The sequence below is a fragment of the Podarcis vaucheri genome (genome assembly GCF_965113315.1).
Source record: "Podarcis vaucheri genome assembly, chromosome: 14".
In the NCBI taxonomy this organism is placed as follows: Eukaryota; Metazoa; Chordata; class Lepidosauria; order Squamata; family Lacertidae; genus Podarcis; species Podarcis vaucheri.
In genome coordinates this window covers 52,419,772-52,541,667 of record NC_138752.1, presented here as the reverse complement: position 1 = coordinate 52,541,667, position 121,896 = coordinate 52,419,772, and the positions used below count along the sequence as shown (strand labels likewise).

The 121,896-nt window shown below is 47.2% G+C and overlaps 1 protein-coding gene across 2 annotated transcripts; it reads left to right on the top strand.

Annotated features, from left to right (window-relative positions):
- Positions 1-623: 623 nt before the first annotated feature.
- Positions 624-108,782, top strand: CARD11 (caspase recruitment domain family member 11). Of its 2 annotated transcripts, XM_082199628.1 has the most exons (24): positions 624-797; positions 51,224-51,440; positions 52,892-53,029; positions 54,120-54,445; positions 55,497-55,676; positions 59,997-60,149; positions 61,271-61,396; positions 62,871-63,065; positions 64,627-64,794; positions 68,645-68,696; positions 70,447-70,565; positions 74,558-74,658; positions 76,768-76,820; positions 78,628-78,751; positions 81,789-81,990; positions 84,313-84,439; positions 87,893-88,133; positions 92,425-92,521; positions 93,924-94,019; positions 95,136-95,268; positions 96,841-97,020; positions 99,110-99,234; positions 105,540-105,655; positions 106,297-108,782. In XM_082199628.1, exons 2-24 carry the CDS (start codon positions 51,239-51,241, stop codon positions 106,499-106,501), a joined length of 3,459 nt encoding a protein of 1,152 aa, XP_082055754.1. In that variant the 5' UTR covers positions 624-797; positions 51,224-51,238; the 3' UTR covers positions 106,502-108,782. The 2 variants fall into 2 exon arrangements, with proteins under 2 accessions (XP_082055754.1, XP_082055755.1); XM_082199629.1 differs by lacking the exon at positions 624-797 and having other exon boundaries at positions 51,220-51,440; positions 54,123-54,445.
- Positions 108,783-121,896: the final 13,114 nt, after the last annotated feature.

Genomic DNA, 121,896 nt, shown 5'->3' with positions numbered 1-121,896 from the left:
GAGTTAGCAAATGTTTTAGAGCGCAGCAAAATGACCCCCGGAGCCTTTTGAGATCAAGAAGGCACCTTCTTCCCTGTACTCTTTTCAGCTCCTTCGAAACACATTCCTATCAAGACAAAATGCTTAGAAAGTCTAGGTGATTTTAAACTGTTTTAGTATTTTAACTTCCGCATGTTTTAAAGTAGTGTTGATTTTTTAAAAAAAAATTGATTTCGCCGTTTTATCTTTTGTAAACCGCTTTTAGGTTTTCTCTTTTTTGCAGTCAAGCGGTGTCTAAATTTTATAAAATAAATGAGGTTCACAGAAGCAGCCAGCCTCTCCCTGTCAGCTACAGAGGAGGCTGAGAAAGATTGGGGGGTGGTATCCCAGGGTGGCCCCTTGGAAAATCCGACACCCCCCCAAGCGCTTTTGCTCTGCTTTGCGCGCCCTGGTTACAACGCTTCCCGCGTACCAAGCGCGCTGTCGCGGACTGTAGCGCTCTTCTCAATGTGTCAAGGTGATTGCGCGCGCCTGTGCGCGCACTTCTCTTTTAAAGTTTTTCTGCAACTCGGCTTCCTGCCTCTCCCCCCCACACACACACACCCTCCTTCCCTCTTACCCCGCCTCCCGGCCTCTCTCCGCGATGCCTCATCCGCGCCCCTCCGTCGGGCGTCCCCAGCGCGGCTGACTCCGTTCCTCTGCCAGCAACTGCCTGGCGTCGGATCCGAGCAGCAACAAGCGCCAAGGATGCGCTCCGGGATCGCCCTCTGGGCAGGCAGCCCGGCTCGCGAAGAAAACTGACAAAGACACCAGAGCCGGTAAGATCCGCTTTGCTTCCGATTCTGCTTCAAATTTTGTTTCTCTTTCAATACCGAAGTAAAAACTGGCTGGGAAGCTCGGTTCCAATGCAATCTTTATGGGACCGATCATCGACTCTCTTCCTGGCGCACGTGGTTAAGGATAGGCAAAATACTCTTTGGCCACTCTCGCTTGCTCAGTCCTGGGCACCGTGGCTTGCCTACTCCGGAGTAAGCCCAGCAGTGCCGTTCAGGAAGGAGGCAGTGGCGGAGAGTTATTGGTCTATTTCATTTATCTCATAAAATTTATACATCGCTTGGTTATTTAAAAAGGAAAAAACCTCAAAGTGGTTTACAAAAAGAAGAAAGCAATAAAATTATGGGCAGAAGCAGTTAAAAACAACTATTAAAAATTCTAAGTCACTGATAAAAAGCACATGTCAGTATGCTACCTGGCTGGACAGGCTCGTCTAAACAAAAAGCAGGTGTTTTTAGCAGGTGCCAAAAATGATACAGTCAATAGGCAAGGAGTTCCAAAGGGCCGTTGCTACATTAAAGATTGATTTATTACCAATGTGGAAGGAATATTATGTGGTGCCAGTAAGAGGGCCGGTTCTGCAGATCAAAGTGGTGGAGAAACGCCCACAGTCCTAGTTATTACTCCCAATTTGAACTTTGACTACAACCGACAGCATATTTCCTCTTCCCCTCCCCAAACCCAGAAATCACCTGGAAGTCACTGAAATTGCCTCCATCAGCTGGAGAACTTGGCCTTCACATTTCAAGTGGGCAGAGTGGGAAAGATCTTCTCACTTACTACAGAAGAGGAGGTGCTGGTATCCCCTGGCTTTAGGCAGGAATCCTAACTCCATTTTCCTGGGAATAAGCCCCACTGAATTTAATAGGATTTCCTTCTGAATAGGCGTGATTAGCCTTGCACCGCAAGTCCCCATTCTCTGATGTAACTAAGCATATCTATATCTAACTGAAAGTAGGGTTCCCTCCATTATGAAAGCTGGCGCAAGAGCTTATTGTTTATCTATTTTTCAAAATGATCACTTAGTGTAACAAAATCTCTGGATGGTTTACATCCTCCTCCCATTTTCCTTCCTTTCCTCCCTTCTCTCCCCTGATTGTAAGGTCTTTGGGGCAGGGATCTGCCCTGTTATCCTTCATAAAAGAGGCAGATCGATGACAATTCATCTGTCTACCATCACCATCATCGGTGCGACAGCAAGTCTCTCCTAAACTGAAATAGTCTTCATGAGTCAGACTCAACGGGACTTGTACATGCATGACTCAATTCATCTGTAAGAGGTTTTTAAAAATTCATTCATTCATTCATTCATTCATTTATACATAACATTTCTGTTCCACTCTTCTTGTGCCCCTGCACCACATGGAGTGGCTTACAACAATTTAAAATTGCAACACAAATAAAAATATTAACAATCTTAAAAATTAATTTGTTAAGTGGGCTAGTGTGGAAATACCAGAGCATCATTTGGAACCCTAATTTTTGATGTGCACCAGTCCTATAAGGAGCGGTTGAAAGAGCTGACTGTGCTCAAGCCCAGAGAAGAGAAGAATCAGGTGAGGCATGACCACGGAAACTGTAGTTTACCACTCACAGCACCCTCACAAAGAGCCGTTCTCAGGATTATTTGTGGGAAGCCATGTGCTTCAAATGTGTGGTGTGTCTATCACGACAGTGATCTTTAAATATCTGTGTGATAGGGTTGTCACGCAGGACAGGCCAAGCGTGTTATCTGTTGCTTCAGAGGGCCAAAGAATGGAAATTGAAGATTTTGGCTAAAGGTTAGGAGAGGCTTCCTGCTGCTAAGAGATCCTGGGCGGTGGGAGCAGCCAGCCTCCAGGGGCATCCTGCTCTCCTTGGCTGGAAGCATTTCAGCAGAGGCTAGACCGGGTCATCTGCCAGGGCTGCTGTTACTGCAAGATCCTGCATTGAGCAAAAGGGCTAGGCTGCCAGGGTCCCTTCCAGCTCTGACAATCTATGACTCTGCATTTGTTCCTTTGCAAGGGGAAATACCCTCTGTGTCTGCTCAGGGGCCCTTGGTGCATTCTGGAGTTGAGTGTTGGCACTGAGCACAGGCACAGGGGACCTGAGACATGGCACAAATTAACCTCTTTCCTTTGGCACTTCGGCAACCTGGCAGAAAACAAGCAAGGCTATCTTGCTACTCCAGATGCTTCCAAAGGAACAGCAACTGCGAGGAAGAGGAAGAGAAGGAGCAAAAGGAGGTGGGAGAGAGGCAATTCTGACAAGTGGCCTCTGTAGATTGTATGCACATGAGCATGGAGAGTTTGAATTGCTTCCTATCACATGGCTGTCCTTTTCAGGCTTTCTTGGCCAGACACCTTTTTCTTTCAAGAGATTCCTGAATGTTGCAGTTCATTCTTGAGCATGTTCCAAGGCATAAGCTGGCAGAAAGCAGATTTGGCGTCAATCGGGTAGATCACTGGGCGATCTGCAGTAGATCGGCAAGCCTTTCTGATTCTAAACATGTTAACAAAATTGAACAATATTGGACATAGACAAATAATTGCCTGTTTTTCAGCCCCCTGTAAAATAGGAGCATTACCTGGTTGTCTTTGGCAAGATCTTTGCTCAACTCCGCTGGCTGCTTTGAGCTTAGCAACCCTGATAATTTAAGAATTCAGATGTTGATCTGTTCTTGTAGATACAGACTAGCCAGTGCCGGATTTACATATAAGTTAAACAAGCTATAGCTTAGGGCCCCACAAAATTTAAAGGGAAAAAACAACTGGATGTACATTTCTAAAATGTAAGCTAAAATACATATTTTGTTATGTGCAAATGGCTTTGGATACCTATTAGGTCCATAAAATACCATATAGCATATATTCAACACAAAAAAGCGACAATTTGTTGTTGACAAAGGACAGCTGGACATATAAAGGGCCCCATTACCTTCAGTAGCTAAATCCGTCCCTGAGACCAGCCCATTGTGTGGCTCATACTGGTACCTGACACTGAGCCAGCATTTTGTATCTGACTCTTGTCTGGTAGACCATGAGAGTTCTTGTAAAAAGGAAGGAAGACGATCCCACCGCAAGCTTGAGGTCTGTCCACCACAGCTGCAGGGCGCCTCTTGGTCCTCACCACCCCCACCACAAAAGCAGCACACTTCCTACAACGCAGCCATTGCTTCACGTTGCACAGAGAAAATCAGAAGTGGTGGGCAAGCTGCCTTTCAGGGAAGCTCTGCCACCATTCCTGAGTTTCTCACTGATCCTGTTCCCTGGTGCAGTCTTTGAAAACCTTTCTTTGGTGACCGGCCGAGAAGGGATAAAGACACTCTTAGGTTGTTCCCCCGAGATCTACTCCCCAGAGACAAAGGAAGGAAATTAAGAACAAGACCAGCAGAAGACAAAGTAAAGCGCAGGTACAATTATGAAGAAGATCTGCAGAAGGGACATGGAAAAGAGTTAAGAGCCTCGGACATAAGATCACCAGGTTGATGGACTAGATGGAACAGATAGAAAGGACTGACAGAACCCGAGACCAGGAAGAAGAGACGGTGGATGAAGATTGGCAGAAAGTTTAAAAATTCATTTAGAGAAATATTGCAAAATTAACGACTGTTAGGAAAATCTTGGAATGAAACTATTAGGCTTTAGTAGACATGTTATAAGGAGTTATGTATAAATAAGTTTTTAAGTTTTAGGGTTTTTATGGTAAGATAAGGCTAAAATAAATTAAGACAAGTAAAGGACAGAATACAGTGAAAGATGGAAAGGACTTGCTGAGATAATTAATAATTAGAATACAAAAAAGGGAGGTGTGAGGAGGTCGAGGAAATAAGTTAATGAAGATAAGGGTATGGGAATATTGGATTTATTTTTTGTTCTTGTTTTTGATTTTGCTGTATGGTATGTTTGGTACTTTTTATTTTCTTTTTATTGATTTGTATTGTTTAATCTCTTTTTTCTTTGCTTTTCTTTCTTTTCTCTTTTCTGTAACTTTAAATTCCCAATAAATATCATTTGAAAAAAAAACAAAAAACCTTTCTTTGGTGATCCCTAGCAGCCGAGTAAGATTGTCTTCCATAAACATGGTCTTAACAGTGAGTTCACAAGTGACTGTCGAGGCCAATTTTGGATCCACACATCATTCCACAGTGGGGACATTAGTTTCTGGGTGGGAGCTGATCACGGTGTGGATTTGCCAAGCGTGCCTTCCTCTTATCATGTTTCTCCCTTGCGTCCTGAGTTCGAGTGTCTTCAAAGCCCATGACACCTTTGGTAAAGACTGTTCCTTGAAAACCATTGGCATGCCGCACCCTGGGTCTGGTCTACATGGGCAACAGAGAGCCCAAGGTTAGAATTAATGGAGGGGGCAGAATGGACTGTACCACCTCAGACTGCAAGTGGGAAATCAGGCTGTTGAAAATTATTTGCTATAGTACAAAAACAGCAGGGAGCCTGCAAGTAGAAAAATAGCAGCAGGAAAAGGCAGAAGTAGAAGCTGATGTTTTCTCTTTACAGTGAGTTTTTTTGTTTTTGTTTTATGTAGCATTCAGAAATGACATTCCCCACCCACAGTCTGCAGCGATGCAATTCATTCCACCGTCTTTGCTTTCGCACCTGTGCATGCAGACCAGGCCTAAATGGTCGCTATCAGAATGGGGTGCGCAGGCTTCAGGCTTGCGGGATCTATATTTTGCTAGAATCCTAAATCCATCAACCATCACCAGGGCTGGGTGGGTGCAGGGCAGCTGGTGATGGCAGATACGGTGGCTCAAGTGAAGGAGGTACCGGTAATTCCCAACATATCCCTATCTGAGTTCCTAGCACCGATTTCAGAATCAGGACTGAGATTACAGAACTGAGATCCACTCTCCACCCCCACCCCCAAGCATTCTTGGGGCACTTCCACATGGCCTGTATATGTACCACTCTGTCTTCAGGAAGAGTAGGCAGCTCCAGCTATTTAATGAGCACAGTTATCTCGCACTTACCAGGGCATCTCCCTGTCAATTTCCTTACTGCAAAAAAGTCTGATCTTTTAGGGAAGCAGGTTTGTTTCGCAAGACCTCCCAATCAATTATAATTGTGCAACCTGACTTTGTCTGTGTGTGATGGACTCCCACCCGAAAGCAACATCAGTCTGGGAAAACCCTTCGTTTGAGGAGCCTGATTTGGGACTTGGGGAGGAAAGAGTTTTGTTGCCACTGTTGCCATTGGCAAACACTTATGAGTCATATACAGTGGTTCCTCGGGTTAAGAACTTAATTCGTTCTGGAGGTCCGTTCTTAACCTGAAACTGTTCTTAACCTGAAGCACCACTTTAGCTAATAGGGCCTCCTGCTGCCACCATGCTACTGCTGCACGATTTCTATTCTCATCATGAAGCAAAGTTCTTAACCTGAGGTACTATTTCTGGGTTAGCGGAGTCTGTTACCTGAAGCATATGTAACCTGAAGCGTATGTAATCTGAAGCGTCTGTAACCCGAGGTTGTTGTTGTTTAGTCGTTTAGTCGTGTCCGACTCTTCGTGACCCCATGGACCAGAGCACGCCAGGCACTTCTGTCCTCCACTGCCTCCCGCAGTTTGATCAAACTCATGCTAGTAGCTTCAAGAACACCATCCAACCATCTCATTCTCTGTCGTCCCCTTCTCCTTGTGCCCTCCATCTTTCCCAACATCAGGGTCTTTTCCAGGGAGTCTTCTCTTCTCATGAGGTGGCCAAAGTATTGGAGCCTCAGCTTCACGATCTGTCCTTCCAGTGAGCACTCAGGGCTGATTTCCTTCAGAATGGAGAGGTTTGATCTTCTTGCAGTCCATGGGACTCTCAAGAGTCTCCTCCAGCACCATAATTCAAAAGCATCAATTCTTCGGCGATCAGCCTTCTTTATGGTCCAGCTCTCACTTCCATACATCACTACTGGGAAAACCATGGCTTTTACTATACGGACCTTTGTTGGCAAGGTGATGTCTCTGCTTTTTAAGATGTTGTCTAGGTTTGCCATCGCCTTTCTCCCAAGGAGCAGGCGTCTTTTAATTTCGTGACTGCTGTCACCATCTGCACTGATCATGGAGCCCAAGAAAGTAAAATCTCTCACTGCCTCCATTTCTTCCCCATCTATTTGCCAGGAGGTGATGGGCCCAGTGGCCATGATCTTCGTTTTTTTGATGTTGAGCTTCAGACCATATTTTGCGCTCTCCTCTTTCACCCTCATTAAAAGGTTCTTTAATTCCTCTTCACTTTCTGCCATCAAGGTTGTGTCATCTGCATATCTGAGGTTGTTGATATTTCTTCCGGCAATCTTAATTCCGGCTTGGGATTCATCCAGCCCAGCCTTTCGCATGATGAATTCTGCATATAAGTTAAATAAGAAGGGAGACAATATACAGCCTTGCCGTACTCCTTTCCCAATTTGGAACCAATCAGTTGTTCCATATCCAGTTCTAACTGTAGCTTCTTGTCCCACATAGAGATTTCGTAGGAGACAGATGAGGTGATCAGGCACTCCCATTTCTTTAAGAACTTGCCATAGTTTGCTGTGGTCAACACAGTCAAAGGCTTTTGCATAGTCAATGAAGCAGAAGTAGATGTCTTTCTGGAACTCTCTAGCTTTCTCCATAATCCAGCGCATGTTTGCAATTTGGTCTCTGGTTCCTCTGCCTCTTCTAAATCCAGCTTGCACTTCTGGGAGTTCTCGGTCCACATACTGCTTGAGCCTTCCTTGTAGAATTTTAAGCATAACCTTGCTAGCATGTGAAATGAGTGAAATTGTGCGGTAGTTGGAGCATTCTTTGGCACTGCCTTTCTTTGGGATTGGGATGTAGACTGATCTTCTCCAGTCCTCTGGCCACTGCTGAGTTTTCCAAATTTGCTGGCATATTGAGTGTAGCACCTTAACAGCATCATCTTTTAAAATTTTAAACAGTTCAGCTGGAATACCATCACTTCCACTGGCCTTGTTATTTGCAGTGCTTTCTAAGGCCCATTTGACTTCACTCTCCAGGATGTCTGGCTCAAGGTCAGCAACCACACTATCTGGGGTGTACGAGACATCCATATCTTTCTGGTATAATTCCTTTCATATTTCCGATTTTCTTGAAGTAACCCGAGGTACCACTGTACTATTGTAGATCTACCTTCTGGCTGACTCTGCCTTCCAGCATCCTGCAAGTAGGATCACAGATCATAAAATTATAGAAGTGTAGAGTTGGAATGGACCTTGAGGATCATCTAGCCCAACCCCCAGAAATGAAGGAATATATAAAGCTGTCCCATGCAGGGATTGGACCTGCAACCTTGGCATTATGAGCACCACACTCTAACCAACTGAGCTATGTAGGATCATCCCCATGCTGTAAGCTGTTCTCAGATGTCTTCTAAATGTTAGGTAGTTGTTTATCTCTTTGACATCTGATGGAAGGGCATTCCACAGGGTGGGTGCCACTACCAAGAAGGCCCTCTGCCTGGTTCCCTGTAGATTTGCTTCTCGCAGTGAGGGAACTGCCAGAAGGCCCTCGGCACTGGACCTCAGTGTCCGGGCTGAACGATGGGGGTGGAGATGATCCTTCAGGAATACTGGACCGAGGCCATTTAGGCCAGCACCAACACTTTAAATTGTGCTCAGAAACATACTGGGAGCCAATGTAGGTCTTTCAAGACCGTGTTATGTGGTCTCGGCAGCCGCCCACAGTCAACAGTCTAGCTGCCTCATTCTGGATTAGTTGTAGTTTCCGGGTCACCTTCAAAGGTAGCCCCACGTAGAGCGCATTGCAGTAGTCCAAGTGGGGATAACTAGAGCATGCACCACTCTGGCAAGACAGTCCACGGGCAAGGAGGGTCTCATCCTGCACACCAGATGAAGCTGGTAGACAGCTGCCCTGGACACAGAATTGACCTGCGCCTCCATGGACAGCTGTGAGTCCAAAATGACTCCTAGGCTGCGAACCTGGTCCATCAGGGGCACAGTTACCCCATTCAGGACCAGGGAGTCCTCCACACCTGCCCACCTCCTGTCCCCCAAGAACAGTACTTCTGTCTTGTCAGGATTCAACCTCAATCCATTAGCCACCATCCAGAATATGCTCTAACCCCCTGAGCTACGGTTTTCTTGAAAAGCTGCATACACTTTTATTAAATTAATAGAAATAAATGAGATCACGGCTGGGGCAAGGTGAACTGGGGAAAGGATGTTTTGATCCTCAGACACACAGCTGGGGGGGGGGGACATTTTCCCTCCCTCGCTGTGCTTCCCTTTCGGGAAAGGATGTGTGACACAGACTTTGCCCTATAAATAGTCCCTTTGCATGTTACTCATTCACAATCTCGTCTTCTTCCTCTTCTCTGTTTCTTTCTTCTGGCCTCCCACACACTCTTCTCTCCTTCCCACAGTTTGCCGCGCTCTTAGCTGCAGGCCCCGCCGTGATTATTTTGCTAGCAGAACTCTCACTGCTGCTTCCTCCCCAGCGACGATATTTCGCCCACGTGCTTCCTCTCCCTTTCGCTTCCCTTGATCGCAGGCAAAAGAGGAAAAGGACGATGCCGGCCGGCCTGCGGGAAAGACATAGCCTTACTAGTTAGTCTGTGAAGCCTCGGGGTGCATTTGTGTACAGAGAGTCCCTGCACATGCTCAGAGGCACTCTCCTCTCTGCAGTTGCTTCATGCGTTTCGAGGCTGCACCCTTGGCTTGGAAACAGGTTCTGGGGCTGAGCCTTCACAGGCAAGACAGTTAGTAAGACAGAGTTTGCACTTAACGGTTAGAGTGCCGGGCTTGGACCTGGGAGAGTCCAAAGTTCGAATCCCACACTTGGGCCTGAAGCTCACAGGGTGACGTGGGAAGTCAGTCAACTGCCTCTCTCTCAGCCTAACCTACATTGCAGAAAACAAATGAAATATCGTGAAAATCCCTGAAACGAGAAGTAATCAACTAGAAGTTTTATCTTACAGAAATAAACTAAATAATAAAAATCAAAAAGTTTAAGGAAAAAATTAGAAAAACCTAAAATTGAACAAAGCCTTAACAGGATGCCAGCTACAAACCTCATTTCACTGAACTATTCAGTTTCCTCAGAAGGAAATAGAGGAATCATAAACCTTAAATGACCAAATTTTTTTTAAAAAGGATAAAACTCTCAAAAATTCTGAAGTATTATAATCCTAGCTCGACCTAGGTGAAGCAAAGCGCAGTAATAAAGGATTGAGGACTCAAAGGCACAGTTTCTAATACTGACTTTACAAAAAAAAGGTTTGAAAACCTCAAGGGCAAGTTTTAGACACAGCCCAACTTAAAGAAAGCCAAGCACAGTAATAAAGAGTTGAGAACTCAGGTGTGAAAATTCTAGTAATGCCTTAACAAAAAGGTTTAAAAAACCTAAATGGTACAAATTCAAAGAAATTAATACAAGATAAGCTGTTTTAGATTTTAAACAAACTCAAGAACAGGGCTGAAACGCTCCCATGGTCTAGATGTTACTGCTGATGTTACTGCTAACCTACGGTACATTGCAGGGCTGCTGTGGGGATTAAATTAGGAGGGGGAATAACTATGTACACCAATTTAGGCTCCTCGGAGAAAGGGGGGCAATAAATGAAATTAAATAAATAAATAAATAAGTCACTATAAATAAGTCTCTAAAACCACCCACCAAATCTGTCAGTTTGAGGAATCTGTTGATTTTGGCTTCTCTCAGTTTCACATTCTCCCTTTCTCCACATTCAAATATCAGTTTGTGATTTCCTTTCTTACTTTTCTTTAAAGTCCTCATAAAAATTCATCAGCATCATAGTGCCAATTTCTCTTAATATGTGCATTTTTTGCAAGGAATTCCCCCGAATAGAATGCATTTTGGTATGGTATGTTTTACATCTTTATGCATGCCTGACCCGAACATGCAGATTTTTGCACACATTGATTGGCTGGAGACAGTGACGTCTTTAGCATATGCACCACCGGGGTGCAAAGATCTGCCCAGTGCCCCCAATTTTACTTTAGCCGCCCCCAAAGGTGTCAAAGGTGCCACTGACCCCTCTGCCATATAGCAGCTCAATACAATACGTAACATAATATTTTGATGTAAGAGTTAATTTCGTGTGCCATTGTGAATGACAAGTGCCGCCCTGGCGTGGCGCATCTTTGGTAAATGAGCGCACAAAGTCGAAAGTCCTTTAGTGAAACAGTAGGTATACATTTCGGTAATACCTAGGTATATATGTATTTTGTTTTTCTAGCTTGATCAAAATTATTTATTATTTCATAACAGGTAGATAGTTAAGAACTTAGTGCTCCCCAGAATTTGGCACCCAGGTGCCCTGCACCTCTTGCATCCCCGGGTAAAGACAGCCCTGGATGGAGAAGGACGTTGCAAAAAATAAAAATGGAGAAGTGGAAATTTCGATGGAGATTCGCTTGTTGTGCGATTCAGTAGATCTGAATGGGATTTCTGCCTGTTCTTAACTTAGCCAAGGGGAACCATGTGAGTGTATAGCAGGGGTGATGGTGCCGATTGGGGCTAATGGGAGCTGTGCTCCCGAAATATCTGCAGGGCACCACGTTGGGGAAGGCTGCTTTCACCTGCTGGGCAGCCTCTCCAGAGGCAGTTCCAGTCTCTGTTACCAAATTCCTCAGCATGCCATGCTTGAATTCTGCTGGATTATTACGATGTTTTAACAAACCAATAGTGCAGTAGCAGGGTGTTACATCATATTACCCCCTCCTTTTGTAATCTTCATACAACTCTAGCCCAATGGTTGCCATTAATTTGACTCCAGTGGCGTAGCGTGGAGGGTGCAGGGGGGGGGCAGCCGCAGGGGCGCAACATCGGGGGGGGCGCTCGCACTCGCAGCTCTCTGCCCCTACCTGGCTCTCTCTCTCTCTCTCTCTCACTGCAGTGCTGGCTGTGCGAATCCGATCCGAGCCGCTGGGTCGCCACCCACTGTGGAGGGGGGGGTGCCAGGCGTGCGGTGCAGAGAGAGAGTGAGGGACTATCTGGGGGAGGGACAGTGCAGCGGCCGCCCAGCGCAGCGCTGAGCGCGGGAGAGAACCACACCAGACCAGACCAGGCAGCAGCAAGAAGAAGCTGGCAGCGACGGCAAGTTAGGGGTTAGGGGGCGCAAATTACTTGCCTTGCCCCGGGTGCTGACAACCCACGCTACGCCACTGTTTGACTCTGAATTGATTTTAGAATGAATTGATATTAGAATGTACAGTGGTACCTCAGGTTACATACACTTCAGGTTACAGACGCTTCAGGTTACAGATGCTTCAGGTTACAGATTCTGCTAACCCAGAAATAGTACCTCGGGTTAAGAACTTTACTTCAGGATGAGAACAGAAATCGTGCGGTGGCAGCGGGAGGCCCCATTAGCTAAAGTGGTGCTTCAGGTTAAGAACAGGTTCAGGTTCAGAACGGACCTCCAGAACGAATTAAGTACTTAACCTGAGGACCACTGAATTTCAATTAAATGATTATGATTTTATGTAAACTGTGTTATTTTTACTGTTGTTAGCTGCTCTGAGCCCGGCTTCAGCTGGGGAGGGCGGGATATAAATAAAAAAATAATTATTAATATTAGCATTATTATTAGTATTCTTATATACAAAGCAAGCGAACAATAAATAGTAAGAGAAAGAAACTGATCAGCATTCGTCTGTCTCGGGAGACAATGAAGGAGGAAGGTTGCAGAGCCTGCTGTGCTGTAGAAGCAGATATGGGAGAGACATGTTTTGTTGCAGCTGGGGCAGGTGAAGGCGTCCGGTTGTGCTGCAGCAGATGCATCATGGCATTTCTTCTCTCTGCGCTCCTCCCAGTGGTCATTCTGCATAGATGTTGCTGAGACAGGAGTGAATAAATTGGGACACACCATTGTAAATCAAGACACCCATATTTCCCGAGCTGGTGTGGATGGTGAATGTTGAGCATCTAAGTCCGAAGCATAATAATGTCCCACCAGATAACATAAATGCATTCTGGACCCTCCTTCCCTCTGGAGACACACAGTTTATGTGTGATTCCCCACACACACAATAGCCAAAGTACATAAGTTCTTATACCACACAGAGAAATGCCAATATTTCACCATTTTCCCATTCTGGGCTATTGAAATCCTAGCTGCAGCCAACACCCATGTCAAAAGCAAATTCTTAGGTGTTGAATTTATTGTTGCATTTTTACTGCCGGAGAACAGGAGAGGTTGACTGTGGGATTTCATGCCTCAGGTCCCCAAAGGGGTGGCCTTGAGTCCTATACACCCTGACTCCTGGGGTAGCGGGTGCACCAATTGCTGTTCCCCTTTAGGCAATTTCATGATTTCCCATTGCTGGGCTACCAAAATCCAGGCTGCAGCTAACATCCACGTCAAAAGAGTGGGGAGCTCCCATGTTGCGTCCGTGTCTTCAGCTGTGGAAAAGCCTCAACAGGTGATTGACTTAGTTTAGATATTTCTTGATATCCTTGAGACCAGAATAATGAATCCCGCTGGTTTTGATGGTCAGGCTCCTTCGCAAAGCCTCCCCTTCGCTTCGCTTTCTGCTGCCTCAAAGCCCATAACAGGACGCTCCATCAGGATAACAGATGGACAGCAACTCTGCGTCCCCAGACCATGTAAACAAGTTGTATAGCTCCCAGCCTTTTGCTGTTTTATTAGTCGTGGGGAACTTTGGCATTGACCTCTGTTGGGAAGACTTGGGTTTATTAAACTGCCTTCTCTCCACTGCTCCTTTCATTATTATTTTTTAAGCTCGGTAGTTTATTTTCAGTTCTGCTGATGGAATGCTCACAGGCATAGATACATGTTTGTGTGTGGAAACACCTAAGAGTTACTTGCCTGTGCAAATGTTCCCACTGCTTAGAGACTGCTCCCCACCCCCTCCAGCTCAGGTCAATAGTTTTAATGGAGGTGAGCATTTTTTTGAGACTAGCCTTTCTGTTTTCCAATATCTTTGCGGGCTTTTTGAGTTACAATGGGTTGCTCTCAGAGGTGCGTAATTGGAACCTGTAGCACGAAGCCAATGAGTTGTAAAGGGGGGGGGCATGTCTCTCCACTTCTTTCTCTCCTCTTTGATTCCCTGCAAAAGTTGCTCGGGGTTTTGCCCCTTTTCACTAGAGCAGGGTCGGCAACCTGTGGCCCTAGGGCTACAGACAGCCCCGGGGAGAAATTTCAACCGCCCTCATGAAATAATCCATACAAAGCGCTGGAAGGAGCACTGCGTCTCTGCAGCAGAGGAAGAGGGGGGAAACAGAGAGTGAATGGGAGTAGCTCCACCCACTCGGGGGCTCTGGCCCCACCCACTTCTGGCTTTGGCCCCGCCCACAGTTAGCATGCAGCTCCTGACAGATGTCCAGCAACATCTGGTACAAAGACAAGAGTCACCTTCATTCCTCAGCCAACTGTTGACTCTAGCATTTCTTCTTCTTCTTCTTCTTCTTCTTCTTCTTCTTCTTCTTCTTCTTCTGTGGCTGTCAGGGCGGTTCACAACATAAAGTTACAATATAAAAAGGTAAAGGGACCCCTGACCATTAGGTCCAGTTGTGGCCGACTCTGGGGTTGCGGTGCTCATCTCGCTTTATTGGCCGAGGGAGCTGGCGTACAGCTTCCGGGTCATGTGGCCAGCATGACTAAGCCGCTTCTGGAGAACCAGAGCAGCGCACGAAAACGCCGTTTGCCTTCCCGCCGCAGCGGTACCTATGTATCTACTTGCACTTTGACATGCTTTTGAACTGCTAGGTTGGCAGGAGCAGGGACCGAGCAACGGGAGCTCACCCCATCACGGGGATTCGAACCGCCGACCTTCTGATCAGCAAGTCCTAGGCTCATAAAAACACAAAATACGTGGTGAAAATCAGAACAAAAACAAACCAATAATAATCCCCCTCCCACAGACACATTTCAAAGGCCATAGAATGCTAATCAGCTGGATACCTGGTTGAAGAGAAACTTTTTCACCTGGCTCCTAAGATACGTAATGAAGGCGCCAAGCGAGCATTCCTGGGAGAGCATTCCACAAATGGTTCCTAGGTTGCCACTCTCCAGACCGCTCATGGGGGAGGCACTCACAGAAGGGCTGCAGGTGATGATTGCAGGGTCTGGGTCGGTTCCTATAGGGAGAGGTGGTCCTTGAGGTAATGCTCTCCTGAGCTGTTTAAGGCTTTGTAGGTCAAAACCTACAAAAGGGATGCGGGTGGCACTGTGGGTTAAACCACAGAGCCTAGGATTTGCTGATCAGAAGGTCGGCAGTTCGAATCCCCACGACGGAGTGAGCTCCCATTGCTCGGTCCCTGCTCCTGCCAACCTAGCAGTTCAAATGCATGTCAAAGTGCAAGTAGATAAATAGGTACCACTCCGGCGGGAAGGTAAACGGCGTTTTTGTGCGCTGCTCTGGTCCGCCAGAAGCGGCTTAGTCATGCTGGCCACATGACCCGGAAGCTGTACGCCGGCTCCCTCATCCAATAAAGCGAGATGAGCATTGCAACCCCAGAGTCGGTCACGACTGGACCTAATAGGGGCCCCTTTACCTTTACTAGGTCAAAACCAGCACTTTGAATTGGGCTCAGGAACTAACCAGCAACCAATGCAGTTGGGCCAGAATTGGCGTTATATGCTCAAACCGCCTTGGCCCGGTGAGCAATCTGGCTGCTGAATTCTGCACCAGCTGAAGTTTCCGAACCGTCCTCAGAGGCAGCCCTATGTATAAAGCATTGCAGGAATCTATAGGTGGCCCCTGGAAGTTTCCCGCACCCCAGCACTGAGGGCTCAAGGTAGGACAGTTGGCAACCTTACATTCAAGTTTCATGCTGCTGTAAAAGGATGCAGGCGAGGTGCGATAGACTCAGCAGGAAGAAAAGATGCACAACCCATTCTAATCAGGTCCCTTTGCTGCCTGCCGCGCAGCGGAAGAGGAGCGTATCAACTATCACCAGAAGATTATGGAAAATGTCAGTCCAAGGCTATAATCCTCCAGCCAATTCCTCTGAAAGCAGCCTGCCGACTTCGCTGGAACTACTCCAGAGTAAAGCGTCTGGAGACACACACCCGCCCGGGCCCTAAATGTTTGACATGCTTTTGTTGCAAAGGTTAAATATACACACAGCATTGTCTAAAGATTAGGAAGAAGCGGCTTTTGTAAACTGTTGTTCTCGCAAAGGGCTGGCCTCGGGAAGCAGACGCAGCCATTGTGCCGGCAGAGGCTTTGCCTCCTCGTCCCTGAAGCCCTTTCAAGGATGCTCTCCAGCTACACAAAGCAGCCTCTGTAGTTTGGCAAGGAAAAGATGTTGCATTTCAAAGCAAACAGGTGAAGATGATTAAGGGCCCAGCCAGCCAGGTCCCTTGGTGAGCATTGGGGTGTTTTCTGGGGGATGTGCACCCTCAAAACTTTAAGGTTGCGCACGCAGCATCTCTTGCAATCCATGTCTGCTTCGCAGCTTCCCCTCCCCGCAAATGCAAATATTCAGAACGCATAGGTTTCAATTTTTTTCTTTACTTAGTTCATAAAAGTTATACAGTGGTAGCTCTGATTATGAACTTAATTCATTCCAGAGGTCCGTTCTTAAGCTGAAACTGTTCTTATCCTGAGGCGCGCTTTCACTAATGGGGTTTCCCGCTGCATGTGTGCCTCTGACGCACAATTTCTGTTCACATCTTGGGGCAAAGTTTGCAACCAGGAGCAGCTACTTCTGGGTTAGCGGAGCTTGTAACCTGAAGCATTCGTAACCAGAGGTACCACTGTATTACGCTTGATTGTAAAAAAAAAAGGGGAAACCTCAAAGAGGTTTATGAAAAGAATAAAACAATAAAATCAAGCAATTTAGGCAGTCAAAAATATCAAAACACACAACAAACTGTAAACACACCAGCATTCCAGACACTTGGGTAGGCTTGTCTAAACAAAAAAAATGTTTTTAGCAGGGGTCAGGAAAAGCAAAGTGAAGGCACCTATTTGATGTCAATAGGCATTTTTGTGGTGCAGTTTGGTTGTGTTACAGAAAAATCTAGGTGCAAGGCTGCTCAGTCACCCAGCTCATCGGGCAGAGCCCGCGGGTCCCTGCGGAATAAAGGAAGGAGTCCAGCCACCAACCGAAGCAAATAGCTGTAGACCAGAGTTTATTGTGCAACAGATTCAAAGAGGAATTTTTAACCCTGAGGATGGGGTGACAAGGACTTTTAAAAGTTTCTATCTTACCCCAGCATACAGCTCATTAAGCATCATCGCTACATCCTAGCTACATCAGAAAAGGGGAGCGTTATACATGATTAACATAGGAGGAATGTGTTGGGGCAACAGACAGATACAGGATATGTATTGGGAAGTGCATTCTAAGCATCAACTACAAAGGGACAATAGAAGTTTGGTTTGCATAGTCTGCCACCTGGGCAAGTCCGGAGGAGTGCCTTTGCCCAGCGAATGACACCTATGAGTACCTTCCTGTGAATACATAACCTCCCGCTTGAGGAATTATGGCAGGGACCGAGTGGTTTCCAAGTCCTTGGCCAATGAAGCAAATTGGCAGTGGGATGAAGGAAACTGGCAAAGGAGTTGATGTTATATGATTTTTAAAGCTAGGTAACTTCCCTGAGCTGTCAAGTTGAAAGGATACCTTTATGCATAATATTTGTAACATTTAACAACTGTAAAGATGTGCCCCGCCCCCCGTAATTTCTGCAACAGTTTGCAAGTTGCTTTGGGTTGCTTTGGGCAAGGTAAAGCGACCAGCAAATTTAATAAATAGATAGATGATTCCGTCCTAGGGCAGCCTGATCTTGTGGCGACTTCGGCTCACTTCTTGGTGGTGCAGCTACTCCCACGTACTTCCTGTTAGTGCTGTTTCGGTGGAAACGAGTGAAGGTTTAGCACGGAGATTACATCTTTTATGCTTTAAAAACAACAACAGGTGATGGGGCAGAAGGTGGCCTGGGGCCCCGTGGGACTCTGGCACTAGGAGAGCTGGCTTCCTTCCTGTTGCTGATGGATTGGTTGGCATTTACGGAGCTGGTTAGAGGTTGCGTGGCCATCTGCCGGGATTTCTTTAGTTGGACTAGAAATCCTTTGGGGTTCCCTTCCGAATCTACAATCCTATGATTCTACGGAAAGCAGGAGGGGTGGGTGCCTTTTGCAATACTCCATTGACACAATAAGAGTGCGTTCACGGTGGATTCATACTGGACCACCCTCACATCTTTCTGCTCCACGTCATTGTCACCTGGAGGGGAGTGCTTGCTCTATAAGCTCAACAAAAGCAACAACACCAGGACATTGACTGATTGGAAACCAAGCAGTAGGGCCACCCCAAAGCTTTTGCAGGTGCAAATAATATTGAAAGGGGGTTCGTTTATTACTGCCCTGAGCAAAAAAATAAAAAATGAACAGATGAACAATGAAAAGGACATCTGAAGAGGCCCTTTCTCAGGTTAAGCCCCACTGAATTTGCTGAGGCTCACTTAGAGGGGAAGTGCAGACGATTGCAGAGGACTTTTCCCTTTGCCTTTACAGATGATGATCTTAATCTGCCCCATTTTGCAGCCTGGATATCTCTCCTGCTCTCTCTCTCGCTCACTCACTCTCTCTCTCGCTAAAAAAAAGTGTTCACGTCAATGGCCTGCCTGTCACCCATTCTCATTTTCGGACGCCGCTGTGAATGTGTCGGTTTACAAAGTGTTTCTCTGACTCAAGGCTTGCCACTTCCCAAATAGGGGAAGTGTGAAGAGCTTACGTGGAAACTTTGAAGCATCCTCTGGTTCTTGTGCTGTAAATGAGCGGGTTTTGTTTCCTTCTGCTTCATATCTTGTAACGTTTTCTCCGCGAGGCATTAGCATATGAAAAAAGATGGTTAAATATTTGTTCGTAAGGCAGAATGAACCCCTAGGCCCCCGTGATCTTCCTGGTCTCAAATTAAACTGAAGGTTGGGGAAACAATGCTTCAGTCACAAAATACTGTTACATGTTTTGGAGGGGTCAGTTTGGATGATACCTGAGGGTCCCTTCCAGGCCTGCTTAGAATCTAGTAGAAGGGGCTGATGAGCCAGCTGTCAGGGAACTGACATCAGAGGGAAAGGAGGTGGTAGGGCTCCCAGAGACTGGGAGAGACTCAACAGCCAAAGCAGGGACCAGCAGGGGGAGCACGGGGTCTCTGGAGGGGAATCTCAGTAATACTGAGAGAGACGCAGCAACGCAGGCAGGAAGCAGGGGAGAGAAAGGGGTGAGAGACACTTCTAGCGAAAATAGTGGGGAGGTGTCAGAAGCAACTGCAGGGAGACCCATGCTTCGTCGGAAGCTGTCACGTCGTGAGTCCAGGAGACGTGTTTCCGTTAAGGAACTTCTTTGTTGGAGGCGTTTCCGCAAACAGCCACTGTCGGACTCCACCAGTGACTAGAGCAGACATGTCTGATGAGCTCTGTCACGCACAGAGACTTGTGGGGCCGCACAAACTCTGAAGGGGCACACTTTTAAGCACAAGCAGCTAATCAACCCCCTGACAGCAGTCCGACAGTCTTTGTACGCTGCCTGTGCAGGAGAAAGCATCATGAGCGACCCAGCAGGAGCCGGAGCAGGAGGAGCTGATCCAAGCTTGGAGGAAAGATACCGAGCATTGGAAGTCCAACTTGCGCTGCAGACGGCGAGGCTGGAGGAGAGGAGGGCGCAGGATGCTGACAAGAAGGGGAGAACCACTCAGTTCCCCAGAAAGGTACCAGGATTGGTGCAGAAGTTTGGGGGGGACCCCAAGGACTATCATGCCTTTAGGACAGAGATGCAATATGCCCTGAATGTGCAGTTTGATGAGTTCCCTGATGAGGAATCGCGAGTTGCTTTCGTAATTGGGCATCTTGAGAAGGGCGCGCGTGATTGGGTTCGGCCCCTGATGGCAACGCACAACGATATCCTAAAGGACACTATGAAATTCTTTCGTGCAATGGATATCATGTTTTCCAGTGATATTGAGGAAGGGTTGGTGCGCAGACAGCTGATGGCTTGCAAGCAGGGAAGCAGATCTGTCCGTGAGTACTGGACTGAATTTACCATGCTGATTCACAGATTGGGGTGGGATTTATCGGCAGCACCCATTCAGATGCTGTTTGAAGAAGGTCTTTCTTCAGCTGTGAAAGACGAGCTGTCCAGGAGCCCCAGGGCTGTGTCGATGGATCAGCTGACCAAGTCTGCGCTGACCATTGGAGCGCGCCAGGAGGCAAGAGCCTTGGAGAGGCGGGAAGGGAGAGGGGAACGTTGGAAGGAGTTACGCATTCCAGACATTCCTGAGCCAGCTTTCCCGCCGGCAGAGCCGATGGAAATCGGAACAGCCCGCGCGCGCGCAGTTTCAAAGCCCAGTGAGGGGGCGAAGAAGGAGGGAAAGGGAGCCCGGAAATGCTATCTCTGCCAACAGCCAGGCCACTTTGCCAGAGTCTGCCCCCAGAGGAAGGAATGGCAAGGGATGGTGGGGGCAGTGGAGGGAGGAGAGCAGGGAGAAACGGAGCAAGTAAAAGCCAACGCCTGGTTGCCGTCAGGGCACTGCAACCAGGCTCAAGAGCAGTGAAAGTGCCCGTACCAGAAGCTCCTCGACCTGCCCTAGTGATTGAAGTGTCGCTAGAGCTGCAAAATGGACACCCCCTACAAATAAAGGCGCTGTTGGATTCCGGCAGCTCTTGCAATTTTATGAGCAAGGAGTTTGCTGCTGAACATCAGATACAGACTATCCCTTTAAGCAACCCCCTGCAGGTGACCACAATCGATGGCAGGGAGCTGTTGGGAGGAGGAGTCAGCTTGCAGACCGTCCCAATGATAATGAGGGTGGCAAGGCACACAGAACTGATAGCGTTTAATGTGGCCACCTTGGGAGGCGCTCCCATTATTTTGGGAATGAGCTGGCTAGCCCTACATGATCCGCTGGTGGGCTGGCATCAAAGAGTGGTTTCCTTCGGTTCAGCACATTGCTTAGAACACTGCAGGGGGGAAAGGGGTTCAGCAGGGGCCCAAGCCACCCTGGCAGGGACTGAAGTGATGGAGAAAGGGACGGTGCCACCACAGTATGCTGATTTCAACGATGTGTTCAGCGAGAAGGAAGCTGATCAACTACCCCCGCATAGGCCCTTTGATTGCCAGATTAATCTACTCCCTGGAGCCCAGCTTCCTGTAGGCAAGCTGTATGCCATGTCAGACAGGGAGATGCAGGAGTTGAGAGCGTTCATTGACAAGAACCTGAAGAGAGGCTTCATCAGGGAGTCTAAGGCAGCGGGGGGTAGCCCAGTGTTTTTTGTGGATAAAAAAAACACGGACAAGCCGAGGCTGGTATGTGACTTTCGACAGTTAAATGCAGTGACTGAGCCTGCGGCTTTTCCCATGCCCAGGATTGATGATATTTTGACCAGGGTGCGAAAAGGAAAGATTTTTACAAAGCTGGACCTGAGGGGGGCGTACAACCTGATACGTATAAGGAAAGGGGATGAATGGAAGACCACCATGTTCACCCCTTTGGGGGCATTTGAATATCTCGTGATGCCTTTTGGATTACAAACAGGCTCCGCGTGTTTTCAAGCCTTTATGAACCACGTACTGGGGCCTTTGCTCTACAAGAATTGCGTGGCCTTCCTAGATGACGTGTTGGTGTATTCGGAGAACGAGGAGCAACATGTGAGAGACGTCAGGGAAGTGTTGAGCAGGCTGCAAGCCAACAGACTGTGGGTGAAACTGGAGAAGTGTCAGTTTCATACCAAGGAGGTGGAATTCCTGGGGTACCGCTTGTCCGATAAGGGGTTGGCTATGGACCCCAGCAAGGTTCAAGCGGTGCTGGAATGGAAAACACCCAAGACCAAGAAGGATGTGCAGAGGTTCCTAGGGTTTGGAAACTTTTATCGTAAGTTCATCCGGAACTTCGCCCACCTGACGGCGCCCATCACGGACTGTCTTAGCGGCAAAAAGAAGTTTGTTTGGACGGGGGAGGCGGAGAGAGCGTTTGATGAACTGAAAAAGGCCTTCGCCTCTGACGAACAACTTCTACATGTGGATTTACAAAAAAAGCTGAGGGTCGAAACAGACGCGTCGGACAGAGCCATAGGGGCGGTGCTTCTTCTGCAGCCGGGGAAGGAGGGGTCAGAGTGGCGACCGTGTGCCTTCTTTTCGCGAAAACTGAACAAATCTGAGAGGAACTACACGGTGTACGACCGGGAACTTCTTGCCATTTATGAGGCCTTCCGGAGATGGAGGCATCTACTAATTGGTGCACAACAGAAGGTGCAAGTGTGCACGGACCATAAGAATCTAGAGTATTGGAGAACTGCGCGAGTGCTCAACCAACGGCAGTTGAGATGGGCTCAGGAGTTCTCCAAATTTAACTTTGAGATTTGTTACGTACCAGGCCCGGAGAACGTTAGGGCTGACGCTCTCTCACGCAAACCTGAATATTTGGAGGGAGAGGGTGCACCCGAGGAGACCCATGTCATTCCCGAGGACCGCTGGGTGTGTGGGGCGGCATTGGTGGGGCAAAGGGAGCTGGTAGAGGGAACGGTGCAGGATGAATACGCCCAGGACAAACTCAGGAGTCTCAGGAGGGAGGGAGACAAACCCGGGGGTTTTGAGGAGAGAAATGGGGCATTGTACTACAAGGGAGCGTTATACATACCTGAAGGGGAATTGAGGGAAAAGGTACTCAAGCAACTGCACGATAACCCCACAGCCGGGCATTTTGGGCAACACAAAACCATGTGGCTGGTCACCAGGGAATTCTGGTGGCCCAAGGTCAGGGAAGATGTGCGGGAATATGTGAGAGGGTGTGACAGATGCCAACGAGCCAAAGGGGAGAGGCGGGCACCGGCAGGTTTATTAGAACCACTACCCACGCCGGAGAGGCCATGGGAGGCAGTGGCAATAGATTTCATAACTGATCTGCCCAGGTCCAAAGGGAAAACAGCCATCATGGTGGTGGTAGACCTGTTAACCAAGATGGCCCACTTTATAGCCTGCTCACATGCGGTCACAGCAGAAGAAACCGCCAAATTGTTTGTGGAAAATGTGTTTAGGTTGCATGGCGCCCCCTTGAGGGTGGTTTCGGACCGAGGGAAACAATTTACTTCCAGGTTCTGGAGGAGGCTCATGGGCTTATTGCATGTAGAGGTCAATTTCTCTACTGCCCGTCATCCCGAAACCAATGGGCAGGCGGAAAGAGCCAATGGTGTCCTCCAGCAATATTTGAGGTGTTATGTTAATGACAGAGAGAATGATTGGGTGGAGAAGCTGGCGTTGGCAGAATTTGCCTACAACAATGCAGAGAACGTGTCCACGGGGATGAGCCCCTTTTTGGCCAATCACGGGTGTCATCCCCGAGCCTTCCCAGGGGGGGAGGGGGAGAACTGGAGCGTTCCAGCCGCAGAACAGTTCGTTGAAGAAATGGAAGCTATCCACCGCCAACTTCAACTTAATTTAAACCGGGCGAAGGAGGAATATAAGAGGCAGGCAGACAAAACCAGAAGGGAAGGGGAAAGCATTAGGGTGGGGGACCAGGTGTGGCTGTCCACCCAAGGGTTACCGTTTAAAGGAGGTTGTAAGAAGTTAAGACCCAGAAGACTGGGTCCATTTGAAGTCACGCAACAGGTCAACCCAGTGGCTTTCAGACTCCGGTTACCGAACCACATGAAGTTGCACCCAGTGTTCCACAGATCGTTGCTGTCACCGTATATAGGGGACAGAGAGGGGAGGGTCAATAGGGGACCAGCGATGGAGGAAAAAGAACAAAGCTACCATGTAGCGGAGATTCTCGATTCCAGGTGGAAGGGAGAGCAAGTAGAGTACTTGGTAAGGTGGGAAGGGGAACCGGAGTCGGAAAACACCTGGGTCAGGGCAGAGGATGTAGATGACGAGGTTCTGATTGAAGCCTTTCATCAGAGATTCCCTCGTAAACCCCAGCCAGTGGCGAGGTTCCGGAGGGAATACTTCGCCACCACCGACGAAGAAGAAGAGTTGGAGGGGTTCGCTGATTCCGAGGTGGAGGAGGATTCAGCGAGTCGGAACGAAGACCGATGGAGGGAGATGTTCGAGACGTCTGAAGATGAAGAGGATTCGTTTCGGGGTTTCAGCTCCTCACCGCCCAGAGGAGAGGGAGGGGGCGGGGGGGAAGGGGGCCCTGGAGGGGAGGTGGATGTCAGGGAACTGACATCAGAGGGAAAGGAGGTGGTAGGGCTCCCAGAGACTGGGAGAGACTCAACAGCCAAAGCAGGGACCAGCAGGGGGAGCACGGGGTCTCTGGAGGGGAATCTCAGTAATACTGAGAGAGACGCAGCAACGCAGGCAGGAAGCAGGGGAGAGAAAGGGGTGAGAGACACTTCTAGCGAAAATAGTGGGGAGGTGTCAGAAGCAACTGCAGGGAGACCCATGCTTCGTCGGAAGCTGTCACGTCGTGAGTCCAGGAGACGTGTTTCCGTTAAGGAACTTCTTTGTTGGAGGCGTTTCCGCAAACAGCCACTGTCGGACTCCACCAGTGACTAGAGCAGACATGTCTGATGAGCTCTGTCACGCACAGAGACTTGTGGGGCCGCACAAACTCTGAAGGGGCACACTTTTAAGCACAAGCAGCTAATCAACCCCCTGACACCAGCCAAACCAGTTCCTTTGTTTAGGGACTGGGGTTGCACTAGATGACAACTCTACAATTCTATGATTCTATGAATGGCTTTGGCTGGCCAGTTGGGTTCTGCTAGTTACCGTATCCAAAGAGGCTTCTCTGTTGCCATGGAGACAGATGCACGGGGCCTTTTCCCACCACATTTGCAGGACGCCACATCCTCTGAGGATGGGGAGCATGGGCCAAGTGAGAGTTGTATCTGTGGGTTTGGATGATGCTGGCAGCTGCAGAGACAGAGACATGCCTTGCTCTGTGTCAGACCCATTTGTGAGTCAAGGACCCGCCACCTGCTTGAGGATAAGAAAGACACGTGGACACAGTATATTAGGATAATGGGCTAAAAAGGCCACAACTTTAATGATCACAACATGTGAGTGGTATTGGCTTAGGCATTGGATAAAACAGAGCGTGACTCCACCCCCTCACGGAGGGGTGAGTCTACCAAGGGTTAACCACCAGTGGGAGGAGCCTGTTGATGCAAATACAACTGAAAGCTCCCCCTGATATCACCGGGGGTCATGCCATGGCCCTAGCCACCAGCAAGGGCATCGGACAGGATCCACGACTGCCAAATTCCCTTACCGGAATGCCCATAAAGTAGGCGATGGCCACACCCTGCCCTCCAATACACAAACATATTCCAATGCCTAACCGCCAATACCCAAAAGGTTGTGACGATTTGCTATGAGGTAGGCGAAAAACCAAGTGGCCGGTGCCAGTTTGCCAGCTGGATAAAAATTCCTACCAGGTCCCTTGAACAACCAAGGTGACCAACCACAGGTCCATAGCAATGTCAAGAACCAAGCAATGAACTAAAGGTGGGTGATCCGACCAAAACCAGCAGCACAATGAAAGAGAAGTGCAGCCACATTTGAGCGACTAAGCCCTGCCCCCAAGCCTCCATCTGACTGGTTGGCTACCTGGGGGTGTGGCGCGGCAGCCGGGCCAGCTGGGCAGGGACCGGAATGCCCCCTGCCAATGCGGGAAATGGCTCCCGCTCACAACTCCTCCCCTCTGTAAGGAAGAGAGGCTTTGCCGTGCCGAAGTGACCTCCCTCGGGCGGAAGCCTGGACAGTGTGGATGGAGGTCCTGGGCTGCCCAGATGACTCGATGCTCCTCTCGGCCTCACTGGGGCCCAAAGGAAAGCAGAGCATGATGTTTGGCACCAGCTGGGCTGCAGGAGTAGCCAGAATTACTCCTTAGCCTTTTCTTCTCCCAAAGATGTTCCAGGAGGCAGCAAAGGTTTAGGATCAGAGTTTTCCTTCTCCTAGATGGGCTCCCTTCCCAGGTGGACGAGAACACCTGCCCCTCACTTCCCTTTACAGCAGTGGGTAATACAGCAGTTGCTAATCCCCTCTATAGAGTGGGTGAGGGGTGCAGGTGGCACTGTGGTCTAAACCTCTTGGGAGCAGAAGGCTGCCAGTTCGAATCCCCATGACGGAGTGAGCTCCCGTTGCTCTGTCCCAGCTCCTGCCAACCTAGCAGTTCAAAAGCACACCAGTGTGAGTAGATAAATAGGTACCACTGCAGCGGGAAGGTAAGCAGCATTTCCGTGAGCTCTGGTTTCCGTCATGGTCTTCCATTGTGCCAGAAACAGTTTGGTCATGCTGGCCACATGACCCAGAAAGCTGTCTGTGGACAAACGCTGGTTCCCTCGACCTGAAAGCGAGATGAGCGCCACAGCCCCATAGTCGCCTTTGACTGGACTTAACCGTCCAGGGGTCCTTTACCTTTTTTACCGAGTGGGTAATAGTAATAACAGTAGTAGTAATAGTAGCAATAGTAGTTGTTGTTTTAATGGTTTTCTGGTCTGGCCCTCCTCCAGTAGACTTCAAGTATCACTTTCCTGTGAGTTTTCAGCCATCCTTGTCCCATATCAGGCAGTCATCTGTTCTGTCTTTCCGTCCACATACTGTACTGAGTTATCCATTATTTCTGCCAGCCTTGCTGCGGTAGGAGAGGAATCTGAATTAAGCCATCTCAGTTAGAGAAACCCAGTGGCGGTTGCATAAAACAAGGGAATCAAAATCCAAATGTCCGGAAGAAAGCAAAATAACTAGGTATTAAAGCAACTAGGCTATTCGCTGCGGGCAAACAGCGGGGAGATATTGGCAGGGATAGAGCTGCATGCTAAAGAAGGCCAGGGAGGCTGAGAGGGACCCTTCTGCCTCTTGCCCAGTCACCCAGGTGGGTGGGCAGAGGCCACAGAGGTTGGGGTGCAACTCAGCCTGAGCAGGGATACAAAATAAACAGTAGGGGATACATCAGGGCTTTTAAAACAACCTGATATTATGCTACAATTTATTTGCAGTAAGAGCTAACAGAAGGGACGTGGGTGGTGCTGTGGTCTAAACCACAGAGCCTAGGGCTTGCTGATCCGAAGGTCGGCGGTTTGAATCCCCGCGATGGGGTGAGCTCCCGTTGTTCAGTCCCAGCTCCTGCCCACCTAGCAGTTCAAAAGCATGTCAAAGTACAAGTAGATAAATAGGTACTGCTATGGCGGGAAGGTAAATGGTGTTTCCTTGCGCTGCTCTGGTTCACCATAAGTGGCTCAGTCATGCTGGCCACATGACCCGGAAGCTGTCTGTGGACAAACGCCGGCTCCCTCGGCTTATAGAGCGAGATGAGCGTGCAACCCCTGAGTCGTCTGCGACTGGACCTAATGGTCAGGGGTACCTTTACCTTTAAGGGCTAACAGATTCCCTCCCCCCCCCCAGCTAGAAAAGCAGGGTCGTCCGTCCCCCCCCCCTGATTAGAAAATTAAAATCCAGATATCAGCCTGTGCAGTGGTTTAGTATGAGCAGCTGGCCAGAGACACTTCATTGAGTCATATGCAATAACATCCAATGTGATCAGCTCCTTTACTCCCTGATTTTTGCATTGTTATTGTTATTAAACCCAGTCCTGCTGATAACTTCATCCAATCCCATTATGGCTGGACTTCAATTACACACAGCCAACCGGATCCCAGCAGTGGGATTGGAGAGAGGAGCCCTGGTGCAGCTGCAAAGCTTGAAGCACACGTGATAAGATATGGAGGAGCACCTCGCCACATTCACTGTGCTTCCTCCAGTTTCCTGTGGGGAGTGACGGGTGGGGAGTGCTCGTACTTCCTCAGAGCCCCAGGAGAGCAGCTGGGACTATTGCAACAGAAATTCACCAGAACTAGGCGTCCCCTTAGAGCAGTGGTGGCTGGACTTATCCCTCCGGCTGTTTTGGGACTGCAGTTCCCATCATCCCTGACCACTGGTCCTGTTGGCTAGGGATGATGGGAGTTGTGGTCCAAAGGCAGCTGGGGGGGCCAAGTTTGGCCGCCACTGCCTTAGAGGCATGCTTTGCAATGGAGACACATCTGGGCCCAGATGTGGAAGGGGCGGCAGCTGGAATTGCTGCTATGCCATCCAACAGGTGAAGGCAGGGAGTTGTGGCTCTTTGCTTCCCTTCCGCCTCCTCTGGGGCCTGCAGAAGGAGGCGGCCGCAGAGTGGACTGGACCATTTCAGACGGCGTAAAAAGGATGCCATTTCTGAGGAGTTTCCCCAGGCTAAGGAGAAGCCCCTTGTCAGCTTCAGGCACAAAGACCTGCATGTTTCCGCAGGAATTTTCGTTGTTCGTATCTTTGCATGCTTTTATTTTTTGCTTCAAATTTTATGCACCCTCATTTTAAAAAGCTCACAGTTCAGTATATAAAGACCGTCAATAAAACAATAAATCAATTGGCTGGTAAAAGAAAGAAAGAAAGAAAGAAAGAAAGAAAGAAAGAAAGAAAGAAAGAAAGAAAGAAAAGGGAAAAGGAAAAGGAAAAGGAAAAGGAAAAGGAAAAGGAAAAGGAATTCACCAGAATTGCTTTTCAGCCACCCCAGGTCCTCAATACATACTGCTCAGGATTGCGCCCCGTGAGGTCACTCAGGTAATTTGGGCCCTTTAAAATCCATCTGAAATACTGGTCATCTTCACTTTTCATGGCTTTTTCCATTTTGGCTGCTTTAACAAGGCTGCCTTTTTATCCGGGATGGAGACTTCTGTGTTTCCTGAAAGCAGATCCATTTATTTCTGCTTGCCATTTTTATCGTACCTTTCCTCCCAGGAGTCCACAATGCCTTACAAGGTTTTCCTCCACCTCCGATTTCACCTTCACAAGAACCCTGCTCCAAGTTCACCTAGTGAGCTTCACAGCCAAGTGGGAATTTGAACCCAGATCTCCCTGGTATCAAACTGGCACTGCGACACCACAGATAGGCTTGGGTTGGCCAGCATGGCGTAGTTGTTAGAGTGTCAGACCAGGGTTCAAATCCCCCGCTTGGCCACGAAGCTCTCACTGGGTGACCTTGGGGTTCCGCCACTGCCTTTCAGCCTAACCTAACTCACAGGGCTGTTGTGTGTATTCAGTGAGGAGGAGGAGAACCGTGCGTGCCACGTTGCACTCCTTGAATAAAAAGATGGGATAGAAATGCTTCATGCTTGAGTGCGGACTTGATTTATTATATTATTATTATTATTATTATCCCACACTCCACAGCCAAAGCCGGGCTCAGAGCAGATAACAATAAAAGTAACACAGCATTCTAAAATCAATTCATTCTATAATCAATTCAAATCAAATTAATGGCAACCATTGGGCTAGAGTTCTATGAGGATTACAGAAGGAGAGAGGGGGTCAGGCTGTGCCTTGGCCAAAGGCCTGGTGGAACAGCTCTGTCTTGCAGGCCTTGCGGAAAGATGTCAAGTCCTGCAGGGCCCTTGTCTCTTGTGATGGAGCGTTCCACCAGATCGGGGCCACGGCCGAAAATGCCCTGGCTCTGGTTGAGGCCAGCCTAACCTCCCTGTGGCCCGGGACCCCCAAGATGTTTTTATTTGAAGACCGTAAGGTCCTCCGTGGGACATACTAGGAGAGGCGGTCCCGTAGGTATGTGGGTCCTAGGCTGCATAGGGCTTTAAAGGTCAAAACCAGCACATTTCTATGTGCTTTGCATTCAAATGAATTGCAAAGCAGCTTACAAAAATAAATAACAATAACATCATAGAATTGTAGAATTGGAAGCGGCCCCAGTGGTCATCTAGTCCAACCCCCTGCAGTGCAGGAATATGCAGCTGTCCCAGGCAGAGATCGAACCTGCAACCTTGGCGTTATCAGCACCATGCCCCTAGTAATTCACAACTATGGCATAAAACATATGGACTAATTAACAAATCGTCAGTAAAACAATTGCAGTCTAAAAACGCCATTAACAAAACAACTAAAAGAAAGAAAGAAAGCCAAACAGCACAATTACAACAAAAGCCACATTAGCACATTAACAAAGCACTACGGCATTCATAATCTATAAAACAATATTAACAGCATCAACAAAACAGCAGCCAAAAAATAAACTAAGCACTGTTGAATTCATGCACACTCCCCACATTCCCATGACTCATAATCTTTCACTCTGTTCAGCTCATTAAAATGCACATACACATAATGTCCGTGGCAGCAGCTCTCTTCTGAAGGTGGGGCTGGAGGTGGGGCAGTGAAGGTGAAAGCAACCCCCCCCCCCCCGCCACACACACACCCAGTGGAAAACAGTCTCTCTCCCCTCACAGTTCTTCCTCTGGAAACAGTTGCCTTATGAAGGCTCCTCGGATTGGAGGGTCAGCCAAGGCAGGTGGGGAAAGCCATTGCCTGATGGCCAGCATAAAGTCTTGCTCCCCTCACCCAGATCTCCCAGATTGCCCTCGGATACCCTAACCACTGTACCACTCTGTCCCACACTGGCATGTCTCTTACTGACAATTCTCACCTTGTTACTGATCACAGGCAGTGCTGGATTTACGTATAAGCCAAACAAGCTAGAGCTTAGGGCCCCACTCTCTTGGGGGGGGCAAAAAAATTAAAGGGAAAAAACACCTAGATGTACATTTTCAAAATATAAGATTAAAAGAAAAGAAAAGAACCTGCAGTGTGTATTTCACTATTAATATACTTCTTGTGGAAGACAGGAGTGCCTGGTGTGCTCTGGTCCATGGGGTCACGAAGAGTCGGACACGACTAAACAACTAAACGACAAATACTTCTTCTCAATTATATTTCAGTTCAACAATTACTTTGGTAAAATACATATTTTGTAACGTGCAAATGGCTTTAGATACCTATTAGGTCCATAAATTACCATATAGCATGTATTCAACACAAAAAGTGACAATTTGTTGTTGACAAAGGACAGCTGGACATAGAAAGGGACCCATTACCTTCAGTAGCTGAGGGCCTCATCCAACCTAAATCTGGCCCTGGTCACAGGCAGAGGAATTGGAGTGCATGTGATGAAAGATGTTAGTGAAAGAAGCCTTTACTGAAAAGCAGAAGGACCCCAAAGTGTTAACCCAGTTACTGCAGAAGTGTGTCCACATGACACTTCTTGTTTGTGTTTTATGCTTGAAGTTTCAGTGCCTCTGCCCATCTTCTCTTCCACAATGACTTCATTAGCAGCAAGCTGCTAATTAAATTCCATATTTATGATTGGAAAATAAAACCATTGGACCCTTTGAAAATAGATTTTTACGACTCTGAGCTGTGGCAGCTGACTCAGCAATTAAGGATGTGCAAAGCTGGAAACTTAAAGGCTTTCATGAGGAAGATAAACAGAATGAGAAATGACAGACGGAAAGGCTTGTCGGAAATCCCACCTCATTTCTGGGCTGTGTTAATTTTTCAGCCAAAAACAAAAACACAAAAGCGTCGTGTTGTGTGCGAGCTTTACTCAACACCCTGTGTGGCTCAAGAGATCAATCAGCCGCTTCTACGGAGGGCTTTTAGGGGTAGCCATATATTGCTATTCTAAGCCAGCACAAAAAACCCCTACAGAACGTGATACTGGACAGGACATTCAGTCTGTTGAGAATCTTGCACTGTTTGCAGGGAAAGGGCAGGTTTCTAGACCTCATGATTGCAACAATATGCAAACAAGTGTGTGGGTGATATCTGCTGTAATCTCAGAAGATGGATAAGATTTCTGGAGGTTGTAGGCAGCACCTCGGTATCCTTCATTGTGTGCTCTTCCTCCTGATTAGCAAAGCCAAAATAATTATGCAAAACCATTGTCAGTATTTGGAGTCAGCAATAAAAAAATCCCACTGGTATCAGTGAAGTTACTTCTTCATTTAAAGAAACCAAAATACTGCAGGCCTAGTGATCCTACCAACTCCTCTCAGTAGCTCTTGCCTCAAGGAGGGAGCTGCGAGGACTGAAGGTCTTCCCACAGTCCCCTCCTCTCCAGGGTTTCTTTCCAAGCAATCTGAGACTTTTTTCTGTGAGCAACCAATCTCTCTTCTGCTCTTTTCATGTGTCTGTTGGTTCTGGGAGATCAGGGGAGGAGAGCTGGTCACAGCAGGAAGGGAAGATTCCCCGGCTTCTCCAGCAGTCTGTCTCCACTCTGCTTCTTGGTTCCTGTCCTCACCAGCCTTCACTTCTGCCTCTGAATCTGGACTGCTCTCTGCCCCAGCCTCTTCTGGCTCACTCAACCCTGTTGCCTCTTCAGATAATGATGATGATGATGATGATAATGGTGATGATGATGATGATGATTCCCCGGCCATCTGGCTGGGCCTCCTAAAACATCAAACATTAAAAACTTCCCTAAACAGGGCTGCCTCCAGATGTCTTCTAAAAGTCAGAAAGTTGTTTATTTCAATGGCATCTGATGGGAGGGTGGGTGCCACTACCGAGAAGGCTCTCTGCCGGGTAACCTGTAACCTCACTTCTCACAGTAAGGGAACCACCACAAGGCCCTCAGAGCTGGACCCCAGTGTCTTGGCTGAATGACGGGGGTGGAGATGCTCCTTCAGGTCTACTGGGTTGAGGCCGTTTAGGACTTTAAAGGTCAGCACCAACACTTTGAATTGTGCTCGGAAACGTACTGGGAGCCAGTGTAGGTCTTTCAGGGCTGGTGTCATATGGTCTCAGCAGCCACTCCCAGTCACCAGTCTAGCTGCTGCATTCTGAATTAGTTGCAGTTTCCAGGTTACCTTCAAAGGTAGCCCCACGTAGAGCGCATTGTAGTAGTCCAAGTGGGAGATAACTAGAGCATTCACCACTCTGGCGAGACAGTCCATGGGCAGGTAGGGTCTCAGCCTGCGTACCAAATGGAGCTGCTAGACAGCTGCCCTGGACACAGCTTCCAACACCGCCTCCTCCCAGCCTTCTCTCTCTGATCACTCATCGTCATCCCACCACCAATCCCCTGACTCTGAGCCTTTTTACCCTGGGGTTCCTTTGGGGGTTCCCCAGATGGTTCCCCCCTCCACTCTCTGCATCCAGCCAGTCCATGGCAGCCGTATACAAAGGCAGAATCAATTATGCAAAATAAGAGGGAAATGTGGACGTCGGCTTAATTTGTAGGAACTGAGCTTTCCATAGCACCAGCAGCATAGTGGTAAATTCAGAAGCACAGAGTCCCTTTGCAGCCACCGTGAAGCCACACCTCCCCCTAAGATTATACAATAATCATAATAAGGGGTGCATTGCAGTGATCGGTGCAGATCTCATTGTGTTCCCTTGCTACTGTTTTCTATGCATTTCCATGAGCAAATGATTTTGGTGTGCTCCAATATCTTATCTCAGAGTGACTTACCGTATTTTTCGCCCTATAGGACGCACTTTTCCCCCTCCAAAAATGAAGGGGAAATGTGAGTGCGTCCTATGGGGCGAATGCAGGCTTTCACTGAAGCCTGGAGAGCTAGGGGGGTTGGTGCGCACCGACCCCTCTCACTCTCCAGGCTTCAGGAGAGCCCCAGCTCCAGCCCCACAAGGTCAGGGGACAGAGGGAGGCGGAACGCCGCCATCCCGCTGTCTCCCGAAGTGGTTTGGAGGCTGACGGCGGGGAGAAGAGCGCTTCTCCCCGCTGCCTGCCCCACACTCCGGGGACAGCAGGGAGACGCAGCGCGTCTCCAGGCTGCCCCCGGACCTGATCTCAAGGCGGGCAGCGGGGAGAAGAGCGCTTCTCCCCGCCGCCTGCCCCACAAGCGCCTGGGGGGGGAATAAATTTTTTTTCTTTATTTCCCCCCAAAAAAACTTGATGCGTCCTATGGGCCGGTGCGTCCTATGGGGCGAAAAATACGGTAGGTTGTCTTTTCCTTGACGTTCCACTGCATGTAAGAGAACCTGCACACCTTTCTCTAGAAACTGAAGCACTTTGCGTTCCTAAATGCTTAGCTTCGGAACATATTGTGGATTCCCCTTGCTCAGCTTCAGCTGAGATTCCTGCATTGCAAGGGGTTGGACTTCACCATTCTATGATTCTATATGGTACAACCCCTTGACGTTCTTCCTTTGTGACTTCTCCAAAGTGATCCTAGGAGCCCATCCTCAGTGGCTGGCTCCAGTCACACCTTCTCAGTGGCTAAAAGGCTCTCCTTACAGTCTGATTGGCCAGTTCAGGGATCCCGGAGACAGAGACCCTGCTGCAGAAATAGAATTGGGTCTTCAATCCCTCCACCCCCCACAATCCTGAACTACAACACCTCTACTTAGCACAGAATTTGGATTATTTTGTTTCGGGGCTAGTTTGTTTCATTATAACATTGAATCCATGCTTGCAATTTCTCATTATGGAGGATAGGGTGGTTCTTCTTTGTTCCTAACTACAATTCTACGATTCTATGATTCTGTGAATATGGCTAAAGTAGAGGCAAAGCTTATGAGTTTCATGAAGGGCACTCCAAATGATCAAGCACCAATTCCTGAACATTTAGACAGCGGTACTTTGCTTTCTTGCTGTCTCAGTGGGGATGGATGAATTTGTCAGTTTCCATTCTCTCAGATTCTCATTTTTTCCAAACCTAAAATTATCCACATTTCTGCAGCAATTTACCATGGGGAAAAAAAATCCTGGCAAACATTCACGAGTGTTTTCGTGTAACTTTCTCCTAATAAACACAGTTTTGTGTGCTGTTTTGACTAAGATACACATTTTTGCAATGCAGCTTTCCCTAAACTGATGCAATTTTTTATGCTGTTTTCATTGAGATGTGTACGATTTCCCCTAATCTCTGTATTTTTGTAGACAGCTCCTGGAAAACTGCATTGCAGCATTCAGAGAAATGTGGATTTCAAATGATGACCGTGCTTCAGTTTGTGTGTTGCTTTAGCAGTTTTGAAACAGATAGTTTTGCCTTAAATTCAAACTGAATTAAATTCCTCCCCCACCGCACTCCTCAGACAAATATCGGGGGAGGGGGTGTGCAGTTGATGGTCTGGGGGTCAATCTTCCAGGTGCTGCTCCCCCCCCCATTAAACCCCCCTCTCTAGGTGGCAAGGACGCTTTCTGGCTCCCAGATAAAACTTCCTTTCTGGTTTTCCCCTTGTAAGAGGAACCATGCTGCACTGCTGCAAGCTTCTCTCTGCCTCTGAACAGAGAAGAAGGGGGAAGCAAGGCTGGCCCCTGCCCCCCCACCCCATGCTAAATATAGGCACCAGGTTTGCAAAGGCCAGCAATGGGTGGGTGGCTGGTTCCGGAAGCACATTGCACCGTTCCACAGCAGCGACGCTTTCAGGGGTGCAAGCAGAGCAAGAGGAAGGAGGCCAAGATGGTGGGACAGAACAAGAGCGGTTCTGCCGCTGAGCGGCGGAACAAGGTGCTGGTTTGAAAACCTCCGAAAGCGAAGCCTTTCTCTTGGACTGCTCTCCGGCAACGAGAAGTGTCTTCCTGCAAGGTTTTAAGGTAGGCTCTTAAATTGACTCAGCTCCTACGTGGGTTTCTGCAGAATCTCTGGAACTTCAGAGAAGGATTCTGGCCGCCTCTTCTCCCTGCCCTTCCAGACGCTGTCGGACTCCAGTTCCCAGCAGCCTCAGCACCCCAGCATGGCCAATGGTCAAGGGTGATGAGAGAACACCCAGCCTCCCATCCTGGTCTCTGCAGGACCTGCAGGTGTTCAGCATCTACAGGAATGTCTCGGGACGCACTCGCTGACTTATTTTGTGACACTGCCCAAAATCGATGGGCACCCTTTGAGGGCCCTCCTCTGTTATCTGAAGTTAGGTGGGTGGTGAACATGGAGGGAGAACCTCTTCCCTGATGGTGCCCCATCCATGCAATGTCCTCCACAGAGGAGGGGGGATGTGGGAGGAAATTTGAGCCAGTTCTCAGTTCAAGCCGAATTTAGCAAATTCGCTTCTCAAAGCAATATGGAAACTGAAGCCCCACTGTCCCTCAAAATTCGCACTCATCCGAAATTTTCTGTTCAGTTCTCCAACCCAAGGATGTTTACAAAAATACATGTGTTAGGGGGAGGTGTGCATATATATATATATATATTTCAGCAAGAATGCATTATATTAGGAGAAATTGCTTTAAAAAAATGTGTGGACTAGTAATCCAAAAAAAATGTTCATTTGGAGAAATTTGCACTAAAACGCTGAAGAATTTTCATGATGATAATTTTTCCCCATTTTTTAAAACAAAGTAAACCACTTGGGGAGGTTGGGAATAAATAACCCAAAAAAAGGACCCTCTGGGTGTATGAAGTTTATACTCTGTGTGCACAATTGTGCTTTTTCAAGGTTCTTTCCACAATGTTGTTGAATGTACATAGGACATGGAACCAGCGGGCATTATCCTGCTCTCTAACCACCCCCCTCCAAGAAAAATCCATGCATACACACACACATTTAGTCCAACCCAATATAGTACTGGGGTACCTTGGGTTACAAGCACTTCAGGTTACAGACTCCACTAACCCGGAAGTAGTACCTCGGTTAAGAACTTTGCCCCAGGATGAGAACAGAAATCGCACGGCAGCAGCAGGAGGCCCCATTAGCTAAAGTGGTACCTCAGGTTAAGAACAGTTTCAGGTTAAGAACGGACCTCCAGAACGAATTAAGTTCGTAACCAGAGGTACCACTGTCCCTGCACCTTATAGTGTCACTTGAGGATTTAATTTGGTCTGCAAAGTGACCCCCCCCCTGATTTGCACTTCCTGGACTAACAGGTGGATTAGAACACACATGCAAGCTGCGTATGCAACATGCATTTAGCGTACATTTAAAGCAGAGGGTCTCCTCCAAAGAATCGTGGGAACTGTAGTTTACTCCCACAGAACTACAATTCCCAACACAACAAACTACAGTTCTCAGTATTCTTTGGGTGGGGAGCAACACATCTTAAACATGCTTTAAACGTATGGTGCCACAGTCACCCTACAGTGTGCACACCTCTTAGTTTTGAAATACAATCCTTAGCTCAAAAGTTGCAATCATTTTTTGCAAATTTCAGGACGCAATTGTATGCCAGAAATGTAAAATTCTGTGTGATTTTTTTAAATTGAAATTCTCTGATCCAGAAATGGGGATGGGGTGGACTTAGGAAGAAACTCTTGAAAATTACACAGACCCCAGATAGGCGGATTAATCCCGCTTTCTGTGCTGCCCTCCCACAAAACCAAGGTCAGGTGCCAATCAGCCCCAAAGATGAACCTGACCGTCCTGACATTTGGCCCAAAGTCAGGACAGGGAAAGAAACCAAGCGCTGCAGCTGCTTGCTTTCGTTTGACCATCTTTTCAGCAAAAGGGCTGGGGAAATGGCAACAGATGATGTCCTGGAGGCCAATGCAGTGTTCAAAACAGCCAAAAAAGTCCAGCTCCTTGGAAGCATTTGCCTTCTGTTGCCTCCATAACCATTGTCCTCCCCCCCCCCCTCATCATTATGCGTAACAACACGGAGGGTGTGTAGATTAAAGCCTTTATTAAATGCCAAGCTTTCATCTCCTTTCTCGCGACTTCTGAAATCCCTTTAAATAGATGCACTAAATTCCTGTGGTAAATTATTAAAATTATTGTGCCATTACTTTGATTTGCATGCTCTGAGCTAACACTAATCCTGAGGACGCCAAGATCCATCTCAGGACCCTCGTTCTCTTTTTATTTCCACCCTTGGTTTTTTTGTGTTTGTGTTTTCTCTTGATTCCTCCTCCCTTGGCCCACCCCACCCTCAGAGTCTGATTCCCGATTATTTCTGTTTCCCCCATCCTTTTACATTTGGATGCTCAAAGCTCCTTGTTTCAAGCAGGATGAATCTCAGGGAGGCAGGAATGTGCCTCAAAGCAGCATCAAAGTCTACCCTCTCTGACATGTGCACATATATCCATCCCTTGGGAATCTCCCCCTGACCCCACCTCTCCATACGACACTGAAAGGCTTTTGCCCGGCTGGCATTTGCCCTTGGACTTTGTTAGCACATCTTCCTTGAACAGATGGAGAATGGAGAGATGCATGTGCAAAAACCTCTGGCTTCTATGTGGCTGGAATACAGCTCACTGCACAGAGGAAACTGTGCACAGGTGAGCATCACATCCAAGACTCTGCCCACTTTTGCTCACGGTTGGCATCCATTGGGAATTGTGCATCTTTGCGGGTGAAGTCAAACCACTGGAAGGTTGCAGCACCTGCTGTGGCTGTAGAGACCGACATGGGAGAGACATGTTTAGTTGCAGCTGGGGCAGATGCACCACAGTGTTACTTCTCTCTGTGCTCCTCCCAGCGATCATTCCTCCCAGTACGTTTCCAAGCACAATTCAAAGTGTTGGTTTGACCTTTAAAGCCCTAAACAGCCTTGGCCCAGTATAGTTGAAGGAGCGTCTCCCCCCCCCCAATCGTTCAGCCCAGACACTGAGGTCCAGTGCCGAGGGCCTTCTGGTGGTTCCCTCACTGCGAGAAGCCGAGTTACAGGGAACCAGTCAGAGGGCCTTCTCGGTGGTGGCACCCACCCTGTGGAACGCCCTCCCACCAGATGTCAAGGAAATAAACAACTATATGACTTTTAGAAGACATCTGAAGGCAGAAAGAATTGGGAATCAGAATTTAGGGGAGTCTTTAATGTTTGATGTTTTATTGTGCTTTTAATTCTATTGGGAGCCACCCAGAGTGCCTAGGGCAGGCATAGGCAAACTCGGCCCTCCAGATGTTTTGAGACTACAATTCCCTTCATCCCTGACCATTAGTCCTGTTAGCTAGGGATGATGGGAGCTGTAGTCCCTAAACAGCTGGAGGGCCGAATTTGCCTATGCCTGGGCTAGGGAAATCCAGCCAGATGGGTGGCTTATAAATAATGATAATGATAATTGTTGTTGTTGTTATTCCTCTGGTCACTGCTATGCACAGCCTGATTGTCTATCTCTAAGCACGTAGTCGTCTGCATAAAATTCCTGCATGGAAGGGCTGGTGCTCCCAGCCTTCATTCACATCATGTCTGCAGACATCTTTATAAGACAGAGTTGGTGTGCCAACTGGCCTGGTGCCAGAAGCCAGCTCCCCATAGAGCACATCCTTGGGGATCCTGCCATCTTCCATTCTGTGGACATGACCAAGCCAGCGTAGACGTCACTGAGACAGGAGTGCGAACATGCTGGGAGAGTGTGGGCTTGGGAGAGCACATCTTTGTTTGAGACTCTCTCCTTCCATGTGATGCCCAAAATCTTCCTGACGCAGCGCACGTGGAAGTCATTAAGGCATCACTCCTGATAGCTGTAAGTTGCCCATGACTCCCTACCATAAAGCAGTGCACTCAACACGCAAGCCTGGTAGACCTTCATCTTGGTATCACATACACAGCCCAACAAGACAATGACAATAATCCACCAACAGCATACAAATCAATATGGCTAACCTGATCCAAAACACCCACCCACCCCACTCACACACGAAAACAAAGATCACCACAGCCAATCACAAACAAACAACCACACCCTAGGCCAACCCCAACCTCTCTCACCACCAAAGGAACACAAGTGAACAACACAAGCAACGCTGACACCAAACCCTACATACATTAAGCATAATAGAAACATCCCCACCCCACCCCACCCATCTTCCCTCCCTCCACCCCTTTTTTTTCTCTCCCCCTAAGGTCTCAACAAATGAAACGAATTTGTAAAAATGTTACATGGAAAAAATATGAGAGACATTACACTTACTTCTGTAAAAAAAAACAACTGGCAACCAACACAGCTGTTTTAAAGCAGGAGTCATAAACAGATCTAAGGGCTTCTGTGCTCTGGAGCAGTGGAACTTTCCGTGTCATCTTCCAGGACAGCCTTGCGCATTGCCATAATCCAGGCTGGAGGTCACCAGAGCGTGGAGGACAGTGGCCAGGTCATCGGTGCACAAAAGGGGCCACAGCTGTCCAGCCAGCATCAGACCAATTGCAGACACCTCCATGTCCAGATCCTCCCTTGAAGAACCCTGTGTGCATGTGAGCAGACACTGCTTAGTGATGCTCTTAAGATTTGCATGTGTGAACTGGTGTAGAGCCCATGAGCACCCACCTGCATTGACCATACAGTGCAAATTACTGGATGTCACTCTGTTGAACTCAGGTTCACCCCTAAAGCCAAGGCCACTCCACATATCATGTGTTTGCTGCAGTATGTTTCTGAAACTGCTGGAAGCCACAGGAGGGAGAATTGCTCTTGTGTTCAGATCATAGCTGTCAACTTACAGATTTGAAAATAAGGGACCAGCAGCCAAAATAAGGGACCTGCAGCCTCACCTGTTTCAGGCACTCCAGTCTTCCTGTCCTCCTGCAGTCTGGTCAAACTCATGCTGGTAGCTTCGAGAACACTGTCCAACCAACTTTGTAACCAGAGGTTCAACTGACTAGAATCTGAATCACATGCACCACAAGGCCTATGCAGCCTCAACTTAAGATGGCTCCCTGGCCTGGCTTTGCACTGCAAAGTTTGCAGGAGCACGTGCAACAAAATGGCGTCCAGCTTTCAAAAAAACCCTCAGCTTGCATTAACTAGCCACACACAAGGCATGCAAGCTCCACCCCCCCAGTCGTTCTTAGACTTCTTATTGGGTGAGCAACACAGCCAAGCAACACAGTTGGAGCCTCCTTCCTCCCTGGCAGGGAGGGAGGGAGAGGAGCTGCTTCCTTTGAAATTTAAAGGACATCATTTAAGGGACATTTAAGGGACATCCATCAATAAGGGACAGCAGCAGGACATGGGACTGTCCCTTCAAATAAGGGACACTTGACAGCTATGGTTCAGATCATAGAATCATAGAACCATAGAATCACAGAATCATAGAATCATAGAGTTGGAAGAGACCACAAGGGCCATCGAGTCCAACCCCCTGCCAAGCAGGAAACACCATCAGAGCACTCCTGAGATATGGTTGTCAAGCCTCTGCTTAAAGACCTCCAAAGAAGGAGATCCTCCTTGCTGGTTTACCCCTGGGGCATCTGCTTGGCTGCTGTGAGAACAGGATGGTGGACTAAATGGGCCTGATCTTGCAGGCTCTTTTGATGTTCTTATCATAGCTGTCAACGTTTCCCCTTTTTTAAGGGAAATTCCCTTATTTTGAATAGGATTCCTTGCAAGAAAAGGGAAAAGTTGACAGCTATGGTTCTTGTAATGAATTAGGAGGGAATTATATAGTTTTGTGGACGACAGTGGTATCTTGGTTCTCAAACGTACTCCGTTCTGGGAGTCAGTTCCACTCCCGAAACTGTTCGAAAACCAAGGTGTGGCTTCCAATTGGCTGCAGAAGCTTCCTGTACTCAGTCGGAAGCCGTGTCGGATGTTTGGCTTCCCAAAAACATTTGCAAACTGGAACACTTGTGGTGTTTGGGAGCCGATTTGTTCAGCAACTAAGCCGTTGCAGAACCAAGGTATCGTACGACTGTATTTCTTAATGAGATGCTTTCCTTGTTGATTATTTAGATTTTGTTATATTTTGTAACTTGTGAATTATGTAACATTCTTCCCCCATTTTGTGAGCCACCTAGCTCCAGTGGCGTAGGGAGGGGGGCAGAGGGGGCGGTCTGCCCCAGTTGCCACTCTGGGAGGGGTGACAAGATGGCCTCTGCTTCCCTCCAGCTGTAGAACGGCTGGTGGCACCCGCAGTCTGTATGGGCGCCACTTGCGCAGCGTCTGTACAGGCTGCTGCTCTCGTGCGCCGTCCATGAGCGGTATCTCGTATGGCCGCCATGCGCGAGTGGCACCCCGTATGGGAAGCCGTGCATGTGCAGTCCGTACAGGCTGCGCCGCCCTGGGTGCCGCTACTTCCTAGAGCACAGTTTGTTGTGGAAAGGCATCATGCAAATAAATGATGAGGATGACTCCCATCTGGGAGTGGTAAGATTTCCAGCAATAAAGTTGGGGCCTGGTCCATACCTTCCAACGTTCCTCATGAAGATAGGGACATTTTATTCTAAAGCAAGTGACGGTGTGACCACATTTGGAATACTGGGTGCTTTCCGGGTTGCCTCGCCTCGAAATGGATATTGCAGAGTCGGCAAAGATTCAGATCAAGGGGATGGAGGAACGGCTGAAGCATTTGGGACTTTATAGCTTAGAGAAAAGGGAACTCAGAGGCAACATGATAGAAGTTTGCAAAAGTATGCAAAGCATGTGGAAATCAGATAGAGAAAAGTTTCTCTCCCTCGCTCATAACACTAGAACTTGCAGACAATGAAGGTGAATGTCGGAAGAGTCAGGATAGATAAAAAGAAAGACTTCTTGATGTTGCACATAGCTACGCTATGGAATCAGTGCATACGGGAGCTGGTCCTTTGTCTCTTTCTGTTGCACCGTCAATCATCCCCCTCTGCTTTTCTCGTCTTGTTCCATTGCTCTTAAAAGTGCTACCGTTTTTGAATGTTTTGTTTTTAAAAACGTCTCTCTGCAAGAACCACAAGCGATGCAAGGCCGGCAAATTTTGCTAGGTGCGTTCACACTTGTGTCACATGTTAAATGTGGAAGCAGATGTCCACATTGGCAAAGGCCGTGTTTGCCACCACCTCCATTTTTCAGATACTTATCAAGTTGTCACCAAGGATCAGCGCTGCCACTGTTCCATATGCTGCCGGAGCTATCTGCAAACTCAACTAATGCACCAATTCCTTAACTTTATTATGTTTTCACCCACTATTCTGATTCACCAATATTCGGGAGCCCTCCGTTTTTCTCCTGAATTTTAAATGTGGCTCCTTCTGCACTCCAGTGCAGCTGTACTGAAGGTACAACTTGGCTGCTAAGATAGCTAGCTGGAGAGTTTGTGCCATGCCACACATCTGGTGAGGCAGTTCTGGAGACATAGAGCAAGCTCAAACCTAGTACAGTCGTACCTTGGAAGTCGAACAGAATCCATTCCAGAAGTCCATTTGACTTCCAAAATGTTCGAAAACCAAAGCATGGCTTCTGATTGCCTGAAACATGCTCCTGCAACCAATCGGAAGCCGCAGAAGCCCCATCGGATGTTCGGCTTCCAAAAATATTTCGCAAACTGGAACAGTCTTTCTGGGTTTGCGGCATTCGGGAGCCAAAACATTCGGGAACTAAGCTGTTCCAAAACCAAGCTACAACTGTAGTCTGCTATTTAGCAACATTTCCCCTTCTCCCTTGCTATTCAGTGCAGCAGCACTGGAGTGCAGAAGGAACTGTGTTTGATGTAGTAGCACCAGAGCGCGGAAGAAGCTACACCCAAACTCCAATCAAAGCCTGACGCTGTTTAAAAATAGATTAGAAACTGAAAGTGTACTTACATTATTGTTTAGCTCGAAAAGCGTAACTAACATCCTGATCGAAAATGCATTTACTTTGAAGTAAGTCAATCTTTGCTAAATCCAGAGGCTACAAATCTATCTAGTCTCATTAGGGACATGAGTGAGTGAACCACGAATATAAGACAACATTCTTATTCTTTCCTTTCCTTTTAAAAAAGGTGATGTACATGTCTTTCTTATTTTTTAAAAAAAACATGAATCATTGATTTTGGAGAGACTCGGGACATGCGGTACCAGTTGTTTCTGGGCACACCTGATGGAAATACTCACAAGTTGTGCAATAACATTACAGGAAGTCATGTGCAGGGCCGGATTGAGGTCTGATGCGGCCCTCAGCTACTGAAGGTAATGGGGCCCTTTATATGTCCAGCTGTCCTTTGCCATCAACAAATTGTCACTGTTTTTGTGTGTTGAATACATGCTATATGGTAATTTGTGGACCTAATAGGTATCTAAAGCCATTTGCATATAACAAAATATGTATTTTATCAAAGTAATTGTTGAACTGAAATACAACCAGTCCCTGCAGAATGTAGGCACCCTATATATAGAAAGGAGAAACCAGTGATATTTTAGGGAGCAGGCTAGCAGGCCTATTATTACATCATAGGAGCCTACACAACACAAAACACTGCTGATGTATGTAGGTTTTATTTTACCGTATTTTTTGCACCTTAACACTCACTTTTTTCCTCCTAAAAAGTAAGGGGAAATGTCTGTGCGTGTTATGGAGGAAATGCCTACAGGTGGCATGCCTACGGATTTTCCTCCTCTAAAAACTACGTGCATGTTATGGTCGGGTGCGTGTTATAGAACGAAAAATACGGTACTGTATTTGTTTTTTATCTTATATGTTGGAAATGTACATCCAGGTTTTTTCCTTTAATTTTTTTGGGGCCCCCCCAAGAGAGTGGGGCCCTAAGCTATAGCTTGTTTAGCTTATATGTAAATCCAGCACTGCTCATGTGCAGCTCTGGTACAATTCCATGTGTTTTACACAGGAGTTCTTCCCTGGGGGATTTCTGCCCTGCAGCTGCAATGCAAAACATCCTTAAGCAGAAGGAGGGCTTATAGAAGGAGCCACATCTGATTGGCAAAGTGCATGCTCTGCACTGTGCCGTAGCCTCTGGGTTTGGAAAGGCTCCTGCATGAGGGAAACCTTGCAAGAGATCTGCCCTAAGACTAGGAAATAGAAGGAGCCAGGATAAGTTTGGTAGCTGCGTTGATTTACCAAACACACGGTTTAGCACCGAATTGGAACAAACAGCAATTGGGTTTTCCATGGATTGCTGTTTGTTCCGATTCAGCACTAAAGATCAGGTTTTCCCGGAGAAAGCAGAAGGGCAAAGGCAAAACTGCTCAGACCCATGAACGGCACAAGCAGAAAGCCATTTGGACCCCTGCTTTCTAGGCACAAGACAAGCCCTAAGTGGCACCTCCAGAGGCAGAGGCAGCCTATCTGTAAATACCTGGCACTGGAAGCGAGCAAGTGAAGACCGTTGCCTTCATACCTCTCCTGTGAAACAAAATGTTGGATTAGATGGAGCTTTGATCTGATCTGCCAGAGCTGCTCCTACTGCAGCTGCGGAGCTACTCCCTGTTTAACAAAGCTCAAAACTGAGGAAAGCTAAGTTGTTAGACGTGGATAATTATTCCAGGATGGGTGCAAGCAAGCTCTTAGTGGGTTGATTAAGTTGACGGGTGCTGCAGCAAAACTGTTTGCTGGTGACATTGCATAGTATTGAAGGTTTCGGATCACTGCCCAAACCCTCTTTTTTTAAAAAAACAAAAAAACAAAACACAAAACAACAACTAAAAAAGTATTAAATTAGCTTGTGGTATCATTTCCTGCCCTTTTCCTGTCTACATCAGTCTGCTTCATTAGCATTTTGCCACATTGGGGTGGTTTCCTGTGGAGGCGGAACTTTGCTCTATAACTCCAAATAATTTACAGGGAGATATGAAATACTTTTGCTGTTCTCTTTAATAAGGCCGAGAGCAAATTCTCACCGGCATCTCTTAGGTATATGTGTTTGGGCAATTCTCCCAGTTAATGATATAAAGCATTCATATTTATTAGGTGTGGAGTCAATAGAATTAAATTCCATGCCAAGATCTATACAGGAACATCTCCAATTTAGCTTTCTGGTTGTTAAATCACAGCCGTGAACCCGCCATGTAGTACTCTGTGTGGCCTTTATGTTGTGTTTTCGCTGTGACCCTACAGCCCTCTCCTTTTTAATTTTGCTGGCCTGTGAGCTGCCTGTGGGAGAGGCGATGGTGCAATTGCACTGGAGCTTTTCCACCCCATTTTCTGTTTTTTAAATACAGCAGGCCCAAAAGAGACGCGGGGTTTATGCACAGGGATCTGCACAGGGCCGGATTGAGGTTTGATGAGGCCCTCAGCTACTGAAGGTAATGGGCCCCTTTCTATGCCCAGCTGTCCTTTGTCAACAACAAATTGCCACTGTTTTTTGTGTTGAATATATGCTATATGGTAATTGATGGACCTAATAGGTATCTCAAGCCATTTGCACATCTTGCCTTGCAACAAGTCCATGCAGAATGTAGGCATCCTATATATAGAAATGAGCAAACCAGTGATATTTGAGGGAGGAGGCTAGCCCATGAGTTACATCATAGGAGCCTACACAACACAAAACACTGTTGCTGTATGTAAGTTTTATTTTTATTTTATCTTATATTTTGGAAATATATATTTTTTCCTTTAATTTTTTGGGGGCCCCCAAGAGAGTGGGGCCCTAAGCTATAGCTTGTTTCGCTTATATGTAAATCTGGCCCTGGGTCTGCTCTTGTGCAAAGCCAGGAAGACCTCTGCAACCACCCTCACATACGTTTGACCATCTCTGCCTTACTGGACTCTGGGGAGGTCATGTAAGGTCACTGGCAGGCTATGGGTGGCTCCCACAAGAAGCAAGGTGGGGGGCTCAAAAACTCTTACCCCCTAGGTTTTGCTGCCACAGAAAGAGTTTTAAGCCTCTCCCTTGCCTGTTGGGCTCTTTAAAGGTTGTGTAAGATCTTGGATGACACGTTGCAACTGTCATTCCCACCCCCAATTCTCCATTTATTTATTTCCCCACCACCCACGCAAAGCTGCAATTGCATAAGTAAATGTGGTCTAAACCACTGAGCCTCTTGGGCTTGCCGATCGGAAGGTCGGCAGTTGGAATCCCCGCAGTGAGCTCCCATTGCTCTGTCCCAGCTCCTGCCAACCTAGCAGTTCGAAAGCACACCAGTGCAAGTAGATACATAGGTACCGCTGTGGCAGGAAGGTAAACAGTGTTTCCGTGAGCTCTGGTTTCCATCACGGTGTCTCGTTGCACCAGAAGCGGTTTAGTCCTGCTGGCCACATGACCCGGAAAGCTGTTTGTGGACAAACACCGGTTCCCTCGGCCTGAAAGCGAGATGAGCACCGCAACCCCATAGCTGCCTTTGACTGGACTTAACCGTCCAGGGGTCCTTTACCTTTACCTATTGTATCATTGCCCATGTGGGATGTGAAACACAAGAGCAGTCAAGTACCACATTCCTAGAGAGAACATGTTTGCACATGGGGAGGAATGTTTATCTAGCCAGCAGGTAAACTTCCTGTTTCCTTCTGGGCTGGGACAAATTTCCTCTGCATGTGACTGGAGGTGGGTGTGGCCTCACTTGTGCAGGTAACGACAAAAGCACAGGGCAGGGCAGCCATCTCTCTCTCTTTTTGACTACATGCAACGAAGAAGCAACATCTGCTTAGCCAAAGATGCTCGACAGAGGGACTGTCTCCTTATGAGGTAGTTTCCAGGTATATATTACTTTTCTAAGCTAAGTCTGCCTTCTGGGATCCAATTGTGAACAGAATGTGAGTAAACTCTTTTTATACAGTGGTACCTCGGGTTACATACGCCTCAGGTTACAGACTCCACTAACCCAGAAATATTACCTCGGGTTAAGAACATTGCTTCAGGATGAGAACAGAAATCGTGCAACGGTGGCGCACCAGCAGCAGGAGGCCCCGTTAGCTAAAGTGGTGCTTCAGGTTAAGCACAGTTTCAGGTTAAGAACAGACCTCCAGAATGAATTAAGTTCTTAACCCGAGGTACCACTGTACTTTTATAGAAGGCTGTGTCGTGTCTTATCTTTTATGAGGGAATAAGGGGGAAATACCAGAACAGTTATTATAGAGGCTTTAGCGAGCCTGAGAAAATGCATCCGCTGTGAGTTTAAAAGGGGGTATGTTACTCTGCTAAATTGTGAACTTGTTAACACAAGTTGGAAAGGCTATAATCTAACAATATACCCTCTCCTGCATCCCTGAACATTCCCACAGCCCACTCCCCAATCTCCGAGCACCAAGAGATTCCAGGGGTTGCTGTGCTTTCCCGGAGCTCTGCTCCTTGGAATAAAAGTCAGCGGAGACACTGGTTTCGTTTGGATACGTGGTTTCATTTACACACCTACACTTACATTCATTTCATTTACACAACCTCAGCTTAGGATGGAGGTGCTCAAAGCATTCACACCCCAAGAGAAAGAAGGTTCTTTTTTGTCATATATGGTGGACTTGTAGTAAGGTTAAAGCTTATTTGGAAACGATATACAATGAAATGAAAAGGATGTTTAAAATAGCATTTGTAAAAACAAATAAACCCAGAAGCCTTTCTCTTGGGAATTATAGGGATAGAACTACCTAAATTGTATATACATTTATTCATGTATGCGACTATAGCGGCAAGAATGTTACTTGCCCAAAAATGGAAAAAATAAGAAGACCCAGTAAAGGAGGAAGGCATACAAAAACCTATGGAATATGCAGAAATTCTGAAACTTACTGGAAGAATAAGAAGTCAAGATAACAAACTTTTTATAAAAGAATGGAAAGGGTTTACGGAATATTTACAAACAAACTGTAAGCAGATAAGAACATTGGCAGGATTATTGTAATAACCTGCAGTTTTATAAGAGTATATATTTAAAGTAGGTGAATAAATGAGCAGATTAAGTTACTTTGGATTTGCAGAAGATATTAAAAATAAATTTAAGGAACCCCAGAGAGAGGGGGAAGGAAGTCAAGTTTTAAAACGTCAAAATGACTGTAAAATTAGTGAAATGTATATATCTGAAAAGTATATTTTTTAAAAAAAGAGAGATCTTACTTCTCCATTTGGTTTCCAGAGAAGCCCCCAACTCACAGACTTGGGTCCAGCACAGAGCAAGACATATCTCTGTGTCTCCATCTTCCAGTGCCATCCAAAACTCAGACACACGTTTCCCTCACGCACAGCCCTGCTTGGCCTATTGTTCTCCACCCTAGTATAACGCAACATCCCGACGTATATTGTATACTGATGTATATTGCGCTGTAGGGGGCTTCGTTTGATTGGAATCAAGTATACCCTTCTAGAGTTAACGCAAAGTAACATTGCTTCTGGCAAATGAGCCACCATAGCTGCGAGAGGGCCGTGAAAATTTGTGTTCCCAGCTTTCCAGACTCATCTGCTATACAAATCCAAAGAGGAGAGGCACATTGGTTGCCAGAGGTGAAATATATTGGCATTATTTTGACCTCTCCTACCCCACTATGTGCAACCTCCAACAAGGAACCCTTCGTTTTTAAGCAGTGGAACAGCTGGACTGCAGCCCTTCCACAGATTCCTTCACTCACAATGACTGCCCTTAGAAGCTGTGGTTCTCTTTTTTTTTTTTTTTTAGTATATGTGATGCCGAAGTGAGCACTGTGGTTCTCCTCTGTCTTTAAACTGAGAGACCCCAAGTTTAAAAGCAACAACTATTCTTTGGGTCTCTTGATGCATGCCATTAATATTATTATTATTATTATTATTATTATTATTATTATTATTATTATTACCCCACCCATCTGGCTAGGTTTCCCCAGCCACTCTGGGCAGCTTCCAACAAAAGATTAAAAATACATTAAAGCATCAGTCATTGAAAACTTCCCTAAACAGAGCTGCCTTCAAAGGTCTTCTAAACGTCAGATGGTTGTTTATTTCTTTGACATCTGATGGGAGGGCATCTTCATATTTCTCGAAGTGAAGTATTAGGCCTGACCTGAACTGTGTGGCTGCCTGGAGTGTAGAGTGCTCTCCCTCTCCTTCAACACACAGACACACACTCCATGGAGCGCAGTTGCTCTTTGCTCCTGGAAAAAAGAAACCAGAGTTCTAGCTGCAAGCTGATTTGTTCAAGCAGAAGCACATGTGCATTTGGCGTAATCTGCAAGGAAGTTAGTCCCTATGAGAGATGCAGTGGAGGCAAAATTGCGCCCCTCTGTCTCATCCCTGCAGTGGAGAACTTTGAAATCATAGGCATGCAATAGCTCAGGCGTGGCCAACTCCCAAGAGACTGCAATCTATTCACAGAGTTAAAAACTGGCAGTGATCTACCCCCTGTTGGGGGGTTCGGGTCATAGTTGTTGAGCTCTAAGATGTTGAGCTGAAGGAGCCTAATTATGGTGCTGGAGGAGACTCTTGAGAGACTGCAAGAAGATCAAACGTATCCATTCTTAAGGAAATCAGCCCTGAGTGCTCACCAGAAGGACAGATTGTGAAGCTGAGGCTCCAATACTTTGGCCACCTCATGAGAAGAGAAGACTCCCTGGAAAAGACCCTGATGTTGGGAAAGGTGGAGGGCACAAGGAGAAGGGGACGACAGAGGACGAGATGGTTGGACAGTGCTCTCGAAGCTACGAGCATGAGTTTGACCAAACTGCAGGAGGCAGTGGAAGACAGGAGGGCCTGGCGTGCTCTGGTCCATGGGGTCACGAAGAGGCGGACACGACTAAACGACTAAACAACAAAGATGTTGAGCATTTTTGGGGGGGGGAGCCAGTGATCTACCAGTGATCTACCACAGATGTCCAGTGATCTACCAGTAGATCACCAGTAGATCACCAGTAAATCACAATCTACCTGTTGGACATGCCTGCAATAGCTGAATTAGACAAGGCTGAGCCACAAACAAAGGCTCCTGTTATATGCTAAGTATGGTGTGTGTGTGTGTGTGTGTGTGTGTGTGTGTGTGTGTGTGTGTGTGTGAAATGCCCTTAAGCAAGCAAACCCTTTGCTGTTCTGGTTATCTTCTTTTAAGACATGCATATGACATACCCCCCCCTCATTTTTAGGCAGGCCACGTTGATGACTTCACACCTGCGGTTTGCGACCGACGCTGAGACGTTTCCATGACACTCGAGTAGTTTTCGCAAGGTGTCACATGTACCTTAAGTGGCACTCAAATCAGAGGCTATAGAATATAGAATATTGTCAGAGAGCAAATGTGCTGAAATTGAAATGTGTTAGGAGTCTTTTGAATATCTTCTTGCAGCCTTGCTTGAAGTGAAGACAGCTTCCTTTCACCCAAGGAAGGAAGGAAGGAGGGAAACTTGCAGTACAAGGGATCCAACTTGATTAAGAATAGCTGTAGAAATAATAACACACAACAATCAATTAAGTCACATGAATGTTACAGCATAACCATAAATGCTACAGCAGCAGAGGGCCCAGCAATTCTGGATCCTTATCAATAAAGGAAAATTAAAATTAAAGACATGTTTCCTCAAACCAATCTTTCTTCGCTTCACCTCTCACCACTTGTCTGTGTTGGGTAAGGTGTTCAGGCAAGGCTATCAATTATCTATGCCTTTGGGGGGTTTTTTGTTATTGGTCATTATTGTTTGACAAATGACAAGTGTGTTTTTATTCAAAACATCCAACAGACAGAACATCTATCTAAAAAAAAATCCCAGCCCACCTGCCCCTGGAAATATAGACCCTTACTCCTGGTACAGTAGAAATTTTTTTAAAAAACAATTTTAAAATATCATAATCCATCAAAATTTCCAGGCTTGTCAAAAACTTACTAGAATCATCAACAGTATTAAAATCCTACTCCAGCCTCCTCTCTCCCAATTAACCTCCATCTCCAAGGCTAAGTGATGGGAGGGAGTGCAGAAGAGAAATCACCAGGGGCTTCCCCGAGGTGTCAGGTTTGGTCCCTGAAATCTCAGGTCCTGGGATGCTCCTGACCTGGCAACCCTAGCAATGGTGGATATTTTTGGAGGGCTTTGGGGGTGAGAATGTGGCTGCACACCTGCCGAGATGCGCCCTTGTGCTTGCTGGCGAGGTTGAGATAAATCACCAGCCCTAGTTCGTATGGAAGCAGAGTAATCTTTCCTGATAAAATTTATGTGCGCCTTCTGTTGATGCATTTTTACCAACATTCCCTAATTCCCTAATTATTCTGTTTGCTGGCCTGTCCATCCTCTTCCTCTCACCGTTGTTTTCTAGGGAATAGAATCAGAAATGGATGATCTCAGTATGGAGACCCTGAAGGACGAAGTGGATGCCCTCTGGGAGAATGTGGAGTGCAATCGCCACATGTTGACCCGCTACATCAACCCAGCCAAGCTGACCCCTTACTTGCGCCAGTGTAAAGTCATTGATGAACAAGATGAGGACGAAGTGCTCAACTCGCCAATGCTGCTCTCCAAAATCAACCGAGCAGGTACAGCCAGGTGCCCACAGCTACGCTGATTTGGACGTGACAATGGCACCAGTCTTCTGTCAGAACATTTGTACCAAATTCAGGGTTCCAGGTAGGGTTACAGCAAGTGAAAAGCTGTCTCTGGGTATATTGGGAGAGACATTTAGTGTTTTGGGAGCTGTAAATTGCGTGTCGGGGAAAGGTAGGTTTGCCATATTTCTAAACCAGGACACCCCAAAACTTGTTGAGCTTTTTTTAGACAAATCCCAGAGCTGTTGAGCTATTTTTTTACAAAGACAACAAAAAAACCCCACAGTTTTTCAATTGACTTGCCTAAGGTCCAGGACAGGCACTGCCTTTCAAACGCCAATTTCTTCTTTGAAATCCACAAGTATATCAGCCCTAGGAGAGGTGCTTTAGATATAGAAGAAGATACAGGGAGACCTAGGAGACCTCTAAGAGACCTAGGAAAGGTGCTTTAGATATAGAAGGAGATACAGGGAGACCTAGGAGACCTCTAAGAGACCTAGGAAAGGTGCTTTAGATATAGAAGGAGATACAGGGAGACTTAGTAAACCTCTAAGAGACCTAGGAAAGGGGCTTGAGATATAGAAGGAGATACAGTGAGACCTAGGAGACCTCTAAGAGACCTAGGAAAGGTGCTTTAGATATAGAAGGAGATACAGGGAGACTTAGGAAACCTCTAAGAGACCTAGGAAAGGGGCTTGAGATATAGAAGGAGATACAGTGAGACCTAGGAGACCTCTAAGAGACCTAGGAAAGGTGCTTGAGATATAGAAGGAGATACAGGGAGACCTAGGAGACCTCTAAGAGACCTAGGAAAGGTACTTTAGATATAGAAGGAGGTACAGGGAGACCTCTAAGAGACCTAGGAAAGGTGCTTTAGATATAGAAGGAGATACAGGGAGACTTAGGAAACCTCTAAGAGACCTAGGAAAGGTGCTTGAGATATAGAAGGAGATACAGGGAGACCTAGGAGACCTCTAAGAGACCTAGGAAAGGTGCTTTAGATATAGAAGGAGATACAGTGAGACCTAGGAGACCTCTAAGAGACCTAGGAAAGGTGCTTGAGATATAGAAGGAGATACAGGGAGACCTCTAAGAGACCTAGGAAAGGTGCTTTAGATATAGAAGGAGATACAGGGAGACCTGGGAGACCTCTAAGAGACCTAGGAAAGGTGCTTGAGATATAGAAGGAGATACAGGGAGACTTAGTAAACCTCTAAGAGACCTAGGAAAGGGGCTTGAGATATAGAAGGAGATACAGTGAGACCTAGGAGACCTCTAAGAGACCTAGGAAAGGTGCTTGGATATAGAAGGAGATACAGATAGCCATTTCAAACTTTCTGTGCCACTTTTGTACACCCTCTTCAAATTATAGTGGAAAGTTAATGAAACAAGAGTTCTCCTCCCTCATCTCATCCAGATGTCCTGTCTTGGTCACCCTCTAGGTCGGCTGCTGGACATCCTCCACACAAAAGGAGAGAGGGGCTATGTGGTTTTCCTAGAGAGCCTAGAATTTTACTACCCAGAACTGTACAAACTGGTGACGGGGAAGGAGCCGACACGGCGATTTTCCACCATCGTTGGTAAGTTAGATCCAGCCTTACCAGGGCTCAGTGGGGGAGGCAGAATCATTGCAAGGGAAATCATGAATAAAAAGTTCTGCATGAGCTTTCCCGGTTCTTACACAGAGCACCAATGGGGCCAAGTGGGGAGGAGCATCAGAGCAGCAGGACAATCAGGTGGGGAAGCTGTGTGGTTGGTGGTCCCTCCAGATGTTTCTCAACTACAACTCCCATTATCCTTGACCGTTGGCCAGGCTGGCTGGGGCTGATGGGAGTTGGAGTCCAGTGACATCTAGCCCTGCCCTGCTGAATCAATCCAAGGGTCCTTGTCTCACCAAGCATCCTACACCCCCCCCCCCAGTCTGGGGTCATTGAAGAAGAAGAAGAAGAAGAAGAAGAAGAAGAAGAAGAAGAAGAGTTTGGATTTGATATCCCGCCTTTCACTCCCCTTCAGGAGTCTCAAAGCGGCTAACAATCTCCTTTCCCTTCCTCCCCCACAACAAACACTCTGTGAGGTGAGTGGGGCTGAGAGACTTCACAGAAGTGTAACTGGCCCAAGGTCACCCAGCAGCTGCATGTGGAGGAGCGGAGACACAAACCCGGTTCCCCAGATTACGTGACTACCGCTCCTAACCACTACACCACACTGGCTCTCATTGGGCTTTGATTCTCCAAACAAACCCAAGGTTATCTGAGTGTTGGGAGATTAAGGTGATGGCCACCAACTTGGATGGCTTTAGAAGAGGACTAGACAAATTCATGCAGGAGAGGGCTGCCAATAGCTACTAGCCATGGTGACCATTCTCTGCCTCCATGGTCACAGGCAGTAATGCTTCTGAATACCAGTTGCTGGAAACCTCTTGTGCTCAGATCCTGTTTGTGGGTTTCCCCCAGGCATCTGGATGGCCACTGTGAGTACAGGATGCTAGACTAGATGGGCCACTGGCCTGATCCAGCAGGCTGCTCTTAGATTCTTCTGTATTGTTTGGACCAGGGGACCCTGGTTCTCTCCTTGTCACCTCGATCCATGCTCTGCTGCTCACTTGCGGCAATGTAACCCTGTCAAGCCACATAGCCCTGGTACCCTGTGTCCGTCTCCTTTCCATTTCAGTAGAAGAAGGTCATGAAGGCCTCACCCATTTCCTGATGAACGAGATCATTAAGCTGCAGCAGCAGGTCAAGACCAAGGATGCTCAGCGCTGCGAGCTCCTGGCCAAATCCCGCCAGCTGGAGGATGAGCGGAAGCAGCTGAAACTCAACCTGAAGGAGCTGCTGACCTTCCAGGAGAGGTACAACAAGATGAAAGAGGAAAGGAACAACTACAACGACGAGCTCGTCAAGGTGAAGGACGAAAACTACAACCTGGCCATGAGGTATGCCCAGCTGAGCGAAGAGAAGAACATGGCAGTGATGAGAAGCCGGGACCTCCAGCTCGAGGTGAGAGAGGCACTCAGGGAAGAGAAGAGGGGCTGTTTAGACTCCACATCTGACTGCAAATATCTTCTTTGCCCATTTGTCAAGGACAGAAATGGAGAACCTGCAGCCCTCCAGATGTTGTTGGACTCCAACTCCCATCAGCCCCATCCAGCATAGCCAGTGATGATGGGAACTGGAGTCCAACCAAATCTGCCCTTATACTGGTTTATGAATCATTCTGTCAGGCTTCGGGGGACCAGATCCCTCCCACGGTTGGAGCCCAGAATCAGAGAAACGATAAATGTTCTTACCAAGCAATTTATTCAATAATTCACAGAGAACGACGAAGGAATGCAGCCTTCCCTAATAATGGCATTGCTCCAAGTAAAGTCCCCCCCCCCATCTCTCTTATCCTACATCATCCCTGGGCTTTCTGTCTCTGAGATTTCTGATTGGCTACTCTCACGGCACATCTAGTCCTGGGGGAAGCCCCCCCCCCGAAATGCTCTCCAAAGACACTGGGTCTATCAGCTGTCTATCCCCCAGTGTTTCTGCTTCCTCTTCCAATATTTCCCAGCTTTTCCCCTCTGCATTCTCTGAACCATGTCCTTCTGCAAACCACGGTTCTAAATCTATACTGTCTTCCTGTTCTCAGGGAAGGTTCAGGAGAAGGGGCACAGCCCCCACCATTCCTCCTCAGTCCTGACACATTCTCTCCCAAAGGACCCACGGGAACTATAGTTGTGTTAGAGAACATAGTGATCTCCAACTGAGAAGGACCAGCACTCTCACAAAACTATAGTTCCCAGGATTCTTTTGGGGGAAACGACAACAGTTAAAATGGTATAAAACGAAGACACATTCAGGGTTTTAATAAACCCGAAGTCCAAAAGTGAAATGAATCTGATGTCTTTAGGCAGGGCTTGTCATCACTCACAATGCCCCGCCTTTTGAAACATAGGCTGTGCACACCATTCACCAGGACAGAGTCTAGTTTTAGGGGACAAGCGTTTATTTGATGTTTCTTTGCTTATTTCCCTCTCTCACACACACATTCGCTCTACACTGGTAGATTGACCAGCTGAAGCACTGGCTGAACAAAGTGGAAGAGGAATGTAAGCTCGAGAGAAACCAGTCCCTGAAGCTCAAGAATGACATTGAAAACCGGCCAAAGAGGGAACAAGTCCTGGAACTGGAGCGAGAAAATGAGATGTTGAAGACCAAGATCCAGGAGCTACAGTCCATAATTCAGGTGAGCAAGGATTGATTTCTGGCTCATGGCTGGTTGTTGTTGTTGTTTAGTCGTTCAGTCGTGTCTGACTCTTCGTGACCCCATGGACTAGAGCAAGCCAGGCACTCCTGTCTTCCGCTGCCTCCCGTAGTTTGGTCAAACTCATGCTGGTAGCTTCGAGAACACTGTCCAACCATCTTGTCCTCTGTCGTCCCCTTCTCCTTGTGCCCTCCATCTTTCCGAACATCAGGGTCTTTTCCAGGGAGTCTTCTCTTCTCATGAGGTGGCCGAAGTCTTGGAGCCTCAGCTTCAGGATCTGTCCTTCCAGTGAGCACTCAGGGCTGATTTCCTTCAGAATGGATAGGTTTGATCTTCTTGCAGTCTATGGGACTCTCAAGAGTCTCCTCCAGCACCATAATTCAAAAGCATCCATTCTTCGGCGATCAGCCTTCTTTATGGTCCAGCTCTCACTTCCATACATCACTACTGGGAAAACCATAGCTTTGACTATACAGACCTTTGTTGGTAAGGTGATGTCTCTGCTTTTTAAAATGCTGTCTAGGTATACCACCCTTCATCTGAAGATCACAGGGTGGTTTACATCATAAAAATACATAATGAAAACACAAAAGACCTGTCATAACAACAGCAACAAGCAACAGCCCCCTTCCACAAACACATTTAAAAAGCAATAGATTGTTTAACTAGCCCAAGGCGTGGTTCAGCCCAGACACTGAGATCCACCTCTGAGGGCCTTCTGGTGGTTCCCTCACTGTGAAAGGTGAAGCCACAGGGAACCAGGCAGAGGGCCTTCTTGGCGGTGGCACCCATCCTGTGGAACACCCCTCCACCCCCATCAGATGCCAAGGAGACAAAGGATTACACTTTTAGAAGACACCTGAAGGCAGCCCTGTACCGGGAAGTTTTTTATGTTTGACCTTTTATTGTGGTTTTTATAGGTATTGGAAGCCACCCAGAGTGGCTGGGACAACCCAGCTGTAATAGTAATAGGGGTTGCTCGTGCGTAAGTTGCCGCCACTCCTGGCTATGTTGCCTGGTTAAACCTTTCTGTCTGGACAGCCCTTCACTTCGTGGCTGTTTCAGTCGCTAGCAGAATCCGTCAGTGGGCGTTTCTTAAACCTTTTCCAGCATAAAAGCTGTTTGACGCCAAGTCTCCTCCTACTCTCCTTGCGCGGAAGTCTTCTGCGCAGGGAGGGTGTGGGTAGAGGAGGACCCGTGCTCTCCCCGCTGGTGTCCGGCGAGGAGTCGTGGAGCCCTCTCGCCGATTCCCCCATCTGCCCCTCTATATCCCTGGTGTTGCGCTGATTACCTTCCCCATCTGCGGAGCTGCCTCTCTCCCTGCTGGGCCCTTCTCCAGCATCACTTGGGAGCCTTCCCTCCGCCTCTGGCTCCGATGTCAGTTCCCTGACACCAGCCAAATGGGCGGGGTACAAAGAAAAAAATTGTTCTCATTATTATTTATTAAACCGTAAAATAAAATTTAAAAAATTAAAAAATTAAGCAAAACGTAGATTTACTGCAACACATTGCCGGATTCAATTTGTTCACATTATTTCAATCTACATTAGTATGATTCCCCTGGTTTTGGGTGGGGATAAGCGAGTAATAAGCAGAGAAGAGCAAAATGGGGAAAGAATTTTCGTTGGAGTATAAGAAACTCTTTAACAAGGTTCTGATTTTTCCCGTGATGACATCAATGCTTTTTTTTTGGAGAAATATCAAATGTCAGTTTCTTTTTTTCCTTTTTAAATGTTCTTCTTCGGTGAAGCTGCTTTGCTCATGCCCTAAGCATGTGCATAGCCTGCCTCTCGGGTAACCCAGCAACCCTCTGGCTCATTCATTTTCGGCGCATTCCACCTTCCATCTGAGACGACCCTCCCCATATTCCCTTCTGCCATCTTCCCGGGAGATGCCTTGCAACTAATAATTTGGAAGAGTGAGAGCGTTAATCAGTTAATCAGCATGACTAACTTGAGCTTAATCACAAGCTGGAAACAAAGCAGTGAAGAAATAAAGTTGTAATTAATTGGAGCCAGACAGATTGGCTCACCCAGGAGTGCAGTAGAGAAACAACTACACAGAGATATGCACGTCCCCCTTGAACTCAGCGGGACTTAATTTTGGGGAAAAAGAAGTGCGTAGGATGAAGAGTTCTGTGGGGTTTGGATCTGAGATCTCATAGCAGAGCAGTGTATGGCTGTGTCAGGGACTTTAAAAAAGCGAACGCTTTTTATTCTTTGCTTGTCATGTATCTGTACCTTTCAACTCCTAGTTTATGAGATTATTTTTGGACACCTGAAGGGAGAGGGGGGAAGAGTTGCGAAGTGAACATTTGTTCTAGTCGGCAGCAGGGATGATGACTTCAGGGACTGTTCACAGTGTAATTTTCCGGAAACGTGGAGGAGAGGGCTATTGATGGCTACTAGCCATGATGTCTATGCTCTGCCCCCAGTCAGATGCTTATGAATCCCAGTTGCTGGGAACTGAAGGAGTGGAGAGTTGCTCTTGTCCTCAAATCCTGCTTGCAGGTTTCCCATAGTGGGCCTCTGGTTGAGCCACAGTGAGAACAGGGTGCTGGACTAGATAGGTCATTGGCCTGATCCAGCAACCTCTTCTCAAATGGCTCTGCACAATTTAAGAACCTCTCTGCTGGTGCTTTCAAACCCTGCTCTGTGGGACAAAGGATACCTTTTTTTGTTTTTGACATTTTATTAATTTTCCAAAAAACAAAAATAAAAGCAAGAACAATACAAAACCAAAAAACACGTTCTTTTTTGGTCGACGTCCCTCCCCTCCCCCTCTTGGTTCCATTATATTGAACTTATTCATGCACATCTATAAAACCTTATACAGTCATACCTCGGGTTACAGCCGCTTCAGGTTGCAGTTTTTTGGGGGTTATGCACCCGCCGAAACCCAGAAGTACCGGAACGGGTTACTTCTGGGTTTCGGCAGTCGCACATGCGCAGAAGTGCCAAATTGCAACTTGCGCGTGCGCAGACACTCTGCTGCGGGTTGTGAACGTGCATCCTGCACGGATCACATTCGCAACCCGAGAGTCTACTGTATGTAAGAAAAGATAAGTATATGTTTTTGTTTTTGTTTTTCTCTTTTTTATGTATATGATTGAAGTTTTAATTTATTTTATGAGATGGTCTATATATATATGTAATGTATTGCAAGATTATTAATAAAGACGGGGGGGGAGAGAGAAAGAAGGAAAAGTCAGAGCTTTCTGCCCATCTCTGTTTATCACACTAAGGGTGACCACCGGATGTGGCCTAACGCTTTAGAGCCATAGTCCAGTGGAACAGTATCTGCTGTAACCCCGAAAGGTCCCAGCTGCAACCCCCCAGGTAGGGCTGGGAGAGACCTGCTGCCTGAAACCCTGGAGAGTTTCTGCCAGTCAGTGTGGACCATACTGAGCTAGATGGAGCAAGGATCTGAACTCAGGAGAATGCACCTGCCTGTGTCTCTTCAATTATAGACTCCTGCAGGCTTTTCTCCACCTCCTCTGTGATTATATGTACCCTGCAATCACCTGTCCTAGCGTCTGAAGATGGATGTGTTGGTAAACAGCCTGTAAAATTTTCTTCTTAAAAGAGCAAAAATCTCATAATGCTTAATAGCAGGTTTAATCTCGCAGCAGCAGCAGCTGCTCCTCTGCCTGCCACGCTGAGATTTTACTTCTAGCCTGAAGAGCGTGTTGAAATCTGAAGAAAAGGAGCGCATGGGTGCATGCTCCCAGCAAGCTTTTTAAAAACCCATTCCTCCCAGAGGCAAAGATGTGACAGTGGCTTTAGCTGGCAGGGACAGGTACCTGGGCTGAGTGGAGCTTATGCTTTCTGAACATAGAGCATGATGTGCATCTCTCGCTGGGATTGCATGTGCACAGAGACCCCCTGGGAAAGGGGGTGGAGGGTTGGAGAATGCAGGAATGCTTAGGATGGCGCATTTGCGCCACTTGTGTCATGCACATTCATTAAAGGGGGCTGGGAGAGCTTTGGCAGAACCCACTGGGATCCGTGCTAAAAGGACTGTGATCATGGCAGTGCGTGTTTCTAGATGCCCTCCAGATAGGATGCAGGCTAAAATATATCAAAGGCTATGTTATAAAATATAGCACGGAAAAGCAATATTTACTTTGCCCTGTGAGATTGGCCCAGGGTTTCTTTGTTTGTTTTCCTGAAGGTGCCTACAATCTAAGGAAAGAGCTGCCTTTCTTTTTCTCCCTGTGATCCGTGCCTCTTCTTTCCCTTTCCCTGTTCCTTCCACCCACCACTGGCCTCTATCTACGCCTTTTGCACAAATGTCTTTCAGGCTGGGAAACCCAGCTTGCCGGATTCAGACAAAGCCATTTTGGATATTCTAGAACACGACCGCAAAGAGGCCCTGGAGGATCGCCAGGAGTTGGTCAACAAGATCTTTAACCTTCAGGAAGAGATCCGCCATGCGGAGGACCTCCGAGATAAGGTGAGGTGGAAAGCAAGAGGCGCTAAGAACGGAAGCAGGAAACTTAATCTAGATCTACCGGTTTGGGGTAGGAGGTGTTGCGCATCCAACAAAGTGCCCAATGGCATTTTTAGGGCCAGGGCAAGATTTCCATTCCTGTAACCCCCTTCGCATCAAAACCAGAACTGCGGGTGAGCGGGAAAGAATTATCATTGCCCTCGCTTGGCAACTCTTTTGCACAAAGCCAGCTGCTTTGTGCTGCCACACGTGGTCCCCTCTTCCTCCTCACTAGCACTGTTCATGAAATAATGTGTTTCACTGTGTTAGGCTGCAGGCAAAGGATCGACAGCCTGGCTTTCTGTCCTCACTAAGCCCTTGAGCATAACACCATTTGCCTGCCATCTTTAGTAAAGGTAAAGGGACCCCTGACCTTTAGGTCCAGTTGTGCCCGACTCTGGGGTTGCGACGCTCATTTTGCTTTATTGGCCGAGGGAGCCGGCGTACAACTTCCGGATCATGTGGCCAGCATGACTAAGCCGCTTCTGGTGAACCAGAGCAGCGCACGGAAACGCCGTTTACCTTCCCGCCGGAGTGGTACCTATTTATCTACTTGCACTTAAGGGTGCTTTCGAACTGCTAGGTTGGCAGGAGCTGGGACTGAACAACGGGAGCTCACCCCATCACAGGGATTCGAACCGCTGACCTTCAGATTGGCAAGTCCTAAGCTCTGTGGTTTAACCCACAGCACCATCCATGTCCCATCTTTAAAAGATGCTTAATTATTCCACGAGCAGCATATAACATTTTATCTTGTTGGTTATCCAGCAATATGATACTCATTTTACACACTGTGCAAAGGATGCCCTAGTTATGCAGCCTGCCCCATCAACAACAACAACATTATTATGGTACTGCTTGACCAACTCTTCTAACGGAGGGACAGTCTGCAACGAGGCCTTGTGAACAGATTTCAGAGAAATACCAAGGCCATGGGACTCAGTACCCCCCAAACCCTCTTGCCTCGCTGCCACCTGGTGCCCTGACATGAGGAGATAGATCAGCAGGGGTTCCCCACTTTGGAGCAGGCTAGACCTTCATCGATCGCCTTGGTGCCCTGTGCTTATTGATTGATTCCTTTGTAGTACCTCGAGGAGAAACAAGAACTGGAGTTGAAATGCTCCACTCTGGGGAAGGACTGCGAAATGTACAAGCATCGGATGAACACGGTGATGATTCAGCTGGAAGAAGTGGAGAAGGAGAGAGACCAGGTACAGTACTTGGGACCACGAGAGCTGGGGGGGGGGAGGGAGAGAAGTCAGGGAAGGAATCGGAGTGAGAGTCAAGCAGAGAGTTCTTACAGGAACTTTGCAGCTCCCATTTCGGGGAAGAGGGAGGCGAAACATTTTGTGGAACGATGCCTCCCTGTCAGGCGTGGAAGTATCCTCTCCTCCCACAGTGGCCTCAGGGTCAAGAGGAACAAACAGTTCATATTTTATGGCTTTTTATTCCGCCATCTGGTTGCAAGCCAAAAGACATTGGCTCCTCTGAGTCCCTCCTCTTCCATCTCCCACAACATCCTGGGAATCTACAAGAGTCACATCCCTCTGCATTCTCTGTGCTTGAATGTGGAGGAACCTGTGAGCCTTTGGACTAGGAGGGTCTCCCACACTCTCCAGGGAGGTCTCTGCTGTCTGCTCTCTAACTTCCCCCTCCTCCTGCTCCACTATCCCGTAACTAGGCATTTCCTCATTCAGCCGTACATCATCCCTGTCTCCCTCTCCTCCTGAAACTGCTGGAGACCGAGAGGGCAAAACTTCCCACCACCACCCCTCTTCTGAGAGGAGCCAATCAGACCGAGGGCTCATTTCCCATTCCTCTTGTTCAGTCCAGTCCCTGACATCCCCCCTCTGCTTTGGCTCCCAGTACGTTTCCGAGCACAATTCAAAGTGTTGGTGCTGACCTTAAAAGCCTTAAAATGGCCTCGGCCCAGTAGACCTGAAGGAACGTCTCCACCCCCATCGTCCAACCCGGACACTGAGGTCCAGCGCTGAGGACCTTCTGGCGGTTCCATCCCTGCGAGAAATGAGGTTACAGGGAACCAGGCAAAGGGCCTTCTCAGTAGTGGCGCCCGCCCTGTGGAACGCCCTCCCATCAGATGTCAAGGAAATAAGCAGCTATCTTATCTTTAAAAGACATCTGAAGGCAGCTCTGTTTAGGGAAGTTTGTAATATTTAATGCTGTATTGTTTTTAACATTCAATTTGGAGCCGCCCAGAGTGGCTGGGGAAATTTATTATTATTATTATTATTATTATTATTATTATTATTATTATTATTATTATTATTCTCTTTCCTTGCTGACACTGTCAGTTCAGTCAGTGGCTCTCCCCGCTGCTGCTCTGTGCCGCATCCCACATATCCACTGTGACGTGTGCCAGTTGGACTACTGTAATGTGCTCTACGTGGGGCTGCCTTTGAAAAGTGTTCAGAAGTTTCAGCTGGTCCAAAGTGTTGCAGCCAGACTGCTGACTGAGGCTGGTCACAGGGAGCATGTTATTCACCTGTTAAAGCAACTTCACCAGCTCCTCCTCTGCTTCTGGGCTCAATTGAAAGTGCTTGGTTCTGGCCTATAAAGCCCTATCTGTCTTGAGCCACCTGAACGGATTGTATCTCTTTATGCGAATGTTTTGGGTGCTAAGATCCTCCGGCGAGCACCTTCATCCGACTCTCTTTGCTTTCAAAGGCATTCCATTCACGGGATGAGGCTCAAGCCCAGTATTCCCAGTGCCTGATTGAGAAGGATAAGTACCGGAAGCAGATCCGGGAGCTTGAGGAAAAGAACGATGAGCTCCGAATCGAGGTGGTCCGGAAGGAAGCCTGCATCTTTAACATGGAGTGCAAACTTAGGCGTCTCTCCAAGGACAACTTCTTTGACCAGGTAGAGCCAGAGGAGGTTCTTGCTCTGGGTCACATCACACACTGTTGTTGTTGTTTTTTTGGGGGGAGGTATGTTTACAGCCAATATTTGTTTAAGTGTGCAATGAGAATCCTAACGCGCGAATGCAGCATCCATGCACCTGCAACCATCAGGAATCCTTCCCTGGGTCCCAGGTCCAGAATATCCTCCAAGCAGGGTGGCACTGGCGAAAAATGGGCAGGACTAAGAGAGGGCTCTGGGAACATCTTGAAGCAATCCTAGAACTTCTTGTCAGCTCTGGGACATTAGCCCATGGTCCATATATTTGGAACTCTCCTTCCTTGAAGGTTTTGAATGGCAGAGGTTGGGTGGCCAGGGAAGATTTAGATGAGATTCCTTCATTGCAGAAGGTTGGACTAGATGACACTCAGGGTCCCTTTGGACTCTACTATCTGGGGCTGGTGGGAGTAGAATAACATCTGGAGGGCCACAGGCTCCCCACCAGTGCACTGGGTGAATTATTTTGAAGTGCAGTATTTGAATGCTAGAATCCTAGAGCCCGAAGGGACCCTGGAGGTTGATTATTCCAACTCCCTGCTCAGTACAAGATGCTGCAGATGCAGGATGCAACCACCACATCCCAGATGGTGGCCAGCCTCTGCCTAAATCCCATTGCTTCCTGGGACAACCACTTCCACAGCTGTTACCATTAGGAAGCTTCTCCTAATGGTCTCTTGCTGGCAACTCTAACCATGTCTACACAGAATTGAGTCATAGAATCATAGAATCATAGAATCCTAGAGTTGGAAGAGACCCCAAGGGCCATCGAGTCCAACCCCCTGCCAAGCAGGAAACACCATCAGAGCACTCCTGACATATGGTTGTCAAGCCTCTGCTTAAAGACCTCCAAAGCAGGAGACTCCACCACACTCCTTGGCAGCAAATTCCACTGTCAAACAGCTCTTACTGTCAGGAAGTTCTTCCTAATGTTTAGGTGTAATCTTCTTTCTTGTAGTTTGGATCCATTGCTCCGTGTTCGCTTCATTGGAGCAGCAGAAAACAACCTTTCTCCCTCCTCTATGTGACATCCTTTTATATATTTGAACATGGCTATCATATCACCCCTTAACCTCCTCTTCTCCAGGCTAAACATGCACAGCTCCCTTAGCCGTTCTTCATAAGGCATCATTTCCAGGCCTTTGACCATTTTGGTTGCCCTCCTCTGGAAACGTTCCAGTTTGTCAGTGTCCTTCTTGAATTGTGGTGCCCAGAACTGGACACAGTACTCCAGGTGAGGTCTGACCAGAGCAGAATGCAGTGGCACGATTACTTCCCTTGATCTAGATGCTATACTCCTATTGATGCAGCCCAGAATTGCATTGGCTTTTTTAGCTGCCGCGTCACACTGTTGGCTCATGTCAAGTTTGTGGTCAACCAAGACTCCTAGATCCTTTTCACATGTACTGTCCTATTGAATTCAAAGAAGTTTCCTCCCAGGTATGTGAGGTTAGGACTACAACTCTGATTAGGGAGCCACATTGAGCTCACCGGTCACTAAAGTCTTCCTTCCGTTTGCTTCCAGAGCTTACCAAGGAATCTGCCCCTCACTGTGATTTCTCGAGCTCCCAGCCCCAGGATCAACGGCCAGGAGGCAGACGATTCTTCGACCTCCGAGGAGTCTCCAGATGACAGCAAGTTCTTCCTGCCCAATCAGCCTCGAATCCGAAGGATGAACCTGAAGGGAATCCAGGTACTTTCCAACACAAGGCAAAATTCTCAGAGGCCCAAGGTCATGATTTAAGACCTCTAAGATGCCCTTGGTCAACCTAGTACTCTGCAAAGTTTTCAGACAACAATTCCCAACAGCCCCAGCTGGCTTGTTGAAACTGGTGGTACTCCAAAAGATCTGGAGGGTGCCAGCTTGGGGAAGGCAATACTGGGGCATGTTCTGCAGGGAATCATCTTGAGGGTGTGAAGAGCTCAGCCTACACTCGAGTAGGACCCTGGCAGAGACACATGCCCGACTGGCATGTTCTCTCCCTCCTGGTCAATCGTTTGGGAGCTTCATAAGCTTTCTTCAGCCCGAACATCACAGCGACACTGGCACACTTAGGGATCCGCAGAGTTTGCACATCATGCATAACAGACCTCAGCAACTCAGCATTTTGGCTAATCTACTTTATTTACATCTAAACACACACGGAGCACTGCAACATGGCTCCTTCTCTCTCTAGCATCAGACAGTAAAGAGAAACAGAACAAAGGACAATAGTCTCACTTCACAGAACACAGTAACACAAACATCCTGTCTCTGTCACTTTCCACTCTGTGGAGTCAAAACACATACCGTCATGTGATAGACAACAATCCCACGACTGAAATCATGGAGCAGGAATTCTAACATCGGGTAGGCAAGCATGGATGCCATGGTATTGATAATATCCTGCCTTTTGGATGGAGAATACAGGAAGGGCAGATAGAGGACCCAGGGCTTTCTTCAGCTGGAACTCACCAGAACTCAGTTCCAGCACTTCTCAGGTGGGTGCCATTGCCATTATAAGAGAACAAGGGAGGCATTCATGGTGAGTTGCAGCACCTCTTTTGGCAATGAGCATACCTGAGTCAAACCTACAAACAGCTGTCAGCATGGTGCAGTTGGGCCAACTCTGTGGAGAACCCTATTTTGGGAGTAGGCAATCCATTCCTCTGTGGCATTCTGAGGAATACAGTGTTTCTCTGGCTTCTTGATAGTTGCAAGAGCAAAAGAAGAAGAAGAAAGAAAGAAAGAAAAGCTGGAAAATTGGAGTGATCCTTTAAGCTCCAGCGCAAATGGAAAAGCTGATAGACAGCAGAAGGCTGATGGAAAAGTTCCCATTGGGTGGGAAGAATAATAGGGAGAAGACGGCCAAGATCCAGAGGAAAATTAGCTACCTAATTCAGAGTTAAATTAAACCTTGTCTTTTTTACTCATTCAAGTGTACAGGGAAACGTGCTTAAAGTCCTTGATTCTGCTTGATTTACTGAATCTTCTGCCACTGTGGGAAACTGCAAAAAGTTTCACTAAGGCAAATTTAGCCACAATGGGGGGGGGCTGAGCTTTTTTTAGATTTTGGGTTCCATTTAAAACATTGCCAGGATTTACAACATGGGTAGGCAAACTAAGACCCGGGGGCCAGATCTGGCCCAATCGCCTTCTCAATCCGGCCTGCAGACGGTCCAGGAATCAGCGTGTTTTTACATGAGTAGAATGTGTGCTTTTATTTAAAATGCATCTCTGGGTTATTTATGGAGCATAGGAATTTGTTCATTTTTTCCCCTTCAAAAAATAGTCTGCCCCCCCCCCAAGGTCTGAGGGACAGTGGACCGACCCCCTGCCGAAAAAGTTTGCTGACTCCCTGATTTACCATAATCTGCTAGCTTAGTCCAGTTTGGAGATCTTTACCCACACACCCCATGCCTTGATGAACTCATTAGCACACATCCTACCCAAGAGGTTTTCAAAGGGGCTGTGGCTTGGATGTCATGGTTTAAGCATTTATTTACAGTGGTGCCTCGCAAGACGAAAAGAATCCGTTCTGTGATTCTCTTCGTCTAGCGGTTTTTTCGTCTTGCGAAGCAAGCCTATTGACGGATTAGCGGATTAGTGCTATTAGCGGCTTTTAGCGGCTTATCTGCTGATCGGATCAGCTGATAAGCAGCTTAGCGGCTTAGAAAAGGGGGGGGGAGGAAAAAAACCCAGCAGGAACTCGCAAGGCATTGTCGTCTTGCGAAGCAAGCCCATAGGAAATTCGTTTTGCGAAGCACCTCCAAAACGGAAAACCCTTTCGTCTAGCGGGTTTTCCGTCTTGCAGGGCACCACTGTACTTTCTTAGTTTGCACTCCATTTTCTCCCGAGACAAACGGATGCCAACAACAACTGTATTAATAATAATTTATAATAATAATTTATTATTTATACCCAGCCCATCTGGCTGGTTTTCCCCAGCCACTCTAGGCAGCTCCCAACAGAATATTAAAACACAATAAAACATCAAACATTAAAAACTTCCCTAAGGGCTGCCTTCAGATGTCTTCTAAAAGTCAGATAGTTGTTTATTTCCTTGACATCTGATGGGAGGGCATTCCACAGAGCGGGTGCCACCACTGAGAAGGCCCTCTGCCTGGTTCCCTGTAACCTTACTTCTTGCAGTGAGGGAACTGCCAGAAGGCCTCGGAGCAGAACAATGGGGGTGGAGATGCTCCATCATGTATCCTGGTCTGTGGCCATTTAGGGCTTTTGTCAGCACCAACACTTTGAATTGTGCTCGGAAACATACTGGGAGCCAATGTAGGTCTTTCAGGACCGGTGTTATGTGGTCTCGGCGGCCGCTCCCAGTCACCAGTCTAGCTGCCACATTCTGGATTAGTTGTAGTTTCCAGGTCACCTTCAAAGGCAACCCCACATAGAGCACCTTGCAGTAGTATTAATAGATTTGTGCATTGCCTTTCCAAACACTTGTTCCAAACCACTTAACATGAAAACGTAAAGTCCATCTCCGGACCATTGTCCATTGTTCCTTGGCAACAGTAATCACAGGTTTAATGCTTTTTGACTTTGGCGGTCCTGTTTACTTATTGTGGCTTAAATCCATTCAGAGGCTGTTAGGAACTGGTGGGTCTGCATGTGGCTGCCCCAAGCGGTGAACCACAAAACAGCAGGCAGGAGCCTTCTCATTCTTCTGGACGGATCCTGACGATGCAGGCTTGCCGTTGGATCCTTCTGGGCAGGAAGGTCTAAAAGAGAGAGTCCTGTTCCAGTTGAGCCTTGCATGAGCAAAGAGATCATCCTGTACGTTGCATGTTCCTGAAATTAAGAACCTTAGGAAGAGCCCCAGTTACTCAGGCCAGTGACCCATCTAGTCCAGGATCCTGTTCTCACAGAGGCCAACCAGGTGCCTGTGGGAAACCAGGGAGCAGAACATGAGCACATCAACACTCTCTCCTCCTGAAGTTTACAGCAACTGGTATCCGGATGCATCCCTGCCTCTGAGCGTGGAGGCAGATAGTAGCCATCATGGCTAGATGTCATCAATAGGCTTCCTCTCCATGAATTTGTCTAATCCTCTTTTCAAGACATCCATTGTTGGTTGTTCTTTGGCCCTGCCTTGATCATTGCTGCTGTCCACTGACCCGTCTCATGGCTCCCAGAGTCTGACTCATCTCTGACTGCTGCCCACATCCCACGGGTCAGTCCTTCATGAATTTGTTAGATCCATTTGCAAGCCAACGACCTCCACCCGTTGTTGTGTTCTCCATGAGATAACTATGTGTGAGCTTCCTTCTGACAGCCATTCTCACTCCCCTTTCCCACCATGCTCATAATTTTTATAAACCCTCCATTTGTGGAACTGATGTAATATTGTTCTCTTACATTCACGTGAACGCAATCTTAGTCAGTTTCACAAAGCACAGGAGCTACGCTTATGCTTCTTTGCCCGTTTCTGTTTCTCCCCAAATCATAGAATTGCCCTTTGGCATTGGGAAAGCCTGAAAGGTGTTTCTTTTTATGAGGAATCCTAGCTTGTGTCCTGAGTTCAGTTTCATTTCTGTCCTTTTTGCAGCTGCCAAGAACGAAATCCCCCGTCGGTTTGAGCCGAGCATCGGATTATCAAGGTCAGAGAAAGAACTTCCCTGCCTCGTCCGTCTTCCCTGTTAATGCTCAAGCTGTTTCCCTTGTTCTAACTAACGTTTCCAGCCAGGCAAGCACGAAACTCGCTCCCAAAAGATAAGAGCTGCAATGTGTATATATATGTGTGTGTATATATAACCCTCCCTGATAGCAAACACTTTTTGAGAATCATTTAAAACAGACCAGCAATTGACTCAGGTCTGCTTTCTGTCACTCTGGAGCTGAAACGTTCCTACACAGAAGTAAGGCAGGCGTTGAACCCAGCCCACAGTACAGAGACCCAAAAGCAGAGGAGATCTCCCCAGAGGAGAACCCCAATGAGACCCCCGCCCTTAAACAAACACTTGGATAAGACAAATTAGTGTAGCTTTTTAGACAGATGGCTGTCCACCTGTATATCCAGTATTAGGGTGTGATGAAGCAAACATTAGCGGGACACGGGTGGCGCTGTGGTCTAAACCGCTGAGCCTAGGACTTGCCGATCAGAAGGTTGGCGGTTTGAATCTCCGCGATGGAGTGAGCTCCTGTTGCTCAGTCCCAGCTCCTGCCAACCTAGCAGTTCGAAAGCACATCAAAGTGCAAGTAGATAAATAGGTACCACTCCGGCGGGAAGGTAAACGGCATTTTCGTGCACTGCTCTGGTTCACCAGAAGCGGCTTAGTCATGCTGGCCACATGACCTGGAAGCTGTACACCGGCTCCTTCGGCCAATAAAGCGAGATGAGCACTGCAACCCCAGAGTCGGCCACGACTGGACCTAATGATCAGGGGTCCCTTTACCTTTTTAAGCAAACATTAGCAGGATGCGGGTGGCGCTGTGGTCTAAACCACTGAGCCTCTTGGGCTTGCTGATCGGAAGGTCGGCGGTTCGAATCCCCGGGACAGAATGAGCTCCCATTGCTCTGTCCCTGCTCCTGCCAACCTAGCAGTTCGAAAGCACATCAAAGTGCAAGTACATAAATAGGTACCGCTCTGGCAGGAAGGTAAACGGCATTTCCGTGCACTGCTCTAGTTTCACCAGAAGTGGCTGAGTCACGCTGGCCACATGACCTGGAAAAACTGTCTGCGGACAAACGTCGGCTCTCTTGGCCAGTAAGGCAAGATGAGTGCTGCAACCCCAGAGTTGTTTGCGACTGGGCTTAACTGTCAGGGGTCCTTTACCTTTACTTTTAAGCGAACATTTGTCCTGGGGGGGGGGAGTTGTTGAATTCATGTTGATTGCTTGGGGGTGGAAGAAGCAGCACCTTAAGAAATGGATCTGCACAAGTGAAACATCTGCGCCCAAAAAGGTGCATATGTTTCTGCTTAGGGCAGCCTTCCAAACCTGGGACCCTCCAAATGTTGCTGTCCTACATTCTCCATCTTCCCTGGCCATTGGCCACCCCTGCCGGGGCTGATGGGAGTTGGAGTCCAGTGACCACTGGTGGACACCATACTCCAGAAGACTGGCTTTGACTCATCCCTCCAGCCCTGAAGTTTTGGAACGGAGAGGAAAGTGGTGGGAAAAGTTCAGGAAGTGAGAGAGATTTTTTGCACCACGGAACAGAGAAAAATAATAACGGCAGCACGGCGAGGGGTTGGGGCTGCCGCCATGAACCAAACGAGAGCAATAATCGCATGTGATAGAAATCTTGTTTGCACAGAATTATTTCCACCGAAGCGGGCCTTAATGCCAATATCTCGCGTCTCTCTCATCCTCCATGACTTCCTCCGCTTTTGTCATTTGTGAGCCCAGCAGTTCGAGGACACGACGAAGACAAGGGTGAGGCCAGCAGCAGCAGCCAGGCGGACACCAATTCCTCTAATCCCGTTTCCATCAGCAACTCGGTGGGCAGCTGCGAAGTTGGCAAAATCGTAAGGAGCTTGCGGGGGCCTCGCTTCCGTGACCTTCCCCCTATAATGTGGCTTTCTGCGCCGGCGACGATTCCAACCCCCACGAAACAGGGAGGCCTAGCCAGCCAGCAACCTTAATCCTTTTTAACATATTCTCTATATTAGAACGTTATTAACCTTTCTTCTTAAAATGCATCCCACCGCTGGGTAATGTTTATTTAAAGCTATTTCACCAGGCTCTCGCTGTCTCGTCGCTCAGTTTTAAAACTTGGCAGCGGGGGGAGAGAAGCGGTGATCCTTACCTCGCTGCATTGCAATTGCTTTTTATGCTTTATTCTTAGCGAAACATTTCCGTTTCCTTGCAGTTCCTAACGCCCTTCATGTTTGTAAGTCAAAGCTGGGTCAGGAATGTGTACGGATGTCTTCCCATTGTCTCTCAAGGCAGACATCCCATTAGGCACAATGCGATCAGCAGCACAGCAGGTTGGCAGTTAGTGGCGGAGGGAATTGGTCAGAGAACAAAGGTGTCTTGCTGGTGGTTTGTAGGAAATGCTGCCCCGGTAAATGAAAAGGATGTCTTCCCTCTATAGTTGGAGCAGCAAAACATGAATTATACTGCCTGGGTTCAGATGCCCAGCCTGGTAGCCTCCCAGCTTTAGCTCCTGCCATCTCCAACCACTGGCTGTGCTGGAGTACAACTGGTGGAGGACAGTACAGCGGTACCTTCGTTTAAGAACAGCTCAGTTTATGAAGAACTTGGATTAAGAACGCTGCAAACCCAGAAGTAGGTGCTTTGGTTTGTGAACTTTGCCTTGGAAGCAGAACATGTTCCGCTGCCTGTTGAGTGTGTTCCATTTATAAATTGAGTCCCCAGCTGCTATGGGAAAGCACACGTTGGTTTAAGAATGCTAGAGAGCCAGTGTGGTGTAGTGGTTAAGAGCGGTAGACTCATAACCTGGGGAACCGGGTTCGCGTCTCCGCTCCTCCACATGCAGCTGCTGGGTGACCTTGGGCCAGTCACACTTCTCTGAAGTCTCTCAGCCCCACTCACCTCACAGAGTGTTTGTTGTGGGGGAGGAAGGGAAAGGAGAATGTTAGCCGCTTTGAGACTCCTTCAGGTAGTGATAAAGCAGGATATCAAATCCAAACTCCTCCTCCTCCTCCTCCTCCTCCTCCTCCTCCTCCTCCTCCTCCTCTTCTTCTTCTTCTTCTTCTTTAAGAACGGACTTCTGGAATGGATTAAGATTGTAAACCAAAGTACCACTGTACTGGGTTCAAGAGCTGGTTTTGAGTCTTCTCAAGACTCCAATTCTTTAAGGACCACTTCTTCTCCTATGAACCAACCCAGATCCTGTGATGGTCATCAGAGGCCCTTTTTCATGTGCCTCCTCCATGAGAGATCTGGAAGCGTGGCAACATGAAAACAGGCCTTTTTGTGGTGGCTCCTTGCTTGTGGAATGCTCTCCCCAGGAAGCTCGCCTGGTGCCATCATTACATACCGTTAGGTGCCTAGCAAAAACGTTCATTTTTAACCAGGCTGGTTGGCTGGCCTTCTTGCTTGGTTGGTATGTTTTAATCTAGAGCAGAGTGGGGGGTTCTTAATGCTGGTTTTAATGGAGGTACACGTTTGTTGTGTGCTTAAAATATTGCAAATCACTTTGAGTTGCTGTTTCAAAACATAATAATAATAATAATAATAATAATAATAATAATAATAATAATATACCTGAAGGAGCGTCTCCACCTCCATCACTCTGCCCTGACACTAAGGTCCAGCTCCGAAGGTCTTCTGGCGGTTTCCTCACTATGAGAAGTGAGATTACATGGAACCAGGCAGAAGGCCTTCTTGGTGGTGGTGCCTGCCCTATGGAATACCCTCCCATCAGATGTCAAGGAACAACTATCTGACTTTTAGAAGACATCTGTAGGCAGCCCTGTTTAGGGAAGTTTTTAATGTCTGATCTTTTATTGTGTTTTTAATATCGAAGCTGCCCAGAGTGGCTGGGAAGGCCCGGCTAGGTGGTCAGGGTATAAGTTGTTGTTGTTGTTGTTGTTGTTGTTGTTGTTGTTGTTGTTGTTATTATTCTACAGGATCTGTTCTGAATGATGATGCTGGTAATGAAAATCCATGAGCGGTCAATGGGAAATAGCACAATGTTGATCTCTGTGCTTTGGTGGTTTGAGAATAACCCTAACCCTAGCCCTAGCCCTAGCCTTAACCTTAACCTTAACCTTAACCCTAACCCTAACCCTAACCCTAACCCTAGCCCTAGCCCTAGCCTTAACCTTAACCTTAACCTTAACCTTAACCCTAACCCTAACCCTAGCCCTAGCCCTAGCCTTAACCTTAACCTTAACCTTAACCTTAACCCTAACCCTAACCCTAACCCTAACCCTAACCCTAACCCTAGCCCTAGCCCTAGCCTTAACCTTAACCTTAACCTTAACCTTAACCTTAACCTTAACCCTAGCCCTAGCCCTAGCCCTAACCTTAACCTTAACCTTAACCTTAACCTTAACCTTAACCTTAACCTTAACCCTAACCCTAACCCTAACCCTAACCCTAGCCCTAGCCCTAACCCTAACCCTAACCCTAACCCTAACCCTAACCCTAACCCTAACCCTAACCTTAACCTTAACCTTAACCCTAACCCTAACCCTAACCCTAACCCTAGCCCTAGCCCTAGCCCTAACCCTAACCCTAACCCTAACCCTAACCCTAACCCTAACCCTAACCCTAACCTTAACCTTAACCTTAACCCTAACCCTAACCCTAACCCTAACCCTAACCCTAACCCTAGCCCTAGCCCTAACCCTAGCCCTAGCCCTAACCCTAACCCTAGCCCTAACCCTAACCCTAACCTTAACCTTAACCTTAACCTTAACCTTAACCTTAACCTTAACCTTAACCTTAACCCTAACCCTAACCCTAACCCTAACCCTAGCCCTAGCCCTAGCCCTAGCCCTAACCCTAACCCTAACCCTAACCCTAACCCTAACCCTAACCTTAACCTTAACCTTAACCTTAACCTTAACCCTAACCCTAACCCTAACCCTAACCCTAGCCCTAGCCCTAACCCTAACCCTAACCCTAACCCTAACCCTAACCCTAACCTTAACCTTAACCTTAACCTTAACCCTAACCCTAACCCTAACCCTAGCCCTAGCCCTAGCCCTAACCCTAACCCTAGCCCTAGCCTTAACCTTAACCTTAACCTTAACCTTAACCTTAACCCTAGCCCTAGCCCTAACCCTAACCCTAACCCTAACCTTAACCTTAACCTTAACCTTAACCCTAACCCTAACCCTAGCCCTAGCCCTAGCCCTAACCCTAACCCTAACCCTAACCCTAACCCTAACCCTAACCCTAACCCTAACCCTAGCCCTAGCCCTAACCCTAACCCTAGCCCTAACCCTAACCCTAACCCTAACCTTAACCTTAACCTTAACCTTAGCCTTAGCCTTAGCCCTAGCCTTAACCTTAACCTTAACCCTAACCCTAACCCTAACCCTAACCCTAGCCCTAGCCCTAGCCCTAACCCTAACCCTAACCCTAACCCTAACCCTAACCCTAACCCTAACCTTAACCTTAACCTTAACCTTAACCTTAACCCTAACCCTAACCCTAACCCTAACCCTAACCCTAACCCTAGCCCTAGCCCTAACCCTAGCCCTAACCCTAACCCTAGCCCTAACCCTAACCCTAACCTTAACCTTAACCTTAACCTTAACCCTAGCCCTAGCCTTAACCTTAACCCTAACCCTAACCCTAACCCTAACCCTAGCCCTAGCCCTAACCCTAACCCTAACCCTAACCCTAACCCTAACCCTAACCCTAACCCAAATATACATAGACAACTTAACACCTCAGAACTGAGCTGAGCGTGCCTACAGCTAGGCTGCAGTCACATTTGCCTGCCAGTAAATACCCTTGAACTCTCTGAGGCTTGTCTCTGAGCAGGTGTTCATAGGCGTGCCCTGTTGATGTTTTGCTTTTGCTTTTTGGGATGCAGCAAACGCTACGGAACCGCAACCCCAGTGTCATGTCCACAACCCCAGAGCCCCCAGGAAATGACTCCATCCTCCGGCGTTGCAAAGAAGACGCCCCACACAGGTAAGGGCTGCCGTGCCTGTTAGGCTGGGCTTTCCAACACAGTGCCCGGGGGCACCATCTGACATGCCTGCCAAAGTGCTCCCCAGCCCCTCTCAATCTTTTGCTTTGCAATTGAGGGTTAATTTGCCCAGTCCTCTTTTAAAGCTTGCTGTCCATCACTGCCTCCTGTGGAAGTGAGTTCCATAGATTAACGATGTGCTTCATGAAGGAGCGATTCCTTTTACAGTGGTACCTCGGGTTAAGTACTTAATTCGTTCTGGAGGTCCGTTCTTAACCTGAAACTGTTCTTAACCTGAAGCACCACTTTAGCTAATGGGGCCTCCCTCTGCCGCCGCGCCGCCGGAGCACGATTTCTGTTCTTATCCTGAAGCAAAGTTCTTAACCTGAAGCACTATTTCTGGGTTAGCGGAGTCTGTAACCTAAAGCGTATGTAACCTGAGGCGTATGTAACCCGAGGTACCGCTGTATCTGTCCTGAACCTCCCAAGATTTAAGCTTCTTCGGACCTCCATGAGTTCTAGAATTATGAGGGAAAGGGGGGGGAAAACGTTCCTCTTTCCGCTTCATCGTTTTATAAGCTTCTATCACATCACCCCTCGCTCACCTTTTGTCCGAACTCAAAAGTCCAGAACACCAAAACCTTTTTGCTCCATCCCTTTGATCATGTTGGTTATCAGAGGGAGGGGAATAGCAGTTGCTAGTTTGTGGCCACAAGCACTCAACTCTTCACACACACGCACCCGGTTGCTTTTCCTCTCACAGCGGACAAGTTAGCATTTTTGTTTCCCTGGGGAGGAAAACACCCGCTTGGGGTGAAATTTTAAGAGGAAAAGCAGCCCCTGTGGAAAGCGTTCGCTATCCCTGCTGGCTGCTCTTCCACTTTCAGTTCCAGCCCCCAGAGGCATCCTTTCCTTTTAAATCGTTGGGGGAATGATACACATAACTGCGCATCATGTCCAGCGTGGTCCTCAGTGAGCTGGGAGCAGGTGCCGGTCAGCGGAGGACGTCATTCTCCTACCTCTCTGAGACCACGGCTGTCTTTTTATACTGCTTCTAGGTGCTGAGTTAGTGAAAGACGCACACATACACACCCGGGAGCGGGGGGGGGGAAGCTTACATGAAATTGTCAGAACGCTTTAGATTGCATCTGACAAGGTGAACGGGGCAAGTCTGCTGTTTTGCTTCTGCTTCTGAGGTCCCTGAAAATTCTTCCCTGAGATGGGAGCGTTGCCACCGGTGAACCGGTGACATTTTGCCTGCGTCGTGGAATAAAGGAAACCACAGACAAGCAGAGAGCGCCTGGATATGAGGGTAGACCTTCTCTGTGTGTGCAGCAGTCTCCCACAATGTTTCAAAGGGAAGAACTGAATCTACAAGAGCCAGCCGAACTAGTTCAAGGTTTCTGGAGGAAACCAGGGTCCTCCTCCCATAGGAAACCGCCTGACTTTCCTCCACCCGTGCCAGTGATTCCTTCCTTGAAAACATCCCACAGATGTCCTCCTGCTCCTCCAGGTGTTAACCTGGGCTAGCTGAAAGATCACATCTCCCTATACAGATCTGCCTGGATGCTAAGATCCCACCTCTCAGTTGCAGCATCATCAAAGGCATGGTTGGTGGTGACATGACAGACAGACAGACAGACAGACAGAGATTGGGGGGGGGGGCTGTGCCCATATTGCTGACTTCCCTCTGTCAGGGCAAACAATACTTTAATTGTCAGTTTTAAATGTGTCCAGATGTATTTCAATTACTGCTTTTAACTTGTTTATTTTATTACTTTATATTATCTAATGATGTTTTTAAATGTTGGAAGTCGCAATAAATCCAAACTTGGGAGAAGGGCAGGATACAAATACATTCATAGTAGTAGTAGTAGTAATAATAATAATAATAATAATAATAATAATAATAATAATACTGATGATGAGAATGATGGTGATAACGACAACCTCTTAGACCTTGGCATCTTCCGGCCCTTTCATCGGCCACTTCCAGCAGTTAGCAAAGCTAGATTCCTCTCCACTGCACACTTCCTTCTGCTAGCTGTGTCCTGAAATGTGTAGAAAGTCAGCAAAGGTAGAGCGGAATAAACTTTCTTCCTCACTTCCAGCCTGACCGAAGATGACAATGACAGTTTTGGCTGCGACGCTTTGGAGTTGGAAGGTAAGGACTTGCAGAAGGCTCTTGCCTAAAAAATCAGAGGCCCCAGTTATAGTAGCTGGCGGGGGACAGTTTGTGACCAAATGGTCAGGAGTGGTGGGAGCTGCAATGGCTTCCAGGGCATTCCAAGTTGGCTCCCAACGCAGCTTTTTTCTTCCATGAGAGCCAGTGTGGTGTAGTGGTTAAGAGCGGTAGTCACATAATCTGGGAAACTGGGTTCGTGTCTCCACTCCTCCACATGCAGCTGCTGGGTGACCTTGGGCCAGTCACACTTCTGTGAAGTCTCTCAGCCCCACTCACCTCACAGAGTGTTGTTGTGGGGGAGGAAGGGAAAGGAGAATGTTAGCCGCTTTGAGACTCCTGAAGGGGAGTGAAAGGCGGGATATCAAATCCAAACTCTTCTTCTTCTCTTCTTCATCTCTACAAACTAAGAGTATAACAAAAGCTCTCCCTTCTTACCAAAAGACCTGCCTTTCTCCTCCTCCTCCTCCTCCTCCTCCTCCTCCTCCTCTTCTTCTTCTTCTTCTTCTTCTTCTTCCTCCTCTTCTTCTTTGGTGATCACTTAACAGTGAGTCCGTAAGTGACTGTGGAGGCCAATTCTGGATCCACATGTCCTTCCACAGTGGGGACATAAGTTTCCGGGTGGGAGTTGATCACGGTTTGCCAAGTGTGCCTTCCTCTTAGCATGTTTCTCCCTTTCATCCTGAGTTTGAGCATCTTCAAAGCCCATGACACTTTTGGTAAAGGCTGTTCTCCAATTGGAGTGCTCACAGGCCAGTGTTTCCCAGTTGTCGGTTCTCACTCGCTGGATCATCACCTCGTCGTGATGAGTGGGCTTGCACATCCCTATGACCCTTGTGAGTGAAGCTTGTACTCCCAACAGGGTCACCCAAGGCAATAAGGCAATAAGGTCAAAGGGGAGGAGCTAGACAAAGAATGACCCAACAGCAGAACAGGCAGAAGACAGCAGAAGATAACAAGCAGTATATTACAATGGGTGTGAAGGCAAATGAAGGCTTGCAGATAAGAATCTACCGGTCATCATGACTACTCATGCCATCGGAACAGAGCCTTACTGCAAAGACTGTGCGTTGGTCAGTGTGCACTGATCTACACACATAAAACCAATTGACTCACAAGCATAGAGCTTTCTGCTCCTACCATGGCCAACCAGGTCCCAATGGGAAGCCATCTGCTCCACCTAGAGCTGAGACCCATTTTAACCCTTCTGCTGGGGACTGAAAGTGGGATGTTCTGCCCCCAAAGTAGCTCTGCCAGGGAGCGACAGGCTCTCTCCTATACATAAAAGTAAAGAGACCCCTGACCATTAGGTCCAGTTGTGCCCGACTCTGGGGTTGCGGTGCTCATCTCACTTTATTGGCCGAGGGAGCCGGTGTACAGCTTCCGGGTCATGTGGCCAGCAGGACTAAGCTGCTTCTGGCGAACCAGAGCAGCGCACGGAAACGCCGTTTACCTTCCCGCCGGAGTGGTACCTATTTATCTACTTGCACTTTGACGTGCTTTCGAACGGCTAGGTTAGCAAGAGCAGGGACCGAGCAACGGGAGCTCACCCCGTCACGGGGATTCGAACCGCCGAACTTCTGATCGGCAAGTCCTAGGCTCTCTGGATTAACCCACAGCGCCAGCCTCCTATACATACATGAGGGCAAAATGGCAGGGCAGGGCAAGGCCAAGAGGAGCTTGGAAAGAGGCTTGTGGTGGCATCTATGGTCTTATTTTGCTTTGGTGCTTTCTACTGGGACATGATTTTTCCCCCTTCCTTTTCTTTTTCCTGCACCTCCTTTTCCAGACGACTTCCAGGACAGGCATTCTCATGGACCTTCCTCGCTGCCTTCCTCTTCGTCTTCCCACCACTCTGAGGGGCTGGATCTTGAGCAAGTCAACTCCATCTTCAGGAAATTCTCTCTGGAGAGGTACTTGGGAGAATGTGGGATTTCTGCACAAGTTCATGCAATCAGCAAAACGAAAAGCTTATCCACATTTCTTCTTGTCTCACTTCTTTCCCCTGGGGGAAAACTGCTCTTTAGCGCTCAATCGGAGCAGGTATCAATTCGGGGGGGGGGGGGTTTCCAGATTGATGTTTGCTCTGATTTAGAACTTAAGAGTGGGTTTTCCCTGGGAAAGTGAGGAAAGGGGGGAACTGCTCAGTCCCGTATCTAGCAAGTGTGGCTCAAGAGGAAAACCACACTGGGTTAAAGCTGACCAAAAGTCCAGAGGTAGCATTATTATGAATTTACGATGGGGTGGAAGGTTCGCAGGCTAGGAGGGACTTGCTCACACATTTATTGCCAGCTGCACGAGTTATTTTAGCTAGGAAGTGGAAGGGGCAAGCAGAATACAAAATGGAACAATGGTATAAAGAGGTGTGGGATATAGCTATTAATTATAAATTAATATGTGCCATTAAGGTAAGACGGGGAGTATGGAGGAGAAATGATTTTGAGGAGATATGGTGGGTGTTTGTAGAATTTGTAATGTTAAAAATGGAAAGGGGGTCAAACCATCGCAAGAGGTGTTGAAATTTTGGGAGGATGGAATGGTCTCGGTGGTGGGGTGCACATTTTTATTCTTATTTATTTATTATTATTACTTTGTCAAATAAAGAAATGATAGATAGATGATAGATAGATAGATGATAGATAGATAGATAGATAGATAGATAGATAGATAGATAGATGATAGATAGATGATAGATAGATAGATAGATAGATAGATAGATAGATAGATAGATGATAGAGATAGATATAGATAGATAGATGATAGATAGATAGATGATAGATAGATAGATAGATAGATAGATGATAGATAGATAGATAGATAGATAGATAGATAGATAGATAGATGATAGATAGATAGATAGATAGATGATAGATAGATGATAGATAGATAGATAGATAGATAGATAGATAGATAGATGATAGATAGATGATAGATAGATAGATAGATAGATGACAGATAGATGATAGATAGATAGATGATAGAGATAGATAGATGATAGATAGATGATAGATGATAGATAGATAGATAGATAGATAGATAGATAGATAGATAGATGATAGAGATAGATATAGATAGATAGATGATAGATAGATAGATGATAGATAGATAGATAGATAGATAGATAGATAGATGATAGATAGATAGATGATAGATAGATAGATAGATAGATAGATAGATAGATAGATGACAGATAGATGATAGATAGATAGATGATAGAGATAGATAGATGATAGATAGATGATAGATAGATAGATAGATAGATGTAGATATAGATGAAAATGATAGATGATAGATAGATAGATAGATAGATAGATAGATAGATAGATAGATGATAGGTAGATGATGATAGATGATAGATAGATAGATAGATAGATAGATAGATAGATAGATGATAGATAGATGATAGATAGATAGATAGATAGATGATAGATAGATGATAGATAGAGAGAGAGATAGATAGATAGATAGATAGATAGATAGATAGATAGATAGATAGATAGATAGATGATAGATAGATAGATAGATGATAGGTAGATGATAGATAGATGATAGATGATAGATAGATGATAGATAGATAGATAGATAGATAGATGATAGATAGATATAGGTAGATATAGATAGATATAGATAGATAACACAAACCATAAACAAGAGGGAAACCAATCCGACCTGTTCTTGCACAGGACGAGCAGGAGTGTGGATGAGCCCTGAGTGACAAAACCTCCTCCATGGATGAAGCCAGCTGTACAACCCAACTTGCAGGGTTCAGCCTTGCCTTCTCCCTGCCATGCTAGATCTCTCAATGCAGGGAGGATTCTTTTATGCAGGGAGGGTGTTGCATTTTTGTTCTGCAAGGAAATATTCAGATATGCAGTCCCTTCCTGATCCTTTGTAATACCACCCAGGACCTGCATTTCTGGATGGCTCTGCTGATCCTGTACAGGGTGCACTGAAGAGGGAGGATGAATGAGCATTTATGGACAGAAACGTTTGCAGAAATATTGCAAATGTTTAAGCCTGAAATTCAGGCATCGCCACAACTCGCACTCTCAAATATATGGGACGCTACTCTAAAACGATTCTCCTTGAAGAACATGTTAATTTGGTTTCTAGTGGCTGCCAGACTTTCTATTGTACAGAAATGGAAGAACTTAAACGGTCTGTTTCTTGAATTGTGGCATAAGAATTATGGAACCTCGCAATTGCTGAAAAGATAACCCACAAGATTTGTGCGACGAAAGGCAAAGAGCCAGTAGAACCATTTTATGTAATTTTGTGGGACTTTGTCTTACGTTTCAAATGATGACCTACATGACTCCTACAAGACCTGCACCAGAAAAAGGCATATGGTCTTTTTATAATAATTATATTATTCTATTTAATATCCCCATGCAGAATTGTACTTACCATTGTTGTATAAGCATCTCTCTGAAGACTTTCCGCGTTCTTGTGTTGAAAAGTTAAAATATATATATAGCACCTGCCTTTCACCAGCAGGTTCAAGGGTGGGTTACAACAATTTAAATTTCAGAATTAAAAACAGTTAAAACATGTTAGGCTCTGTGAACTATTTCCATCCCAGCTGATTCTAATAAGAACTGCAACTTTTAAGAACTGGTGCCTAAGCTTGCATTTTTCCTTCTCCTTCCCCATCCCTTTTTCCTTATGTGACATTTCTTTTGGGGACCGTCTGACTGCAGTTGCATGTGTGAGCTTGTGTTTGCATGAATGTATGGGGGGGAGCCTGCCCCCTACTAGCTCAGGCCCTGGTGATGCTTTTATTTTGGACCCCCACCCCTGGCTTTAACCTGCTTTCACTGCAAACAAAACCAGCCATCGCCTCCTTGCCCCTTGCCCCTCTGTCACGGGTGCCATGTCCCCACTCTGAAATCCCAGGTGACTTGGGAGAAGTCAAGGAGAGTGTTGCCTGTGTCGCCATTCCTTCCTTAGGCCCTTCCGCCCCTCGGTGACATCTGTCGGACGCCTGCACACCACCTACCATGCCGTCCAGCAATTCATGTTGAACGGAGACAGCCTGAGCTCGGAGATTACTCTGCTGGGGGGCAACGTCAAAGGAAACTTCGTCAACTCTGTCAAGCTGGATTCCCCGGCGGAGAAAGCCGGCCTTCGCGAGGGGCTGCAGCTGCTTCTGGTGAGGCTTTGGCATCAGGGAACAGGCTTGAGCATCTGACCTCTGCTTCCTGTCTATTTTCTTCCTGACTGACATCGGAAAACTTCCTTGTTTGTCCGTCTAGTCCAGCGTTCTTCCCTCCTAACGCTCCAGGGCGTTGAGCAGAGAAGGGTCTTTCTGGACCCTTTCTTCTAACTGGACTTGGTTATACTAGTACAGTGGTGCCTCGCAAGACGAAAAGAATCCGTTCTGTGATTCTCTTCGTCTAGCGTTTTTTTCATCTTGCGAAGCAAGCCCATTGACGGATTAGCGGATTAGCGCTATTAGTGGCTTTTAGCGGCTTTTAGCAGCTTATCGGCTTAGCTGATCAGCTGATAAGTGGCTTAGCGGCTTAGAAAAAGGGGGGGGGAGGAGAAAAAACCCGCAGGAACTCACAAGACATTTTCGTCTTGCGAAGCAAGCCCATAGGACATTTTTTTTTGCGAAGCACCTCCAAAACAGAAAACTCTTTCGTCTAGCGAGTTTTCCGTCTTGTGAGGCATTCGTCTTGCGGGGCACCACTGTACTAATTACTAATTAGGTAAAGGTAAAGGGACCCCTGACCGTTAGGTCCGGTCGCGGACTACTCTGGGGTTGCAACGCTCATCTCGCTTTATTGGCTGAGGGAGCCGGGGTATGACTTCCAGGTCATGTGGCCAGCATGACTAAGCTGCTTCTGGCAAACCAGAGCAGTGCACAGAAACACTGTTTACCTTCCCGCCAGAGTGATACCTATTTATCTACTTGCACTTTGACGCGCTTTCAAACTGCTAGGTGGGCAGGAGCAGGGACCGAGCAACAGGAGCTCACCCCGTCACGGGCATTCGAACCGCAACCTTCTGATTAGCAAGCCCTAGGCTCTGTGGTTTAGACCACAGCTCCATCTGCATCCCTAATTACTAATTATGCTGTACTAATTGCTTGAAATCATTAGATGTCCATAGCGCACTGGGTTACTGCAATGTGCTCTGTGGGCTTTTCCTCGCTGAGAGTGCAGATTCCTGCAGCGTGAATTGCTGAACAGGACTGAGACCCCATCAGCACATCACACCTGTCCCCAAACACCTGCACAGGTTGCCGACTTGCCAAAGCCCCTAACAACTTGGGGCCAGTATACCGCCAAGATTGGCTCCCCCCCCCCCATATATGCCCACTCAACCACTTTGATCTGCAGAATTGGCATTGGGTTTTTAAAAAAGTTATATTTTATTAAATTTTCAAAAATTTCACATACACATTCCAACACAGTGGTAGCTCGGTTTAAGAACAGTCCTGTTTACAAATGATTCGGTTTACGAACTCTGCAAAACCGGAAGTAGTGTTCTGGTTTGTGAACTTTACCTCAGTCTACAAACGGAATCCGAACGGTGGAAGGGCACTGGCGGTGGGAGGCCTCATTAGGGAAAGCAGGCCTCAGTTTAAGAACAGATTCGGTTTAAGAACGGACTTCAGGAACAGATTAAGTTCCTAAACTTAGGTACCATTGTACGTAGATTTTTCTCTTGTTTTGTCATCTTCCCATCTCATTTTCCACAGTGCTTTTTATTTTATTTTCCTTGCTGCACCCTATCTTCTCTCTCTTGTACCATGACAATAGTACTATAATCTCTACTTCCTTCTGTTGCTCATCGTTCAAATCCTGCTTGCAAATTTATCATACTGTAATATTTCTTTAGATAGTCCAAAAAGAGCTTCAATTCTCCCACAAATCAATCAGCATTAGGTTCTCTTATTTTAGCTGTTAGCTTTGCTGATTCAGCATAGTCCATCACTTACCCGTTCTAGAACTGGCATTTTTATGGGTGCTACATAATATTCAATCCGCGCTTGGAAGAAGACTGTGGAGGCAGAGGATAGCCATCGATAGCCGTCTTCTCCATTAATTTGCCCAATCTTTTAAAGCCATCCAAGTTGGTTGCCAGCACTGTATCCAGTGGGAAGGAGTTCCATAGTTTAACTATACACTGTACTTTATTTTAACTCTCTGGAATCCTTGCCAGAAGCAAAAATGGGAGCATAGGACTTGTCTCATTTCCTTGAAGGTAGGCATCCCTCACAGCCCTCCAGCTGCATTTATAGAACAGTCGCTGATGTCCAAACGGAGTTATCCATCCATCTAGCAATTGCTGCTATTTTATAATCATGGGGTTGCAGGCAGCAGAGGAGGGAGAGAGAGAGAACTGATTATCATGGCAACTGCTGAATAAGACAGGCTGCATGTTCCAAATTGATGTTGGCTACATAATTTAATAGGTGAAATAATTGCCTCCGAGGAGCGAATAATGCTGTTCGCGTTTTTTCCAGGTGGAAGGGAGCATCAAAGGGGAAAACACAAGCGCTCCCTTAGATACCTGCACAAAGGAAGAAGTTCATTGGACGATACAGAGATGTAGTGGGCCAGTTGTGCTACACTGCAAATCAAACCACGAAGGTAAGAGATGTCATGTTGCTCAATGCAAACTTTCAGACAAGTGAGTATATTTATAGACAGCATACGGGGCCAGTACAATAGGCAGTCAAGGAAAAATCCCCGGCAACTGGGGTAGTCTACAGTTCTTTCATCCACCCCTGCCAGTTCCCTCAATTGACAGTAAATGCTGGCAAAGCGGGTGTGTTAATGGAGACAAATATATTTTATGTCTTTGCCCTGAGAGCATGGATTTGTGGCTGAGAGTTTTGAGAATCCAAATTAGGAGTCTCTTTGTTCCCACAGTGCCAGTGAAAATCTAAATTTGGTTTTTTGAGGGCTCGTGGTTTTTGAAGGGTTTGCTTTGCCGCCTGCCTTTGGCCAAGCTGGTGATCGCTAAAACAACAGAAAGGGCGACAGACCAGGCTTTGCAAGACTGGCATCCTCTCCAGCTGTTCTGGGGCTCATTTCACCCCCCTCAATCCTTCCTTCGCTTGGCTCCCAATTGAGTCAAGCTTTGTTTTTCATTTTGTTTGACATATAAATACATAGAATAGAGCGGTGCTATGACTTCCCTCGATCTGGGCATTATACTTCTGTTGACGCAGCCTAGAATAGCATGAGCTGTTTTTGCTGCTGCAGCACGCGGTAGACTCATTGGTTAGAGCGTGGTACAGATAACGCATGCGCAGAAGCGTTCTGCGTGCTTCACGCATGTGCAGGAGCACTCTATTGCATCACACGCATGCGCAGAAGCGGCAGTCTACTTATGGACTTTTCAGGGTGCGAACGGCACCCCGGAATGGATCGCGTCCATAAGTAGAGGTACCACTGTAGTTACAGAACATAGTGTGAGTTCATCCCTTATGGGGATTGAGCCCGTGTGCTGCTAGCTAAGAGCCAGCAGACAGCAAAATACATTAAGAGAACAGCATCAAGAGAAGAAAATGGCATCAAGACTTGGCTCTTGTGTGTGACTTGGCTCTTCTATGGAGTCAGCCAGGGCCACGCCCATCTCTCTGGTCACATGCAAGGGGAGGATGCTCCAGAGCAGTGGAACAGGAAGTTATATGGGCTGGAGTAACACCCCCCTGCCTGTGTCCACTCTAGGGAAACAAGGAATGTTGTATTTGACTGCTCCAATGGATTACATCCCACATCCATGGGTCTGGAGTTCCTTGATGTTCATATGCAAAAGCACCTGAGTCTGGATTCTGGGCTGTGGCCCCACTGAGTCAACAATCATTTGGGCCGGGACTTCAATGGGTGGCTTATACACACAGACACCACAATTTGTGTGATCACAACCATCCTCTTTTCTTCTTTTCCCCTTTTGACCCACTGCCATTTAAACAAGATATTTTGAAGAGTTACAGAAATACCACACAGCTGTCACCCAAAGAATCGGAACATCGCAGCAGTGGGCATATTGCAGAAAACGCTTTAAAATAGCTCCGCGGAAGATGTACTTGGCCTCTGCCAGTGCAGGGGGTCAGGGGAATTCAGAAAGTGGAATTTCTCCCTGGGAAAGTATCCTCCCTCTTTCTCTCCCCTCCCCTCCCAAACTCTCCCACTCCTCTCCTTTCATGTTTTCAAACATAAAAATGAATGTTAGACTTGGCAGGAGCAAAAAGCAGGAATCAGATTGTGCGAGGTGCCAATTAGAGTTAATTATGAAATGATTGAGCTGCACTTTATACCAAGCACGTGCGCACAAAGGAGAAATCACAGCACACTTTCAAAGATGTAAACCTTCCGTTTTGTTTTGTTTTTTACTTCCACTGACAGCACTCACATGAATAGCTGCCAGAAAACGGGGTCACGGTACCTGTTCTTTATGAGAGGTTCTCTTTATATAAATGCTGTATGCCAGCTGGGAAGATTTCTCCATGCCTTCTAGCTGCTAGGTTCAAAGTGGGCCGCCTAATGAACGAGCCCGGAGCTCATTTGCGGAGTGACTGTTTTGCATGCGGCAGGTCTCGGGTTCAGTTCCCTCATCTCCGGGCGTCAGGTGGCGGGGGGGGTTAAGATATTTGTTTGCCTGAGACACTAGAGAGCTGCTCCACTGTCAGGGACGAGCAGGATGCTTGTGAGGGTGCGCCGGGGGAAGCGGGGCTGGAGTCTGACTGGGAAGAAGGGGCCAGGGAGTGGTCAGGAACTGTGCCAGCCAGGAGACAAGCAGAGGAAGCTTCAGATCTGGAGGGGGGCACAGGATGGGTCAAAAAAGTAGAGGAGGAAGAGGCTGGTCAGGCAAGTGAAGGGCCAGGGGCTTCCCCACCCTCTCAACCAGAGTAGCTCAGTTGGTTAGAACATGGCGCTGATAACGCCAAGGTTGCAGGTTTGATCTCTATGGGAATGTTGTGGATACTAGGAGAGGATATATTGATTAAATATTACCCTTCCTCACTCATGCTTGTGAGTCAGTAGCAGAGTACATTCCCCAATATATAGCAGGAAGCTAGTTGGTAGGTTCGTTTGAATCTTAAGCAATCCAGTCTGGCTTTGTCCAGATTGGGTTATTCCTGGTTATTTCCCCTTCTTTAAAAATAATAAGAAGTTTACTCACATTCAGTTCACAGTTGGTTCCCTGAAGGCAGGCTTAAGCTTGGAGTTACAGGACGAGTTTGAGTTCATCCCATATGGGAATGAGCCCATGTGCTGCTGGCTGAGATTCTCGGGGGAGCCATTTTCTAACTAGCAACTAATCTACACTTAATGACCCACCCAGTGGTATTCAGAATATCACTCATGAAATCACTCAAGATATCCCTCAAGTAATTAAGGAACAAAAGAAGAAGAGACACACTAATCTAGGAACTTCCTCTCTGCCCAGAACGTTGGAGGCTATACACCACACCCCTCAACAGTATTTATAGGAACTCAAACACCAGATTCTGCTCTGTTCCAGTAACAAGAAGCCGAAAGCACCAGCCTGAAGATGACGAGTGAGACCTCGTCGAAACGTCGCACAGACACCCCGACTCTTACACGGGAAGACACCCGAAGACACCAAAACCTGCATTCCTATACCCGTGAAAATCTACGAAAGCATATATATATATATATGCTTTCGTAGATTTTCACGGGTACAGGAATGCAGGTTTTTTAATAATCCAAATCTTTCACATCTCCATTAAATCCAAAATTCACCATTAAACTACAAGTGTTATCATTCCGTTCATTTTTGCCGTTTCGGCATAATCCATCAACTTAACCTGCCATTCTTCTCTGGTCGGGACTATCATCTTTCCATCTCTGGGCCAATAAAATCCCAGCAGCCTTGGTCACAAACATAAATAGTCTTTACTGCTCCATTTTCTGATCCGCTTCAGGCAACAAAATGTCTTGGGCCAGCCTTGCTTGCAAGCGAGACAGTCAGCATCAGGTGTAGTCAAGCCGTTTGACTAGGCTCAACCCAACTGGCAAGTCCCCGCTGGGCCCGCATGGTCAGCTGAGCCCAGATCCTTCCTGCTGCAGGTTACCGGAAGCTGGTGTCCGAAATTGAGGAAGGCCTGGTCACTTCTGGAGACTCCTTCTACATCCGCCTCAACCTGAGCATCACCAGCCAGCTGGACTGCTGCTCCCTGTCTGTGAAATGTGACGAGATCCTGCACGTCCTGGACACCATGTATTATGGCAAGTGCGAGTGGCTCTGTGCCAGAGTTGACCCCTTCACAGACAAGGATTTAGAATCAGGGACCATCCCCAATTATAGCAGGTGAGCACAAATCCCAATTTTCGCACTCGGGGCCAGCTCTGGGTTTGAGGTAGGGATGTGGGCAACGTGTCCTCTGGTGGGGGGGGCTGGTTGATCTGGGGCAGAGAAGAGGAGGGGCAGATAGATGACCCCAGGATCTTGTGGGTTGGAAAGGCGTCTGCCTGGACTGGGAGAGCCTGAGGAAAGGGATGCTGGAGAGGGTTCCCTCTCATAAGAAAATAAGAATAGGCTGCTGGATCAGGCCAATGGCTCATCCAGCATCCTCTTCTCACCGTGGCCAACTAGATAGATGCCTGTGGGGAAACCCACAAGTGTCGGGCTTCAGGGAATTGGCTTCCTCCCCCGTGGCAGTAGATAAGCAGAACAAAGGAAAAGGGGTCATCTTACCAGTTAGAAACTTTAATAATCACGGCAAGAGAACAAAGATCTCATAATAATGGCGGTGCTCCCAATTAAGGATTCCACCCCCTTTGGTCCCTATCAATCTATGTCACTTCTGCGTCTTGTAATCTGAGTTTGTACTCCCTGTGCTTTCTGTTCTACCACTTTCTGAGCCCTTCTCAACTTTGGGGAGGGCGGTGGAGGAAGGCTGTCCAGAGACTGTGAATCTGTTAACCCTCTCCCTTCCAGTGTCTCTTCTCCTAGCTGTTCCCCATCCAGTATTTCCCAGCTTCTGCCTTCTGAACTATGTCCCTCTGCAAACCGCTGTTCCAAATCTATACTGTCCTCCTGCTCCTGGGAAGATTCAGGAGCAGGGGGAGGGGGAGGCTCCCACCATTCCTCCTCAGTGCAACCCTCCTTAGCACGGCCCTGACACAAGCAGGATTCAAACACAATAACACTCCCCCTTCCTGTGGCTTCTAGCAACTGGCCGTGAAAGCAGAGCAGAGCTGTCATTCCCAGCAGCCATCAATCGCTCTCTCCTCCATTAAATCTGCCCAATCCTCTTTGAAAGCCATCCAGGCCGGTGACCATCGCTGCCTCCTGTGGAAGTGAGTTCTATAGTTCAACTATGCACTGTGTGTTCCCTTCCCTTCACCCCTGTTTCATCCCTCCCTGCTGCACGAGCCATGGGCTCCCCTCCCATTCCTGGAGCTCTAGGGGCCCAGTTCCTGCTCAATCACTTTGTCTATTGCCCCACCAACTCCGCCTTGAGTTTTCAAAAACCACATCCAGTCCCACCTATCCAGGGGATGTTGTTGCCCTGCTTTGTCTGTCCACGGTGACAACCCCTCTACTACCTGGCTTGCAGAGATGCCAACACGGAGTAGATCCTGCCTTCCTGGAGAACTCTCAGGTGGCTTTGCCAGTCTAAGGACCAGAACTGCTTGCCATGCCAAGTTGTGCAAACTCCATTCGTTGCAAGGGTTGCAAGGGGCGTGTCGTTGCTGGATCAATATATTTGCTTGTGTAGCATCTGCTGGGCCTTTTAATTGCATTCTGGCTGTGTGAGCCAGTGTGGTGTAGTGGTTAGGAGCAGTGGACTTGTAATCTGGTGAACTGGGTTCACTTCCCTGCTCCTCCACATGCAGCTGCTGGGAGACCTTGGGCTAGTCACACTTCTCTGAAGTCTCTCAGCCCCACTCACCTCACAGAGTGTTTGCTGTGGGGGAGGAAGGGAAAGAAGATTGTTAGCCACTTTGAGACTCCTTAGGGTGGTGATAAAGCGGGATATCAAATCCAAACTACTACTACTACTACTACTACTACTACTACTACTACTCTTCTTTCTAAACAAGCATTTCCACAGAAGCTACAGCTTCGAGTTCTGCATTGAGTGGTTGCTGGGACACCCCCCGTCTGATGTTGATGGCCCCACCCTGTCTTACCTGTTGGTGCTCGCTGCATGCCAAAGGGGGCTGGGAATGGGGCAATTTGATTTCCCACAATGCTCTGGAACACCCAACATGGTGTCACTCTGGGGCGCTGGGGGAACTGAAGTGAAGGGCTTGGGGCAGATTCCAAAACTGGTGGGTCATAGGAAGCCAGGTGCTGATAAGAGGGCTGTCCGCACTTGAGAGAGTGGAAGCAACACAGTGAAAATGGCTTGGCTGCCCCGATGGTGCAGTGGGTTAAGGGAGCTGTTCTATGCAGTAGCTGCTTCGACGATTCCTGCAAAATTGCTTCCAGAGACAGCTATGCATTGTCATGGTGATGCCCTGATTTAAGGGTGATTTTTATTATTGATTCCTTTGCCTCTGTGCGTGCACGCATTTTTTTAAAAAAATACCTCTGCTTTCATTGCCTGCTTTTTATCCTCGATTCTGGCTTTTATTTACTTTGTTTTATAGACATGGTGTTTTCAGTATTTGTATTTGCAATTGCGGTTTGCTTAATATATCTTCGAGCTCGTTTGAGTTTTGCAAAAGCCTTTGGCTGCGAGCAGTAAAAATCTTCTGAGAGGCCGGAGTCGTAGATCGCATTGTTTTCTTGCACAAGGTCCATTGTGCAACCCGTGATCACTCAAGTCTCTGCTGCCAGTCAGAGTGGCCAATGGAATGGGACTTGGAATGAGACAACTCTGTGTATTTGCATTTGAAAATGCCATAAATAAGGAGCTAGGGACGGGATAAACATTTGACTTGGTTCACATTTTAATGCAAAACCTACCTAATTCCTGCTTCCCAAAGCAATACACAAACAGATACTTAGTTACCCTTTAAAATTTATGCACTTCTCTACATTTTACAATGCGGTTATCCTGCCACTTAATGAGTACAGTCTGTATATTATGTGAGAGTGAACACAAAAATATATCTATTAGTAAGAATTGACCATCCTGTTTCATTTTTGCCCTGTTTTGTCCATTCCTTCCACCTTTTCATGGATTTTTTGTAATAACGCATGAAAAGTTTGCATTTAACTTGCATGCATTATTTTATGCATGCATAATTTTCAATGGACCTTTTCGCAAAATTTGCATACTGTGCACATTTTAACAGTAAAAGAACGTGTTTTCAGGCACACTTTCTGCTCAGCAAAATGACATTGTGAAATCTGGGAAAGTACGTAATTCCATCAGGAGTTGCTTTCCTTTTTTTAAGAATAATTTTTTATTAACCGACCAAATTACATAAATTCCAAATTACACAGCTGAATTTTAAATTTTCGTTGGGGGTACCCATATTTCAAGTTCTGAAGGGATCCAATCAACTTCTTGCTTCTTACTGCTGTTTTAATGTCCACAAATCTAACCTTATGATGTTCACAGTACTATCCAGTCCTTTCTTATTATTTTTCCACATCTCGTTGTTATTTTCATATATTTTTCCTTTCTCTTTGTGACCTCTGATAGTCTCCACAAGCTGGTTAGAACAGTTTGTAATCCTGCGTGGATATTATTATTTTTTTATCCAGTAGCCATATCCAGACGTTTTCCATATAACATCAATTCCATATATCAAAACAGTCTTAGCGTCATTAATCTTCACCAATCTGCCTCCTTTCTCAAAACCTCTGAGGAGATTCACTAGGAATGCAGTCTGAAAACAAGTCCATTCTTCCTCCCGGCTATAAATCCTTTGGCAAGATGGCAACTCCGAATTAATTGCTGCGCCATTCCCAAAAGCTCTTATTGCTTCTCGGTCTCCATAAAGCATACTTTTGGTTAAAGTTTGTCTCCACACAGACCTTAATCATCCTGCTTGGGTCAGTTCAACCGACGGTTCTAATGAGGAGGGGTTCTTGTAAATCACATAGAAGGAAAGTAAAAAAGGTTCCCCCCCCCCATTCAGCCCCGTTGTCAACATACCCCGCCTTTGGTGTATATTCATTGTAAAATATTCCTGTTTCTCCAGCCCGTCGTCTTCTTTCACAGAGGTCACTTAAATTAGCAGACTTCACTCCCCTTCTTCACTTGAAATATGTGCATTTGCTTCTTTTGTAATTAATTATTCCAAATTGCTGCAGCTAGTGCGCGATCAGAGACAGCGTCCAGGAGAGCCGAGGTCCACACGGGGGCATTCTGCCTAGGGCCCTCACCCCCTTCTTTCGAATTAGGGGGTGATTAATGGGCACAGCAGGCAAGGGCAGTGTTCCCCATTTCCTTGGGGCAACAAGGGAGGCTGCCTACTCCCATAACAGCCTCTTAATTACCCCGTGTGGGTTGGAGAGATGGTATTGTCGGCCATCTTCCAATGCGCCCCCTAGTGGCCCCCCCATCAGGAGTTGCTTTCCAACCTGCCAACGAGTTCCAGACTGTCAATTTGGGTAAGCTCACTGCAAAAAGCAGACTGGCCGAATCCCTCCTCAATCCCTATATGTTAGTGACAATGATCTCAATGGTTTGCAGAGCGCAGCAGCTCCTCCTAGTGAAACTTCAGCGCCTGATGAATAGAGGTAACAGGGATGAGATGGACAGTTCGTACGGTACACTCCGAACCCCTCGGGTGAGTACCCAATTCCACATCTGCTTCAGCCTTAGAATCTGAGCTGCTCTCTGCCACAGCATCTTCCGGTTCACTAAACCCTGTTCCCTCTCCTGCTGCTGACACGTCCTTCTCACAATCTACTCCTCCTTCTGACCACGCAACCGCCAGTCCCCTGGCTCAGAGTCTTCTTCCTCCGGGGGTTCCCTAGGGGGGTTCCCCATCTGCTGCCTCCCACCACTCCTGAACATCCAGCCAGTCAGCAGTTGCCATCCTGGAAATTCTTCAGATCAAGGGGATCTCATCATGTTGACAGAAGTTTTGAACCCTGAGAGGGAGGGAGGAGAAGACCACTCTAGAACAGGGCCTCCAATCTGCAGCGTTCGATTCAGAACGGTACTATCAGTGCTTTTTCCCCCTAAAAATGTTTAGGGGTACTCTCATTTTCCTACTCATATTGAAATACTGCTCCTCAATGAGGCCAAATTTAGATTCACAAAATGTTTAGGGGTATGCGTACCCCCACATACCCCCATAAAAAAGCACTGGGTACTACGGTCAATGGTATCAAAAACTGAGTAGAGATCTAAATAAAAAAATTCCTTCCAGTAGCACCTTAAAGACCAACTAAGTTAGTTCTTGGTATGAGCTTTCGTGTGCATGCACACATCTTCAGATACACTGAAACAGAAGTTGCCAGATCCTTCTATATAGTGAGAAGGTGGGGAGGGGTATTACTCAGAAGGGTGGTGGGAATGGGAGATTGGCAGATAGCTGAGATGAGCCTGTTGACAACTCTTAACGACTGCAATAGGTCTACAGGAAAAGGCAAGGGGTGAGAAGGTGAAAAATGGCTTAGTCATGTATAATGAGATAAGAATCCAATGTCTTTGTTCAGACCAGGTCTCTCCATGGTTTTAAGTTTGGTAATGAGTTGCAATTCAGCAGCTTCTCTTTCCAGTCTATTTCTGAAATTCCTTTGTAGTAAAACACTATATAGAAGGATCTGGCAACTTCTGTTTCAGTGTATCTGAAGAAGTGTGCATGCACACGAAAGCTCATACCAAGAACTAACTTAGTTGGTCTTTAAGGTGCTACTGGAAGGAATTTTTTTATTTTGACTATGGCAGACCAACACGGCTACCTATCTGTAACTGTGAGTAGAGATCTGTTGCTGAACTGCTCCTCTCACAATTCCTGGTCCTTAGCTATGCTGGCTTGGACTGATGGGGTTTGGGGTCCAGCAATACCCTGACGGCCACAAGTTCCCCACACTTGACCTGCATTGCAGGGGATTGGCCCAGGTGAGCCTCAGGGTCCCTTCCAACTCTACAATTCTATGATTCTAGGGCCTAGAACTGCCAACAAAGGTACATTGAACGGGCTTGATGATTCTTTCTCCATTGTTTTTCTTTTCTACTAGAATACACTGCAGCCAGAAGAGGTTATGCCACCAAGTGACCCCAAAGCCAGCCCTCGCCTCTCTCGGGCCAGTTTCCTTTTGGGTCAGATCTTACAGGTAGACAAGTAACTCTCCAAAAATCCTTTTTGTGCCAAATATGTTTCTAGCTGGCAAATGAAATAATAATAATAATAATAATAATAATAATAATAATAATAATAATAATAATAATAATTTATTATTCCCCAGCCACTCGGCCTGCTCCCAATCAAATATTGAAAACACGATACAGCATTAAACATTAAAAACTTCCCTAAACAGGGCTGCCTTCAGATGTCTTTTAAAAGTAGGATAGTTGCTTATTTCTTTGACATCTGGTGGGAGGATGTTCCACAGGGCAGGCACTACTACCGAAAAGGCCCTCTGCCTGGTTCCCTGTAATCTCACTTCTGCCAGAAGGTCCTCGGAGCTGGACCTCAGTGTCCGGGCAGAACGATGGGGGTGGAGACGCTCCTTCAGGTATACTGGACTAAGGCCGTTTAGGGCTTTAAAGGTCAGCACCAAAACTCTGAATTGTGCTCAGAAACGTACTGGGAACCGATACAGATCTCTCAGGACCGGTGTTATATGGTCCCAGAGGCCACTCCCAGTCACCAGTCTAGCTGCTGCATTCTGGATTAATTGTAGTTTCCGGGTCACCTTCAAAGGTAGCCCCACATAGAGCACGTTGGAGTAGTCCAAGCGACACGCACCACTCTGGTGAGACCGTCTGTGGGCAGGGAGGGTCTCATCCCGCGTACCAGATGGAGCTGGTAGACAGCTGCCCTGGACACAGAATTGACCTGGGCCTCCATGGACAGCTGTGAGCCCAAAATGACTCCCATGCTGCGCACCTGGTCCTTCAGGGGCACAATGACCCCATTCAGGACCAAAGCCTGTCTTTTTCACCGCAGTTCCTTTGGCTTATGGCTCATTTTCTGCAAGTTCTTGTTTCCCCATTGTTGCCTACCAGAGAGACACATGAGGCCAAGTTATGGGTGGGGGGTACCTCTTTTTAAATGGGAACAGAGGGTACTGCGCTCCCAAACCAGTGACTCTGTCATGGGGATGCAAGTGCTTCCACTCTGTGCTTCCATCCTGGTTGTTCAACACGCAACAAGTGGCCTGCCTTGGTGTCAGGAACAGAAATGCCAACAAAGCTTGGCTTGACAAGGGACTCTCCTCTGCTCTCAGTTTGTCAGCAGGTCCGAGAACAAATACAAGCGCATGAACAGTAACGAGCGAGTCCGCATCGTCACTTCGAAAGACATGCGGGTCAGGACAGAGGGGCACCCGGTGACAAAGGCCCTGCTGGACAGATTTGAAGGTACCAGGTTACACAGCAGAGGGGCTGGCATTCAATGATGCACCTGGGAACTTGGCAGGAAGAGAATTCTAAGGAGAGCAAAGTTGGTTTGGGGTGGTCAGGACAATGGCTACCAGGAAATCCTTATTGCATCCCTGTTGGCTAGTGAACACAGTGTTGCACCCGCCCCAGTTTCCAGGGTTTGGTTTCCTTGGAATGATGGGTAGTGGACAGTGGCGTAGCGTGGGGGGTGCAGGGGGGGCCGGCCGCACCGGGCGCAACATCTGGGGGTTAGGGTTAGGGGGCGCAAATCCATGGGTTAGGGGGCACAAATCCACAGGTTAGGGGGCGCAAATTACTTGCCTTGCCCCGGGTGCTGACAACCCACGCTACGCCACTGGTAGTGGAGACTGTGGAGCCTTTAGAATATTTGGTTTTATTTGCACATGAATAAGAGGGAAGCAGGTGGCACTGTGGGTTAAACCACAGAGCCTAGGACTTGCCGATCACAATGTCACAGTTCAAATCCCCATGATGGGGTGAACTGCCATTGCTCAGTCCCTGCTCTTGCCAACCTAGCAGTTCAAAAGCACGTCAAAGTTCAAGTAGATAAATAGGTACCGCTCCGGCGGGAAGGTAACCGGCGTTTCCGTGTGCTGCTCTGGTTCGCCAGAAGCAGCTTAGTCATGCTGGCCACATGACCCGGAAGCTGTACGCCGGCTCCCTTGGCCAGTAAAGCGAGATGAGTGCCACAACCCCAGAGTCAGTCAAGACTAGACCTAATGGTCAGGGGTCCTTTTACCTTTACCTTTTACAACATGAATATAGGATAGAGCAGGGTTTCCTAAACTTGGGTCTCCAGCTGTTTTTGGAGTACAACTCCCATCATCCCTAGCTAGTAGGACCAGCGGTCAGGGATGCTGGGAACTGTAATCCTAAAACTGCTGGACACCCAAGTTTGGGAAATCCTGGGATAGAGGGTCTCACAGCATCAACTCTCCAGCAAATCCTGCTTCCCTATTAGGATTCCAGCAAAGCCCAAACTTTGGGTCCAGCACAGAGCAGACATGTCTCTTTCTCTCCAGCTTCCAGCATACGAAGGCAGTGAAATCGAAAAGCACAGAAAACTACAGGGGCATTGGAGAAGTTTTATTATTGAACCCACATTAAAGATTTTCAGTAGCAAGGTGATAAGTGCTCTGTGGTGCACTTTATCTGTGGTGTTGAAACTTAGGGGTCTGGCTTTGGTTTCATTAAATGCTTAGAAACTGTGCAGAATATAGGTAATAACCAACACACTTTAATGTAACAAACTGTAATTTAGCAAGTTTTTAATTTTTTGCACTGTATTTAACAAGCAGGGTCTGTGCAAATCCATTATTCGACCTCTTCTGACACCCTGTTGCACATCCTGCACATTACACACTTGTTTTCTAGCCAGACTGGTAGGTTCTGTTGCACCCGTCACCACCAAGCCTTTTGTCTGATGGATGCATTACTCTCTGTTCTGACACCACCCATCCCACTCTAGGACTTTCCATAGTGGTCCCCTGAGTGCATTTCTGGAGTTTAAATGCTCCCCTCTCTCCCCAGAGTTTGACTCAGTGAGCGAGATCAACAAGAGCTTCAGCCTGATCCCGTACAGCTCGGTGAGACCCATCCATTGTGACCGTCGGCGCCCTGTCCTCTTCACACCCACAATGCTCTCCAAGACCTTCATCCAGAAGCTTCTCAACTCAGGAGGGGCCCTGGAGTTCAATCTATGCAAGCCAGGTAATCTCACCAGGGAGAGCATCTGCTGGGTGTGTTAAATGCCTACCTGTCAGGTGACAGAGGAAACAACCCCCACGGCAGGTTGCCAGGAAAGGATAAGACAAGGAAAGTCCTTACCATCTGCTTTTTATTCAATATTTACAGAGAGGGGCTTGGAATGCAGACTCTTGGAATAATGACATTGTCCCGAGTGACTCTCCACTCCCTTTTTCTCCACTTCCTCATTCGTCATCTCTTCTACGGAAGGCGCTGAGGGTCCTTTGCTTCTGAGCCCTCTGCTCTACTACTTTCAAGGCTCTCCAGATTCTGGGAGAGGGGAGGTCTGGAAGGCTTTCTAAAGACACGGTGTCCGTCAGCTGTTGCCCTCCTGGTGGTTCCTCTTCCTCCTCCTCTTCTCCCATTATTTCCCAGCTTTCCCCCTCATCTGCATCTGAGCTGTGACCTCCTTCAAACCCCTGTTGTAATTCTGAACTGTCTTCTTCTCTGGAAGGGTCAGGCTGGGGAAGTGGTCTCCACCATTCCTCCTCTGCGCAGTCCCTTGCACTACCTAACCCAGGCATAGGCAAACCACCCTCCAGATGTTTTGGGCCTACAACTCCCATCATCCCTGATCACTGGTCCTGTTAGCTAGGGATGATGGGAGTTGTAGTCCCAAACCATCTGGAGGGCCAAGTTTCCCTATGCCTGACCTAACCTGTCAATACAGATCCACAACTTCCTTGCTTCAAACCAAACAGATCCAACATATTCTTTAGGCCACACTGAACACAGTAGGGATTTCCTTCCAAGTAAAGTGCATAGGATCATGCCCTAATCATGATTAAGGGACGCACACTGGCACCAGTGGCCTTGAATAAAGATTGGACAAATTCACGGTGGGCGGCCATTACAGAGGGTGCCCCACACTGAGAAGCAAGACACCTCTAGATCTGTTTTCACCCAGCTGGTGCCCTCCAGAGGCTGTGCTGCCTGGGGCTGATGGGAGTTGTAGTCCGATACATAGATATCACACAGGTGCTGGGAACAAATAGTAGAAGTCAGCCATTGTCTGAAAGCAGTCTTTGTATAATTCCCAGAAGAATTTATTTGGCTGCTGCTGAGTTCTGGATTAGATTCACCTCCTTGGTCTGCTCCAACAAGCAACGCAATCCTTGGGTTGTTAGACCCTTTCCATGCATATCCATTTGTTATATCTGTTGCAGATATTGCGCACATTGTCAAAATACGGCCTTTCAAAGGTGTCTGACACTGCAAGGTGGGCTGGCAAACACACAAACCCCAGCTATTCTTCTGTCCTGGCAGTCCCTGTGCATTTTCTTGAAACAGATCATTCTCAGGTTCAGCAGATTTAACTAGCTTGTGGATAAACACACAGCCAGCTATGTCCTCTGCCAGCTAAAGCCCTGGAGTTGTAAATCTGAGGATAATAACAAGAGCAAATCATTATCCTGCACCTTTTATATGCTGTGTCCTATTCATCTCAGTACTTTAGGGTTTCTGAAGCATTGACTGTGGCTCAGTTTGGATTCAAGTCAAGCTTCAGACATAGGAATGAGGCAAGTTGGATGTCCAAAGCCTCCATCTCATCATAAGGGCTTGTGTGGTGCACCAGATGAAATGTTGGTCTTAGATGTGGGGGTCTTTGATCTACATCCCCCCGACTCAGCTGCGAAGTCAACTGGATGACTTTTAAAAGCCACTCAACCTAACCTACCTGAAAGGGTTGTTAAGAAGCTGGATTTACTGTGAATGGCCTCCTCTTGACTATCGCACAAGGGAAACAAACCACAATTCCTCTCTTTGTTATCATTCTCTTCTCTTTCCTACTAAAACAAGTTCTGAAAAAGTGTGGCAAGGGTCTGCCCCTTCTGAGTGTTCCCTCCAGTTAATCAAGGAGTAGGGGAAGTGTTTCGAGGTCTTACAAAAGCAAAACGCTCTTTATTATTAGGTGGCATCTGAAAGTGACCTGGTTTTGGTGACGTCTGTCCGTTAGCCACCGTTGTTTGATGATGGCGAGGATTCTCCAAACCATGGTTGGAGATCTTCCATGCTTACTACAAAGTTTGTCTTCGTCTGCCTTCTTTTCCAGATATCATAACAAAAGAAGAATTCTGCAGGAGGCAAAAGACAGAAACAATCATCTATTCCCGCGAGAAGAATCCTCACACCCATGAATGCATTTTTACTGCAAATATTGACGCGGTCGCTGCCAAGGTAATTGGGGTAGTCCTGGGTCACCCTTCCCCAATGTACTTTGGCCTAACCCTGGAGCGAGGAAACCTTTTTTTTAATGTCAAGGTCCACCTCCCTTGGCGTGGAGGGCATCCTATGAAATTGAATGTTGCAAGATTCAACTGAGATTTTTAAAAGTATTTTTCCATGCAGCACAGAGTTAAACTCTGGAACTCCCTGCCACAGGAGGCAGTGATGGCCACCAACTTGGGTGGCAATAATAGTAGTAGTAGTAATAATAATAATAATAATAATAATAATAATAATAATAATAATAATAATTTATTTATATCCTACCCTCCCCAGCTGAGCTCAGAGCGGCTAACAACAATAAAAGTAACACAATTTACAGTGGTGCCTCACAAGACGAAATTAATCCGTTCCGTGAGTCTCTTCATCTAGCAGTTTTTTCGTCTTGCGAAGCAACCCTATTAGCGGCTTAGCGGATTAGCGCTATTAGCGGTTTAGCGGCTATTAAAGGCTTAGCGGCTATTAAAGGCTTAGCAGATTAGCGGCTAAAAGGCTATTAGCGGCTTAGAAAAAGGGGGGGAAAGCGGAAAAAAATCGGGACACTTGCAAGACGTTTTCGTCTTGCAAAGCAAGCCCATAGGGAAAATCGTCTTGCGAAGCAGCTCAAAAACGGAAAACCCTTTCGTCTAGCGGGTTTTCCGTCTTGCGAGGCATTCGTCTTGCGGGGCACCACTGTACATCAAATCACAATCAATTACTTGAAATGCATTCTAAAATCAACTCATTCTAAAATCAATTCAGAATCAAATTAATGGCAAGCATTGGGCTACAGTTCTGTGGGGATTACAGAAGGAGGGGGTCAGACTGTGCCTTGGCCAAAGGCCTGGCGGAACAGCTCTGTCTTGCAGGCCCTGTGGAAAGATGTCAAGTCCCGCAGGGCCCTAGTCTCTTGTGACGGAGCGTTCCACCAGATCGGGGCCACAGCCGAAAAAGCCCTGTCTCTGCTTGAGGCCAGCCTAACCTCCCTGTGGCCCGGGATCGCCAAGATGTTTTTGTTTGCAGGCCGTAAGGTCCTCCGTGGGACATACCAGGAGAGGCGGTCCCGTAGGTACGGGGGTCCTAGGCCGTATAGGGCTTTAAAGGTTAAAACCAGCACCTTGAACCTGATCCTGTACTCCACAGTACAAATTCATGGAGGAGAGGGCTGTCAGGGGCTACTAACCCTGTTGGCTCTGCTCTGCTTCCATAGTCAGAGGCAGTGATGCTTCTGAATACCAGTTGCTGGAAACCATGGGAAGGGAGAGTGCTGCTCTTGTGTTCGAGTCCTGCTTGTGTTTCCCATAATGGGCTAATGGGCATCTGGTTGGCCACTGTGAGAAGAAGATGCTGGGCTGATCTAAGCAGGCTCTTCTTTTGTTCTCCCCAGCTGTTTTTTTTTTAACTACAACTCCCATAAGCATCAGCATAGGAGTTACCATCCAGAACAGCTGGAGGGACCCTACACTGGAGAAGGCAGGCCTACGCTGTTGGCAGTGGCGTAGCGTGGGGGGTGCCAGGGGTGCCGGCCGCACCGGGCGCAACATTGGGGGGGGCGCGTTTGGCCGGCCCTCCTCGAGGAAGCAGGAACCCCACTGTCCTCGGACCTCCTCCGAAGCCTGGCGGTGGGGCGGAGAGACCTTCTCCCCGCGCCAGCCTTCGGATGGCTGTCCTGAAGACTTGTGGTGGGAGCAGTGGCGTAGCGTGGGGGGTGCAGGGGGGCCTGCTGCACCTGGCGCAACATCTGGGGGGGGGGCGGGGAAGAGACTCGAGTGCTAAAATCCACGGGTTAGGGGGCGCAAATTACTTGCCTTGCCCCGGGTGCTGAGAACCCACGCTACGCCACTGGTTGTTGGGCAGTGCAGCGCATATGCCTTTTCTGTAATGCTGAAGGTCTTGTGGTGGGCTCTCCCAAACCGTGAGCCATTCCCAGCGCAGTGCTATTGGGCTCTGTTTCTTTTGGGAAAGGAAGGACAGGAACACTTAAGGTATCTCTGTAAGGTGTGTGTGTGTGTGTGTGTGTGTGTGTGTGTGTGTGTCTGTGTGTGTGTGTGTGTGTGTGTGTGTGTGTAGCATTAAGGGTGGGAAACAAGCACTCCTGCAAAGCAGAAGAAAGTTGAGTAGCTTCTCTCTCCAAGCAGCCTCACCATCCTCCCCAATTTCACCCATCTCTGGTTAGAAATGTGCAGGTCTTTATCTCGTACACAGCCCAACAAGAGAATGAGATAAATCCACCAACAGCATATAAATCGATATGGCTAACCTGATCCAAAACACCCACCCACCCCACTCACACATGAAAACAAAGACCACCACAGCCAACCACAAATGAACAGCCACACCCTAGGCCAACCCCAACCTCTCTTACCACCAAAGGAACACAAGTGAACAACAGAGAACCCACACAAGCAACGCTGACACAAAACCCCACATATACCAAGTAAAATAGAAATATCACCACCCAACCCCAACCCCACTCATCTTTCCCCCCTCCACCTCTTTCCCACTATTCTTCCTAATGTCTCAACAAATGAAACCGATTTGGTTTTTTTTAAAAAAAATGTGTTACATGGAAAAAAATATGAGAGAGAGACATTGCACATGCCTTTGTAAATCAAGAAAATCTTTAATAAAAATACATTTTAAAAAGGGGGGGAAATGTGCAGGTGCCCCAGTTCTCTCTGTGTTTTGTGAATCGGCCAACTGCCTTTTGCACACACACACACACACACACACACACACACATTTTCCACCCTCCCACCAACTAGAGGTTTTCACCTTTCCCAAACACTCTAATAGAAGAGTCACCAACCTGTTTAGGCCCGTGAGCACATGGGGCATGGCATGGGCGCTACCCACTCTGATCCTGTCTCACTCCCCCAGATCACCCCTGCCCAAGAAGAAAAAGTGCATGCACACACTCACAGTCCGTTTTTCCAAGGGATCTGTGCATAAGTCAGGTCCAATAGAATTCATCTGAGCGCTGGAAAGAACACAGAGATGAAAGAGGAAGTGGGAAAGAGAGTCACTCTTCCAACTTCTTCCTTTACACTGTACGCCAGGGGTAGCCAACCTAACGCCCGCAGACCGGATCTGGCCCAATCGCCTTCTAAATCCGGCCCACGGACGGTCCAGGAATCAGCGTGTTTTTTCATGAGTAGAATGTGTCCTTTTATTTAAAATGCATCTCTGGGTTATTTGTCGGGCATAGGAATTGGTTCATTTTTTCCCCAAAATATAATCCAGCCCCCCACATAGTCTGAGGGACAGTGGACTGGCCCATGGCAGAAAAAGTTTGCTAACCCCTGCTGTATGCTTTTCAGGGGGGGAGAGTAACCACATCATAACCAAGGAGGGGGGCTCAGAGACTTAAGGGGCACCAGCGAAAGACCTCAAGGGCACCATGGTGCCCACGGGCACCACATTGGCGAGCCCCCACTGTAATAGGTGTCCCAAGAGAGGGAGAGGGAGAGAGAACAGAGGAGCTGTCCAACAGAGAGCAGAGGTGTTGCTTCAGCACTGCTTAGACTTCAAGGGAGCCGCTTATAATAGTTGGTAATGCTGTCTCACCCCTTCCTGGCCTGTCCTCAGGGCCACGATCCAGAGAACTTGAGGAATCAGGCATCTCCCTTGTGTGTAGGGCTCCGGAGACTTGTCCTCATGCTGCTGAAGAAGCATTTTGTACCTGCCTACTCTGAGTTCTCATTTGGACACCCCAACACTTCTGCCCCAGGAGGCAACCCTGGTTGACTGGGAGAGAGTCACAAGTAGGGGGAGGAGCTCAGTTAGGGGGTCATGTTTCCTCCAAGCCTTACTCTGAGGAAGCTGGGTGGGATGGCTACTGAGAATTTTAGGCATGTATTTTTCCAGGGCAATATTGGGCATGCTTGCTCCCCAACTGGGGTGGGAGTGGAAGAACGCTTACCAGCTGTCCCTTTCGTATAAAAGTCAGCTGTCATCGTTTTCTCTCTCAGTTTCAGCTGCTGAACAGGTTGTAACTATTCTCCAGAGACAAAGAAGAGCATCAGGTTTAAAAAAAACACACCAAAAAAAAAAACACATAAAAGAAATAATTACTGAAAATATGCATAACAGCAGACATTGCCACATGACTAAATAAACCACATGCAGTGCTAATCACAAATCAGGATAAACTCTTAGACCATGAAACAATTTATCAGGCCCTGTGCTCTTTTGCTCCCTTCCCAACCGCCTCAAACTCCCGCAGAATTTTGGGCACTGTCACTTTTCAGAATCTCATAGACCAGATAACCCTATTCTTGTTTAAAACTGTTTTTCATATTTTATTTTTTAATTGCCGTAACCCACCTTAAAGTGAAGGGCAAGTAAGAAATAATAATAATAATAATAATAATAATAATAATAATAATAATAATAATTGGGGACTGCAACAGAATGTTGCAGCATAGCACTCCTGTGCAATGTTCCAGCCATTTAGCCACACCACCTTCCATAATACTCCATTCCACTCCCACCCCAGTTGGGGAGCATGCTCACTAAGCATGCCCAGTTCCTGTTGGATCCTCCCCCTTGTTGTAGTTCTGCCAATCTTGAGTTTCCTCCAAACCTGCTGCTACTCTCTTCTTTTGCCTTGGTGGTGCCCTTTTGTCCACATAAATACATGCTCATAGTTCACTATTTGCAGATACATATACTAGACTAGAAGCTTCACCCCACCGCATTCACCTCCTAGTGCTTCCCCTTCTCAAATATTCCATTGTATGAAGGTACTTGACACAAAACTCTGCCATTGCTCCCTGTCAGTTCCCTCCAACCCTGCTTTACCCAAACTTTTGCAGCTGTTTTAAACCACCACTTTCCGCCACCACTTTAAACCACTGGTGTTGTGCAACCTGCCTTCTCTTTTGCTCTTCTGCCTCACCCTGATGTTGCTCTAGAAAGCTCCCAGTGGGGTTTGCGCTCTGACTTCTTGCACATCTAGGACTGTGATGCAGCAAAACAAATCCTTCAATGGAGGCTGTGTGATGACAGCCTTACGTTTTTATGTATATAGGAAGATACATAAAATGGTGTGGGATCCTTCTCTTATTCTCTTTTCTGTCACTCGCTTCCTAGTTTGATAATGAAATGTACTTTTCTTCACAATTAATCTTTTCTCTTTCCATTCATTGTCTTTTTTTCATTATCAGCTCTCCCTTCTCTCTTTCACTCTCCCTCCACTTTTTTTCAGTCCTTTGTTGCGTGATCCGCCTTGACACAGCCAAACACCCTTCAGTTCTCAAATTCACTTTTAGGTTTCATTCGCTGGGTTTTCATGCACCGATATGGAAAGGATGGGAACCTGTTAAAGAGAGAGAGAGAGCTACACACACACACACACACAAAAGGAGGGTCTGAGCTGCAGAAAGAGACAATGATGTGTAGAACAAAGATTATAATGTCAAACCCAAACAGATGGCATGAAATGCCGGATGCTTGTTACGCAGCAGGGAACAAACAGCCAGACGAGAGTGGTGGAGGGTTTTTCTCTTTCTTTTGAGAAGTAATTACAGAACATGTTGCAACTGAGCAAACAAAGTTCAATTACGTTGGTACGTTTGGTACATGCTACCTTCATTTTGACATAATCCCCGCCTTCAGATCAGTTAATTCTCTTTTGGAAAGGGGGTCTTTGCATCAAGTTATCCCGTGGTGAGAGAAAGGATGGGTTTTGTCGATGGATTGCCAAAATCTTTAGTGGTGCAGCATCATCCAAGTAACATGGTGCTTTATGGAGGGTTGGGGCCAGGGGTTGGGGTGAGCCACAGAACTGGCACCAGCCATAGATTGAGAACTTCAGAACAGCCTGCTAGATCAGTCCAGTGGTCCATCTCGTTCTCGGAGTGGCTGAACAGTCAGCTATTGTGAGAAACCAACACACAGGATTTGAGCACAAGAGCAACTCTCCCCTCCTGTGGTTTCCTGGGTCCCCACAGTGGCCTTGTAGTAAAGTTGAGTTTGGCAAGATGTGGCTACGTGAGGGTGGTGGGGGTACCAGGCCTAAGGAGACGCAAAGGAAGATGGGCAGAGTCATTTAAGAGAGCAGAGCTGGAAGAGCGAAGGTTGTAGGCAGAAATATCCGGGCTAAAGGACAAGAGGGGCAAGTCCTTGGACAACTTCAAAGGGAAGGTTGACGCACAAAGCCATTTGATCAGAAGGACGATCAGTGGAACATGATTGGCCTGAGCTGTTGGAGATTGTGTGCTTACAAGCCCCAAGATGTGCATACCAAAGTCCTTTTCCTGACTTCCTGTTTACAGAACAAACATTGCCTGCTTGAAGCTGGGATCGGCTGCACAAAGGATTTAATCAAAGCCAGGATATATCCTATTGTTCTCTTTATTAAAGTCTCGGAAAAAAATATCAAGAAGTTCAGGTATGGCGCAATTCAATACCACATTCACAACACACATGGCTCCACTTTCACGCCACCTGTTTAAAGCAATATCCTACCACTTGAAACTGTCGTGGGTTCCCCCAGAGGCTTCTGGGAGCACTTTGATAAAGGCGCCGAGAGCTGTTTGGATAACCCACAAGTTCCCTCCCAGAGCTACAAGTCTCAGAGTGGTTTAACAGTCAATCCTTCTTCACAGAGAACTCTGGGAAGTGTGCCCAAAACTGAGTGTAAATAAAAAAATGCATGATACAAACCGCATTGCATTCGGGGAAGTTGGATTGCAAAATTGTGTCGTGCAAAATTCACATGAAAGTACTGGCGAATTTTCATGAGGATTTCTTTTTTTAATTGAAGCTGTGGGGAACTGAACTTAAACTTGGAAAAATGAGAAGCTAAGAGGAACCAAAACTGACATATTTTCCCACTCTTAAGTGTCATACAGGTGCATTCATGAAAGAATCAGGCCTATACGCTTCCTAGTACTTTGCTTTGGGGGGGGGGGTTGGCTCAGGAGTGCGAAAATAAGTTTGGGGATTTGTTCGAACGGAAGGAAAAAGAGGCTGTGTGCTCATACATACGTATTAAATGCATATCCCCTTTGGTTTCCTTGCATGAAACAGGAAGCTGCTCCCAAACCCATTGGTTGAGGATGAATTATTACGGACATGCCGCCAGAATGAAAAAGAACTGGAGGGTTTGCCGTGCCTTTACTCCTCTTTGGAGGCCGATGCCTGGAGCAGCATTGAGGACCTCCTGCGGATCATCAAGGAGAAGGTTTGGGAAGAACAGCAGAAGACCATCTGGATCGACGAGGATCAGTTGTGAAGCCCAACAGGGGGTGTGGACAATGAGGAACTAGCTGGTCGTTTCAAAGAGCTGCGCTGGAGGCTCTGAGATACCTCTGATGTAGAGCCCTGGTTCCATCCATAGCAGTGGCAGGGACTCTCGACAACTGGCAGAAGGTGGAGCATGAGAGAGGAATCAAAGGCTCTGAGTGCACAGCAATGGGCATCCCAGATGCCTCTTTAGGATTTTGACCAGGATCTTGTCACTCAGAGGGGTTGACACTTGCCTCTTCCGGAGCAGCCGTGACTGAAGGACGGAGATCTCAAAGAGAAGCTCAAAGCTTCTTGCTGAAGTTCTCAACATGGGAGACACACTAAGAGGGCTTCCGCAGTTGCTTGGAAGAAGTGGCAGCACCCCTTGCCACTCCCTGCACTGACATAGTCTCTTTGGAGAGGCCCCACACGCCGACCACAAATGAATGTATTCCACAGAAGAGGTTTCGGGCTGCTCAGCGCTTAAATTTCACTACAAAATGCATAACCAGTTTCATGCCACGTTGCCACAACTTCCACCAAAGAACTCAAAATTCTTAGATCCCTAACGTCCTACTCTTCCCTCCTGCCCCCCATGGCATCACAATGTCCAGAGTTTCCCCAGGTTTGGGAAAGGCTGTTTTGTGCTACTGCGTGGAATACAGTGGTACCTCAGGTTACAGATGCTTCAGGTTACAGACTCTTCAGGTTACAGACTCCGCTAACCCAGAAATAGTACCTCGGGTTAAGAACTTTGCTTCAGGATGAGAACAGAAATTGCGCGGCGGCAGTGGGAGGCCCCATTAGCTAAAGTGGTACCTCAGCTTAAGAACAGTTTCAGTTTAAGAACGGACCTCCAGGACGAATTAAGTTCTTAACCAGAGGCACCACTGTACTCTGCATTTTTCAGTTTTCAGATAGAAGAGTCATCAATCTTGGAAAAGCAGAAATATTTCACATACTTCATCTCTGCAAACATTCACATTTCCCCCCCCCCCAACCCTGTTCTGCGTCATGGCTCCCCACAGCAGGGGCTGTTGCAGCTTTGGCAGAGTTCTCCCACCCACCCCCTGGCTCTGGCGATGACTGCCGCCTCCTCTATAGATTAATAATATGTGTGATGCCACCCAGTGAGCAATACACCCCCATGGTCCCACCCAGTGAGGGATCACGAAGTGCAGGATGGCTACATCTCGGCATAGCCAATCAGCTGCGACTGTGTGATGACATCACCAAGGTCCACAGAGAGCAGGGCAACACAAATGAATAGATGGGTGTATCCCCAAGGAGCGTCGCAAGCTTGCTGCAAAGGGGAAGGCCTTTCTCAGCACTGCCAAAAACGTTGACGAGAAACGGCGAGTGATTTAGCCGGAGCTCTCCTGTTTAAACCAGCTGAAGTCCATAGTGCAGATATGCCAGGCATAGGCAAACTCGGCCCTCCAGGTGTTTTGGGACTACAGCTCCCATCATCCCTAACCACTGGTCCTGTTAGCTAGGGATGATGGGAGTTGTAGTCCCAAAACATCTGGTGAGCCGAGTTTGCCTATGCCTGAGATATGCCTTTTGCCTTAGGTCACATTCACACCTGACATAGCAAGCGCTGTGATTCCTCTTTAAACTGTCATGGTGTGCCCCAAGGAATTCTGGGAGCTGTAGTCCGCGAAGGATGCTGAGAGTTGATGGGAGATCGCCTCTTCCCCTAAAAAAACTGCATTTCTCAGAGCAGTGTAACAGCCAATCCTGCTTCCCAGGAAAGTCTGGGAATTGTGGTTCTGGGAAGAGAAGAGGGGTCTCCTACTAACTCTCAGCACCCGAAGGAAATGAGAGCTCCCAGGATTCTTTGGTGGGAGCCATGAATGTTTAAAGTAATATCACAGTGCTTTGGCCTTAGAAACCTTGGCTGTCTGTAGTATAAACAGAACAGTCCGCCAGGCCCTCCAGCCATGTGCTTCTATGTGCCTGTGCACCTCAATGGGCTAGAATAAATTAAGGTTGCACAGCTGCGCCTGGCAGATTGTGCCCTCCGCGTTCAGTCACCGTGCACTCTCCCCGTCCAGCCCTTTGAAGAATACAGATTGCCACGGGCTTTGGAGCTGGCAGCTAGAACAATTCCCCCACTTTAAAAAATCTTAAATTAAGCAGTGAGTTTTTCCACATGCCCATAGCAAGCTGCCTTGTCACTTGACATATTTTCTTCTATATAAACATTTATGAGCACATAAAAATAACAGGCTCTTTCGTTCTTTCTGTCTCTCTCTCTCTCTTTTAATAAATTGCACCATTGGAAATGCTGCGGTTTTTAGTCCTTTCGCTGATTGCAACAGGCTGTGAGCTGAGAGGGAAAGATGCAAGGAGCTCCAAAATAACTCAAATGTGGTTTTGGTAAAGTTGGTACCTGCACCGAAGAGGAAGGAAACCTCAAAGGTTATTTATAAATGTATAACTGGTTAGAGCGTAGTGCTAGTTAGAGCATGGCGCTGATAAAGCCAAGGTTGCACGTTTGATCCCCATATGGGACAACTGCATATTCCTACTTTGCAAGGGGTTGGACTAAATAATCCTCAGGGTCCCTTCCAACTCTACAATTCAGGGGTGTGGGTGTGTGATAGATAGATAGATGATAGGATGATAGGATGATAGATAGATAGATAGATAGATAGATAGATAGATAGGCAGATAGATAGATAGATAGATAGATGATAGATAGATAGATAGATGATAGATAGATAGATAGATAGATAGATAGATAGATAGATAGATAGATAGATATGGTCACAAGGTCGTCAGTTCGAATCTGCACAACAGGGTGAGCTCCTGTTGCTCTATCCAAGCTCAGGGCAAATAGATAAATAGGTACTTATGTGGCGGGAAGGTAAACAGCATTTCTGTGCGCTCTGGTTTCCATCATGGTGTTCCGTTGCACCAGAAGTGGCTTAGTCCTGCTGGCCACATGACCTGAAAGCTGTCTGTGGACATACGCCGGCTCCCTCGGCCTGAAAGCAAGATGAGCGGCACAATCCCATAGTCGCCTTTGACTGGTCTTTACTGTCCGTGGGTCCTTTACATTTACACACACACACCCCCCAAAAAAATGAATGGTAACCACAGTTCAAGAAGGACACTGACAAACTGGAACGCGTCCAGAGGAGGGCAACCAAAATGGTCAAAGGCCTGGAAACGATGCCTTAGGAGGAACGGCTAAGGGAGCTGGGCATGTTTAGCCTGGAGAAGAGGAGGTTAAGGGGTGATATGATAGCCATGTTCAAATATATAAAAGGATGTCACATAGAGGAGGGAGAAAGGTTGTTTTCTGCTGCTCCAGAGAAGCGGACACGGAGCAATGGATCCAAACTACAAGAAAGAAGATTCCACCTAAACATTAGGAAGAACTTCCTGACAGTAAGAGCTGTTCGACAGTGGAATTTGCTGCCAAGGAGTGTGGTGGAGTCTCCTACTTTGGAGGTTTTTAAGCAGAAGCTTGACAACCATATGTCAGGAGTGCTCTGATGGTGTTTCCTGCTTGGCAGGGGGTTGGACTCGATGGCCCTTGTGGTCTCTTCCAACTCTATCATTCTATGATTCTATTCTATGAAATGATGCTTTGTGCTGGCAAGGTGGGATTCAGCATCTGCAGTGATAAAAACAAACAAATTAGACAGCTTATCTTTACCAATCTGCTTTGGCCAGCTAATCAAATGATTTTGTATTATATAAAGCCAGGATTGTGCAGTTCAGCACATAAGGGATTTGTCGCTTGTAAGAATTCCCCACAAACTTTATATCACGGTATTTGATTTTCCTTTGGTGCCAGCATGCTGGCTGGAGGCTAGCCCGTCAATCTTTCACTTCCTCTCTCTCCCTCTCCTTCTCTATTTGCTATAGCAGAGAGCATAATTTGGGGAGGAGGAAAGTGAGAATGTTTCTTCTCCCTCCTACCAAGTTGAAATGGAGATTAGCCCCAGCGATTGTAAATGCATCAACAGCCGACTTAGATATTTCTCTGAGCAGATCCTGCTGATCTGTATTCATGGCCTTGGGTTGCCATCGTGGGCCACATGATCAATCTACCTTACACACATCGAGTAGACTAATCATGGAGCTGCAGGAATGCAGAATGTTTGTATCATGCGGCCCAGCAGACCAAGCCAAGCTGCTGCTGGAAAATTAGGATTCTTGAGCAGCGCAATTTATTATTCCGTTCCGTGGAAGCTCATGGAAAGCAGATGAAGCTAACTGTGGTAGTGGAAGCATTGACTTCAGCTGCTGGGGTCTAAAGATCATCTGGGACAAGGTAGCCCAGTATATAGTCCAGTATACCTGAAGGAGCGTCTCCACCCCCATCATTCTACCCAGACACTGAGGTCCAGTGCCGAGGGCCTTCTGGTGGTTCCCTCCCTGCGAGAAGCCAAGTTACAGGGAAGCAGGCAGAGGGCCTTCTCGGTAGTGGCGCCCTCCCTGTGGAACGCCCTCCCACCAGGTGTCAAAGAGATAAACAACTACCAGACTTTCAGAAGACATCTGAAGGCAGCCCTGTTTAGGGAAGCTTTTAATGTTTGATGTATTACAGCATTGTAATGTTTATTTGGAAGCCGCCCAGAGTGGCTGGGGAAGCCCAGCCAGATGGGCGGGGTATAAATACTACTATTATTATTATTATTATTATTATTATTATTACCCACGAAGCAGGAGTAATTTTGCTTGGCTGCACCAAATTTTAAGTGAGATGAAGTTGCCAAAATATTCTCAAAATTCCCCTTGGAGTGACAACTTCGTGGTGCAACGCATAGTTAAACCACAGGAGACAGTGATGACTACCAACCTGAATAATAATACGCCAGGGGGGTGGAAGTTTATTATGCTTGCTGGTTTCCCATTTGGATGGCCTCTGTGAAAACAAGATGTTGGACTTAATGGGCCACCGGTCTGATCCAGCTAGCTCTTCTCATGTTCTTAATAGAAGCAATAAAACTTCATGAGCTAGCTCATGTGTGTTCTGGGAAAGCAAAGAACTCCTGCCAATTTGCCTCTTGAAAGGATCTGTCATTCCTAAGCCAATTCCAAGGTCAGCATCAAGGCCAGCCCAATATATTTTGCAGCCTGAGGCAAAGGACAAAATGGTGCCTCCCTCGTTCCTCAGGCAGAAACCAACCACAGTGGCAGCTGAATTTTCCCTGGAGGTTGGTGATGGGCATTGTCCTGCAGCACACCTGAGGACAGCAAGGTAAGTCACACAGCATGCATAGCTCTGTCCTACACCTCTGCCCAATGGTAGGGCCGGTACTGATTGGCATGGATGGGCAACTCCCATGAGCCTGAAACCCAGTAGGGAATCCACTGCCAAGAGACCCCTGGATTAGCTCCACTTCAGCACTGCAACTCTGCTTGATCACCTGCCTCTCACTCTGGCCCAGAAAAAAGTTGTGGTCAGAAGGAGAATCAGTTGATGCCACTGCCTGCTTGATCATTGCCTGTCAAGAAAGCAGGTGGTGGCAACCAAGAGAAGAAGAAGAAGCACCTGGCAGCAATGATGTGGGGATATGGGAGACTGTGGAGCAAGGTTTGTCCAAGGACCCTCTAAAATCTGGAGCCACCACCATTCAGTCCCCTCCTGACCCCTACCTGAATATTTCATTATGCCACAGCACTATAGATATATCCATGCAACCTCCCAGTCCACCTTAATCACATATTCCTTTGTTAGTAGCCTTCTTCAAGGGTTACAATACAAAATTAAGTAGCCATATCCAGGCTCCCTTAAGGGTGAGGATATGGTACCCGCCTTAACAGAGTGTCCCCAATACTCAGATCTGAGGACTCGTTATCTGGATCCCCAGCAATAGCACTTGGTAATGGCTCCCCTTTAAGGAAAACTCTATTTCTTTTTACGGCTGCAGATTATGACGCACCGTACAGAACCACCACATTTGTTAAAACAGGAGAAGCAAAAGCTATTGATTGCACCTGAAGATCACACAGGTTGCAATAAATTTATCGCCCCGTTTTAGTGAGGGAATGTGTACAAACAGGTTTTTTTACGATAACGTACTCTGTATGCACTTGTTTTAATGCTTAATTTTCTTTAGTGATGCATGCATTAGTATGAGCGTATGCATTAGGCCTGATTGGCCAAAGAGCAATAAACTAGTCATTCAATCATAAAAATTCAAGGAAAAATACGGCGGAGGGGTAATGAGGATGAGCATGCTTGCTCTGCCCCATTCGTGGAGGTCAGCTATTGGCAATGGGGAGCCTTCTGCACTCATGGGCTCTATGCATATTAGAACTCATCACAAGTACAGAAGACTTACTGATCCTGACGATCGTCCTGCATGCATTGGAATCCAATGGGGACAAGGGATTGAGCTAACATGCTCATCCCTGCTCTGCTCCCAACATGTTTAATGTAACTTTCATAATGCCTGAAGAGGACTGGTCCCGCCTGCTCCGTGGATCTTCGAGAGCAGGGGTGGCCAGCTCCCAAGAGACTGCGATCTCATCACAGAGTTAAAAATTGGCAGGGTTCAGGTCAAAGTTGTTCAGCTTCTTTGTGGTGAGCCAGTGATCTACCAGTGATCTACCACCGATGTCCAGTGATCTACTGGTAGATCATGATCTGCCTGTTGGACGTGCCTGTTCTAGAGTTTTCATGCCTCCCAGAACACCCAGGGCCACTGCTTGGAATGAATGTTTCTGAATTAGTTTTTTAAAAATCTCTGAACTTCCTCTGAAAGCAGTTCCCATAATTACCAGGCCCATTCAGTTCATTTGGGGCTACAACTTTGAAAAAATTCCAGTTCATCTTCACATTTGTTTCAACCCTGCCTCTCCCCATGGGATTCTGGAGACCTGGGACTCAGCTACATTGGCTAAGAAAAAGCACTTCATATGTGTTGCTATAACACCGTGACACCAGTGGCACTGTGGAGTTCGGTTTTTGCCAACCCGATTTCTCACACAAAGTTTACAACGTGTTTAACTGAAACACTTCTTTGATGTGTCTAGATCCAGTCCTGGACTCTTGGGTTTCACTTAAAAAAGAAAAAAAAGTTAGCCAATTGAACATCTATAAAGAAAGTTAGAAAGTAAAGTGTGGGGTGATTTTAAGGCTTATTAGGCAGCGACTGAGGTGCTGCTTTTGCTAAGGACTGTTAAGTTGCTAAGCAATTGGCAAGAAGGAATGTGAGGCATTTCCTGTCTCATCCCTGCTGAAGAGATTTCCTGTCTGCCAACAGGAGCAGCTTGCAGTGAGGAGTACAGGTACAAAGCAAATGATGCTTGGTGCCTTCAGCAACTGTGTGCCTGGCACAAATGAAAGAGAGCGAGCCTTTTCTAGTAGGGAAATACATTTTCTGACATTCTGTCTGTCGGGTATCTTTTTAGTTGTGTGTGGCCCATTTTACACAGCACAACAGCTTGTAACATTCAAAATGCTGAATTATTATTATTATTTTGCCAAGGATGAACTTTTTATAAACTAAAAAGTTCACCTGGATGAATTTTAACTATTAAACTGATTTGTTCTGTAAAAGGACAGCTTTGGACAGGAAGTAGTTCCCCTTTAGAAAAGTTGAATTTGAACTGGTTCCTTTAAAAAAAAATATGAAATTTCTCAGCACAGTCTAGTGTCCACAAAGAAACTCAACTGGATCCATTTGACACTGCTGTAGTGACTCACTACAGAGATAAGTTATGGTTCAGGCCAACCCAAAGGCAGCATTTTATAGTCTTGATTGTGGGATGAAAGTTTAGTCAATCAGCTGTTAAACTCCAAACACTTAAAAACTAATCAAGACGCTAAATCCTTTAATTGGATGGCAATCCTGAGAGAAAATGTTCAGCAGCTTTTGTATCAACAGAGTTTTTTTAAGGTTGTTTCAAATCTTGACTTTTTGGTATTCATATAGCTCAGAACTGAGTGAAATTGATGTGGGTTTTGCACTGTCCCCCCCCCCCCACAAATGCTCCACACGTTAAACACAGGAGATTTGCAGATTTGGAAGCCAGCTACTTCAAAACCCAAGTCCCGTGCAACTTCTATTAAGTGATTATTGACTCTGAAGTAGGTGTCACATCGATCTCACTGCTCTTTGAAACCAAAGAATGAGTTATGCCTTAAGGCTGTGCCATTAAAAAAAAACTGCTCCTGATGTAGCTTTTACAACAGAGTTACGAAGCCTGGTGCCTTTTAGATGCTGATGTACTACAATTCCCATCATCCCTGACTGTTGATCATGCTGGGCTGGGACTGATGGGGGTTTCCAGCCCTGCTTTGCAAAGCAACAGGTTATAGTTTCTGTTTCTTTATTGCCCACCTTAACAGCACCAATGAAGTATGAGGGTACGATCAGATAATAAATGTGGCTTTCCTCCTATAAGCTCCTAACAATAATATTTTCCATCTTCTCATAAGGGCCAACTTCACTAATAAACTGGACTAGGGCACTTAGATGTTGCTCCAGATTTTTCATTCTTCTTAAATTGCCTTCCCCTGCAGAGTATCCCAGGAAGGTAGCTCCATCAATCAAGGTTGATAGATCCATGGCAGATCACATGCTTTGCTTGGAGAAGATCCCAGGATCAGTCCCCAATAGCTCCAACTAAAGGATCAGGGGGCTGGTGATGCTGTGGAAAACAAGGACCTGCTTAGAATACAGTGGTACCTCGGGTTACATATGCTTCAGGTTACATACACTTCCAGTTACAGACTCTGCTAACCCAGAAATAGTGCTTCAGGTTAAGAGCTATGCTTCAGGGTAAGAACAGAAATTGTGCAGCGGCAGCACGGCAGCAGCAGGAGGCCCCATTAGCTAAAGTGGTGCTTCAGGTTAAGAACAGTTTCAGGTTAAGAATGGACCTCCGGAACGAATTACCGTATTTTTCGTTCCATAGGATGCACCCAACCATGGGACGCACCTTGTTTTAGAGGGGGAGAACAAGAGGAAAAAAATTCCCCCTCTCTGCTCAGCGCCCCTTCAGCGAAGCGGCAGAAGAAACGGAGCCCCTGCCATTTCTCCTCCCGCTTCGCTGAAGGGGCGCTGCGCAGCTCTCCCTCTCTGCTGAAGCCAGGAGAGTCTTGCTCTCCCGGCTTCAGCAAAAGGAACCCGAAGCCTTCGGAGCGCAGTGCGGGTTCCCACTGCGCTCCAAAGGCTTCAGGCGGCTATCCCTGAAGCCTGGAGAATGAGAGGGGTCAGTGTGCACTGACCCCTCTCGCTCTCCAGGCTTCAGCAAAAGCAACGCGAAGCCTCCGGAGGGCGGAGGGAGCGCTCCCTCTGCGCTTTGGAGGCTTCGCGTTGCTATCACTGAAGCCAAGGAGCCTGCATTCGCTCCATGGGACGCACACACATTTCCCCTTAATTTTTGGAGGGGAAAAAGTGCGTCCTATAGAGCGAAAAATACGTTAAGTACTTAACATGAGGTACCACTGTAATAGAGTCACAGAATTGTCGATTCTGTTGCCGCCGAGGCCATAGAACACCTCTTCTGAAAGACCTACATTTGGCTCCCAGTTTCCGACCTGGCGCTGACCTTTAAAACCCTAAACGGCCTCGGTCCAGTATACCTGAAGGAGTGTCTCCACTCACATCATCCAGCCTGGACACCGAGGTCCAGCACCGAGGGCCTTCTGGCGGTTCCCTCACTGAGAGAAGCCAAGTTACAGGGATCCAGGCAGAGGGCTTTCTCGGTAGTGGTGCACACCCTGTGGAATGCAGATGTCAAGAAAATAAACAACTATCTTACTCAGCTAAACCATCCATGACAGAAGGCCATCCAACCTCTGCTTAAAAACCTCTAAGGTTTCACAACCTCCTGAGGGAGACCGCTCCACTGTGGAACAGCTCTTACTGTCTGGCTATCGTATCTCCTCTTAGTCTCCTCCAGGCAAAACATATCCAGCTCCCTCAACTGCTCCTCATAAGGCTTGGTTTCCAGAACTTGGTAAACTGCTGACAGTCAAAGCGGACAATATGTCAGACTTCAAGGAATCTGATCCCTCCAATGGTAGGCGGTCGAGTATTAGATAAACAAGGAGAGCACTTACCAAGTTTTTTATTCAATATTCACAGAGAGAGGCTTCGAAAATGTGCCTCTTGTAGTAATGGCATTGCTCCAAGTGAAACCCCACATCCTCTGTTTCTCCCATTATGCATCATTCCTACGGTGGCTGATCTTTACCTTCTGCCTCTGAGCTCTCTGCTCTCCTACTTTCAGTGCCCGTCGGCTTCTGGGAGAGAGCGGGCTCAGGCATGCTTTCTAAAGACACTGAGTCTGTCAGCTGCCTCTCGCCCTGGTTCTTCTTCCTCCTGCTCCTCTCCCAATATTTCCCAGCTTCTCTCCTCCTCTGCCTCTGAGCTATGCCCTCCTGCAAACCACTCTTGTCAATCTATCTCTGTTTTCCTCTTCTCTGGAAAGTTCAGGAGGAGGGCAAGGCGATCTCCACCATTCCTCCTCCAATGTCCAGTCCCTGACACAATACTGGATTAGATGAACCCAAGGTCGGGTTCAGTGCAAGGTAGCTTCAGATGTTCTGTGGTTATTTTCTGCATTAACGCCACACCTCTTAATTAAGAAGAACTCTACTGGATCAGGCCAATGGCCCATTTAGCCCAGCATCCTGTTCTCACAGAGGCCAACCAGATGCTGCAATGGGAAACCAGCAAGCAGGATCCAAGCATGAGAGCCCTCTCCCCTCCTGTGGCATCCAGTGTGATGGCCTGGGACTGGGGCTCAGACTCGGAACCAGAGGAGACTCAGTCCACAACGGATCCTTTGCCTCAGGCTGCAGCTGAACCAAGTCTGGGGCCTGATCCTGAAGAGTCCCAGTCTGCACAGGTTCCCCTGCAACAAGCACCAGCTGGGCCGAGTCAGGGGCCTGATCCTGCCCTGGCTCCAGATGCGGGGACTACCTTGTTGCCTCCAGCTGGGCCATCCCTTACAGCTGCTCCACTACCGGTTGGGTCAGGGGAGGCTGAGGCGGCCTCTGGGTCTAGTAACCCACCGATGTCTCTGGAGCTGCAGAGTCTGAGGTCTGAGAGAAGGAGAGACCCGAGTACTCGCAGGAGGAGTGCTCGCCTTCGGGCGAGACAGGGAGGTGAGTCGCCGGGGGATCAGGACCCCGACAAAGATAAAAGGCTGTCGGACCCTGCCCCAGGTTGCGGGAGCAACGTTGCTGTTTGCCAGAACCTCCCTGTGATCCTGTGCCTGACCTTGCCTGGTTTCCTGCCTCGTGTCCTGCCTTGGCCCTGTTGGACTGACTCTTCGCAGATCCCTTGGATTCGGGACTGGACCTGGACCGCATTACCCGGGTTACCCCCGGGCCCAGCACATCCAGCAACTGGTATTCAGAAGCATTTCTGTCTCTTATTGTGGAGGCAGAGCAGAACCATCATGGCTAGTAGACCTTGATAGCCTTATCATCAATGAATTTGTCAAGTCCTCTTTTAAAGCCACCCAAGTTGGTGGCTATTACTGCCTCCTGTGGGCATGAGTTCCATAGTTTAACTCTTCATCCATTCTGGCGCAGTAGGCAAGATGTGTCATTGGGGAAACGAGATAAGAGGGTTTATTTTCCCTCCAAAAATGGTAATGCTATGCATATTATGATTATAATGTGCACATTATTGACTCACAACATTAGGGGGGGGGATTCAACCCAGGACCCATCTAGTAGTATAATTATTGTTCCAAAACTCTACAAGTTTATTCCAGTCAGTGATAAAAGATTCCATTTCTACATTATGCTTTCTCGCGCCGACTTCCAGTGTCTCCAATTTGGCATCAGTTTCTTGGCCAACAAAAGCTACAGGGGATTACCATAGGCAGGACCCTGGAAGGAGGAGAGATCCCTGGCAAGTAAGGACAGACAGAATTCAGGCAGTGGCTTTTCGGTCTCCTAGTGCCACATCTGCAGTCCGGGAACAATAATACCAGCCTAATTTACAAGCTTGTTTTAAAGATTGCTGTGCCAATGTTTGTGCAGGGCACTGAATGCTCGAAAGCATTTTATAAGTGCCGTACATTATTACTCCAGAGCTTAAAAGTGCTTTTAATGTCACTTCTTAAAACAGCTTCAGAGAATAAACACAGCAACCCTGAGGCATCCTGGTTTGGCTTCAGGTTTGAGCTTCTTAAGACCCTGACTCTGAATTCAGTTTGTAACAACTAGGAATACAGGCACAGCCGAGTCTTCTTTTCTAAGTTCACCTTGCCTGTCATGGTTATCTCTCTTTTCCTGCTGCAGAAACCCTCTGATGTTCAGATCACACACGGCCTTTTCAGGGTGGCTTACATCCACCATTAGTTGACACAGAAAAGTTTAAAAAACGAAAGTGAGAGATGATTCAGCCTCGTATAACCAGCATGCTTAACTCTAATTAATGCATGGAGGGGTTAAGACCATAGAGTAAGCTAACCTGCCAGTCTTAGCTAGGTCACACCCACTCACCTTGGGAGGAAGGAAGGGTTACCAAAGCCTTTTGCTCTTTCTCTTTCCACCATGTGAACTGACCAGTAAGGATGTCTGAGCTGGATTCTCCAAGCTTAGACAGTGTTGCTTTAGCAAACCATCTTTGCGTTTCTATACAACGTTTGAAACTAAATTGTACTGCCTGTCTTTTCTTGCTGTGGTATGTGAAAGCACACGAATCTGACCTTTGAAGAGTTTGTAAGTAAACCACGTTTAACTTACCAAACGTGTGGTCTTTTTCTATTCTAAGGGGGAATGGGAACTTTGAAGAAACTTAAAGGAGGATATTTTAAAGGTTTAACAGCCTACATTTCCACATTTTACTTTGATGCATATTTTGTGGTTTTAAATCTCTGTTAGGGCTCTCGCACCAAAGAGTACTTGCCCCAAACCTGGATCTTGGCATCCAGGAAATTCTCCTTTTGTTCTTTAACCAAAATTACAAGTACTAAATACCAACAGAAAGTTCCCTATAAAACCATATGGTGAGTGATAGAAAAGCCATTTGAGTGCAACTCTCTGTCCCAGAGTGACTGCTCCATCAAGTCATCTGGCAACTTAGAACAAACAGCTGTATTGATATTATTCTAAACAGTGGAAGGTGTGCACAGGTAGGAGAGAGAGAGAAGTCACTCTCCATCAGAGCAGGCTCATCCTCAGCCAAGTCAGAGCCAAACCTGAGCAGCCAGAGGGACATTAGGAATTATTATTATTATGGTTTTAATAGCAATACATCCAGTGCTTTTTTCTGGGGGTACGCATGCCCCTAAACATTTTGTGAATCTAACTTTGGCCTCATTGAGGGGCAGTATTTCAATATGAGTAGGAAAATGAGAGTACCCCTAAACGTTTTTTTAGGAAAAAAAGCACTGAACAAATCTCATCATCAGGTTTTTCAGGTCAGGAGCATATCAGATGGCCCAGCCCAGTTCTTTTTCCTTCATCTGCACTCCGTCCCACCACTAAGCCCTGGAGATGGAGGTTAATTGGGAGAGGGGAGGCAGGAGGGGAGGAAGGCAGCCTCCCCCCACCTCAAGATTCTATGCAATAATCTGAAGCTGGCTCCTGCCAGGCTGAAGGTTGCAAGCTGCATGTGGTTTTCTTAACAAAACAAAAAAATTAAGGTGCTCATGCCCAACTGGGGATTCAAGGCCTTTACCTGACACCAGAGGGAGCCAGGCATATCTGGAGACTTCAGCTCCCAGTACGTTTCCGAGCACAATTCAAAGTGTTGGTACTGACCTTTAAAGCCCCAAATGGCATCGGTTCTGTATACCTGAAGGAGCGTCTCCACCCCCATCGTTCTGCCTGGACACTGAGGTCCAGCGCCGAGGGCCTTCTGGCGGTTCCCTCCCTGCAAGAAGCCAAGTTACAGGGAAGCAGGCAGAGGGCCTTCTCGGTGGTGGCGCCCGCCCTGTGGAGCACCCTCCCACCAGATGTCAAGGAAATAAACAACTATCTGACTTTTAGAAGACATCTGAAGGCAGCCCTGTTTAGGGAAGCTTTTAATGCTTAATAGACTATTTTATTTTAATATTCTGTTGGAAGCCGCCCAGAGTGGCTGGGGAAACCCAGCAAGATGGGTGGGGTATAAATAATAATAATTATTTATTTATTTATTTATTTATTTATTTATTTAGGTCAACCCTGGAGTTCTGCCAACACCATTCATCATGGTGGAAAAGATGGAGATAAGAGCACCTACTGCCCAGGTGCAAACTGCAAATGGCTCTCCCTCCTTAGGATTATTTATTGTCAATCAGAGGACTCTTATTTGTGGCCACCCTAGGCTGTTGACTCAATATTCTAAGCTGAAAACTAATGTGTTGCTAGCCTGGATCAAAGGGGAAGCATGAGACCAAAATGAGTGGAAAGGATGAATTTTAACAGGGAGAAATGTAAAGTATTGCACTTGGGCAAAAAAAATGAGAGGCACAAATACAAGATGGGGGACACCTGGCTTGAGAGCAGTACATGTGAAAAAGATCTAGGAGTCTTGGTTGACCACAAACTTGACATGAGCCAACAGTGTGATGCGGCAGCTAAAAAAGCCAATGCAATTCTGGGCTGCATCAATAGGAGTATAGCATCTAGATCAAGGGAAGTAATAGTGCCACTGTATTCTGCTCTGGTCAGACCACACCTGGAGTACTGTGTCCAGTTCTGGGCACCACAATTCAAGAAGGACACTGACAAACTGGAACGTGTCCAGAGGAGGGCAACCAAAATGGTCAAAGGCCTGGAAACGATGCCTTATGAGGAACGGCTAAGGGAGCTGGGCATGTTTAGCCTGGAGAAGAGGAGGTTAAGGGGTGATATGATAGCCATGTTCAAATATATAAAAGGATGTCATATAGAGGAGGGAGAAAGGTTGTTTTCTGCTGCTCCAGAGAAGCGGACACGGAGCAATGGATCCAAACTACAAGAAAGAAGATTCCACCTAAACATTAGGAAGAACTTCCTGACAGTAAGAGCTGTTCGACAGTGGAATTTGCTGCCAAGGAGTGTGGTGGAGTCTCCTACTTTGGAGGTCTTTAAGCAGAGGCTTGACAACCATATGTCAGGAGTGCTCTGATGGTGTTTCCTGCTTGGCAGGGGGTTGGACTCGATGGCCCTTGTGGTCTCTTCCAACTCTATGATTCTATGAAACAGGAAGAGGCACAGCCAAGATGACGGGAGAGTGCAAGGAAGTAGCCAGGTGAGGCCAGTCTAGGACCGTCGTCCAGGCAATGCCTCTCACCTGACCTGGAAGAATTTATAGCCTAGGTTGATGAAGGAGAACTTTTGGACCCATTTCTGTGGTAGTGGAGTTGGGACGGCTTTTCCACACTGATTTGTCTTCTTCTTTGACATGCTCCACGCTGGCCCCAGAGCTGACTTCATGGTCGTTCCATCTCTGATAACCTTGGGAGACTCAGCCATCGTTTCAAAGTCAGCCT

Excerpts from the sequence above, each read along its gene's own strand:
- CARD11 (XM_082199628.1), top strand. The coding sequence starts at position 51,239 with ATGGATGATCTCAGTATGGAGACCCTGAAGGACGAAGTGGATGCCCTC. Across the intron at positions 74,659-76,767 it reads AAAGAAGACGCCCCACACAG|CCTGACCGAAGATGACAATG; the intron begins GTAAGGGCTGCC and ends CCTCACTTCCAG. Across the intron at positions 84,440-87,892 it reads CTGCAAATCAAACCACGAAG|GTTACCGGAAGCTGGTGTCC; the intron begins GTAAGAGATGTC and ends TTCCTGCTGCAG.